Source organism: Kogia breviceps, chromosome 13 (genome assembly GCF_026419965.1).
Source record: "Kogia breviceps isolate mKogBre1 chromosome 13, mKogBre1 haplotype 1, whole genome shotgun sequence".
NCBI classification, from domain to species: Eukaryota; Metazoa; Chordata; class Mammalia; order Artiodactyla; family Physeteridae; genus Kogia; species Kogia breviceps.
Genome location: NC_081322.1, coordinates 3700145 through 3844323, shown reverse-complemented (window position 1 = coordinate 3844323; position 144179 = coordinate 3700145). Strand labels below are relative to the sequence as shown.

Sequence of the window (144179 nt, the reverse complement as noted above, 5' to 3'; positions counted from 1 at the left end):
AGAGGACATGGGTTCAAGCCCTGGTCTGGGAAGATCCCACATGCCTCGGAGCAACTAAGCCTGTGTGCCACAACTACTGAGCCCAAGCGCCGCAACTACTGAAGCCCATGCACCCAGAGCCCATGCTCCACAACAAGAAAAGCCACCACAATGAGAAGCCCGTGTACTGCAACAAAGAGTAGCCCCCAGCTCGCCGCAACTAGGGTAAGCCCACGCGCAGCAATGAAGACTCAAAGTGGCCAAAGATAAAATAAATAAAATAAATTTATTTTTTAAAAAAGACCCGAAGATTTCTTAAGCCCTTTGTACATGCTAGCCACTGAACTAGGAGCTGGGAATGCAGCCATAAATATCAGTAAGTGGACAGAGACACTAGTGTCTTCTGTTACCTTCTTCTATTCATTTAATCAAATTCATCTGTCTTTAAGATATTTTGATAATGAGTCAGAGCATAAAAGTATGGAGTTAAAGTATGGGCTCTGTTAAGACAGATCTGAGTATGAGACTCAAGTTCATCACTGCAACCTGTGTGTCCACGGATGTTATTAAAACACAACATTCAACTGAGTAAATGTAAAGATCTACTGGGCTTTTTTCAACAATTCATGAATCGGGCAGCATCCCATCTAGCAAAGAGAAAGGAGAGGAACAAAATGGAAGACTTTTCTGTGCAGAAAGAGGGAAAGACCAAGGAAAGAGCAGATCTTTTCAGGCAAGGTCACCTTACTTTAGGGGACAAAAGAGGTCCATCAGGGGGATTTTCTCACTAGTGCTGACCAGGAAATTCCAGACTGACTAGTGATTACATTCTTGGGGAAGGGTGAAACTTCAATTAGATTAGGTATTAAGTCTCAGTTTGGTAATGTAGGCTGAGGACAAGTGACTCTATTTGGGGCGTGTTGTCTCTTTTTTAACAATTCCCCCTTTGATCAGACTCAGCTTAACTGAGAGCTGTGATCAAAATTTAAGGCATTTAGCACTCAGCTACTGCTCTGAAGTTCTTAACGTCTTTGTTGATCTTTTGTGTTGTATTCACAGGTCATGACGTTTTTTGCTGAATTTCTGTGATGGTCACAAGCCATGACTTCAGGTTCCCAATTTTTAAGTCAGGCATTCTTTTCATTCCTTTTCTGATATTCCAGTCTTAGGGAGATCATTTTCTTGGTGGTTATTGGCTGTGAACATGCACTTAAAGTGTGAGAATACAGCACATTAGGGAGACTACTGTGACTGTTATAAGCAGGGTAATTCCCGATGTCTGGAGTGCTTTTGGGAGCCATGGTCCCCAAGATCCAAACCAATCAAAATCAAATAAGTCAAAGGAAGACCGTGTTGAAGGAGTCACCTTTTTAAACCAAGTGGATTGCTCAGTGATCTTGAGTAACTGAGTTTCAGATTCCCGGGAAGAATAAATCCAAGTGCAGCAGGTGGTGTTGGCCAGGGAAATAGGGCCCTACCAAAGGAAGAAAATCCTGAACCATAAATGCCTCCTGATAATTCCTGTTTGAATGTGTGGCTCAGGACTGAAAGAATGACAACCATGGGTGCCCGTAAAACGTTAAGTGTCGGTAGACCACACACGCAGTTTTATTCTCGTTACCCTTGTTTTGTGTCCCTTTTTTTTGTATAGAGTCTGGATGCAACATTCCCCAAGTTGGGATCCTTAACCAGAGTCAGGGAAATGGGTCAGGGGTCTCTAGCATCATAAACAGATAAGGGTTTTTGATGACAATGCCAACAGTCTGAAAGGTTATCCCCCTTAGCAATGGCCTGGGAGATACAAATGATGGCATTTCCAGGCCAATTCCAGAGTAAAGGAAAGAAAGAGAAGAAGAGAGAGTTTTAAGTTTAAAGTATGAGATCTTGATCCAGCATCTTCGGAGGGAGCAGTCTGCCTCAATGTTGGCTACTTCTCTTCCTAGTCAGTTTGATTTAGAGATCTCTAGCTGGTGTAGAGGACCAGATATCAGGTGGAGACTTCTTCAGCTGTGAGATATATAGCCTAGGCTCAAGTCCCCAAAGTTTGGCTGCCATCTGTGTAGTGTAGAGGACCTGGTATAGTACCTTCCAAAGGAGATTCAAGTGCTGTCTTTGTTCTTAGTGATTCCAAATCAGAAGGATGGGAGAAAATTAGAAATGCTGGTTTGGAGGGTTATAGCAAGGCATTTGAGGAAACTAGAAGAATTCAAGACTCAGTCCAGTTACAGGTATATAACAAAACCTCAAAGACAATTGACAAGATTAAAATCTAATATAGACAAAGATGCAAACCTAATTGTTCTCTGTGCAATTAACCTTATATTTTTTAACAAAAGATAATCACAGTTACCAAAACCAGACAAAGACGTCACAAAGAAAGAAAACTATAGGCCAATATCACTGATGAACATAGACGCAAAAATCCTCAACAAAATACTAGCAAACAGAATCCAACAGCACATTAAAAGGATCATACACCATGATCAAGTGGGGTTTATTCCAGGAATGCAAGGATCCTTCAATATACGCAAATAAATCAACGTGATACACCATATCAACAAACTGAAGGAGAAAACCCATATGATCATCTCAATAGATGCAGAGAAAGCTTTTGACAAAATTCAACACCAATTTATGATAAAAACCCTGCAGAAAGTAGGCATAGAGGGAACTTTCCTCAATATAATAAAGGCCATATATGACAAACCCACAGCCAGCATTGTTCTCAATGGTGAAAAACTGAAACCATTTCCACTAAGATCAGGAACAAGACAAGGTTGCCCACTCTCACCACTCTTATTCAACACAGTTTTGGAAGTTCTAGCCACAGCAATCAGAGAAAATAAAGAAGTAAAAGGAATCCAGATAGGAAAAGAAGAAGTAAAGCTGTCACTGTTTGCAGATGACATGATACTATACATAGAGAATATTAAGGATGCTACCAGAAAACTACTAGAACTAATCAATGAATCTGGTAAAGTAGCAGGATACAAAATTAATGCACAGAAATCTCTGGCATTCTTATACACTAATGATGAAAAATCTGAGAGGGAAGTTAAGAAAACACTCCCATTTACCATTGCAACAAAAAGAATAAAATATCTAGGAATAAACCTACCTAAGGAGACAAAAGACTTGTATGCAGAAAAATATAAGACACTGATGAAAGAAATTAAAGATGATACAAATAGGTGGAGAAATATACCATGTTCTTGGATTGGAAGAATCAACATTGTGAAAATGACTCTATTACCTAAAGCAATCTACAGATTCAATGCAATCCCTATCAAATTACCACTGGCATTTTTTACAGAACTAGAACAAAGAATTTCACAATTTGTATGGAAATACAAAAGACCCCGAATAGCCAAAGCAATCTTGAGAACGAAAAATGGAGCTGGAGGAATCAGGCTCCCTGACTTCAGACTCTACTACAAAGCCACAGTAATCAAGACAGTATGGTACTGGCACAAAAACAGAAATATAGATCAATGGAACAGGATAGAAAGCCCAGAGATAAACCCACACACATATGGTCACCTTATCTTTGATAAAGGAGGGAAGGAAACAGTGGAGAAAAGACAGCCTCTTCAATGAGTGGTGCTGGGAAAACTGGACAGCTACCTGTAAAAGTATGAAATTAGAACACTCCCTAACACCATACACAAAAATAAACTCAAAATGGGTTAAAGACCTAAATGTAAGGCCAGACACTATCAAACTCTAAGAGGAAAACATAGGCAGAACACTCTATGACATCAATCACAGCAAGATCCTTTTTGACCCATCTCCTAGAGAAATGGAAATAAAAACAAAAATAAACAAATGGGATCTAATGAAACTTAAAAGCTTTTGCACAGCAAAGGATACCATAAACAAGACCAAAAGACAACCCTCAGAATGGGAGAAAATATTTGCAAATGAAGCAACTGACAAAGGATTAATCTCCAAAATTTATAAGCAACTCATGCAGCTCAATAACAAAAAAACAAACAACCCAATCCAAAAATGGGCAGAAGAACTAAATAGACATTTCTCCAAAGAAGATATACAGATTGCTAACAAACACATGAAAGAATGCTCAACATCATGAATCATTAGAGAAATGCAAATCAAAACTACAATGAGATATATCATCTCACACCGGTCAGATTGGCCATCATCAAAAACTCTAGAAACAATAAATGCTGGAGAGGGTGTGGAGAAAAGGGAACCCTCTTGCACTGCTGGTGCGAATGTAAATTGATACAGCCACTATGGAGAACAGTATGGAGGTTCCTCAAAAAACTACAAATAGAACTACCATATGACCCAGCAATCCCACTACTGGGCATATACCCTGAGAAAACCATAATTCAAAAAGAGTCATGTACCAAAATGTTTATTGCAGCTCTATTTACGATAGCCAGGACATGGAAGCCACCTAAGTGTCCATCAACAGATGAATGGATAAGGAAGATGTGGCACATATATACAATGGAATATTACTCAGCCATAAAAAGAAATGAAACTGAGTTATTTGTAATGAGGTGGATAGACCTGGAGTCTGTCATACAGAGTGAAGTAAGTCAGAAGGAGAAAAACAAATACCATATGCTAACACATATATATGGAATCTAAAAAAAAAAAAAAAGTCATGAAGAGATTAGTGGTAGGATGGGAATAAAACACAGACCTACTAGAGCATGGACTTGAGGATATGGGGAGGGGGAAGGGTAGGCTGTGACGATGTGAGAGAGTGGCAGGGACATATACACACTACCAAATGTCAATTAGATAGCTAGTGGGAAGCTGCAGCATAGCACAGGGAGTTCACCTCTGTGCTTTGTGACCACCTAGAGGGGTGGGATAGGGAGGGTTGGAGGGAGGATGACACAAGAGGGAAGAGATATGGGAACATATATATATGTATAACTGATTCACTTTGTTGTAAAGGAGAAACTAACACACTATTGTAAAACAGTTATACTCAAATAAAGATGTTAAAAAAAAAAAAAGATGACAGTACAGACTAGGAAAGAGGAAACATGGGTTCTAGTGCAGGCTCTAGCTGGCTGTAAGAACTTGGTCAGAGTTTTCTAGTTTGTATCCTGATTATTTTTTTATACATAGTCAAAATAAGGTGATTTTTAAATGAAACATCCTCCCACATTTATGTTTCCATGAGCATATGTTTCAGTCAACGAATCAGTCAATTGATTTATGGAGAAGTGGTATGTTCCATTAACATTGTATCAAGGATTTCTAGGAGAGGCAGATCAAGATGGCAGCACAGGAAGACCCTGAAGTCACCTTCTCCCACAGACACAACAAATCTACAGCTACATATGGAAGAATTTCCTCTGAAGAAGATCTGAAAACTAGATGAACAGCACCTCCACAACGAAGGATGAAAGGGCCACAGCAAGACTGATAGGATAAGAGAAGACACACTCTCTCCAGAAACCTCACCCAGGCAAGGTGACCCACAATTAAAAGGAATCTCAAAAATATGGAACTTTTCCCTGAGGAGTGAGGGGTTCGTTCCCCACATCAGGCACCCCAACCCTTGGTTAGCTCACCAGAAAAACAAGCCCCCCAAATGCCTGGCTTTGAAACCCAATGGGATCACTCTCAGGAGAACCACAGAATGGTAAGGAATGGGAAACCTGCTTTTAACGGACTTAGATGCAGACTCACTCACCCCGAGACCCAGTGCAAAACAACAGGTTGAAAAGCACCCAGACCACAAATGAAGAAGACCCACTTGCTAATCTTAAAACATCTGCTGGAGAGGCAGGAATCTGCTGAGACTCTCTCCAGGGATGGAGGGGCTGGGGGGAACCATATTTGTGATCTCATTCTACCTTGCTAATGCTGGTGCTGGCAGGAATCATTTTGACACTTTCCTTCTAACCTGCTAGCTCCAGTGGGTATGATCCACCCGCTCTGTGCCTGGCCACAGCTCACCCGCCTGTGCTGCAACTGAGGGCATGTGCAGCCCACACAGGGGATGCCCCTTGAGCCCCTGACTCCGGTTGCCGGGGGGATTGCAACTCTGGGCCCCATGAACCATCTCCTACAAAAGACCTACTGCTTCAAGACTCGGAGAGGTAGGCATTTCACCTAATACTTAAAAGACAAACTCAGAGAGTCAGGCAAAATATGGAGACTGAGGAATATGATCCAAACAAAAGAACAAGACAAAAACCTCAGAAAAAGACTGTAATAAAATGGAGATAAGTAATCTTCTGGATAAAGAATTCAAATTAATAATTATAAAGATGCTCACCAAACTCAGGGGAAGAATGCATAAACACAATGAAAACTTCTATAAAGATATATAAAATATAGAGAGGTTGGTTCAAGATGGTGGAGTAGAAGGGCATGACTCACTCCATCTTGTGAGAGCACCAGAATCACAACTTATTGCTGAACAATCATTGACAGGAAGACACTGGAACTCACCAAAAACGATACCCCACATCCAAAGACAAAGGAGAAGCTGCAATGAGATGGCAGGAGGGGTGCAATCACAATAAAATCAAATCCCATAACTGCTGGGTGGGTGACTCACAAACTGGAGAACAGCTATACCACAGAAGTCCACCCCCTGGAGTGAAGGTTCTGAGCCCCACGTCAGGCTTCCCAACCTGGGGGTCTGACAACAAGAGATGGAATTCCCACAGAATCAGACTTTGAAGGCTAGCGGGATTTGATTACAGGACTTCGACAGGACTTGGGGGAACAGAGACTCCACTCTTGGAGGGCACACACAAACTAGTGTGTGCATCAGGACCCAGGGGAAGTAGCAGTGACCCCATAGGAACATGAACCAGACCTACCTGCTAGTGTTGGACGGTCTCCTGCAAAAGTGGGTGGTGGCTGTGGCTCACCGTGGGGACAAGGAAACTGGCAGCAGAAGATCTGGGAAGTACTCCAAAGTCCACCATTAGCCCCACCAAAGATCCAGGAGGCTCCAGTGCTGGGTTGCTTCAGGCCAAACAACCAACAGGTAGGGAACCCAGCCCTACCCATCAGCAGACAAGCGGATTAAAGTTTTACTGAGCTCTGCCAACCAGAGCAACACCCAGCTCTACCCACCACCAGTCCCTCCCATCAGGAAACTTGCACAAGCCTCTTAGATAGCCTCATCCACCAGAGGGCAAACAGCAGAAGCAAGAAGAACTACAATCCTGCAGCCTGTGGGACAAAACCACATTTACAGAAAGATAGACAAAATGAAAAGGCAGAGGACTTTGTACCAGATAAAGGAACAAGATAAAACCCCAGAAAAACAACTAAATGAAGTGGAGATAGGCAACCTTCCAGAAAAAGAATTCAGAATAATGATAGTGAAGATGATCCAGGACCTTGGGAAAAGAATGGAGGCCAAGATCGAGAATATATCAGAAATGTTTAACAAAGACCTAGAAGAATTAAGAAACAAACACCTAGAAAAATTAAAGAACAAACAAACAGAGATGATCAATACAATAACTGAAATGAAAGAAAAAAACACTAGAAGGAATCAATATCAGAATAACTGAGGCAGAAGAATGGATAAGTCACCTGGAAGACAGAATGGTGGTATCCACTGCGGTGGAACAAAATAAAGAAAAAAGAATGAAAAGAAATGAAGACAGCCTAAGAGACCTCTGGGATAATATTAAATGCACCAACATTCGTGTTATAGGGGTCCCAGAAGGAGAAGAGAGAGAGAAAGGACCCAAGAAAATATTTGAAGAGATTATAGTCGAAAACTTCCCTAAAATGGGAAAAGAAATAGCTACCCAAGTCCAGGAAGCGCAAAGAGGTCCAGACAGGATAAATCCAAGGGGAAACATACCAAGACACATAGTAATTGAATTGACAGAAATTAAAGACAAAGAAAAATTATTAAAAGCAACAAGGGAAAAATGACAAATAACATACAAGGGAACTCCGATTAGGTTAACAGCTGATTACTCAGCAGAAACTCTACAAGCCAGAAGGGAGTAGCAGGATATATTTAAAGTGATGAAACAGAAGAACCTACAACCAAGATTTCTCTACCCAGCAAGGATCTCATTCAGATTTGATGGAGAAATCAAAATCTTTACAGACAAGCAAAAGCAAAGAGAATACAGCACCACCAAACCAGCTCTACAACAAATGCTAAAGGAACTTCTCTAAGTGGGAAACCCAATAGAAGAAAAGGACCTACAGAAACATACCCAAAACAATTAAGAAAATGGTCATAGGAACATATGTATCGATGATTACATTAATGTGAATGGATTAAATGCTCCAACCAAAAGACACAGGCTCACTGAATGGGTACAAAAACAAGACCTGTATATATGCTGTCTAAAAAAGACCCACCTCAGGCCTAGGGACACATACAGACTGAAAGTGGAGGATGGAAAAAGATATTGCATGCAAATGGAAACCAAAAGAAAGCTGGAGTAGCAATACTCATATCAGATAAAATAGACTTTAAAATAAAGAATGTTACAAGGGACAAGGAAGGACACTACAGAGTGATCAAGGGATCCATCCAAGAAGAAGGTATAACAATTATAAATATATATGCGCCCAACATAGGAGCACCTCAATACATAAGGCAAATGCTAATCGCTCTAAAAGAGGAAATTGACAGTAGCACAATAATAGTGGAGGAATTTAATACCTCATTTATGCCAATGGACAGATCATCCACAGAAAATTAATAAGGAAACACAAGCTTTAAATGACACAATAGACCAGAAAGATTTAATTGATATTTGTAGGACATTCCATCTGAAAAGAGCAGATTACACTTTCTTCTCAAGTGCACATGGAACATTCTCCAGGATAGATCACATCTTGGGTCACAAATCAAGCCTCGGTAAATTTAAGAAAACTGAAGTCATATCAAGAATCTTTTCCAACCACAATGCCGTGAGATTAGAAATCAATTACAGAAAGAAAAACGTAAAAAACACAAACAGATGAAGGCTAAATGATACATCATTAATAACAAAGAGATCACTGAAGAAATCAAAGAGGAAATAAAAAAATACCTAGAGACAAATGACAACAAAAACACGACGATTCAAAAACTATGGGATGCAGCAAAAGCAGTTCTAAGAGAGAGGTTTATAGCAATACAATCCTACCTCAAGAAACAAGAAAAATCTCAAATAAACAATCTAACCTTATGCCTAAAGGAACTAGAGAAAGAAGAACAAACAAAACCCGAAGTTAGTAGAAGGAAAGAAATCATAAAGATCAGAGCAGAAATAAATGAAATAGAAACAAAGAAAACAATAGCAAATAGAAGATAAACAAAATTGATAGACCTTTAGCCAGACTCATCAAGAAGAAGAGGGAGAGGACTCAAATCAACAAAATTAAAAACGAAAAAGGGGAAGTTACAACAGAAACTGCAGAAGTGCAAAGCATCATAAGAGACTACTACAAGCAACTCTATGCCAATAAAATGGACAACCTGGAAGAAATGGACAAATTCTTAGAAAGGTATAACCTTCCAAGACTGAACCAGGAAGAAATACAAGAAATAAACAAAAAATCTGAAATAAACGATCTAACTTTACACCTAAAGGAACTAGAAAAGAAGAGCAAATGAAGCCCAAAATTAATAGAAGGAAAGATATAAAGATCAGAGTGAAAATCAGTGAAATAGTGACTTAAAAAAACAATAGAAAAGGTCAATTCTTTGACCTTTTAGAAAAGATAAACAAAATTGATAAGGCTTTAGCCAAATTCACTAAGACAAAACGAGGGGGCTTAAATAAATAAAATCAGAAATAAAAGTGGAGAAATTACAACAGATACCACAGAAATATAAAGGATTATTAGAGACTACTGTAAACAATCATACACCACTAACTGGACAGCCTAGGAAAGAAGGATAGATTCCTAGAAATGTACAATCTTCCAAGACTGAGTCATGAAGAAATAGAAAATCTCAACAGATCAATTACTAGTAAGACGATTGGAGCATTAATCAAAAAATTCCTAGTAAACAAAAGTTCAGGAGCAGACGGCTTCACAGGTGAATTCTACCAAACATCCGAAGAAGATTTAATACCTATGCTTCTCAAACTCTTCCAAAAATTTGAAGAGGCAGAAACACTTCCAAACTCAGTTTATGAGGTCAGCGTTACTCTGATACCAAAATCAGACAAAGACACCGCAAAAAAGAAATTACAGGCCAATATCCCTGATGAACATAGTTGCCAAAATTCTCAACAAAATATTAGCAAACTGAATTCAACAATATACAGTAAGTCCCCTACATACGAACGAGTTCCATTCCAAGAGCGCGTTCGTAAGTTAGCCTAGGTATCCAACTAACACAATCGACTATATAGTACTGTACTGTAATAGGTTTATAATACTTTTCACACAAATAATACAAAAGAAACAGACATGAAAAATAAAGAAAACATTTTTAATCTTACAGTACAGTACCTTGAAAAGTACAGTAGTACAGCACAACAGCTGGCATACAGGGGCTGGCGTCGAGTGAACAGGCAAGAAGAGTTACTGACCGGACGAGGGGGAGGAGGTGGGAGATGGTAGAGCTGAAGGACTGTCAGCAACAGGAGACGGAGGGCGGGCTGCAGTTTCACTCATGCCTGACGCTGACGGCACAGGTTCTGGTTCCTTGCTGGATTCAATTCTATCTGCACTCTTGAAAAAATGATCCAGTGATGTCTGGGTAGTAGCTCTTTTTTTCTCGTCATAGATGACATGGTGGCACTGGATTGCAGTGATTCTGAAGGGCTGCTGCAACCTTCGTGTACTGTTCCACATTCGGGTCCTGTGCCTCAAAAGCTAACAGTGCCTCCTCAAATACAGAAAAACCCCTTGCCATTTCCTGCAACGTGAATCTCTTCAGTTCTTCAGTTGCTTCTTCTTCCTCTTGTCTCTCTGTCCATTAAAAATGGACAGAGAATATGAATACATATTTTTCCAAAGACATACTGATGGCCAAGAGGCACATGAAAAGATTCTCGAGATCACTAATCGCCAGGGAAATGCAAATCAAAACCACAGTGAGATCACCTCTCCTGTCAGAATGGTTATTATCAAAAAGATACAAAATAATAAGTATTGGTGAGGAAGTGGAGAAAAGGGAACCGTCATGCACTGTTGATGGGAATGTAAATTGATGTAACCAGTATGGAAGTTCCTCAAAAAAACTAAAAATAGAACTACCATAGGTTTCAGCAATTCCACTTCTGGGTTTCTATTTGAAGGAAATGAAAACAATAATTCAAAAGCATATATACACCCCTGTGTTCACTGTAGCATTATTTACGGTAGGCAAAATATGGAAACTATCTAAGTATTCACTGATGAATGAATGGAGAAAGAAGGTGTCTCCCTCTCTCTCTCTGTCTGCTCTCACATACACACACTGGAATACTACTCAGCCATAAAAAAGAAGTAAATCTTGCCATTTGTGATAGCATGAATGGACCTAGAGGGTATTCTGCTAGGTGAAATAAGTCAGACAGAGAAAGATAAATACTGTATGGTTTCACTTACTTGTGGAATCTAAAAAACAAAACCAACAAACAGAACAAAACCCAGACTCATAGATACAGAAAACAAAGAGGTGGTTGCCAGAAGGGAGGAAGATAAAGGAAATTGAGGTACAGACTCCCAGTTATAAACAAATAAGTCACAGGGGTGTAACGTACAACATAGGGAATATAGTCAATTGCATTGTACTGACTTTGTATGGTGACAGATGGTAACTAAACTTATTGTGATGGTATTTCACAAGGTATGCAAATGTCAAATTACTACGTTGTGCACATAATATAATATTGTATATTATATAATATTGTATATAGTTGAGTAAAAAAGTTTCTAGTATAGTATATTGTCACATCTAAGACTGCATTGACCACCACGAATGTTAAATGCAAATCTATGCACGTCTAGGCACGAAAATACTAGTCCACAAACTCTTTATAAGTTAGAAGCAAGCATTTACAAAGTGGTTTTAACTCTCTCTCTCTCTCCTCTTACTCTGGACCTGAATTTTAGCCCTTTAAAAAATTATTTATTTATTTTTGGCTGTGTTGGGTCTTCGTTGCTGCGTGCGGGCTTTCTCTAGTTGTGGCGAGCGGGGGCTACTCTTCGTTGCGGTGCTAGGGCTTCTCATTGCAGTGGACTCTCTTTGTTGCGGAGCACGGGCTCTAGGCACGCGGGCTTCAGTAATTGTGGCCCTCGGGCTCAGTAATTGTAGCTCATGGGCTCTAGAGCGTAGGCTCAGTAGTTGGGGCGCATGGGCTTAGTTGCTCCGTGGCATGTGGGATCTTCCCGGACCAGAGCTTGAACCCATGTCCCCTGCATTGGCAGGTGGATTCTTAACCACTGCGTCACCAGGGAAGCCCCTTTAGCACCTTTTTTAATATAATTATTTGTTTTCTTTGCCCATCTTCTCCACAAGTCATTGGCTTCTTCAAAAGCTTAGGATGCATTTTGAAAAAATAAACACTTGGAACATTAAAAAAAAAAAAAAAGCTTAGGATGTATATTATTATCTTTCTCAGGCTAGCATAATAATTGGTACATAGAAAGAATTGACCAAATATTTGTCAAATGAATATATTCAACAGTAATCTGAGAGTATAAAGTATGATTACCATAAAATGGTAAGCAAAGCTTTCTTTATATTATCTGAATTCTGACATAAGCGCACTACTTCTTGACAAGGAACTGTCTTGTTCCCTGCATTACAGTACTGTTTCCCAAATGTTTATATAAATTATGGTTACAATTAGGAAACCTCTGACTTAAAATCTGAATACAAAAGGGTAAAGGTTGCATAAATTGGTGAAATTTTAACCTTTATCTCAACCTTTACAAGCTTTATAAATTATTGTAATTTTAATCACCACCGAAGATGTTCAAAATTGTCTTTGAAAGACAGTTAAATTTCAGGTGGTGGTATTGATACAATTCTATAGCCATGTTGAAGTATCTTAAGAGCAACTTATACCACAGTGATACATATATATGTATAAAACTTACATATCAAGATTTATTTATATTTAAATAAAAGTTTCAGACCAGGATTAAAGCAATGTATTAATTTATACTATTTAGTAAATCTATGAGAAAGCATTAAATAACCTTCATATCTGTCTTATTTTTTTACTCTTCTCCATGTCACTCTTGACCCTTTCAATTCACCAGAAAATAATTAATATTCTACACCCACAGTGATAAGAAGTCCCATTAGGTCACGGTGACCCATTTCTTCGAATTCCATGAATAGGAAAATCAGACCTTTTTTAGTTGCACATAATTTGTTTATTAATTGTTCCGGATGCTACTGCCTGAAAGAGGCCCCCAGCCTAGTGTATAATGAAGTTAATCCCTTTCCTAAACTGAGCTGGTCAGGTGGTGCTGTGAAGTCCATAGCAGGTGGGCACTGCTTCCCAAGATCGTTGAGAAGTACAGATCAAAATGAGACAAGTTATTAGTCAAGAAAATTATTGTGTAATATTACAACTATATGACAGTAATAGTAGGATGCTATCATTCCTACACTGGCAATAATATTATGGAAACCCTGTGTTAACATTGACTATTTATTGAACATTTAGTATATGCCAGGCCCTAGGCTAAATGCTTTTCAAGCAGTATCTCATTGAGTTCTCACTAAAACCTGAACCACTCAATTGTGATAGAGAAGTGGGCAAACATGAATTTTAAGTACTCAATTGTGATAGAGAAGTGGGCAAACATGAATTTTAAGTACAAAAATAAAATATGGATGAACTAAGCCACTTCAAATTCTTATTGGAAAAAAGAATTCCTCTTCCTCTTTGCCTGCCGGGTCTATAGCACAATGATAGCAAAAAAAAAAAAAAAAAAAAAAGATGATTCATTTAACAATATCTAAATTAAACTACTTGTATTCATGAGAAATATAAATGATTAAATGTCTGTGACTGATTATTTCCAAGAAGCAAGTGGTGTCGCCTTCATAATAGTCTATGATTGTGATGACTTAATATATTTATAAAATCATAATTTCTGTCTAACCAGCAAGAACGAAACAGATCTAGAATATGTTTACTCTAGTTTGTATGCCCTGAAGCATGATAAGTTAATTTAAAAAATGATTCTTCGAGACAGCAGAAGACAAGCCATGGACGAAGAGAAAAATATTTGCAAACGACATATCTGACAAAGGACTGCTATCTAAAATATACACAGCACTCTTAAAGCTTAACAGTAAGAAAAATAAACAATCCAAATTTAAAACTGGAAAAAGACTTGAACAGACACTTCGCCAAACAAGATAGACAGGTAGCAAATAAGGATACGAAAAGAGGCTCCACATCATATATCGTTGGGAACCTGCAAATGAAAACAACAACAAAATAACACTACACACCTATGAGAGTGGCCGGACTCCAAAACACAGCACCAAATGCTGACAAGGATTTGGGGCAGCAGGAACTCTCATTCATTGCAGGTCGGAGTGCAAAATGGTACCCCTGCTCTGGAAGACAGTTTGGTAGTTTCTTACAAAAGCAAATATACTCCTGCCACATGAACCAGCAATTTGTTCCTGGGTATTTACCCAAAGGGTTGTAAACTTATGTCCACACGAAAACCTGCACACGGATGTTTATCACAGCTTTATTCAAACATCACATTTATGTTCAAACTGCAGGAGATTTATAGACGTATACAGGGACAGGCATGGTATTAGGAATGCTCCTTAATCCAGGAATCCATGGCAGGGCCCTCTGGATTAAAAGTCATTAATTTCTATTATTGTCAGAGTGCCTGACCAGGAGACCCTAATCTGATTATTTCTCCTGCTATTCTAACCAGATCTATTCCAGCACTGCCTTACAACAAGTGCAAATTAATTCCTAATATAAAACAGTAAAAGCTAATATAGAAATTCTTTGAATTTATTGCGCTATTAAATGAATTTTGAAGTGTTTCAGTACTTGGTTAAGAAATCACGCTCTTTCCTTTCACGATTTTCTTTGCCTGAATTCAAATTACCGTGTGTTAGTCCACAGTCAATAATATCAGGACAGAAGAGGTACAATTAACACCACAACAACTCTTTAATTTGAAGGTTTCCCTCTGCACTGAAGATTTTATCTCCATCTCCTCATAAATATTTTCTAAGGAGGTCCCGAATTCAGAGCATCAGTATAAGTGATTTGTGATGAATCATAATACACCAGCTAAGTGTAAATACACTGAATGCTTTACTAAGCAGTTAATATATACAGAGTATTATATTATCTTTAAATCTAAAGATGCATAATACAATCAATTCACAAGAAAGGTTCTACTATTTTCTGACTATTGCAAAACCACTTCAGAAGTAGGTTTTAAGCTATGAATAGAAAACAAGAAGAAAATCATGAATTGTCTTAAATAAGTAAAAAAAATAGTTTGTTTCTCTGGGAGGGAAAACTTATCTTTTTTTGGAGATGAACATAAAAACAGATTTGCACCTAGAAAAAAAAAGCCTAGGGCAGGGATACTCTTTCTTTTTATGGCTGTGGAAAGAATAAGAATTCTGCAAACTACCTAACCCTCCCCATTACTACCACAAAATAAATTAAGAATTAAAAATAAAACAATTCTATCAGATCTGAGGAAGAATGAACTTTTAAGGAGAGGCCAAGAAAAATGCAAGGAGTTCACATTAAGCAATTTCTATGAGCTAGACACTATACTAAATATTTTGTATACGTTCTTCTATTTAATTCTTACGTATTAACTCTTCGAGTTAGATATTATTATCTCCATTTTATAGATGAGGAAACATAAAGATTGAGTAACTTGTTGAAGGTTATATCAGTAACACAGCTCAGATTTGACATGCCCCCTTGTTTTCAAGAATGTTTTCTTTTTTAGAAATATTAAAAAGCCTTCTGATTCAAGATGGTAGAGGAAGGTCACCTGTTTATATTCATTCCCTCTCAGGGCTCTATTTCAAGACAGTAAAAGATCGGTAAAATGTCCAGACCCACAACGATGGAGAGAATAGGAAGGGGCCACAGCAGGTGAGAGATTTCAACAAATTTTCTGGAAGATGGAAATTGGGTAGTTAAATTACGGAAGCGTGAAGCAGAGTAGAGGAAGCTGTCACCAAGCCACAGGCAGGGGTGCCTCTAGTGAAGCAGGGAGCTGGCTTTCCCTCCGTTGCCCCCAGGAAATGCCACACGGATGGAGGCTGGGGGTGAAAAGCTGAGTTGAAAAAAGGGGGTTGGAAAGCCTGTATACGGAACAATCAAAACCCCCGTTCCTTTCTAACACTCTCATCCATGAAATTCATAGTATGACAGCACCAACTTTCACGTCTTATACCCTCACCGAAAAAAAGGAAAGCTTACCTCTTGAAACCAATTGTGGTGAGAACTAATGCAAAGAATAAAGGTGTTGGTGCCTCAAGGTACAGCCCTCCTCATTCTGGCACGGGGAGGTCCCCGGCATAAGAGCCAGCTCCTGTTCCAAGTGTGGACCCCTATCACGAGGTCAGCCCTGGTCTCTGCTGACAGCAAGCTGCACACTCAGCAGGGGTCCCGCCAGACCAGACTTGCTGAGAAGTCCATACCGTTTAAGCCCCGGTACAACCTTCCCTTCTGTAGGTATTGGTTTCCTGTGGCCGCTGTAACAAAGGACCAAAATACTCTTTACTGAAAACAACAGAAATTTATTTTCTCACAGTTTGCGGGGACAGAAGTCTGAGATCAAGGCGCCAACAGGGCCATATTCCTCCTGGGGGCTCTAGAGGAGAATACGTTCCTAGCCTCTTGCAGCTTCTAGTGGCGTCCAGCATTTCTGACCACCGTTGCTCCAATCTCTCCCTGCACCTTCACATCACCCTCTTCTCTTTGTGTGCCTCGCATCTCCCTGTTATCAGAACACCTGTGATGGCATTCAAGGCCCACATAGATAGTGCAGTGTTATCTCCCCATCTTCAGATCCTCAGCTTAACCAGATCTACATGGACTCCTTTATCAAACAGGGTAACAGGGGCTTCCCTGGCGGCGCAGTGGTTGAGAGTCCGCCTGCCGATGCAGGGGACGCGGGTTCGTGCCCCGGTCCGGGAGGATCCCACGTGCCGCGGAGCGGCTGGGCCCGTGAGCCGTGGCCGCTGAGCCTGCGCGTCCGGAGCCTGTGCTCCGCAACGGGAGAGGCCACAGCGGTGAGAGGCCTGCATACTGCAAAAAAAAAAAAAAAAAAAGAAAAGAAAAGTTCTTCGGAGACCAGGGTGTGGCTTTGCTCTACAACCCTAGAGGGCTGCGCTGTCATTCTCAATCAAGGCTGACGAGAGGCCCCTACAGGACTGCCTTCTGCCAGATTTTTCAAGAGCCATTTGATCTGTTGGGTCTTTCGGCTCAAATAGCAGAGTAACTTGCACCGCAGTCCATAGCGGGAACAAGGCCGCCTCTTACTCTGGACCCATTCGGAAGTGGCAGCCTGATATTATTATTATTATTTTATTATTTATTATTATTATTTTATTATTTATTATTTATCATTATTATATTATTACCTGACAAGTGGGTCAAAGCAGCTCCCTCAAGCGTATGTGCGTCGTTTCAAAGGTCCAGTGGGATTTACCAATCAAAGAAATTCACCTCTTTAATAGTGATGGGTAACAAAGTACAGCAATTGTCTTTCACTGCGGAGGAAAACTCTCAACCTGCTACGCCCGGCCGGCCCCAAACTACTGACGTCACTGCTGTGGAATTTACATGCCTCCCTCCGCCCCCCACCCTTGCGCGCACCTGTCCCTCACCAAGGAATCATGATACTGTCTACCTCCTACTCACCATATCCAACAGTATGAGGGACCAGAGCAGTATCTTATGGCGTGATGAGACAAACAGGGTTCCTAGATCACTACAGGTTACTGGATAATTGACACTCTCCCTCAGTGAGATCACAGAGGAATAAAGGGGAAAGAAACTACTTCTGTTGTCTCTGTACTGGAAAGGAGAAGAGAAAACATTTAATAGATTAATAGCTAAATATCAGATGCCACGATTATACTGATTTGCTTCAGTTAACCGGCTACGTCTAGAACAGCCATCGAACTCCGAGCCACACGATGAAGCTAACGGTAATCCACTGTCACTCGCCAAGACTCTCCGGTTTCTGGTCAAAGAGGAGAGTTAGATGAGTGTCTGCTAACAATCGTCACCCCTGAACCTTCGTGCCTTTGACGCTGTCGTGAAAACCTCTAACACTCACCTAGAAACGCGGCATTGCTTCTGGTCCACTGTTTCAAGAAGGAGGGGATACTTGAGGGGCTTTGACTTGGGCCTTTAATCCGTATTAGCCCTCAGTCCATGAGACAGGGAACCAAGGTCGAGATTCGGCCGAGGACTCGGGAGCCCGAGGGGATAGGTTTGGGGACCCACGGGGCCACTGTGCGGTGGACTCAGGCCCAAACCGCACCTGTCACCTGGCCTCCGTAAGGCCCCGTTTGGACTGATGCTCACGGTAGCAAGGTGGGTGCCAGACGATCAGCGTCCGCTGAGTCCCAGTAATTCGCCCGAAGTCTGCCTGGTGGCCTTCCCTTTCGGCAAAAGCTACTAGAAGTTACGGTGCGTACTTGTGGCCACGTCACAGGGAATCTTCTCAAGGGAATCCGACATCCCCTTCATCTAGGAAGCTCGGGGTCTGTGAACTGACTCAGGCATGAAAATTGGTGAGGGGACTCTGCTGCGGTGACTCAAGCCATGCCTGCGCTTACTGACTTCAGAGTGAGGAATAGAAATCCAGCAGGTTGCCTATTTCAGTCCTAGGGACGCCGTAATAAATTAGCTGTCACCACAGACACCCATGGATAAAGCCATGTTAATGACCACTGAGGGGCACCTCCCTGGAGGTCCAGTGGCTAAAAGACTCTGCGCTTCCACTTCGGGGGGGCACAGGTCGGATCCCAGGTCGGGGAACTAAGATCCAGAGAGCCACACGGCAGGGCCGATAATAATAATCATCATAAGCACTCAGACTCGGCTGCTCATCACCGTGACCCGTGTCCACTTTGTTTCTGGCATTTAAGTCCCGGCATTTGGCCTCTGGCAACCTGCAATACCGTCATTCCTACCGAAGTCCGGGAATGCATTTCAGAGACAGCACCTTCCCGCCTCCGTCATCCCGAGGGGGGTCAGAATACGTCACCCCAAAACACGCCACTTTGACCTAAAGATTATTTTGAGCCGAAGGCAACTGAGAAAAAGCAGACACAGGCAAGAGCTCTCTGCCCGCCTAACAGCAGGGCATCAATTTCCCTTGTGAAGCTGTCCCCTCCTCTCCTGTAGTAGGAACAGGAGAACAACTTTTTTTGTTTGGGTTTTTTTTTTGGCGGTACGCGGGCCTCTCACCGCTGTGGCCTCTCCCGTTGCGGAGCGCAGGCTCCGGACGCGCAGGCGCAGCGGCCACGGCTCCGCGGCACGTGGGATCCTCCTGGACCTGGACTCGAACCCGCGTCCCCCGCATCGGCAGGCGGACTCTCAACCACTGCGCCACCAGGGAAGCCCCGCCCCCCATTCCAATTCTTTGGGTCCCACTCTTTCCCAGTGAATACCACAACTTTCACTTATTGCGGCTGTGCACTTCAGTGGTAATTCTGCAACCCACTTTGGATCCAACTTTGGATCTCATTTTAAGACGTTTCAGATCTGTCGCTGCAAGATATGAGAGGGCCTCTTAGGGCAGCCAAGAAGGAGCTAATTTTCGTTCTGTAAGCTCTGCGGGACAATCAGAGTCTTTAGAGTCCTCGTGTCTGTCATAATGTTTCAATGCTGCAGCTACTCGGCCTGCCAAAGACTTTGCTTTCAATAGTTATTTCGTTCTAGGTGACCGTAGGTGGAAAAGCCAGCTATTTGCTTCATGGAAAACGGTATCTTGTTTCCCGCTGGTCATGAAGTTGTCACTGCCTATAAACTCAACTAGGTCAGATAACCAATTCCATATGCTTACCTTAGGCAGTCCATTTCCTGATGACATTTTAGTGCTGAATACTTAATTAGGTAAGGTTCACTGCATGAAACAGATACCACTCAAAGGTCTTTCAAGCAGAAAGAGCTTTAATTCAAAGGATTAGATGCTTCTACGATAACTGGTAACTGGGAGGAACAAAAGTCGGGAGGCCACTCCCGAAGTCTTTGACTTCAAATTCACTTGACCACATCTGCCGTGATTGCCATCACGACCATTTCCTGCCCTCACAAAATTGGTGCCAAGATAGTAGAACACATAGCTCAGCTGTTGCCAACACTTATTTATGTCTATAAGGAGTCTATTTATATGCTTGCACGACTACAGAAGGATGGCACCCACCTCCAAATTCTGCCTTCCAAAAATTTCCTGAGTGCCTCACATTGACAAAACCTAAATTCGTGAGTCCGAGAAATGTAATTTCCAGTCCTCCAGACTGTAACCCCAGGAGTGGGACGGAGGAAGAACATTTCAAAGCGTTAGGAATGGATTCAAAGAGCCGGTAAACATCCAGCACACTAACCTAAAGATGGGGCTGGTTTCTGAAGTAGTTCATAAGCAGGGAAGACTCTAGGATGTAAACTCCAAATCTCACCTCTAAGTTAGAAATGTGTTCCCTCAAGTCATCTGGCTGCCCTTTCGCCTCACCAGCGCCCATACTCCTTTTTCTTTTTCCTGGCAGAAAAGACCAGATACCACTTTTACAAGGGCTGGCAGTAATAATTCAAGCCCAGTGAAAACATGTCAATGTTGTTGAATAAATATAGCTTTGATGTGACCATGTAACATTTTTATTAGATTTTCACTATGAGAACTGAACTCGGAAAATATTTGAAATCCAACCTTATGTGTACAGTTGATAAACCCTCTCTCTCTCTCTCTCTCCCTATGTGTGTGTGTGTGTGTGTGTGTGTATGTGTGTGTGTGTGTATAATCTGCTTAGAAAAAATTTAAAGTTATATTTGATTCCCAGATTAGTGAAATTAGAACACAAGTCATCTTCAAAGATGAGGGGTGAAGGTCACTAACATAATACTATGCGAGACTCACAAGCTAATCACCCTCTCGTTACAAAATAGCTTGGTAATCAATCATTATTCTTGAAAGACTGGTTCTTAGGATAGCTCCCTCACAGGGAGGAGAAACTCAGTTTAAACTTGATGCATCAGGGATGACAAAGAAGGAATCTCAACTGGATGCTTTCCTTTTGCCTCATGGCAAATTCAAAGAAAAAAAAAACTTAAACTGAGGAAAGGAACCACCTAAGCACCCGGCTTCTCTAAAATTGCAGAAAAGGGACTCAGGGATACGTGGAGCCTGACAGAGGATATGGAACACTCCTGTGGGCTGACAGATACTCTTTACGGCCCAGTCTTGTATTTAAAGGGGGATATCCAATAATTTCAACACACTATCTTTTTAGAGATGGCTGTATTATTTAAAACTTCCAAGAGTTTTTAGTCTTACAGTGGCTTTTAACTGGGACATATTCTTTGTGCAGATACTCACTTACAACATGACCTTCTGATAGCTGCATTAGATTATTATAATTAGGTAGAGAGATATCAAGTGATTTTTGTTCAGCATGCATTTATTCTTAAAAGGAGATAACTGCTTTCATGTCACTTTCGCTGGGAAAACCTCACCAGTGAGAATGGGGAAAATAAAAATATTCTAGTTGAATTTTCAATTTAAGACCAGGCATAAAGGTGGGGAGGACAATTTGTTCACATGTGGACATGTAAACACGTCTTTATGTGGTAAAATGAAAAAGACAAAGAAAAAAGGAGACCTAAGTTCTGGGCTTTTTTTTTTTTTTTTTTTTAACAGGTAGAAAAATGTTTAATTTCTCAAAGGATACAGCAAAACTTAGACCTGTAAGTCTAAAAGAACACCAAGAGATAATTCAGATCATCCTTTGCTCACCTAAAGTTCCTGGTAATCAATCACCATTTAAACACAGCTATTACCATCTCTTAATATGTCACAATGCTCTTTTAGTGATATATTCCAAAACCTCAGTCTTCATCTGGTATTTGTTCTGTATATCAATTATAACTTTTAATTTAGACCTCTGAGTCACCTTCAGGAATGTAGAGTTATGTTACATCCTCCTCTTTTTAAAACTTAAAAAAAAAAAAAAAAAAAAAAAAAAAAAGCTGTGCCTTTCAATTCACGGCCGTGCCTTCCCTCTGTAATTTATATCAGGAAACCCGACTTGAAAAATACTTGTGTGACTTGTAGTGTTTTGCAACAAGAGAAATGTTTCTACATCTCTCCCTTTTCACAATGATTCTTCTGGCTCAGTGGTCCTCTGTCTAAAATACCTAAGATTGGGCTTCCCTGGTGGCGCAGTGGTTGAGAGTCCGCCTGCCGATGCAGGGGACACGGGTTCGTGCCCCGGTCTGGGAGGATCCCACGTGCCGCGGAGCGGCTGGGCCCGTGAGCCGTGGCCGCTGAGCCTGCGCGTCCGGAGCCTGTGCTCCGCAATGGGAGGGGCCACAGCAGTGAGAGGCCCGCGTACCGCAAAAAAATAAATAAATAAATAAAAAATAAATAAAATACCTAAGATTAAGGATGGATTCTAAAATGCATTATTAAGGACTTGCTTTCCAAGGTTACCTGTCAAAATTGCCTACGTGCTGAGTGGCAGGTGACCAGTCCCATTAATAAGCAGGTTTTGCGTTTACTGCTCAGATGCTGGGAGCCTGTGCCGCCAGCTCAGCATCTCGGTGCCTCTCAGCTCTGTGACCCTATTTAACATCCAGCAGGATCCTAAGTCTGAGTCACCCAGTCCTGTACGGAGCATGCCACTTACATCCTGTACATCTGCAGTCATCTTTTTCTCAGTAAGGACAGTGCTACGAATAGGGCTGGCTGAGATTAAGGCTATAACAAGGAAAGAGCTGAGAGACTGGGAACAGCTCAGCGTGCTGTCACATTCTTATAAGGTGAGATTCAAAAGCAATGCCCCAATGGTCAATATATAATGCCTGAATTATAATATCAAATGGATACAACAGCAAAAATCACCTCCATCTCTAGGTTCTCTTTCTTATTTACAGGGTATCCCTATATGGAGCAAGTCTATAAATTAAAATATTCCCGATAAATAACAAAGCATTGCTAGATTCTATGTTCTGAAATGTGAATATAATAATCCATATGGAAAAGATTTTGAATGCCTCAGAGTGTGTGTGGAAAGAGAGAAAAAGAGAATGACTAAATTAATAATGCTACAACTGAAACTAGTCACCAGGCAGCATCCACCAGCAAAACGGAGCCAAGAGTAACACAGAAAAGGGAAAAAGGCAGAGCCACAGTTGTCAATTCCACTGGAAAACGCACTGCTAACACGCCTCAGCTATTTCTAGTCAATGCGAATATTTCATAAATTCCCTATTTTCTACAATAAGAAAACGTTTCTTTAGTTAGTGACAAAGTTTTAGCAAAAAGAGGATGCAATCCTCCCTTCACTGATTTTTACATATGAGGCATGCATATTTAGTGGGGTGATAAGATAAATTATGAAGGCTACCAAAAGAGGCTACGTTTATCACATCTTAAAATCATCTTCGGTAAAGAAACTTGAAGTATAGTAAGGATTGAAGGGTTTAAATATCAGAACAGGAGGGCTCCCCAACTTAGTTTTGGAACAACAAAAAAAAAGCACAGCACTAAAAATGTTAACATGTACACATGTTAAAAGACCTACTGTACAGCACAGGGAACTCTGCTCAGTGTTATTTAACAACCTAAATGGGAAAAGAATTTGAAAAAGAATAGATGCACGTATATGTATCACTGAATCACTGTGCTGTACACCTGAAACTAACACGTTGTTAATCAACTCTACTCTGATGTAAAATAAAAAGTTTTTTTTAAAAAAAAGCTTACATTTGAAGTGACAAATGTAAGAATTCAGAAGGGTGATATGTTTTATGTCTGGATCCAAAAGTTCTTCCAAAGACAACTAAGTTTTAAAGTAAAAATATGCTACCATAAAGAAATAAGCTTTTTACCAGAAATTGTTGATACCCAAGTTCTAGTTTCATTTCTTTTCTTCATTAGAAATTGGCAGCAGGAAAGAATTTAGAATATTAACAACTGAATCAAATAAAAAAATATCTAGCAGGTAATTTACATTATAATAAACTGATTAACAAAAAAAAAAAATCATTTTTCCCACAGCAGTAGTATATTTATTGTGCTGAAATCAGGTAGCAGGGAATGAATAGCTCTGGGGAACCAGTACAGAATGTTCACAAAGATTTACAAATCTCTAGTCATTACACACTGAGCAGCACAAACAAAAGTGTTGAATCCTCTTAGACCAAACTATTATATGTGTTGCAAATTTTCTGTAATTCTCATGTCTGCATGCCTTGGGGAGAAAGAGTGTAATTTTAATGCACAATAAATATTTTCTGGTTTACAAAATATTCTGAAATACTCTGTACAAACAGCATCACATCCTGCACATGCAGTTTTGACATGTTAAAGATACTTATACTTAGAAATATTCATGCCTTTTTTTTTTTTTTTTGGTCACATTTTCTCGAATGATCCCTGTGCAATACCCACTAGCAATTTAACCTATGTAATAAGACAAGGTGCAAGTTCTTTCCTAGTGAATTTCCAGTTGTTTTTTTATATTACATGAAACACTTCATTTGTAAATAGCAAATTTAATTTTCTGATTCTGGCTACTCTCAATTCTGTGTTCATTTTATGTCTTAGCAGTTAACACTTTGTAACAATCAAGCACTGAATTTAATGATCTTTAGCACCAAGGAGTCAAGAATATTGCACCAAAATGGGTTTACACTTCACATCTAGTTACAAATAAGACCTTGCAACTTTGTCACAAGAAAAATATCACTCCAAAATTAAACACGTTAAGAGAGAAGGATAGTTTCACAGAAAAGTTCGCTGGGCACTACTTGTAAAAAAAACACAAAACAGTGTTAGTGAATTTGAAAGTTAATATTAAAATCTACACTAGAGGACTCCTTGATTTTTTAAATTAAAATTTATTTAATTTTAAATGTTCTTTCCAACAGAAGAGGTAGGTATATTTCCACATATGAAAAATAGGTAACAGCCACAAATCAAAACAAGGAAAGCCTGATAAAAATCAACATATTCTCTTCTAACAGCACATAAATGTAACTCCTTTACGATGTTACTAATAGAGACATGAGTTGTTTCATGTTCCAGACGATAACCTTAATTTTTATAATATATATCTGGTAGTAACAGGAGTATTGAAAGGCTGCCTTTTCATCACAAAAACTGTCTCCCACAGTGATTTGTGCTGCAGGTCACGGTGAGCTTTTGAGTCGCCGGGCAGGATTTTACTGTAATTCTTATTTTCACCAACACCATCACCATTAAGCCTCTAAGGGTCTACAGAGATCATCAGATTTTTAAAGTTTAATTCCAACCAAAAGGGTATATCTTCAGACTAGAGGTGGAGAGATTTGACCACTCCAGTCAGCAAATGAATTCAAATGTGCACGTTTTAAAGCATCTGCATTTCCAGCTTGGGACCAGAAGATGGAAGGTAACTGATTTTCATCAGTAGGTAAGTAGCAATTTTGCCCCCCAAAAAGGCATAAAGACCATGTTTCTGTGATTATCAGTCTCAAGAATGAAGAGACGTGAAAACTCTCATACATTGTACACACGAATATGAAGAGGGGGAGGGGCCTCCAAAGTCACGTGATGATTGCTTTGGTCTGACAACATCAAGGCTAATAAAAAAATGTTTAAAATAAAAACTTCATAAATAAAACATCTGGGTGTTGTATTGAACACTTTACTCAATCTAAAGGTTACTAATACATAGAGCACATCTGTCTTTTTCTCCCCATCCCCAAACCCTCGTTTACTTCTGGTTTTCCTGAAATCTGATATGAAGTGGGAGTTTCCTCGCTGTCGACACCACGTAAGGCCCAGTTCACTTTACTCTCTTTTTGCTTTTCCATTTTTCTGCTTTTTTCCATTTTCTACCACTAGGTGGTTTTCTGATTTGTTCACACCGTTCGCTGAAATACCATTTGCAGCTGTTTTTCCGGTTTTTGCTTTCTTAGGCTCTCTGTACGTCCGAACGTAGAAGTTAAGGAAGAGACATATGAAGCTGACCGCATAGGCAATGAGAGCCCAGTGCATCCATTTGGGGAAGGGGCAATCGCTGTAAAGGGACAGCGCTGTGTGCCCAATGGTCACGTGGAACTGAACCTGAAAAACAAAACAGCGCAGGTACGTTTACTGTGGGCAGCAAACAGCGCGTCACGGCCTCAGCGTCCTCTGTGCAGCTAAGACAGGCCACGCCGTCGCCCCGCGGTGCAAGGCTTAAGGGTTCCCTGGTTCCTCCTCACTCGGGCGGCTGCTCAAATGACACGTCCTCAGCTCGGGCTTCCTGCTAAGACTCAAGTACCTCCACCCAGAGGCACGGTACCTCCACCCCTTTAACCGAAGGGTTTTGTTTTGTGTGGGTTTTTTCGCTTCATAGGAATTATGTCTTTTGCCTCTGCTGACTCCTGGACTGTCTACCTCTCCACTCGTGTACAACCCAGGGCGGGGCTCTGCGTTGGTCTCCATGATTCCCGAGCCCTTGGCCTGGTGTCTGGGCTCAAGGAATTATTTTCTGGATCATGCCGAATCATTTTACCTAATGGGAGGGAGTATCAACGGCCTAAGAGAGTAAAGCAATGGCACTACAGGCTCTTCAAGTTTTGTTTTCCTCCCATATTTCAGGCTGGTTTCTCTCCACAAAGTCATCAGCAAGCCGGTACATATACTTCTAAAAATGAGCTTATCAAAACGGTTCGTTACTTGTTTCTTACAGAATAGCAGACAGGTAAATAAATATGCATTTGAAGGGACGCAAGCCTCTAAAGACTGAGATTTTTTTGGTAAAACTTTGTAGATATTTGAGAATAAGCGTAAAAGAGTGAATGGTTCTCAACGTAAGAATTATGAATTCCGTGGTACTAACAAGGGTTAGCGTTTTACAAGTTTAACGTACACGCTTCACTGTTGTGAGAACTTCTCGCTTGGAAATACACTACCCTTCACGAAATTAACACCCCGTTTGGAAAGGGCAAGTGCGGTTTCTCTTTAAAGGACAGCATTATCAGTATTAATTACTGTATTAAATATGTTTTAAAATTTATCCCATGTAAGCCCCAAATTTCTATCAGACTAAAAAACTTTAAAAGCGTTCCATGGCAAAATCCAGATTTTAAGAACTTTTGATTTCACGATGGTTTTTAGGACGCGCATCGCGGAAGAAGGGTGCGTGTGAGGGGTGGCGTCGCTAAAGGACAGTCAGCTGCGGGCGCCAGCAAAGCAGAGACGGAGAGTTCACATGAGTTTCGTCACCTCCTCGTTTTCTTGGGACCGTCTAATAATTACTGAGAGAAACGAATTACACAAACTATATAAACGGCTTACACAAAAACTGGCGGAAGCTTCCTGCAGCATTTTACTTACAGATGAACCCTGCACACCCAGCATTTCCCAAAGGTTGGGCTTCCTGTTTGGTTAGCCTGTTGTTTAGAAACTTAAAGCAGAGATGAATAATGTTTCCAAATGTGATTCCACTGATAAAACTGTGCACACGCGACCATTAAAGCAAATTTTAATAAATTCCAAGGCTTAAGAATAGCTACCAGGTTGGTTTTGGATTTCCAGAGTGGTTACTGGGCTAGTGCTTAGCTTGGAAGGTTGCACTGATGCACCCAGATGCTACAAGAAGTCCTACTGGGGGTAGGTGCTGAGAACTGCCTGCTCTGAAGACTAGCATTTGAGAATACCGAGCGAGCTCTGCTCTCTAAGGACTGTGTGTCGGGGAATTAAGAGTTCTCTGGTCCTTGGTCCCTTCCTTTTTTAAAATTTAATTTAATTACTTTTTAATTTTTTGGCTGTGCCACGAGGCATGCAGGATCTTAGTTCCCCAACCAGGGATGGAACTGACGCCCCCTGTGGTGGAAGCGTGGAGTCTTCGCTGGACCGCCAGGGACGTCCCCCTTCGTCCCTGCCTTTACCCCACCCCTTCCTTGGCTCTGTGCCTTTCCTACAACTTTCATATTCTAAACGTATGGGATCTGTTCACAAGGATGGAAAAATGGAACAGACAACAGAAAATTTATGTAAGAGCAGGATGAAGAGAGGCAGTAGTAACATTTTAAGTGAAAAAAAAAAAAAAAAAAAAAAAAGAAAAGCCTAAGAAAGAAGTTAGATTATTTTTCTAATCGTAAATGAGTCTGTGTCTTTGCGCATCCACTTCACAGATATGTTTAAAGGATATTTCTCTTAGACGAGAGCCGAGTCTGGTCTTTCGAGGACATTTAAAAAACAAGTGGCCATGACCATGAGGTCTATGAACAGGTAGCTCAGAACCAAACAGCCTCAACTCCTATCGCTGGAGCGCAGAGAAAGTCGACTTGGTAACAGAAAATTGCCGAAAATGACTCAGCACTTTGCAATGAATTAGATTCAAACATTCTCAGTGTTTTTCACCAGAAAAAACTTTAGAAGCATGTAACTCACCAGCTGCAGCATGGTCAGGTATCGCTTCCACCAAAGATACTTCTGAATCCATGGGCCAAAGGCAGCTAACCCGTAGTAGGCGTACATAATCACGTGGATGAAGGAATTCATCTGGGCTCCGAAAAATGCTGTAGAAAAGCAGAGGTGATTACAAGATTCAGAAACCTGTATTACGTGATAAACCATTTGCACATAAAATAAATGAACCTACGTTATTTTCCAACATTTAATCTTGAGTACAGATGAGGAGTAAAAGTTGTAAAATAGTTCTAATGGAAGAGCCTTCTCTTCAGATCATGCCGAGTATTTTTAAAGTTTAGACTCACGCTTTTGCCGTATAAATGAAAAAGGGTGTCCTTCAAATGCAAAGGACTTTCAAAGTGGCAAGTTTTCAAATGAGGGTGCTCCGGTGGCTTAAGCAGGCCCCAGTACAGAGCTACTGCCAGTATGACTTTGCATTCTATTACTCTTGGGGAAGAAAAGTCATGGTACATATAATGGTTGAAGCAGATTTGTAAATGTTTCGTTATTGCCTTTACATGTGCTGATATACATAGCTACAAGAAAACAGTACTTATTTCTTAGCTTTCTAAATAGTTTTCAACGGAAGGCAGCAAGGCGAACTCTACTATCATATACTGGCTTGTACCCTGGGACCCACCCGAGGAACGAATCATGCCCAACGCACAGGCATCTGAAAAGCTGGAGGCAGATCTTGGCCAAACTGTGAATCCAGATTCTCTTCAACACTGAGAAGGCTGCACACAATTTCCTTTGAGTGAGAACCCACAGGTGCATTGGGGCCTCTCTGAGAGCAGGAGTGGGCTTTGGGCTTGGATGGGAGACAGAGCCTTCAGAGTGAGAAGCTGCATCTTGGTATCCTCTGGTTCAGAACCGCTAGAGCTGCTCCCTATCAAAATATAACTTGCTGTGTTTGGGATTCGTTTATGCTTATCTCTGGGGTAAATCCTTAGGTGTGAAAGGAGTCACAGATAAAAAGCTAAAGCTTTACTTTCTGCAAATTTCTTTAAAGTGAACTTGACACAGAAATACTTAACCGTGAAAGTGAATTAAATTATAGACCAAGTCAAGTTCTCACTACTTTCCATCCTACATATTTACATAATTTACTACCGGGGGAAATGTTCCTGGAAATGCTTACCCTGTCCCCCTGCGACCCACTTAATTCCAATCCACCACAATGTAAACATTGTGCAGTGATGATACACGTGAAGGAAGGAGACTTGGTTGTTTTTCTTCCTCAGGATAAAAAACACTGTGTCCAAATACTCAATTCCTTTAGAAATAAAGTACCACCACAGAGCAGCAGCTATCTGTAGAAAGGAAGGGAAAAAAGCATTTTACAAACACCAGGATGACACTATCACATGGTCTTCTACACATCCTAAGTCCTAAACAATCTTCACTGCACACAACGTAGGGGGCATAGAATCATTTTTGTCTAAGTGGGTGTGAAACCTAGGCATCTATTCGCAGGGAAAATAATGGGAAAGAAAGAGTCCAAATCTATATCTACACAGCGCCAACAATTCAGGGAAAATTTTCAGTCTGTTCCATAGCTGGATGTCACCGGTACCCAGCTGCTGAATGCAGAGCTGTAAACACTTTCACATTGCTATGATTTTCAACATGGAAGAGAAACAGATATCTACTTTGTAAAGGTATTTCACTTGTTCATACCTAGCCTATATCATACCTCAGAGATGCTTGCAAGTGTGCTTGGGTATCAACTGGGCTCCGTGAGTGTCTCTGTCTCTCTCTCTCTCTCTCTCTCTCACTTTAACATATGCCACAAAATACTTAATCACAGTAGTTTTTGTTAGGCAGTAAAATCTTTAAAATGATAAATTGCAACAAACAAACACACACAACAAATATTTCTTAGGTCATAAATATAATCCTGCTTACATAAATAAGTCTTTTCTTTTCCCGGGCTCTAATTAAGACACCAGATGGTGCAGAAAGATTACATTACATGCTGAGATTAAAGGTCCAAGGATGCAGTGAGAGGTGACCTCTCTGTATGTATGTTTTAAACTATTTTCCAAGAATCCTACTAAAATAGTAACCTAAATTCATCTTTTGTATGTCAAGTATTTTCTATGACATGTGTGCTACGTACAAATACCAAAGTCAGCGGTAGGAGACTGAAATCTGTTCACACACCTCTGTGTGTCAGGGCTTTGGCAGATTCCCTCACAGCCACGCTGGGGCGTTTCAGAGCCGATAGAGACCTTCCTCATTTTATACCTGCACCTGTTGGACGCTATGGGTTTTTGTTTGTCTGGGTTTGGCTTTTTGCTTTTGAAAAACAAAATTACAATTTTAAAGTGTAGGCAAGGAAGAAAGAGAAAGGCCAAAGAAAAATTAGCATTGTATTTACAAGCTGAGAATTATTTACCGAATTTGCTTGAGTAATAACATTGTTGAAAACGATAAAGTTGTTTGAAAATAGGCTTGAAATAGGGAATTTCTCACAGCAACACTGTATTTAATATTCACTATTATGTTAGTACTTTAAAGTATAACATTTTGGTGCAGCTAACTTTATCTAGAAGGGAAGAGATAATGTCTTATTTCTTCCCCCATTTGGGCCTCTAAATTAGCCACTATTAATTAACCACTAATTAACTCATGAATAGTAATAAAAAAAATCCTTCTCTTTGGTTTGTAAACTGAGTAGCTACATCAAAGTGAAGAGATCCTTCTTGGCTACATAACAATGGATACAGAAATGAGTCTTTGGGTAAAACACTTACTCTGCCACATCTGGTATTAGAGAGGAGGAGAGAGCCAGGAAATTTTCAAATGCAATCTGCTGCCACTCTGGTTCTTTCTCCTACTTGATTTCAGTTCTCACAATAGCTCAATTTTTAAAGAACTGACCGTTTATGCATGCCAGGATGGTAGGCTCACAGTGACCAGAGTGGTATTTTTAAAACTTTATCCCCAATATGTTAGCATGTTGTTTCGTCCAAGGGGTTTACCTAAGTTCACTCCTCAGAGAAAGCAAGTCCAGCGCTTTTCCCTTTCCTTCCCCCGACCTGAGCAAGACCAGAGTCAGCGCTCCACCCAGGGAGACGGTTCTCTAGCAAGGTTACCGTAGCCAACACATCTATATAGAGGGGCTCCTCTCATTCTCTCTCAGTCGCATCACGGGTCTTAGGTTCTTGTTAACCATTTGTTTACATGACTAGTGTCTGCCTCTCCCACCTTTGCTAGAATGTCAGCTCCACAAAGGCAGGGATCCTATCTGCCTTTCCACCTGGGTCCCCAGGGCCCCTCACACTATCTGCATACAGCAGATGTTCAATACACATTTGTTGAATGAATAAAACCAACATGACAACCAAAAGGGGTGATTTTTCTTTCACTGGCACGTTATATCTCCTAATAGGGAAACGAAGACAGAGACATAAAATGATAACTACATTAAAGAAAGTTGGTGTTGGGTCTTCATGAATACTGCTATTTATATTGTCCAACCCCAATGCTAAATAAAGAGCTACCTTTTTCCAAGGGCAGCTACTACAAATTATATTAATACATATATTACATGTCATATAAAACACACACATACATACAACATATGTTATACATGCTATATAAATATGGTTTATGTATATGTAATGTTTAATAGGAACCATAGTACACAAGAGGAGTTAAATTGTTAACAAAATAAGATAATTTACTGTTTCTTCGACTTGAGTAAAATGGTAATTTTACTGATGTAGGTGACTGCAAAGTAAAATATGACAACATTATATTACTCGTCTACTTTTCTACAAATATGATAAAAACTGAGTTTACACCTATACAAGTTGTGCTACGATTAATTTACTAAACATTACATAGTTTTATAAGATGTTCATTTTCCTCAGACTTTCTTAACAAATGAATTCAATTTTAAGAGTTTCTATGCTTGACTAAAAAAACCAAAAATCTAAAATATCATCTTTATACTAAACATGGAACTTCTTTTTTTATTTTTTTGAGTACTGCATTTTAGTAATCCGACACACCTTCACTCTCACATCACCAAATGAGAGAAGATAATGGAGGGATGAAAACAGATTTTCAATTATGTACTTTTGAAAAAAGGCATAGCTTTATTGACTCAAAACAATCCAGTACACTTTTACCACTATACTGAAGAATGTTTTTCACAGAGTAGGGACTACAATATTAAACCAACGTCTACTGATTAACAGTGTTCTTTGTTTTTTTTTGCGGTACGCAGGCCTCTCACCGCTGTGGCCTCTCCCGTTGCGGAGCACAGGCTCCGGACGCACAGGCTCAGCGGCCACGGCTCACGGGCCCAGCCGCTCCGCGGCACGTGGGATCCTCCCGGACCAGGGCACGAACCCGCGCCCCCTACATCGGCAGGCGGACTCCCAACCACTGCTCCACCAGGGAAGCCCAACGGTGTTCTTAAGGTACTTACCCTGACTTCGTGAACGTTATCCGAATAATCCACACTCTGGCAAATATAGCTATATCCTGCATTATATGATCCCATGAATAACTGGAAAGAGGGAATAATATTTGGAGTAAAGTTTTAGTAGATACAGCATTTATAAGTACTACCTACAATATGCAAACTTCCAAAATATTTTTAAAAGCAATATTGTCTTAAAAGTTTTCAATGCATTAAACATTTAATATGTTGGAATTTCTAAAATTTACTATCTGTCAATTTATTTTAAAATTGAAATCTAAATTTAAAGTGACATGTGACATTTGGACTGACACAGAGACTATCTACCTCATAATATTAAGAGAAACTGTGATTCACCATGCAGCAAGAGTTGCACAGATTTCTAGTCTTGAACCAGAGTGGGTTGCATCTACCTAACAAATTGGGTAAAGTGTCCAAAGAAGTTTTTTATGAAGCTGAGCTTCTGTAGGCTAAGTTGTCAATTAAAGAAAGGTTTCTTAAAAGGAGCATACTGGTCTTTTTCCTAGCACCAGCAGTCCAGTACTCTGGGTTCATACAGAACGTTAATGAGGTGTCTCTTGGAAAACAAATTCCTTTCACTCTTACAACTTAAGAAATGGCTGTGCCAATCCAGCCTTCAGGAGTTTCTTTCAAAACGCCATGGAGGGCCTGCTGCTGCCCAGAAAGGTGGATAGTGGTGAGTAGCGACAGCTGTATGAACAGTCAACTCACTTCAGTCCCAACATAAAATACAATTACACCATGTAATAGGATTTCAACTTGAGATGGGTATTTTACATCTGCATACTTTCATCAGTTACCAAACCTGAAACTGCTGAATACGAATTATAAACATATAGCTACAACTATTTACTCAGTGCTTAATATGTTCCAAACACTATGTAAAAACTATCTCACTTATCTCTGATACCCTAGAAGTTAGGTATTATGCCCATCTTACAGATGGGGAAAATCAATCTCAAAAAAGTTAAATAACTTCCAGTGTCAGAAAAGCTAGTAAGGGTTATTTTAGAATCCAGCCTGCCTGCTTCAAAATCCCACTTTAAACAACTGTCTTACACTTTTTATATGTTTCATATTTTTGTTATCCAAAAATGAAAACTGTCAACATAAAATTTACTCTTAGAGTAGCTAACATTTATCTTAGGGCACAACATTACAATGATAGTTTTACACATTCTCATTTTTTAATTTGCAATAGACCTGGGGAATTATAAAGTGAACTTTAGTAAACGTACCTCTCTGAAGATAAAAAGGTTAAGCAAAACCATCCCGAAATTATAGATAATGAGCGCTAAACGCATCTGGAAAGGTTCTCGGTCCTTCATCCATTTTGGACCCAGCCACACAAACAGGAGGTAAAGGGTACTTATACAAAGCGTAGGCAATGGGGACTGCATCATAGGCCAATTTTCCACACGTTTATCTACAGAGAGAACATAAAATTCCTTATACAATAAACGTTCTATAAAATGAACTTATTAGGAAGCATAATGTTGCAACTTAGTTTTCCTAATTTGACCAAATACAGATTCTTAGAGGCCCAACAAAAATACATGATGTAAAAACCAAAGAAACAAGACCAATTCCTGGGAGTACCTTTTGAAAATGAAGTTTTATTACAGAAGGCACACGTTATATGTTTTATAGAGAACCTTGAGAACAGAGAGAAGAAACAAAGCTCACTGAAAATTCAGAAGAGGCTTGGGATGAAAAGTTAGTCAAAGGTTTCATAGACAGAAAATAAATACTTTAAGGAGAAACCTGACTTTCATATTAAACATGTGAAATGTATTAGCACAGTCTGGAAGCTGCTCCATCCTATGCCAAAAGCAGGAAAAACTCAGTAAACTGAAGAGGTCTGGAGCATGGAAGCCATTCCCCAGAATATTTCTGGATACTGAGGATAAGAGTACAGTTACATGTGTATTAAGTTGAGGGTTAAGTTAGAGATCATTACATTTCTATAACTTACTTAAACAGCAACCAAGATTCAAGACAGTTTTCTTTATCCTTGAGAACATGAGTCTACCTGTTTTCCCATGAATATAACCAACTTAAGTACTTTTCTCTAAAGCTATAAATCATTTACCTTACGTGTGTGTGTATATATATGTAATATAACATATTATTTCATTTAAAATGAATCAACTGTTTTTAAATTCAAATATGCAAACCTGCATCAAATTTATAATATAATTTTGCCACAAACAAAATATTTCTAAGAGAAGCATGATAATGAAATATGAGGTTGACAAAAATTTACATTACAAAGGACACAAGTTAATTTTTATTTTTCTAAAAGCTAAACAGCATTTTAAAGGTTGTGAATCTAATGTCTAGCTTATTCTTGGTAATGCAAAACACTTCTATGTTCTATTCTGAGGAAAATAATATGGTTTTTTTTACAGTTAAAAAAAAAAATTATCTTTCAGCCAGTTCCTAAAACCTAGCCTAAATGAATTTAACTTAATTGCTCATTACAACGTCCCCCTATTTAAACTGTCAGTTTTACTAAAACTATACATGCAAAATCGCTCTGGGTAAGTTAACTGTCTTTCAAAATGCTTTACCTGAAAATAAATTAGTCTGTTTCTATATGCTGTCAACAGAAAATAAGATACAAGACATGAAACACAAATACAAAAATATTTAATCACATAGCTTCCGAAGTTGGGGCGTGACACAACAACCATGGTTTCTATAAACTAAGAGTTGTTAGAAGGGTGGGATAGTGACTTGAAAAAAAAAACACATACGAAAACAACAACAACAACAAAAAACCCAGAAAAACTGATTTTACTTTATCGTTTACAGAGGAGGCCTACTCTCTATCTATTCATGGAAATTATGGTTCTGTCACTCAAATCAAAACATATTCCAGAATTAAAAATAAAGTACTTAAAAGACAGGAGAGAGCGTAATCCTCTTACAGGAGGGAGTGACTTAAAAGACGGGGGGCTGATTTTTGTTGAAGGCACTGTGCCACTATGGTCTTGCCAGTGACTGTTCCCTTTTCTTTACTGTCGTCATATTATTCTTCTGTGACCCTATCTTTCTATGCCAAAAGCCAACCTAAAACATGGGGTAGTCATCGACTTAGATCTTTATTTTTCTATATTATAGAAAAAAAAAAAAAGCTAATACAAACCCCCTGAGTCCTAAAGCTTGGCTGTACTTCAGGTCAGTAGGGAAGGAGCTGCCAGGATGCTCCACCCCCATCCACAAACTAGAGAGAGGGCGGATGCTGCTTTTCCCATGGATGCAAAGAGCAAAAGGACTCTGTTATGAGAGAATCTATGTAACAAAGACGGGAGGATGAATTCACCTGTAAGGAGACTCTAATTTCTGACATCACGGATTATGTCTTACTCTTACACACACAGAATTCCTCTTGACTTCAAAGGCAGTTCTAAGCAGCAGGCAGGAAAAAACTAGGGAAATGGGGCCCAACTTTCCCCTAAATCAAGAATAAATAAATAAGCTCCTTCTTTCAGACGCACAGTATGAGTAACGCACTCAACAGAGGTATTTAAAGAGACACGAGCAAGAAGCTGAAGGTCTGATGAGATTAAACACTGACAGAGGCCAAGAGAAGGGTAAAGAGGTGGAGAGGCGCAGATAAGGAGTAGCAGACGTATCCGAGAAGCACAGGAGGCTCCATCAGTGAACAGTCGGGCTGAGTTTCCATGCCAGCTCTGCAGCTGTGGGTAGGACCTTAAGGGCATAATCGGTCCTCATCTCTTGATGGAGAGATGAAGGGGGACTAGACTGGTGCTTCTCCAACTTTAATGAGGAGAAGAATTGCCTGGGGGCACAGTTACAAGGCAGGTTCTGACTCAGCAGCTCCGGGTACAGCCCATTTTTAGGAAGAGTCGGCATTTTCTAGGAAGTTCCAACTGACTCTACGCCAAGAGCATCATGGACCATCCTTGAGTGCCGGAAAACTAGGGGATCCCTTGGGATTTTTTTTTTAAAAAACTTTTTAAAATTGTTACTTTTGAAAGTAACAATTAGGAGGAAGAATGGAATTGAAGGTAAGGAAAACTGGATCAAGAAAAATAGGCAGCTTCCGCTGGCCAGGGGACCCGCTTCTCACGGCCAGAGTCCCTGCACGTGTGCTCCCTTACAGGGCCTCCCAGGGTCCTGCAAACGTCCTTGAGCTGCCGTCTCCCTCAGGGCAGGGGCTGGGTATCTCACTCTTGTATTACCAGGCCTGTTGAGGCTCCTGGACGTTTGTTTGATGAATAAATGAGGAGTAGATCATTTTTTTTTTCACATTAGTCCTTTATTGTCTATCCCTTTAGTGAAACCCAACAGTACAGTTATTGATCGTCGAGGTTTCTTCAGGGCCCAGCAACCCTTTCCCACAGCTCTCGCCAATCCTCCTCCACGTCGGCTCACAGCTGTAACCTGAAGTCAGTCCACACCACCTCATCCCAGTACCGCGTGCACGTGTGCTGCACGTCGTCACCACATTGCTTTCTCCAGGGGAAAAAACACAACACCCAACCACGCAAGTCATGCCTTCACTTGACAACCACTTAACAGAGCCCTACGTCCAGCCTATAAAAGGCGACATTTCACACCGTGTCCATCTCACATTAGCCCTCCAGTTCACGAGGGTCAGCAGAGAGCTCTCAAAATCTCCACCCCCGATGATTATCACAGAAGCTGTAGTCATTGTCAGCGACGGGAATCACAGTACAATAGCAGCTCCCACTCTGTGATAACATTTGCATGAAATTTCCCCATGCCTTTGCAGTTATCTGTGTCTTTCTGAATCTGTGTGCATTAATGTTTCTATCTGACGAGATAGCCTACACTTCTTTTACACGTTCCCTTTTCCACGAAAAAGAAGGACTGAGTAGGTCACAACGGTATCAAACAACGATATGAAAATTCACCATTACTAAACAGTCCCCCAAGTCCTGAACCAAAAACAGGTGACGGCAGATTAGAACAGTAAAGAAAAACCGTGAGTACTGGAGCTTTACCTATTTTATATTAATAATGAACTATTTTATACAAAATAATGAATTATCCAGTTTTTCATTAACACAAATGTTTAAATGACATTTTTTATATGTTGCCTTTCTTCTAAGAAAGATGTGTGCACTTGCTTACTTTTTTCTTTTGGCTTTTTTCCAGTTTTATCGAGAAACAATTGACACAGATCACTGTATAAGCGTAAGGCGTATAGCATGATGGTTTGATTTACATAGACTGTGACATGATGACCATAATAGGTTCAGCTAACATCCATCTTCTCATACAGAGAAAATAAAAAGAAAAGAAAGAAGAAAAAAAGGAAAACACTTTTTCTCCTTGTGATGAGAACTCTTGGATTTACTCTAACAACTGTCCTGTGTACCAGGCGGTGGTGTTAGCTACAGTCCTCACGTCGTACACCGAATCCCTAGTGCTTATCTCATAACCAGAAGTCTATACCTTTTGACCACCTCCCTCCAATGCCCCGTCCCATCACCGTCCACCTCTGGTAACCATAAGTCTGACCTCTCCTCCTGGGTTTGGTGTTTATTTTTTCAAATAACCTTTTGAAGGTAAATTAAATCCTCTATTCATTTGAGTTACACGGAATCCGAATGTAGATTACGCATACTAGAGTAAAAGAAGATATATTTCTGGTACACTGTCAATACCCTAATCCTACACAGTTATGGGTGGGATTCCATACCATGAATTTATTAGGAAAAAAAAGAAAAAGAAAAAGAAAACTTCTGTTGAAACCCTATCCCTCCCGCCACCACTGAAGTCAAATTCTGTCATCAAGGAATACCAAGATTCAAATGGGTTTCACGTAACACCCTTAGGAATTCTCTCTTTGAAAAGCTCTTCTTTTTGGTGGGGGTGTGGGGGAATCCATGTGGTAGAAATAGAAATTGGACTCCAGTCGATCTGTTTGCCAAATTGTCTTCTTTCTATATTTTATATTATTAATATGTTTATTAACAGGTCTATGCCTTTATATCTTGATGATTTTGCTCTTATTTTATTTTATGAACAATTTTCAGCCTTTCATGTTGCGTGGAAGCCTTGATCTAAATTAGATGTGGAGAATTTTAGATTTAGAAATGATCCCTTTGTCTCACAAAGAAGATTCAGAGAGGCCAAGAGACTTGCCGGAGAAGCTGCAGCAAAGAGCCTCCTGTGGCCCAGCAGCTCTTCCAGGACCACTCAGTCACCATGCCCACTCACTTTAAGGGAGAAATGCTCCCATCCATTTCTTCCTAACTTATAGGTTTAAAGAAATTTTTCAGATAGAATTGTGACTATCAGTCATGTCCCTTCAGGAGAAAGAAAACAAGAGGGACCTACAAAAGTCCCCTCAGCAGAAAGAAGGACAAGAGATGAACAAACCAAGGCTCACGCTCTCACGGGTGGTGCGTTTGGCAGACCTGGTCAAGGACCATGATGCTCTGGAAGACGTGACACTAAATGCTGGGGAAGGACCGAGGATGTCCGGCCTGAAAAAAGGAGGCCTCATCAAATCCTAAACAGATATCAGATTTATGCTCGATTGCCAGAGGACCAGTGAGAAGAGCTTTAGGGAAATAAGTTACACCTCAATTCAGAAAATTTCTAACCATGAGGTCTCTTTTTCTGTAAGTAGAAAAGTTGTCTCCCTTGGTAAGGAGTTCCCTCTCTGAGTTTTAAAGTTAAGCAAACCTAAAGCTAAATATTATAGCGAATCAAGTTTAGGAACAAGAAACTTTATTTCAATAATGAGAATTACTAAGACACATTACCTTCACCTTCCAGACCCTGAAGAGTTAACTTCTTTCTCAGGAAACAGTTTCCATTTAGAACATGCTGACTCTTTCATAAAGCTCATGCCGAGTGGGACTGATTTTATTTACAAACATTAGTCTGGTCAGCAATCACACAGTTTTACGCATGTTGAAAGGCCATGGAAGGGTTACACAACTGTATGCGTTTGTCGGAACTCACAAACTGGTCCCCGGAAACAGTTCATTTTATCATGTATAAATTATACCTTTATTTTAAAAATGGGAGGGAAAATGATCCATCTGAAGTGGGGCTTCCCTTGAACACCCTCCACCAATAGTCTTTTATTCTTTGCCTGATTTATATCTTAAAATCATCCAGCATGGTATATAGAACAGCTTTTCAAGTCCGACCCTCCATCCCTTTTGAGCTAAGTGATTTGCAACAGGTTCCTTGGCCCCCGACCTCTCAGAATTCGCCAGCTATTAGAGGAGACGGACATGAAAAATCAGTTGCTTTGCAGGGCGATGACAGCGACGTCAGAGGCCACTCTGAGAACAGTCGCAGGACAGGAGAGAGGCGACGAGGGCAACTTCCAGAGCTGGCATCTGAACTGTTCCCTGAAGAAAAGAGGAGGGACTTGCCAAGCAGACAGGGAGGGAGGAAGGCTTTCTTGCGGAGAGAAGCATATGTATAAAGGGCCCCAAATCAAGAGATAAAGCACTTATTCTGTAAACTAAGCAGGCCTGAGGTAGAGCATATATACAAGGAAGGATGGCAGGAAATGACTAGAGATTTACAGGTCAGATCAGACCTGGGAGAGTCTCACAAACTATGCTGAAGACGCTGGAACTTGTCCTGTAGGTAATGGGGAGATGCTTCATTGGTTAGAAACAGGAGACCACATTCGGCTTTTAGCAGAGCGTGACGGAGGCGGTGGGAGATGGACCGAAGGGGAAAGGCAGGGAAACCAGCTGGATCAGTGGTTCTCAGGTATCTGTCTGTTGCTAGGCTGCCCACAGAAGGATCACCTGCTCGTTAAAAATACAGATTCCTAGGCTCCACCCCAGTACCCACTGAATCAACATCTCTGTTGGGGGGGCCGGCACTGTGACCTCAGAGTTCCCCTGGTGATGCTGATGAGCAGCCAGCCCTGGAGACCACTGTAACGCAAGAAATGAGGGAGACCTGCATTCGGGGACTGCACTGGTGATGGAGAAGAGAGGCAGACATGAAAGTCACAGGGGCACAATCTACAGGCGCGGTGGCTGACACGGACGTGAGAGGTGAGCGTGAAAGAAAAGTTCAGGATTACCCACAGGTTTCTGACTTGCCTGGTGGCGGGGATGGTAAAGTCATGGATCCAGGACAGAGCATAAAGGAAGAGGAGCAGATCTGGAAGGAGATGACAAGGTACATTTTATAAAAATTAATTAATTTATTTATTTTGGGCTGCACTGGGCCTTCGTTGCTGCGCGCAGGCTTTTCTCTAGTTGCTGCGAGCGGGCGCTACCCTTCGTTGCGGTGTACGGACTTCTCATTTCTCATTGCAGTGGCTTCTCTTGTTGCAGAGCACGGGCTCTAGGCGTGCAGGTTTCAGTAGTTGTGGCACGCGGGCTCAGTAGTTGTGGCTCGTGGGCTCTAGAGTGCAGGCTCAGTAGTTGTGGCGCATGGGTTTAGTTGCTCCGCGGCACGTGGGATCTTCCCGGACCAGGGCTCGAACCCGTGTCCCCTGCATTGACAGGCGGGTTCTTAACCACTGCGCCAGCAGGGAAGTCCGATCGGGTGCATTTTGAAACAGTTTGTGTTTGAAGCACGCATGGGACACCTAGATGGAGGTATCCAGTAGGCTCTGGAGCTGCAGATGACTGCCGGGGCTGCAGACACACAGGGGAGTCACCGGCAGTGAGAAGCCCAGCAGAAGTTCAGGTCACAAGGGAAAGAGAGCATAGAATGAGAGAATAAAAGGAACAAAGACTGAACCCTGGGGGACACTTAAGGGAAGAGTGGGATCCGTGGCTGCGAAGCAACCAGAGAGGAAGGAAGAGAGAAAATGATGTTGTGAGGACCAAGAGAGTAAGGTGTTTTGAAAGCGATGGGGTGGGCGACAGACTCTATGGATGGAGAGTCAGCTGTTCTCTCCTCTTCTTTTTAATGAGGAAATAATAACCACCTCACAGGGTTGATGGGCGACGGTTAAACGGGAGAGTTCCCAGCACGCGTGGACACCGCAAAGCCCTTCCTTCCGCTGCGTCCCGTTCCCTCGGCACCCATGCCCCCACGCAGGTGTGTCCTACGTCAGGGGTCATCTGAGCCCCTCCTGCTAAGAGTCAAGCCCTTCGATGTCTTCCAGGCCTTTTCTTCCTGACCTAGAGGAGTTCCGTAGGCTCTGGATATGGGCATTCAAGCCAGACTAGCAGCCCGACAACCTCAGCTTCCTCCTTTAGCAGCGGAATAAGCCTCAGCCAGTTACCTAGTCTCTCTGGCCTCACAGGTGATGACAGGGCTATTGGGGGGAGGAAGGCACCGCATGTACAGTGTCTGACACACAGTAAGAGCCCAATACGCGTCAGCACTGCCATCATTACTGGCAATAATCAACCCACTAAATCCTCCTCTGTCCCAAGAGAAGAGTTAAACCAAATTAAAGAAAAATTACCATCAGGAATTAATCTTAGGAGAAGAGTTTAAAGTGAGAAGACAGAATATTTTTTAACTTATATACTGAGAATACAGCACATTTTGTAATTTATTCAGGAGAGCAAATATATAGCAAGTCTAACTCTAAATTTTTAATTATTTGGAAAAAAAGGTTTGTTTTTTTTTTTTAAAGCTTCTTTTTAAGAAAATGTAAACCAGATTTTAATAAATAATAGCCAATAGCCCAATAGTTTACAAGTAACCCAAGTCCTTAGAAACGTCTACTTATATACAAACAACAGTAATTGATTCTTACAACAAACTATCACTATATATATTAAAGCAACTTCCTTAAAAATTGCTATAGGCCTCCTGTTTCTTTGAAAGGCTTATTTCTTTTAAAGCTTTTTAGAACTCAGGATTCCTACCAGTCAGAATGGACTTTCTTCCCCAAGTAGTCTAAGCTGGTCAGCATCTCCCAAAAGAAAAATTAGTAAAAAGTTTAATGTTTAGAAGATCCAAATTCCTAGAATTAACAAGAAAGGGCACAGGGTTACAGGAGGAAACAATGCTGGGCGGGTGATGAGCTGGGGAGTCACACGAGGCAGAGGGGAGTGTGGCACAGGGCAAGGGACAAGTCCGGGACGAAGAACGGCTGGATTCCAGCCCTGCCGGTCATTTCCTAGCCCGTGACTCCTATGCACCTGACACTCTCTGAGCCACAGTTTCCTCCTATGTATTAATAAAATGGGGGGGGGGGGCAATGACAAGATTATCCAAATCACAGAGCTGCTTTGAGGTTCCAACTAAAAAACCCTCTGTAGGAAGCCTCTCCAATACGAACCCTTTTTGCACGCTTGAAAGTATTAGATGTGTACTTCCTTTGAGACTTTTTTTTTTTTTTTTTGCGGTACGCGGGCCTCTCACTGGTGCGGCCTCTCCCGTTGCGGAGCACAGGCTCCGGACGCGCAGGCTCAGCGGCCATGGCCCACGGGCCCAGCCGCTCCGCGGCACGTGGGATCCTCCCGGACCGGGGCGCGAACCCGCGTGCCCTGCATCGGCAGGCGGACTCTCAACCACTGCGCCACCAGGGAAGCCCCTTGACTCTGCTTTTTTTTTTTTTTTTTTTTTTGCGGTATGCGGGCCTCTCACTGGTGCGGCCTCTCCCATTGCAGAGCACAGGCTCCGTACGCGCAGGCTCAGCGGCCACGGCTCACGGGCCCAGCCGCTCCGCGGCACGTGGGATCTTCCCGGACCGGGGCACGAACCCGCGTTCCCTGCATCGGCAGGCGGACTCTCAACCACTGCGCCACCAGGGAAGCCCTCCTTTGAGGCTTTTAAAGCACACTGTGATTGCCTCTAGATGCCGTGCAACTGTGCTGTCACTGTCTGCTTAGGTGTGTCCCACAGCAGGTGGGACCGGGGTTGCATGTGCTGACTGCCCAGCTACAAAGTACAAAGGCTCCCAGAGTGGCTGCACCCAGCGAACGGCTGAGGCCGAGCGCAGTGGAGGCCACCGAGTGTCTCGAAAATAGATGCTGTTGACTGTGGCTAGCGCTACTGTGAGCGTAGCGATGCGAGACATTTCCTCGTCGTTGTCTTCTTTGTTTTACTGAAGTAGAGTCGATGTACAACGCTGCACCGATCTCCGCTGCGCAGCACGGCGAGCTCAACACGCGTATACATTCTGGACACTCCAGACACCTCTAAACCGCCCTTTCCACTCCGGGAAAATGAGCAGGAGTTACTGATCAATATCGTTCTAAAAGAAATACCAAGTCCCTGCTGGGGTAAATACATAAATAAATAGGGTTCTCTTGAGTGAACTTTAAAATCAGTAGCTTAAGAATATTTAAAAATTCTTCTTTTTCCATCGCAGTTCTTAGTAGCAGATTACCCAAAACATTAAGAAAACTCCATTCTCCTGCTACTCAAAGTGTGGTCCCTGCAGCAACAGAAAAGCACCTCTTGGAAGCTTACTGGAATTGCGGAGTCTCAGGCCCCACTCCAGACTTATTGAGCCAGAGCTGTATTTTAATTAGATACCCAGGTGATTAACACATCAAAGTCTCAGAAGAACTGCTCTAGCCTACTCAGAGGGGTGGGCCTACTTTACATAATATGTAATCAAGTCATGTAAGTTTGATTTATTTGTTCCTAGAGCCTACCTGAATAAATCAGCCACTTCTTTTTTTCCAACAACATCTACCTCTATTTAACCTCCCACAAACAAAAGAAAAACACAAGTCCAACAACCAACTAGAGACATGGAATAGCTTTGGGAGTACAGTCAAGACATCAAGAAGTATATACTATACATTATTCTCTATAACCAGTCACCCCTCCTTAATAAGTTAGAACCAACAGTTGCAAATCAACTCCATGTTTTTTACCACCTGGCAGCTAATCACTAATATTCAGGTGATATTGTTGTAAATCCATTTGCCTCTACTGACTATACAAAAGTAACAGTGATTCCATGTCACGCTGTACACTAAAAGCACCTCAAAGAGAAACTGCAGTCTTTTTCTGAAGGAGGTAGTCAATATCTTCCTCCATTTATTATAAATATCATGAGGGCCGGGGCTACAGCCCTCATTCCGTGATATATCTTTATAACAATGCCTTTGAACATTTGTTAAGAGAAATTTTTAATGAAAAACGCAGATTACTGTAGTCAGGAAGAATCCGAGAAAGATCTTATCTCTGTGACAAGGATAAACTAAATACCACCTTGAGGCCTCTTCTAGGTCCTAGTCGAAAATGTGATGCTTCATGTATTCTCCAAGCCAAGGAAGAGCTGGGGTATCAGTGAGGTGAAAAAGGCAGAAGCAGAGGAGAAGGGTCTTCACACAAGTGGATGCGAGGGGACAGGTCACGATCTAAGACGTACTGTAGAAATGAAACCTTCTGACGGTGCCGGAGGACTGAGGGATGAGGGTCCTTCTGAGTCAGGGTGGTGAGCCGGGGGGATGTCTGTGTGCTCAGGGAAGAGGGTGCTGGTTTGAGTTTGGGAGGACACCTGGATGAGCGGAAGGGAAGGGCAGCTCTTGCAGAATTCAGATGTAACCCAGAGCGAGAAAAGACCACGGGTCAGAGTGTTACGGGCAGACAGGAAGGGGCAAAGGTCATCCATCGCCAGGAAGGCCAGGGTACGCTGCGGGGTCTGAGGAAGCAAATGGCCAGCGTATAGTTTTATGAACTCAGCTGCATGATACTCACCCAAGAGCCTGAAAGAATGGAGGAAGGAGTGAAAAAGCAGAGAGGAAAAAAAAAAAGAACTTCGATTCGAAGTTCACCTGAACAGAGAACACAATAAAGGTAGAAAGTGAGAGAAATTATAACATTTCCCGTAGGCTGCAGATAAGTGGGGACAGATCCAGAAGCTTCAGAGGAGAAAAGCGAATATCACGGACGAGGTGAGTGAATCAATGTGTGATGTGACCTGAAGACCGATTACTCTGAGGTTTCATTTGGGAGGGCCAGTCCTAGACGGAGTAAGATCTGGGCAGTTTACTCGCTTAGAAAGTCGGGGCAGTAACAATACCGAGCCCAAAGGAGGATGCGGATCCAATGCAACAAGACAAACAAAGCAGTGGACACGGAGCCTGGCACGTGGTAAGCACGCACTAAATGTTCACTATGAGGCCTGAGCGATAAAACAGTATTTGCTGGATTTAACGATTCTAGTGCAGGATCGTTATGGGCTGTAACATGCTGTAGTGTGCGTTGTGTACACCTTATGTTACTTACTGTTCACAGCACGCCTATAAGATAGGTATTCTTTAACAATTCTATGATGAAGAAATAGGCTTAAATATATATATATATATATGATATAGAAGAATGATGCCTTGTATACGGGAAGCCAAGACAGAAAGAGTGCAGATAAGTACTTGCCTTCTCACCCATTTTCACATTTTGCTGGGCTTCTGAGAAAAAAGCAGCCATAAAACATCCTCCCTATGCTAATCTGAGATATCAAAGTGCAAACATCACCCTTAGTGCTACCGATATTCTTAAGGCTTTAAGAAAACTGAAATGGTGATTCCCTTTAACAAAAAAAGACTGAGATTCTACTGGACCATGTATGTGTGTTGTAATGGGAACTGCAGCTGAGACCTTCTTTGCTCACAGACCTATTAGCTGATCCATGGTCAATTCTTAATTAATTCCTCTTCACTAATTAACAGTAGTTTCCAGTTGCTGTATTATGAGATTTGGCAAACACTTTCATAATTCACTTTGAATATACTTTTCTTATGATCCTAGCTAGTCCATAACATGGAAGTCAACTTCACCTTCTCAGGCTAATTACCACTCTTTATATTTTAGATATATATTCGTATACACACACACACACACATATATACACACATTTATTTATGTATATGTAAATACATTTACATATAAATAAATACATATAAATATATTTGTATAAATGTATAAAAACATTTATACCTTTATATAAATAAGTGTATATATTATATGTATATATTTATTTATAAATATTTATATATATTTATTTTTATATATTCATATATACACATACATATATACACATTTATGTATATATATTTATCTATGTATATTTATAAATACATGTATATTTACATATACATAAATATATTTATATAAATGTATATATTATATATATTTATATACTTATTTATAAGTAAATATATAAATATTTATATGTTCATATATATTTATTTAGTTATGTATACATTTATATAAACAAATATCACTTTTTAGTTTAATCTCGTATGACAGCACTTACAGCACCATTAAGCATTTCAGATGCTTTCCTTTAGATTACCTCTGGTGGTATTATGACTTTGTTCAGATTTAGTATTCTAAATACTATGTCCACAAGAAAGCAGTGTAAGAGAAGGTAAAATAAGAGAAGGTACACAGGTCAGAGGACGCTGCTCTCCTGCTGGGTGAGCGTGATGGGAGGCAAGAGCACTGGGCAGAGAGAGGAAACAACCGCTTTGGACCCATTTCCACGACACTGTCATGTGAAAGTTGTTTAACTTCTAAACTCAAGTAAATATCACTGCCTGCCAGGCCTGTTCCCGGAGGTGTGAGGTTCTCCATAATAATGTAAAACAAAATACAAAGCCACCGTTGTCCTCCTTGTTCTTTGCTACCGTCTAGCCACGTGGGTACTTTTTTTTTTAAGCAACAGTTATGCATACCCTACAAAGAAAGCCATTTTACGATAAGCTGAAAAAATAAAATAGAAGAATCAACTGTTTCGGCACTGAACACCGAAGAAAGATTATACCTAGAGTTGCTATATTAATTGTATAACATATGAAATTCCTTTTTATTTTAGTTGTAGTAAAAAACACATGAACTTTACCATCTCAATCATTTTTCAGTGTACATTTCATTAGTGTTACTTCATTAGTGTTACTTATATTCACACTGTTGTGCGACCAACCCCTGCAGCCTTCTCATCTTGCAGAACTGAAACCCGGTACCCATTAAACAACTCCCTATCTCCCCCTCTCCCCAGGCCCCCGCAACCACCGCACTACACTGCTCCTATGAATTTGACTACTGTAGAGACCTCATATAAGTGGAATCACCAGTATTCGTCTCTTTGTGATGGGCTTATTTCTTAGCATAACGTCCTCAGGGTTCATCCATGTGGTAGCTTGCGTCAGACTTTCCTCCCTTTTTAAGGCGGAATAATGTCCCACTGTATGTATATATCACATTTTGTTCATCCACTCATCCATCAGTGGATATCTGGGTTGCTTCCATCTCCTGGCTACTATGAATAGTGCTGTTATGAACACAGGTGTGCAAATACACTAAATTCTTTAACAATACATATCCGTGCCTAAGTTTTATTTGATAAACAAATAAAATGAAAACAGAGGAACATACTGCTTCAAACACTCTAGTTCAAAATCACAAATGCCTTTATGCAATCACACTTAACAGTGAGTAACTGATTGCTTCAGTGGATTAATGCACTTGCCTTTCAAATTCCAAGACATATTCTAATTACATGTGACCACAAATAAAATATTATATTGAGGTATTTGTTTAAGAATGACAATATTCCATGGAGAAAAATAAATGATGAAAGTAAGATTTTTTTAAATTACCACTTTAACTAAGGAACATACTTACACCCAAACCATTTAATTCTTTTGTTTTCCCCATATGCTGACGCCTACGTATTTGTAGCAATTTTGCAAAAATTTTAAGCCATACTTCCAAATTTAAGTTAGAAGTGCTCAGAGATAAAGTGTCTATAACTGAAAAATCTTTTGTAATAACGTATGATAAAATTTTTATGTTCTATAGAAAAAAAATATAAAGTAAGATTAAGTTTAGACTATCTAAGCCATTGTTTGAGGAGCTATTACAAGGATTCAATAAAATGGCCTTAAGAGAACATGTAGTCTCAAACCTTCTAATTGTACAGGTAGAAATATGAGCCCCAAAGAATCAGGATGCCCAAGACCATGTAAAAATGTAATAATTTGCCCTTGACCATGCCCGAGACCATGAAACCACCTGCAGAATAATAAACTTATTCCCTAATGTTGCTGTTATTATTTTTGACAAAATAGTTAACTCTGGGTTGTTCTAGGAATATGAAGAGCATTAAATGGGTACAGAATTACAGCAACAAGCACAGTGCTATGTCGAAACGGGTGCTTAAATATCTGTATCCCTTTGTTTTTCTATTCCTTTAACTATTTCCTATGGAGCAGATAAGAGAAAGTACAAAGGACTAAATATGAATCTGTTATTTTCACTACTTGGGCAGCACTCGTAACAGTCTTGTTGGAAAAGACTGGCATTGTTGCATAGAATGAGGGTTTTCAATTACTTATCAATATATGTTTGTTTGAAATTGCTTTACCTATTTAAAGAATTTTTTAAAGTTCCATCTATATCCAGAATTTAAGAGCCAGATGAGACCTTAGAGATGACCTAATTCAACTCAATTAAGAGATGAAAAAAGTTGGGTTGGAAAAGCAAAGGGACAGCTCCAAACTCTCATGGCTAATTAGCGGCAGATCTGGGACCAAAGCCGCCTCGGTCACCTAAACACCAGTCCAGGACCCTTTCCATTCCGTACACCGCGCTGCCCTCCTCACTCCCACACACATCACAAGGCTTCTGCACAGAGCATGAAGAGAGAGGAGGAATTACATCTGATTTTACATCTCTTGAAAGTATTTTGTGCTAAGTGATTTAATGGTTTGACTCCCACATTAAATTTAGCCAACATCAACTGAATTTATGACTACCTTTAAAAATGACAAAGATCATTTTTAAAACTCTCTGTAATTTAGTGTAGCCCGAAACCTCATTGGTATTTAGCAACCAGAATATATCACTTTGAAATTACACTGGATTAAGAGGGTTGTATCAAATCAACAAATGTATGGGCACTTCCTAGTGTTGGGGAGAAAAATACAAAGTGAAAAGACAAAGAATAATGAAGGTTGAAACAGTACAAGACAACAGAGCCCCCCGAAGAAACAGCACAAGGAACGTACACGAGCAACTGTTTAGGACGATGGGATCAGCTGCAGCAATGAGCTGCTCCGGGTACCACGACCGAGAAAGGCTCCGTGTGGGAGGGAGGCTGAGCCCGGCGTGTCTGGGTGCAGGGCACGTGGGGCGGGGGCCAGGGGAAAGGGCAGTAAAGGCACGGGCAGTGCGATAAGGGACTTCAAGGCAGACGTGCACACGTTTCACTCACGGGTGAGTTATCCAGGTTGGCTAGAGCTGCCCGTCTGTGAGCAGGCAAGTGCCGGCTGACCAAGTTAGAAAGGAGAGCTGGAAACTGGTTTTGAAAGGCCATGTATTTCTTCCTCCCTTCTCTTTTCTAGAAGTCAAAACCCATACGATTTTTAAAAATATATATTCTGATACATTCTCATTCTAAGGGAAAATAAAACAACAGCACCTTAACTGAAAAACGTCCCGATAATGAAAAAGAAAAAAGAGCCATGTAGCATGAGAAAAGACAGATTCTGTTAACCAACTCTTCTGTATGTGCTAATATATATGTCTAATTCAAAATAATAAGTGACTCAATAAATGTAAAATAATGCTTATGTGAATAATATTAAATCATTCACTAATGACATTATCATAGGACCAAAAAAAAATAAAACATCGAATTTTAAAAGGATGACCAACTTCTTTGTGGCACTTAAGATCACAAAAGCACTGTCTGATATAACTATCTACCTAATTCTTAAAACCTTGTTTCCCTAAGCCAAAGAATCTAACTGTATAAAACTGTGTCCTGACACCAGTTTTAGAACTTGCACTGTTTTCCCCTCCTGGAATTCCATCTGTGATTGGATGCTTTGCTACGTGCTGCTGGGGAATGGACAAGAGCATCAGACATTAGAATCCATGAGTCTGCCACCAAAAAACCACTGGTGAGGGAAAAAGTAACAAGAATCAAACAAACAACCCTAAAATGGCATGGACCTCCTAGAGGCTTCAGGGAGGTTATGAAAGAAGGATAAGACCAGGACCTCATTGAAAATGCTGCCTAAGGGAGATCCCACATTAGAAGATGGACAGGGCTTCCCTGGTGGCACAGTGGTTGAGAGTCCGCCTGCCAATGCAGGGGACAAGCGTTCGTGCCCCGGTCCAGGAAGATCCCACATGCCGTGGAGCGGCTGGGCCTGTGAGCCATGGTCACTGAGCCTGCGTGTCCGGAGCCTGTGCTGCGTGACGGGAGAGGCCACAAAAGTGAGAGGCCCACATACCGCAAAAAAAAAAAAAAAAAAGAAGATGGACACATTCCACATATTTGTCTTTAATTAACTGCCTAGAACTCAGAATGTCTTTTCTCAAAGAAACATTGAAAATGGTGAGTGAGTTTCCAGGCTAGGCCAAACAAAAACCTGTTATAGATAATAATGTAGATAAAACACTCTACATTAACTGTGACAAATAACAAAATCAACGTTAACTATGACAGACGATACTAAAGACCCGTGCTCCTCTGGGGCCCAGCAATCTGTGGGACAGACCCTACCTGTCTGAGCTGAGTTAAACATCCCCTCCCACGGGCCCCCAGTTTCAGCACACCAGGCTGACTCACTGGTCCTTAAACTCATTCCCAGTTTCCATGGGTTTTTAGTTTTGACACCCCTTTCCTTAGCCAACCTTTCAAATACTCTCCCCAACAGTATCCACATCAACTTCACGTGGTGAAGCGGCTAAAACACTCTAAAGGCAGAGCCTGTACATTCCTCTCACGACTCAAGACTGCGGTGCAAGTAGAAGTGGAGATGAGGAGAGTAGAGAAGCAATCTCCTGACCTTCCCTAGGCCCCAACTAGGCCTGACTCTGACTCCGATCACACTGCCTTCAGACCGTGATGCCAAGGAAGGTGGAACGGCCGTAAGCTGCATGGGGCAGTGACCGGGTGTCTCCGTTCTCTCCCCAGAGCCCAGAACTGTGCCTGCACATGGCAGGTGATGAGGTAAGAAGGACAGAGTATACAAGCCTAGCTTCTGGATTTCATCATCACCCCACAGGAGTCCCCCCTCCTCCTGAACCCCTTATCCCCTATACTCCCTTCTGCCCCTCCAAAGTGAGGGTAAGGCCAGCGAGACTGGCCTTTCACGCTCTAACTTCAACTCCCAAGTAGACACTCATTTTTTCAGCCAGGTATAGGGTGCTATATTTGTGAACAGAGAGCAGTGTCAAAGTCCCCCACCAAACACACATGCATGTACAAATATGCTCCAAGAACAATGGCTGTTTAAAAACATGTGGTCAATGTACACAGTGCTATATTTAAAATAGATAACCAACAAAGACCTACTGTATAGCACAGGGAACTCGGCTCAGTGTTATGTAACAACCTAAATGGGAAAATAATTGGAAAAAGAATAAATACACGTATATGTATAACTGAATCACTTTGCTGTACACCTGACACTATCACAACGCTGTTAATCAACTATACTCCAACATAAAATAAAAAGTTTAAAATTAAAAAAGAAAACGTGGTCAAAAAGAAATATGGTAGCTCAAGAGACATCTGGCCTTATTGTGGGCATGCTGGCTACTAACTTTCTAGGATGTTTCTATGTTAATATCAGTTACACAAAATGGTACTAATAAGTATTTATTAAAATAATAAATGCAATGGAAAATATAAGGTACATTTCGGGTACAAATGGGTATTTATAAGTTGGGGATATTAAGACTCATTGGTTTTCAAATTTTACATACAATTCTTCTTGATTAGATGTACACTTTGAGCCTAGGATCCCAGTCCTAATAATTTTAATGTACTCATAAAGTGAAAAAATAGAAAAAAAAAACCACAATGACATCAGAATACCTACTCTCATGCCACCAACGGGTATAAAAATGTCCTATACCAGTCTATACTTTCCTATATACTATAAACCAAGACTCACTTACTTGTTCAAAATATCTAAAAATATAATATAGAGAAGGGAAATTTTATTTTTGCTGTTTTTCGAAAAGTACAGCTCTTTCAAAGTTTTGACTCCAATGTATAAAGTGTTAATGATGTAGTAAAAGTAATACTTTCTGTGTTTATACACTATGGGACATATTCTGTATTTGCTAGATATGTGTCTTTGAAAAGCCCAATTTTTATACATTGCTTTGGATGTGTTTTATTAAATACCACCATTTGGGGGACTTCCCTGGTGCTGCAGTGGTTAAAAATCCGCCTGCCAGCGCAGGGGACATAGGTTCGAGCCCTGGTCCAGGAAGATCCCACATGCCACGGAGCAACTAAGCCTGTGTGCCACAACTACTCAGCCTGCACTCTAGAGCCCGTGAGCCACAACTCCTGAGCCCATGTGCCACAACTACTGAAGCCCACGAGCCTAGAGCCCGTGATCCGCAACAAGAGAAGCCACCAGCCCCCATTCACCCCAACTAGGGGAAGCCTGTGTGCAGCAACGAAGACCCAATGCAGCCAAAAAAAAAAAAAAAAAAAGATAAATAAATAAATTTATTTATTTTTAAAAATACCACCATTTGATATAACAGCACAAAATGGTATTTTTGCAGAAACTGCCCTAGGGCAAAAATCTTTGGGCTCATCAAATGTGTAACAAATGTGTAACTATTACTGTTCTGAAAGTCCAAAGTAGACAGAGTTAGGCAGAAAACTTTACACTTGGGCAGAAACCTCAGTGGAGAGAAGTATTTAATGAACTGATAAAACAAACGAAGAAGCACACAACTACAGTGTGAGAATGAAAGCACTCAGGGCACAGAGCCTTGCTCATTTCTTTCTCTCCCTGAATGATGTGCATTCTTTCACCATACTCATCGCTATTTCTCAACACCATCTTTCTCTCTGCCCACTTTTACCTTCCCCTCTGACTCATCACCTTCTTCTTCAGCCTCATCTCATAAGCTACTTTTCTACTTTGAAACTCCTTCACCCAGATTTTCATGAAACTATAGCAAGGAGATCCTCTTGGAATCAGAGTAGTGCGAATGAATCAAAGACAGGGGAGCACAGAAGAAGGGGGGTGAGAGGGTGAAAGGAAACAGGGCAGACCTATTCTGCCTGAGTCTGAAATAGCCCTCTTACACAGCAGCAAGGTAGAACCCACTAAGCCTCTAAGTTGGCTAAGAAATACCATCTACCTACACTAGGTAGCTCATTACAGAAAGCAAGGAAGCAGTCTCAGGTTTCGTAAGTGGATAGCCAGAGCATGGGTGAATACCTTCCCTCTGATCTGCTAGTGAGAGGTCACTTCGTTCTAGTGGCTACTCTCACTACTCCGGCTTGGCCCTCAATATTATATTATTTGCCCTTCACAGGCTCGTGGACAGCTTTCACATGAGGCACGTTCACAAAGCTTCCCGTTTCATTTGTGATTTTTTTTTTTATACAAGCATGATTAGGAAGGAATTAACCAGCACCGAAAGGCATATTCTACCTTTGCTGTCAATTGCTCTGCGATTCCAGAGGTGGGAAAGCTCTGAGGTAGGAAAGGAGGACAGACAGGAATGAGAACTCCTGGGTGTGGCTGGCTATATGGAGATTTGAGGACCTTGACGAGGCCTGAACTCTTAAGTATGCAAAGTGCAATTACCTGCCAAAGAGCTTGCCTGATGTTCAGCTCTGTACAACTGTGTAGTGGGAAACCCTGGTGCAATGTTTAAATAACCAAAATCACAGAGACGAAGGGAAGGATACACCTTTCCCAGTTTTTGTAGGTACAGCAGCATAACCTCAGCGTACACTACATAGAAGAGAGACTTAAAAAGGAACGACTCCATTAAAAAGTGCTTTTTAACCATTTTCAAGTGCAACAGCTAAATAAGTAGCTTATTTCTCAGTGTCAAACTTGAGATCTTCTGAAAAAGAATACACTTTGCTAAAGAAGTTAAAGCCACATCAATGCCAAAGAATCATTTTGTCTCACACATAAGTAATTCCAGCACACGTTTTTTTCCACGACACATATCCCATGTATTGTACTGTGTTCATACCATTGACTCTAACAACGAACACCAAACTACAGGAATATATTTCCATTCCTTGGGAAGGGAGGCGCAGTCCTAACGTGTAATGTTAACCTCCTCCGCCGCTGGGATGCAGGGCAATACTGCAAAAGGACTGGAAATGGCAAAACATAAGATCATTTCTAAAATCCTGTTAGCTTAATTGTTTATTTCAAAAACTTGTAAATGCTTTAAACCCAAAAGTAACTGAAGAAAATAAATGGCAAAATATAAAAATAACATATTAGCACAACTCTTCCCCTTAGAAAAGCTGCCTAGCTCAGCCAACTAACGATCTCTGTCAAACTGCAACACCCAAAGGGAAAAGTTTGCCAGTTTAAGACAATTATATACGTGTGGGCTTCTGGGACCACCTCTAGGTGCTGCTGTAGAGACCCCCTTTCCTAAAGATTCCCTACTTCTTTCCCGGTGTTTTAACCTTCCCCCTCCCCCTGACCGCACTGCACTGCGCAAAGCCTTCACAGACAATCACTTCAAGCCTATCTGTTGTTGAAAAAGCCTCGGAAACTAACCTCCTCCAAGGTTCAAGGAGCCGAACAACGGCTTTTGCCTTTTCATTCCGAATTATAGTCTAGATGGACGAGCTAGACAAGAAAATATTAGCAGGTGTGTCAAAGCAACCAGGAGGCCAAAAGAAGCAAAAGGACAGCGACCACTGGGCCCTCCGCCCTCCCGAGCCATCTCACCGACGGAATATTGCTAAATGTTAAAAACGATCCCTGTGCAAAAGAGAACTGTCAGAGCTCGGAAGATGTGGGACCACAGGGTGGGGCAGGCCTGCGCCGAGCTCTCAGCAGCCCAGGCTCCATCTGAAATGCCAGCTCCTGCATCCGAGAACCTGACGAGAGATGGTGGAAGCTCAGAGGAAACCCGGGCAAGCGTCGAGGGGAGGGGGAAGACTTAACGTTCGGATCAGATTAACCAGTGCCCCAGCGCCGTCTCCGCGCCCGGCACCTCCTCGGATCCGCAGCATCCCAACAGCCGCAGGGGGCGGGGGCGCTGCCGGGCCGGGCGCTCCGAGGCCGGCGGCTGGTGTCTCCTGCGGGGCCAGGCGAGGATGGAGAGCTTACCTGTGATGGACAAGGTCCAGCGGTAGAACTCCACGGTGTCGTTGAGCGCCGTGGACACCACGTTCAGGACGCTGCCCGGCTCCGAGTCCAGGAGCCCCATCGCGGCGGTGAGCGGGCGCCGGCGTTGGGAGGAGGAAGCGGAGACCCCGCGGGAGGACCGACCTCAGAGGCGACGGCGGACCGAGCGAGCGGCAGCCGGGGACCCCTCTAACGGCGGCGGCCCAGCTGCGTCTTCTCCCCTTCGTCGGGGCGCCGCGGCGGCGGCGGTGGCGGCGGCGACGATCCGGGCGGAGGAGAAGGTACTGTCAAAGCTCCCGGGAGGAGGAGGAGGAGGAGGAGGAGGAGGTGGAGGAGGAGGAGGAGATACTGCCGTGAGCGCCGGGCGCTGCACCCATCTGCCGCCGCGCGCCGCCGCCGCTCCAATCTCCTCGGTCGGCGTCACGTGGCCGCGCGCGGGGAGGAGGGGCCGGCGCGCCCCTCCTCCCGCCCGCGCGCGGGACTTTGCGCAGGGATACTGCGGCGGGGAGGGGCCTGCGGGGGCCGGGGCTGCGCAGGCGCTGGCCGCCTCGCGTCCCTCGTCCTCGTGCTCTACGCGTGGTCTGCGGAGCGGGGCACCGCGGCCTCCCCTTGCCACCTACCCCTGCGGGTCTCCCCTTTCCCCTTCCCCTCCTCCCTCTCCCATCGGGCCCCTGCGGAGGAGTATGTCGCCTTACCACGCGTGACCTCGCATCCACCCTGGATGCGCCTTAAGAAACTGGACGGGGAAGAATGGGCGTTTGGTGGGGAAGGCTGAGGTAGGCGACGTGCTTTGGTCCTTACCTGTCATTCACTTCGATTTCCCTTCGGTTCTGTTTGCTTCACCCCCACCTGCACAGACTTGACACCATGACAAGGGAGATACACAAGTTATTCCTCTAATTTAGTAAAGGGATGTTTGTCTTCACAGCTGCAGTGATGGAGAATGGACTTTGCGGTCTAATCGTTAGCAAGTTAACAAATAATTTGAATGAATGCTTGCATGTGTTCCGTAGGCCCTTTTAATATACAGAGCATCGTCAAAGCAATTTAATTGTTAAGTAAGGTTCTAATAATTAAATGAGGTCATGAGGAAAAGAGAGAGGGCCGAGAGAGGCCTTACAATTAGAAAAGTCCGCTTAGACCTGACGGAGTTGTGGTGAATCTAAAATGATAATTGCTCAGGAGACAAAAGACAATCTAGGTGAAAGAGGGAAAAGTATTTTTTTAATTGTTTAGATAATAAGAAAATGATGGGAGGTAACAAGATAATCTTACCCCTGAAAAAGAGCAAAACTACATACAGTTCGTAATTTGATAGTTTCTGATATTGAACAAGACCTTTTGAGAAGAGTCCAATAACCTTTTCACCTACTTGGTATTTAAGCATGTCGCCTGCTTTTGTGTAACGTTTTCTCCAATTGGTGATTTAGGATGCTATATTTAAAGGCCATTGAATGCAGTGTTAGTTACTGTTTCTGCTCTTTGACACTGTTAAAAAAATCTGAATACTATCTTTTATCATAGTTGTTTGATGTATTTCTTTTCCAACTGACCCGTTATATGTTCTTTCATTTTATATTATATTGGAAGCATCCTAGAGTATAAGAATTATTGGGGGTTCCTTTTTGAGGACCCAACCCAGTGCTATAAATAATAATTAATAAAGTATCTATGATGATGTCAAAATGATAACATATTTTTTCAGAACATATCAAGGACTACATGTGGCAGACCCTTTAGGGAAAGAAGTGATAACTAAAAGTAACTGCTTTATTGTATCGCTCAAGCAACCACAGTCTTCATTAAATGCTCTATTTGTGAAATTAACAAAATAAAATGTAATTTATCAAATATATTTATCAGATTAAAGTGTTTTAGATGGAAATTATGGTTTCTCAACTCTCAACTGCAATTTATGTGTGTCAATCTGATCCTAGAAGCTATTAGCTATATTAAAAAAAAAGAAACCCAGTCAAGTCTCTGTATTTGGAGAGAAATAATGTTCAACAATCTACTTATGTACTTTGGTGGTCTAGCAAGGTTGAGATTAGTTTGAACTTCACCTAGAAAACTGATGACTCCTTCTGTATTGTGAGATCCTGGATGCTTCCTTTGGAGAACAGATCCCCATCCTCTGTCCCATTCACACGCACGAAATCGCAGCATCTCGTTTAATAATACAGTGTGAAATTCTTAAAACCATTTCAGAAGAGTATTTCTCCAGTCTCTCTTTCATAGTGAGGCCAACTTAAGTCCCTCTATTCACTAGGGGGCGCCTGTCACATGCAAGAAAATCCTAGACAAGTGAAGACAGATATGTCAGGAGTGGCACTTCTGACTCCTTCACGCCCTACTTGGTACAGTAGTATGTTTCTTTGCATTTGTGAGCTGTCCAAACATACACCGAGACCCAGAGCCCTAGAACTTTCCTGCGCTGGAGCCCTATCACCCAGCACTGAGACTGACAGGCCAGTCCTCAGTTCACAAGTGGTTTACAAACACCGCTGGCTGACCAGACCCAAAGCCTGCCTACCGTGATTGCGCAAAGGGAAGGAGACCTGCTGTCCACTCAGCTAGAGTGACAGCCATCTAACAAAGATCTTGGTAGCATTGTGACAGAACAAAATCAAATACAAGCATCCATGGTATCTGCAAAATTTTGAGAACAGAGTTCCTTGTTGAGGACTGAATAAAAATGCAATACAGTTACCTACAAAAAACTAAAGGAGAGGATATGATTATAATAAAATGATTTTACATAAAATAGCAAAAAAATTGTGTGTGTGTGACTCTAAAGGTTTTTTCCTTGTGGTCACCATGAGGCTCACATGAAATAGCTTAAAATTATAACACCCTATTTTACACTGATAACTTCAACTAAATTTCTTTTTTTCAAAATTTATTTTATTTTTTTTTGTACAGCAGGTTCTTATTAGTTACCTATTTTGCACATATTAGTGTATATATGTCAATCCCAATTTCCCAATTCATCCCACCACCACCACCACCACCACCCTCCCTGCTTTCCCCCATTGGTGCCCATACGTTGTTCTCTACATCTGTGTCTCTATTTCTGCCTTAAAAACTGGTTCTTCTGTACCATTTTTCTAGATGCCACATATATGAGTTAATATACGATATTTTTCTCTTTCTGACTTACTTCACTTTGTGTGAGAGTTTCTAGGTCTGTCCACGTCTCTACAAAATGACCCAATTTCATTCCTTTTTATGGCTGAGTAATATTCCATTGTATATATGTACCACTTCTTCTTTATCCATTCATCTGTCAGTGGTCATTTAGGTTGCTTCTATGACCTGGCTATTGTAAATAGTGCTGCAATGAACATTGGGGTGCATGTGTCTTTGAATTATGGTTTTCTCTGGGTATTTGCCCAGGAGTGGGATTGCTGGGTCATATGGTAATTCTATTTTTAGTTTTTTAAGGAACCTCCATACTGTTCTCCATAGTGGCTGTATCAATGTACATTCCCACCAATAGTGCAAGAGGATTGCCTTTTCTCCACAACCTCTCCAGCATTTGTTGTTTGTAGATTTTCTGGTGATGCCCATTCTGACTGGTGTGAGGTGACACCTCATTGTACTTTTGATTTGTATTTCTCTAATAATTAATGATGTTGAGCAGCTTTTCTTGTGCCTCTTGGCCAGCTGTATCTCTTCTCTGGAGAGATGTCTATTTAGGCCTTCTATCCATTTTTGGATTGGGTTGTTTGTTTTTTTAATATTGAGCTGCATGAGCTGTTTATATATTTTGGAGATTAATCCTTTGTCCGTTGATTTGTTTGCAAATATTTTCTTCCATTCTGGGGGTTGTCTTTTCATCTTGTTTATAGTTTCCTTTGCTGTGCAAAAGCTGTTTTTCATTAGGTCCCATTTGTTTATTTTTGTTTTTATTTCCATTACTCTAGGAAGTGGGTTAGAGAAGATCTTGCTGTGATTTATGTCAAAGAATGTTCTTCCTATGTTTTCCTCTAAGAATTTTAGAGTGTCTGGTCTTACATTTAGGTCTTTAATCCATTGTGAGTTAGTTTTGTGTATGGTGTTAGGGAGTGTTCTAATTTCATTCTTTTACATGTAGCTGTCCAGTTTTCCCAGCACCACTTATTAAAGAGACTGTCTTTTCTCCATTGTATATCCTTGCCTCCTTTGTCATAGATTAGTTGGCCATAGGTGCATAGGTTTATCTCTGGGCTTTCTATCCTGTTCCATTAATCTATATTTCTGGTTTTGTTCCCATACCATATTGTCTTGATGACTGTAGCTTGTAGTATAGTCTGAAGTCAGGGAGTCTGATTCCTCCAGCTCTGCTTTTTTTCCCCTCAAGACTACTTTGGCTATTTGGGGTCTTTTATGTCTCCATACAAATTTTAAGATTTTTTGTTCTAGTCCTGTAAAAAAATGCCATTGGTAATTTGATATGGATTGCATTGAGTCTGTAGATTGCTTTGGGTAGTTTAGTCATTTTCACAATATTGATTCTTCCAATCCAAGAACATGGTATATCTCTCCATCTGTTTGTGTCATCTTTAATTCCTTTCATCAGTGTCGTATAGTTTTCTGAGTACAGGTCTTTTACCTCCTTAGGTAGGTTTATTCCTAGGTATTTTATTCTTTTTGTTGCAGTGGTGAATGGGATGGTTTCCTTAATTTCTCTTTTTGATCTTTTGTTGTCAGTGTATAGGAATGCAAGACATTTCTGTGCATTAACTTTGTATCCTGCAACCTTACCAAATTCATTGATTAGCTCTAATAGTTTTCTGGTGGCATCTTTAGGATTCTCTATGTATAGTAGCCTGTCATCTGTAAACAGTGACAGTTTTACTTCTTCTTTTCCAATTTGTATTCCTTTTATTTCTTTTTTTTCTCTGATTGCCGTGGCTAGGACTTCCAAAACTATGTTGAATAATAGTGGTGAGAGTGGACATCCTTGTCTTGTTCCTGATCTTAGAGGAAATGCTTTCAGTTTTTCACCATTGAGAATGATGTTTGTTGTGGGTTTGTCATATATGGCCTTTATTATGTTGAGGTAGGTTCCCTCTGTGCCCACTTTCTGGAGAGTTTTTATCATAAATGGGTGTTGAATTTTGTCAAAAACCTTTTCTGCATCTATTGAGATCATCATATGGTTTTTTATTCTTCAGTTTGTTAATATGGTGAATCACCTTGATTGATTTGCATATATGGGTGAATCCTTGCATCCCTGGGATAAATCCCACTTGACATGGTGTATGATCCTTTTAATGTGTTGTTGGATTCTGTTTGCTAGTATTTTGTTGAGGATTTTTGCATCTATATTCATCAGTGATATTGGTTGGTAATTTTCCTTTTTTGTAGTATCTTTGTCTGGTTTTGGTATCAGGGTGATGGTGGCTTCGTAGAATGAATTTGGGAGTGTTCCTCCCTCTGCAATTTTTTGGAAGAGTTTGAGAGGGATGGGTGTTAGCGCTTCTCTAAATGTTTGGTATAATTCACCTGTGAAACAATCTGGTCCTGGACTTTGGTTTGTTGGAAGATATTTAATCACAGTTTCAATTGCATTACTTGTGATTGGTCTGCTCATAGTTTCTATTTCTTCCTCATTCAGTCTTGGAAGGTTATACCTTTCTAAGAATTTGTCCATTTCTTCCAGGTTGTCCATTTTATTGGCACAGAGTTGCTTCTAGTAGTCTCTTAGGATGCTTTATATTTCTGCAGTGTCTGTTGTTACTTCTCCTTTTTCATTTCTAATTTTATTGATTTGAGTCCTCTCCCTCTTTTTCTTGATGAGTCTGGCTAAAGGTTTATCAAATTTGTTTATCTTCTCAAAGAACCAGCTTTTAGTTTTATTCAGCTTTGCTATTGTTTTCTTTGTTTCTATTTCATTTATTTCTGCTCTGATCTTTATGATTTCTTTCCTTCTACTAACTTTGGGTTTTGTTTGTTCTTCTTTCTCTAGTTCCTTTAGGCATAAGTTTAGATTATTTATTTGAGATTTTTCTTCTTTCTTGAGGTAGGATTGTATTGCTATAAACGTCCCTCTTAGAACCGCTTTTGCTGCATCCCATAGGTTTTGGATCATTGTGTTTTCATTGTCATTTGTCTCTAGATAGTATTTTTTTTAATGAATTTGTTTTATTTATCTATTTTTGGCTGCATTGGATCTTCATTGCTGTGGGCAGGCTTTCTCTAGTTGCGGCAAGTGGGGGCTACTCTTCGTTGTGGTGCACGGGCTTCTTATTGCAGTGTCTTCTCTTGTTGTGGAACACGGGCTATAGGCACGCAGGCTTCAGTAGTTGTGGCTCACGGGCTCTAGAGCGCAGGCTCAGTGGTTGTGGTGCATGGGGTTAGTTGCTCCGTGGCATGTGGGATCTTCCCGGACCAGGGCTCGAACCCCAGTCCCCTGCATTGGCAGGCAGATTCTTAACCACTGCGCCACCAGGGAAATCCCTCTAGGTAGTTTTTTATTTCCTCTTGATTTCTTCAGTGATCTCTTGGTTATTTAGTAATGTATTGTTTAGCCTCCATCTTTTTGTGTTTTATACGTTTTTTTTCCCTGTAATTGATTTCTAATCTCATGGCATTGTGGTCGGAAAAGATGCTTGATATGATTTCAGTTTTCTAAAATTTACCGAGGCTTGATTTGTGACCCAAGATGTGATCTATCCTGGAGAATGTTCCATGTGCACTTGAGAAGAAAGTGTAATCTGCTCTTTTCAGATGGAATGTCTTATAAATATCAATTAAATCTATCTGGTCTATTGTGTCATTTAAAGCTTGTGTTTCCTTATTAATTTTCTGTCTGGATGATCTGTCCACTGGTGTAAGTGAGGTGTTAAAATCCCCCAGTATTATCGTGTTACTGTCGATTTCCTCTTTTAGAGCTGTTACCATTTGCCTTATGTATTGAGATGCTCCTATGTTGGGTGCATATATATTTATAATTGTTATACCTTCTTCTTGGATTGATCCCTTGATCATTATGTAGTGTCCTTCCTTGTCTTTTGTAACATTCTTTACTTTAAAGTCTATTTATCTGATATGAATATTGCTACTCCAGCTTTCTTTTGATTTCCATTTGCATGCAATATCTTTTTCCATCCCCTCACTTTCAGTCTGTATGTGTCCCTAGGTCTGAAGTGGGTCCATATATACAGGTCTTATTTTTGTACTCATTCAGCAAGCTTGTGTCTTTTGGTTGGAGCATTTAATCCATTCACATTTAAGGTAATTATCAATACATATGTTCCTATTACTGTTTTCTTAATTGTTTTGGGTTTGTTTTTGTAGGTCCTTTTCTTCTTTGTGTTTCCCACTTAGAGAAGTTCCTTTAGCGTTTGCTGTAGAGCTGGTTTGGTGGTGCTGAATTCTCTTAGCTTTTGCTTATCTGTAAAGCTTTTGATTTCTCCATGGAATGTGAATGAGACCCTTGCCGGGTAGAGTAATCTTGGTTGTAGGTTCTTCCCTTTCATCACTTTAAATATATCCTGCCACTTCCTTCTGGCTTGTAGAGTTTCCGCTGAGAAATCAGCTGTTAACCTTATGGGAGTTCCCTTGTATGTTATTTGTCATTTTTCCCTTGTTGCTTTTAATAATTTTTCTTTATCTTTAATTTCTATCAATTCAATTACTATGTTTCTTAGCATTTTTATCCTTGGGTTTATCCTGCCTTGGACTCTCTGTACTTCCTGGACTTGGGTGGGTATTTCCTTTCCCATGTTAGGGAAGTTTTCAACTCTTATCTCTTCAATCATTTTCTCGGGTCCTTTCTCTCTCTCTTCTCCTTGTGGGACCCCTACAGTGCGAATGTTGGTGCATTTAATGTTGTCCCAGAGGTCTCTTAGGCTGTCTTCATTTCTTTCATTCTTTTTCTTTATTCTGTCCTGTGACAGTGATTTCTACCATTCTGTCTTCCAGGTCACTTATCCGTTCTTCTGCCTCAGTTATTCTGGTATTGATTCCTACTAGTGTATCTTTCATTTCAGTTATTGTATTGTTCATCTCTGTTTGTTCTTTAATTCTTCTAGGTCTTTGTTAAACATTTGTTGCGTCTTCGTCTTCTCGATATTTGCCAACCTTCTTTGTCTGAGGTCCTGTATCAGCTTTACTATCATTAGTCTGAATACTTTATCTGGTAGGTTGCCTATCTCCACTTCATTTCATTGTTTTTCTGGGGTTTTATCTTGTTCCTTCATCTGGTACCTAGCCCTCTGCCTTTTCATCTTGTCTATCTTTCTGTGAATGTGGTTTTTGTTCCACAGGCTGCAGGACTGTAGTTCTTCTTGCTTCTGCTGTGTGTCCTCTGGTGGATGAGGCTATCTAAGAGGTTTGTGCAAGTTTCCTGATGGGAGGGACTGGTGGTGGGTAGAGGTGGGTTTTGCTCTGGTGGGCAGAGCTCAGTAAAACTTTAATCTGCTTGTCTGCTGCTCTGTGGGGCTGAGTTCCCTCTCTGTTGGTTGTTTGGCCTGAGGTGACCCAGCACTGGAAGCTACAGGCTCTTTGGTGGGGCTAATGGTGGACTCCAGGAGGGCTCAGGCCAAGGAGTACTTCCCAGAACTTCTGCTGTCAGTGTCCATGTCCCCGTGGTGAGCCACAGCCACCCTGTGCCTCTGCAGGAGACCCTGCAACACTAGCAGGTAGGTCTGGTTCAGTCTTCTACGGGGCCACTGCTCCTTCCCCTGGGTCCCGATGCACACACTATTTTGTGTGTGCCCTCCAAGAGTGGAGTCTCTGTTTCCCCCAGTCCTGTCAAAGTCCTGCAATCAAATCCTGCTAGCCTTCAGAGTCTGATTCTCTGGGAATTCCTCCTCCCATCGCCGGACCCCCAGGTTGAGAAGCCTGACATGGGGCTCAGAACCTTCATCCCCGTGGGTGGACTTTTGTGGAATAAGTGTTCTCCAGTCTGTGAGTCACCCACCCAGCAGTTATGGGATTTGATTTTATCGTGATTGCGCCCCTCCTACCATCTCACTGTGGCTTCCCCTTTATCTTTGGATGTGGGGTATCTTTTTTGGTGAGTTCCCGTATCTTCCTGTTGATGATTGTTCAGCAGTTAGTTGTGATTCCTGTGCTTTCGCAAGAGGGAGTGCGCGCACGTCCTTCTATTCTGCCATCTTCAGTTTAAACCGCAAAATATTTTTAAATGTCTTACAGCCCATACAGAGTTAACAACATAAATCAGGCTATCCATTTTTTTCCTAGTGTTTCAACCTTTCCATGTTGTCAATATCATCAGCCACCTGTGCTTTCAAGGTGAACCTAGGAATCTGTTGAATCAGAAGTGAAAGGGAGGGCTTCCCTGGTGGCACAGTGGTTAAGAATCTGCCTGCCGGGCTTCCCTGGTGGCGCAGTGGTTGAGAATCCGCCTGCTGATGCAGGGGACACGGGTTCGTGCCCCAGTCCGGGAAGATCCCACATGCTGCAGAGCAGCTGGGCCCGTGAACCATGGCCGCTGAGCCTGCGCATCCAGAGCCTGTGCTCCGCACCAGGAGAGGCCACAACAGTGAGAGACCCACGTACCGCAAAAAAAAAAAAAAAAAGAATCTGCCTGCCAATGCAGGGGACACAGGTTCAAGACCTAGTTCAGGAAGATCCCACATGCCACAGAGAAGCTAAACCTGTGCACCACAACTACTGAGCCTGTGTCCTAGAGCCCATAAGCCACAACTACTGAGCCCGCGTGCTACAACTACTGAAGCCCACGTGCCTAGAGCCTGTGCTCAGCAGCAAGAGAAGCCACTGCCATGAGAAGCCTGTGCACCACAACGAAGAGCAACCCCCCACTCGCCGCAAGTAGAGAAGGCTTGCGCACAGCAACAAAGACCCAACACAGCCAAAAATAAATAAATAGTTATTTATTTAAAAAAAAATAGGTGCAAGGAAGTAGTCTGATAAAGAAGAGCTATAGAGAGACCTTAAATCTTACAGAAGTAGATTTTGCCAAGTGGATAATACTTACAGAAAATGCAGAAAATCAATGGTAATAGTAATTGCTGTCTATTCATTCCAGTCTTCTGTTTAATTCCACTCACCATTTTGCTCTTACTCCATAAAGGTAAAAAATATGTAGTACCCATTTCATAATACAGGTTCTTAACTAATTTGGAATTACAATCTTTGCCTTAATGCATATTTCATTTAAAAAATTTTAAGATTTTTTTTTGTTACCTCATATACAATTACTTTTATTATATTAAGTGGATATAGATTCTCCTGATAATTCATGAGTATTGAAAAAGTAACAAATAATACAGTGAAGTGAAAATCCCCCATAATCTCATCTCATTTATTTTTCCAGATTTTTATATGCCAATATAAGCTCTCTTTTCTTTACACAAATGTTTATTTATTTTAATGTTATGCTATCATCTGCTTTCTAAAAACTTAACAATAGATAGGGAGCACTTTTCAATGTAAAAATACTGACTACTTAATATTCCATTATATGGATATTCCATAACTTATTTAGCCACTACAATTTAGCTTGTTTCCAATTTAAGCTATTATGTCAATTTAACTATTAGTACCCCAGTATACACAATTTTGTGAATTTGTCTAATTAAATTCTTAGCATAAATTTCTGCAAGGGAAATTTGTGGGTCGGGAGCTTTAAGTTAAAATTTTTGGTACATGATTGATTACATCATCCAGAAATACATCAATTCACAATTCCAACAAAATCTATGAAAGTGTGCTCATTTCTTTACACCCCATTCTTCTTACTGAATTTAATTATGCTTTATAATCATTACCGATCAGATAGGCAGATAACGATATTGTTGCTTAACAGTTTATCATGTTTATTGGCATTTTAGCTTCTTTCTTTTGAGAATTGCCTGCTTATATTCACTGCGCACATTCTATCGTCTCTATTTTTCTTACAGATTCATAAGGGATTTTACATAATAAAGTTATTAACAACTTGCTAGATATGTTGCAAATGTATTTTTCCAGTTTATTTTTGTTTTACTGGATTTATGATAATAATCTTTAACTGGGCATATTGGACGCTGGCATTAGGTTAACCTCACTCATCACCGTCTCTGCCAGAATTATGGGTCAGAATGGTCTTTTTCAAGCTGTGTAACCTCTGGCAGTTCTGACCTACACTTCTAGGAGCATATGCTGTCCATTCCCAAGAATCTCAACGACAAATATCTTGCATTGAGTATTCATTATTTTGAGGTCCCCAGTATGTACACGCAGTCTAGACTCTTTCTGTTTTATAGATCAATGCCATTGGTCCAATCTCTCTTCACATAGCCATACTTCAAGCATTCAAGGGCATAGTGATGAGTGCCAAGCCATGGTATCACTCCCAGTTCTTCCTGGCTTGGTTACACACAGAAAAGTTCTATCACACTCAATTGAGTATTTCTGGGTTTCCAGTTCCTTCATTTACTACATCCTATAATATCTCCATCTTCACCAGTGATATCAACCTTGGCCAAGAAATCTGATAATAAATGGAAAGTGTTAAGGGGAACAACTCTTCACCCTGCTCTTATCCTCTGATTACTGAAGGCCACCGATTACTGAAGGTCACTGACTCTAGTTTCATCGCCTTGTTATCGTGGAAGACAAAGGGACCCCTGAGGGAAAACGAATTCACATGACAAAGAAAGAAACTGGCTGTATTTCAAGGACTTAGTAGAAAGCCTGACTCTTGGTTCCAGGCCAGCATTTAGCTGACTCCAAGAGCCATCATTCACCAGCCATCCTGATATTCTGGGGATGCCTTCAGGGAAATGGCCATCTGTGATTGAATTTAAAGAAAGTTGCTAGTAATGAACTGCATTGTTTGGGGCTCAGCACCTGTGAGTGGGACACTCACACGAGATGAACAACTACACAAAAATGAATGACCTTCCTGGTATCTTGGAGAAGCAGCCCTGACCCTGAAGAATCCACGAATGAAACTAAAAGGAAATAACTTAAGCAAAGTCTTGGCTTCTATACCATCATTTATAACTGGTCCCCCTTTCTCATTCTTCTTCGCCAGCTCCTCCTCTTTCTGACCCTTGAATGTCAGAATTCTTTCTGGTTGCTTTCTAGTCTTCTCTTTTTCTTATATTATACCTCCTGCTTGAATTATGTGATCCATCCTCAAGCCATTGGTTGCCATCTGCTTATAACTCCCAAGTGTGTATCTCCAGCTTACATCCTTCTTTCAAGCTCGTATATCTCACAGCTTGTGTGGTATTTTGTCTGTGACGGGCCTCAGGCATCTGAACCTGAGATGTTAGAACATGTCCCCCCCACATCTGTTCTTCCTTCATATTCTTCCATTACTACCTGTGCCCCAAGCCATCACTGACACTTTATCCTCCCTTACCACCCGCATCCAATCCATGAACAACTCCTATCAGTTCTACTGCAAAACATATCTTGGGGGCTTCCCTGGTAGCGCAGTGGTTAAGAATCTGCCTGCCAAGGCAGGAGACACGGGTTCGAGCCCTGGTCCAGGAAGATCCCACATGCTGGGGAGGAAGTAAGGTCGTGCGCCACAACTACCGAGCCTGCGCTCTAGAGCCCGTGAACCACAACCACTGAGCCCACGAGCCACAACTACTGAAGTCCACGTGCCTAGAGCCCGTGGTCCGAAACGAGAAGAGACCACAATGAGAGGCCCGCCCACCACAACGAAGAGTAGCCCCCGCTCGCCGCAACCAGAGAAAGCCCGCATGCAGCAATGAAGACCCAATGTAGCCAAAAATAAATAAATAAATAACTTTAAAAAAACATATCTTGACGCCTTCCACTTCTCTCAGCTCCACTGCATACACTTTAACCTAAGCCTCCATCACCTCCTCACTGTAATCACCTCAACCACCCTTTAACTGGTCTCTCTGCACCCATTTCTTTCCTCCACACACAGCAGTTTAAGTACTCTTTTACATATCCTTTTTTTTTTTTTTTTGCGGTACGCGGGCCTCTCACCGCTGTGGCCTCTCCTGTTGCGGAGCACAGGCTCCGGACGCGCAGGCTCAGCGGCCATGGCTCACGGGCCCAGCCGCTCCACGGCATGTGGGATCCTCCCGGACCGGGGCACGAACCCATGTCCCCTGCATCGGCAGGCGGACACGCAACCACTGCGCCACCAGGGAAGCCCTAAGTACTCTTCAAAAATTGACCATCAGATCATGGCAAATGATATATCTGTTAAGGAGTTAATAACCAAAATATACAAAGATCTCAGTATCAAAACAAAAAACAAAAAACAAAAAACCAACCTGATTAAGAAATGAGCAGAGGACCTGAATAGACATTTTTTCCAAAGAAGACATACAAATGGCCAACAGACACACTTGAAAAGATGCTCAACATCACTATCATCAGGGAAATGCAAATGGAAACCACAATGAGATATCACCTCACACCTGTGAGAATGGCTATTATAAAGAAGACAAGAAATAACAAGTGTTGGTGAGGATGTGGAAAAAAGGGAACATTTGTGCGCTGTTGGTGGCAATGTAAATTGGTGCGACCACTGTGGAAAACAGAATGGAGGTTCCTCAAAAAATTCAAAGCAGAACTGCTACGTGACCCAGCAGTCCCACTTGTGGGTATTTTTCCAAAGAAAATAAGAACACTAGTTTTATTGCAGCATTATTTACAATAGCCAAGATATTGAAGCAGCCTAAATACCATCAATAGATGAATGGATGAAGAAGATGTGGTGTGTGTGTGTGTGTGTGTGTGTGTGTGTGTATATATATATATATATATATATATATATATATATATATATATATATATATATATACACAATGGAATACTACTCAGCCATGAAAAAAAATGAACTCGACATTTGTGAAAACATGGATGGACCTAGAGTGTATTATGCTAAGTGAAATAAGTCAGATGGAGAAAGACAAATTCCATATGATTTCACTTATATGTGAAATCTAAAGAAGAAAACAAATAAACATAATAAAACAGAAATAAAGTCATACATACGGAGAACAAGCAGGTGTTTGCCAGAGGGGAGAGGCATGGTGGGGGTGAGTGAAACAAGTGAGGGAAATAAATTCCTGGTTACAAAAAAAAAAGAGTCACAGGATGAAATGTACAGCATAGAGAATACAGTCATTAATATTGTAACAGCTTCGTATGGTGACAGATGGTAACTAGACATCCTGGTGATCGTTTTGTAATGTATAGATATATTGAATCACTATGTTGTGCAGCATAACTGCAGGCCAATTATTCTTCAATTTTTAAAAAAGACCTAGAATAGCTAACACAATACTGAAAAAGAACTAAATTGGAGAACTTTCACTGCTTGATTTCAGGACTTGGTGCAAAGCTACAGTAATCAGGACAGTGTGATATTGTGGAAAGGATGAACACACAGTAAAATAGAAAAATTGTAGAACCCAGAAATAGACCCACACATATATAGTGAACTGATCTTTGACAAAGGCACACAGGCAATTCAATGGAAAAGGGGTAGTCTTTTCAACAAATTGTTCTGGAAAAAATTGTATGTCCATATACAAAACAAAACAGCAACCTAGACAGAGACCATGTATCTTTCACCATGGTTAACTCAAATTGGATCACAGGCCTAAATGTAAAATGCAAAATAATCAAACTTCTAGATGAAAACATAGGATAAAATCTAGGTGATCTTGGTTTTGGCGATGAGTTCTTAGATGCAACACCAAAGTCACGATTCATGAGGAAAGAATTGATGAGTCATTAAAATTAAAAACTTCTGCTCTGTTAGAGACTGTTTAGAAAATGAATAAACAAGCCACAGACTTAGAGAAAATATTTGCAAAACATTTTTCTGATAAAGACTTGTATCCAGAATATACAAAGAAGTCTTAGTATTCAGCAATAATTTTTTAAAAACTCAGTTTAAAAATAAACAATAGATCTGGACACCTCACCAAAGAAAATATACAGATGGCAAATAAACAGAAACAGACTCACAGACTTAGAGAATGAACTTATAGTTACACAGGGGTGGGGGAAGGGTGAGGGAAGGGGGTAGTTAGGGAGTTTGGGATGGACATCTACACATTGCTATATGTAAAATGGATAACCGGATAACTGACCAGAACCTACTGTATAGAACGGGGAACTCTGATCAATATTATGTAACAACCTAAATGGGAAAATGATATGAAAAAGAATAGATACGTGTATATGTATAAGTGAATCACTTTGCTGTACACCTGAAATTGTCACGACACTGTTGATCAACTATACTCCGATATAAAATAAAAAGTTAAGAAACTAAAATAAAAATAAACATGTGAGAGGTTCAATGTCATGTATCATTAGAGAACAGCAAATTAAAACAAGATATCACTACATGCCTATTAGAATGGCTAAATTAAAAATAAAAACAAATTTAAAAAACCTTGACAATACCAATTGCTGGTAAAGTTACAGATCAGCAGGAACTCTGATTTACTGATAGCAGAAATGCGAAATGGTACAGCCACTTTGGAAAGCGGTTTGGCAGTTTCTTGCAATGCTAAACATAACCTTACCATACAACCCAGAAATTGTACTCATGGATAGTTGCTCAACAAGTATGAAAACTTATGTCTACACAAAAAGCTGCACATGGATATGTATAGCAGCTTCTTCATAATCACCAAAAACTGAAAGCAACCAATCTGCTCTGCAATAGATGAATGGATACAGAAATTGTGGTGCATCCATACAATGGAATATTATTCAGCAATACAAAGAAATAAGCTAGAAAGCCATGAAAGACAGGGATGAAACTGAAATGTATATTGCTAAGTGAAGGAAACTAGTGTGAAAGGGCTACATACTATATGATTCCAATGATTTGACATTTCTGAAAAGGCAAAACTATAGAGACAGTAAAAAGATCTGTGGTTTCCAGGGGCTCAGGGAGATGGGAAGAGGTTGAATATGTCTAGTACAGGAAACTTTGTAGGGTGATGTAACTCTTCTGTATGACAGCGTAATAGTAGATAAACAACACTAAAGCATTTTTCACAATCCATAGACCTTTTCTGCAAAGAGTGAACCTTAACATATGAAATTTTTTTTATTCATTTAGGAGGTTAGGGAATACCAGGATGGAATGCAGACTGTGACCAAAGAATCCAATTGTATTATAAAATGTATTTAAGAAGGTCAGGTTGAAATTTGCTGACCTAGTAGATTTGGAAATGAGTGGAGTCTGTAAGACTAAAGGCAAAAGGGACCGCACATGGGCAATGTACTCTAGTTTATAAGGTTGTTTCCCACAGGCGTACAAGTCAACAATTCTGATATTGCTCTATGAGTCTGCTGGAACTGAACAATTAAGTAACTGGACGGATGGCACATGGTATGAGCCAGGTTTCTCACTGTTGAAGTGGAAGTTTATAGGTAAGCGACGAAAGGAGGCTAGAGTAATCCATGTGGCAATAGATCAGAGTTGGAGACACAAGTATAATGTCATGTTTAGGTTAATTTAGATACAGATGGTGCCGTATAGATATAGATATGTGTATATTCACGGGTTAGTATATGCACGCATATGTCTTTGCTCTGTCAGCTGAGAGGGTTTAGAAGCATAGACACCCTACTGGCAACAAGCACACTTAGTACCCAGATTTTGGTTTCTACCACTATTCTCCAATCAAAGTAAGCAAGGGATCCTTGGGAAAATGACTGATTCTAGGACTGGGGCAGGAAAGTATAAGAGGATCCCAGAACATCTTTTAGTACTGGGAGAAGTAACGAAGTGCTCAAAGAAAAAACCTGCAAATTGGTGTAGGTTATGGAGAAGGGACACAGGAAACAACCGGAAAAGCTCCCAGTGCCTAGAGCTGGAACACTTTGAGCAAAAAAATAAAGCAGGGCTTTCCTGGTGGTGCAGTGGTTGGGAGTCCACCTGCAGATGCAGGGGACACGGGTTCGTGCCCCGGTCCGGGAAGATCCCACGTGCCGCGGAGCGGCTGGACCCGTGAGCCATGGCCGCTGAGCCTGTGCATCCGGAGCCTGTGCTCCGCAATGGGAGAGGCCACAACGGTGAGAGGCCCGCGTACCGCAAATAAATAAATAAATAAAAATAAAGTAGTATTGAACTGTAACCCGAAGTGTAAACTAATATCCATGAGTCCATATGGATAGAAGTGATTGAATGCATGAATACATGGGGAAGAAGAGATAAGTATCTCTTGCAGAAGACTTCTGAATAATTTAGGTAGCTAGTCCACGCTCGAGGGGGTGGGGCATTACAGCCTGCTCCTTAAGTAAGGGCTGCATGTAGTGACTTCTTTCCAAAGAGTACAATGTGGAATGGGAAGAAAAACAGTAACTTTAGGGTGGATAAATCTGACAGACACTACCTCAGCCAGGTGATCAAGGTCAACAGCCATGGTGATAAGAAATATTGATAATAGGTACCCTTGCTCTGATGTGATAAAGATGGCATTTTTACCTCCGTGGTCTTTCTCCCCCAAACCCATAAGCCCAGCCTAATCATGTGAAAAACATTAGATGGTTTCCAATTGAGGAATATTCTACAAAATATCTAAGTAGTTCTCCGCAAAACTAAGCTCATCAAAAGCAAGGAAAGTCTGATAAACTGTCATAACCAAGAGGAGCCTAAGGACACAGGAAAACTAAAAGTAACGTAGCATCCTGGATGGGATCCTGCAATGGGAAAAAAACACTAGGTAAAAACTAAGGAAGTCTGAATAAACTACTGGCTCAATACTGGTTTAATAATCGTGGCAAATGTGCCATAGGAATGTAAGATATGCATAATAAGGGAAAGTGTGTGGAATATATGGGAACCCTGTACTTTGCAATTTTCATGTAAATTCAAATTGTTCTAAAGAATAAAGATTATCTTTAAAATCATGAATAAATAAAATGTGAAAAATAATTATAGCCTTTTGCAATAATTTCAATCACATGGTATATCTTAAAGAAATAACTACCAAATGTATCTTATGGTAAAAGAGGTTGAATAGTACCTAAGCAATAAGCATGTTGTGCAATTTAAATGAGGTCAACCATGGAAAGTAGTATGACTACTCAGTGAATGTTGTTTGCCACTGTTCTTGTTGTTATGGAAGCTGACTCTGACTCAGGTTCAGTCCTCAAGGAATCAGCAGTGCAGCAGAGAGACAAGTAAGAAGATGAGTATAATAAAGGGTAATAAGTGATGACAAATGACTCTTCCCTTACTAACTATGTGACCTTGTAATCTGAGTTAATCTCAGTGCCTCAGCCTCTGGCACCCAAAAAATATAGCACTAATAATGATACTAATCTCAACCATACCATAGATGACAAGTTACACGCAGAAGTATGACGGGGCTCAATGGAAACAGTAGTATCTCCTCACCTAGACTGGGGATGTCAGTGGCTTCCTAGAAAAGGTAATAGCTAAGATATACGTCATGAATACATGTTAACTAATTCATGTATTCATTCAACAAACATTCAATGAGTTTCTACTATGTTTATCAGGCACTACCCCCATCATTTTGTGAGAATCAAATCAAGAGTGATTTCCCCATCACATTTCAGCCTTCTATAATTTTTATTTTTCTTTTAAAGAATTGACATTAGCCAATTTCATATCTGGGGCTAGCCGGCATTCTTTAAAGAAAAATGTCTTTGTACATTGGACACTGTTGTCCTAGCCAGAGCATATATATATAGAATTAAATTGCAGGGGTTTGGCAGTAACTAGGGCCTAAACGGTCATAAAAGTAACCCAAGGGCTTCCCTGGTGGCGCAGTGGTTGAGAATCTGCCTGCCGATGCAGGAGACACGGGTTCGTGCCCCGGTCCGGGAAGATCCCACATGCCGCGGAGCGGCTGGGCCCGTGAGCCTGTGCGTCTGGAGCTTGTGCGTCTGGAGCCTGTGCTCCGCAATGGGAGAGGCCACAACAGTGAGAGGCCCGCGTACCACTAAAAAAAAAAAAAAAAAAGTAACCCAAGTTTTAAAGTCAAGCTAGAAAGTGAAAGAAATATTATGATCTCATGCCCTACTGAGAAGATCACTTTACCAAGAAACTCAATCAAGTCTGTACGTAATAAGGTCTATCTGGTAGAGCTGGTCTGCAAACTCACAAATTTTAATTGTCAAAGATGAATTAGATTCAGCAACATTTTTAAAAATTTTTATTTATTTATTTTTGTCTGCATCGGGTCTTTGTTGCTGCGCACAGGCTTTCTCTAATTGTGGCAAGTGGGGGCTACTCTTCATTGTGGTGCACGGGCTTCTTACTGCGGTGGCTTCTCTTGTTGTGGAGCTTGGGCTCTAGGCGCACGGGCTTAGTAGTTGCGGCGCACGGGCTTAGTTGCTCCGCAGCATGTGAGATCTTCCCAGACCAGGGCTCGAACCCGTGTCCCCTGCATTGCCAGGCAGATTCCTAACCATTGTGCCACCAGGGAAGCCCTCAGCAACGTTTCTTATATTACTAGTAAGATTTTGGTCCAAAATAATACAAAAGATGTCCAAATAAAGGATGATATATGAATTAGTGTTGGGCACAAAATCCTCAAAACTGTGAAATAACTGGTTTCTTGGTAAATCTGTGGTGGTTTGCATTCATTTATTCTTTTTTGATCTAGAATAAGTAAGAATAAGACCAAAGGAAAACAACATAGTTTGAGCACATTTTATTAGATCCTAACTAGTAGGTTGCTTATTTTACTGATAGAATTTTCCTTTGGCACGTTGTCTGCAACAGATCATAGATTTTAAGAGCAACGAGGGACCTAAATACTATGTTATAATGGAAAACATCCTGGTCCAGGAATCAGGAGACCTCAGTTCTATTTTTATTTCTGGCCCTAACATGTGTGGCCATGGGCAAATCACTGGTCTCTTTGAGGTTCTCCTTATCTGATAAATGAAGATAGTACATTCCCTATCTTCTTCATATAATTGTTGTGTGGGTCAAATGAGATAATGATTATTAAAGTACAGTTAAAGCATGGCATTTTTATTTTTTGGCCAGTGAAAATAGTACAGTACCATAATGATGGATATATGCCATTATGCTTGTCTAAACCCATAGAATGTATAATACCCAGAATGAACCCTAAGGTGTCTGTGGACTTTGGGTGATTATGATGTGTTAACATGTGTTCATCAGTTGTAACAAGCATACCACTCTAGTGGGAGAAGTTGATAATAGAGAAATCTATACATATGTGGGCCCAGGGGGTATATGGGAAATCTCTTTAACCCAAAACTGCTCTAAAAAAAAATGAAGTCTTAAAAAAGGAAAAACAAAAAGGAGGGAGGGAGGGAAGGAAGGAAGGAAGGAAGGAAGGAAGAGAGGGAGGGAGGAAAATTTGTACTTAATTCCAAAGTCCAGGAGGATGGAGTCAGTATTAGATTTAACTTTATTTAGAAAAATATTTTTACATGCCCAAATGTTATGTAATAATTCATGTTGATTATATGTTTTTGCCAGTGAAAGAAGAGTAAAACTGAGTGTCTTGTCTTGGCACACACACACAAAAAAAGCATGGCATTTTAACCACTGAAATTGTTACCCATAAATTTACTTTAAAGAGAGTAAGTTCTTTAGTGAATATTGAAAAGATTTTTAAAAAGCTTTGTGGGGCTTCCCTGGTGACGCAGTGGTTAAGAATCCGCCTTCCAATGCAGGGGACATGGGTTCGATCCCTGGTCCAGGAAGATCCCACATGCCGCAGAACAACTAAGCCCGTGTGCCACAACTACTGAGCCTGCGCTCTAGAGCCCACGAGCCGCAACTGCTGAGCCCACGTGCCACAACTACTGAAGCCCGCACACCTAGAGCCCACACTCTGCAACAAGAGAAGCCACCACAATAAGTCCGCGCACCACAATGAAGAGTAGCCCCTGCTCGCCACAACTAGAGAAAGCCCACCTGCAGCAACGAAGACCCAATGCTGCCAAAAATAAATAAATACATAAAATTTATTTTTTAAAAAAGCTATTGTGATATATCTTCATTAATAATTGAATTAAGTAACCATATATAATGTTCTGAATTTTACTTTGTAAGTACAAAAAGGAAATAACCATCGCTATTTCTTCCCATGGGGAAAAATTATAGCCCTCTGAATATTCTATAGTGTATTCTCATGTTGAAAAAAACACCCCCAACACCAAAGTAATTTAAAAGGATTATAAGATTTGGCCACCACAAGTGTAATTGAGATACCTTAGCATTGTTAATTGTTTTTATTGTTCTTAAAAAGAATAACATGACCTATATTCTCTAATCTTTGATTAGATATGTGTTAACATTTTCTCTCTCACAGAGGGATATACTGGGAAAAGACAATATAAGTTTTCTTTAGAATTTTTATCTGTCCCCTGACAACAAATACTTTTTCTCCTGAACCTCTATGAGAAAAGGAAGTTTTACAGTGGAAAACTGGCAGATAGCACCTTAACAAAATGATCATGTCAATATGACCAGTAATGGGACAGACTGATGCCATAAGCCTTCTGAAGTGAGGCACTGAAAAGGCCACTGCATATGTAATACTACGTGGCACTGTGTCTCTAGAAGGTCAAGTGGCTCCATGGCTCCTTTTCACTAGGCTCTCAGAGGAAATATTAGGTGGAGTCATAAAATGGAGTGTGGGTGAAAGTTTTAGGAGTGGGTATGAGCAAAATGTACTGACAGCAAGTGTTTCTGGGAGACTGTGTGTCCCCTCAGAAAACCAGCGTTCACACAGAAACAGTTCTCAGCCGCTGGAGAAGCGGTAGTATGCTACCCCTACATGTTTGCACGGGGCCCAAAGCAAAATGTCCATGGGGGTCTGGAGCCAATTCAGACGTTTCTGTCTCAGGGTGGCCGGAGCCAGGGCCCTGCCCCAAGCTCTCATGCTTCTCATCGCCCAGCAGAAGCTCCCTGATGAGGTCCGTCCTGGTGGTTCTGAACAAGACACCACTTAATCAAGAAATGTATCCCAGGCCAGTGCCTCTCAAACTTTAACACTGTTGTACACAGGCCCCTGGGGACCTTGTTAAATTGCAGATTCCAATTCAGTATGTCTGGCGTGGCACCCAAGATTCTGCATTTCTAAGGAGTTCCTAGGCAATGCTGATGTTGGTCTGCAGACCACACTTTTGAGGGTCCTACACATCCCATTTCTGTCCCCACAAACAAAGTGATGACCGGTGACTGCTGGTAAAACAGGTCTAATTTAGCCAACTGTTATCAATTGGCATGAAATTAAAATTGTTCTGGCTGAAAGACTTGCATTCAAGTTTTCTTGAATAGCATTTTAACTATAAATTAAACTGATTTTATGCTTATCACTAATGAATATATATAAAACTCTGTTAACAGTCTGCTGTATGGCACATCTTTTCTCCAAATTAGATAGAGGATTTCATTCTGAAAATGGCAGATGATGGAAAACATTAACATTCTAAATTCTCTTAAGACCTATCTGGACCACACAGCATGGAGCAAAAATTGGGCTTGTTATGCTAAAATATTAATTTTATCATTTACTTTTAGTTTGAGCAGAGTTTGCAAACTGATAGCTCTTGGGCCCAATTCGATCTATAGATGTGTTTTGGGTGGCATATGTAGTTCTTGTTTGTTGTTGTTTGTTTATTTGTTTGACAGAGTATTTTACAGTTAGAACCTCATCCGTAAAAATACTTTAGAAATATTAACCTTCTTTTGATCTGTTGACATGCTTAACTTTCTTTACTAAAGAAAAATTTAAAAACACTAAAACATTGGACTCTTCATATAATTGTTATGACTATATTGTTAATTGTTTACATTCAATGAAATCCAGAGCAGAATAATGTGAGAAAAGAAATAGCAATGCTGTTTTAAAAAAAAAAATCTATGAATTCAATGAAACACAAAATGATATTGATAATAAAATGAAATAGTTAAAGGAAATAATTAAATTCAAATACTAAATATGGAAAATGAAATCCATGCGTTGAGGTTGATATCTTTAATTGACAAAATATGCTCCCACTTTAATAATTAAGAAAATTATACATTACAATTTTCAGTGATCTCGTGATGATTGCCACATTAATGCCCCATGAATCATCGACTCTGGATTTGGCCACGTGTCAGCATTGGCCCATGGGGACATCAGCAGACATGATACAAACAGATGCTTGGTGAGTGTTTGTATGTTGAGGCTTTAGATCACCAAATCGTACAATTGACTTGAAATGTCACAAATATCTCTAACTACCGAGTCAGAATCATAATAACAATCACTAAGAGACTCTGCATCTTTGTATCTAGACATTTGGCTACTTAAGGACAATTAGAATATTAGCAAAACCTAGTGGAGTATGTGCATTCCTAGTCACCGTGGTAGACCAACCACACCCAGGCATTCATGCTCTTAGACCTGGTCTTGCCACTCAGCATTCTTAGAATGATGCTATGGTCCCATGAAGGGGCCCATTTAGCTTCTTTTAAGATGAAAGACCACATGTAAAGAGAAGCTAGTCATCTCGGCCTCCAAGTGAGCCCGGCCACAAGCCTGTGGACTTGTAGACTCTAGCGGCATGTGTAAATGCAGAGACCAAAAGATTTCTTCTACCTCCTTCTTCTCTCTCATTTGTAGGTTAAGTTACTTATGTGGAATAAACCTGTAAATTAAAATATTCTTAATAAACTTATACAAACCTGTATATTAAAATATTTGTAATAAACAAAACATTGCTGTATTCCATATTCTAAAATATGAACATAATTATATGTATTAAAATTGTTTGAATGCCCAGGGAGTGTGGAGAGTGAGGATAAATAAATGAGTAAAGTTAAAGCCAAAGTGTAGTCTCTCACATCCAAGATTTTTTTTAAAAGGAGCTAAAAAATGATGATTCATGATAAAAGCAATTTTTAGTTTTTGTTATTTTTTGAGTGTTATTTATTTATGTATTATATCTTTATTAGAGTATAATTGCTTTACAATGTTGTGTTAGTTTCTGTTGCACAACAAAGTGAATCAGCTATAAGTATACATACATCCCCATATCCACCCCCTTGCATCTGCTTCCCGCCCTCCCTATCCCACCCCTCTAGGTGGTCACAGAGCACCGAGCTGATCTCCCTGTGCTATGCGGCTGCTTCCCACTAGCTATCTATTTTACGTTTGGTAGTGTATATATGTCCATGCCACTCTCTCACTTTGTCCCAGCTTACCCTTCCCCCTCCCCATATCCTCAAGTCCATTCTCTAGTAGATCTGTGTCTTTATTCCCATCTTACCCCTAGGTTCTTCATGACCTTTTTTTCCCTTAGATTCCATATATATGTGTTAGCATACGGTATTTGTTTTTCTCTTTCTGACTTACTTCACTCTGTATGACAGACTCTAGGTCCATCCACCTCACTACAAATAACTCAATTTCATTTCTTTTTATGGCTGAGTAATATTCCATTGTATATATGTGCCACATCTTCTTTATCCATTCATCTGTTGATGGACACTTAGGTTGCTTCCATGTCCTGGCTATTGTAAATAGAGCTGCAATGAACATTTTGGTACATGACTCTTTTTGAATTATTGTTTTAATCACTAGAGAAATGCATATCAAAACCACAATGAGGTATCACCTCACACCCGTCAGAATGGCCATCATCAAAAAACCTACAAACAGTAAATGCTGGAGAGGGTGTGGAGAAAAGGGAACCTCTTGCACTGTTGGTGGGGATGTAAATTGATACAGCCACCATGGAGAACAGTATGGAGGTTCCTTAAAAAACTACATTTATCTTTTTGAATTATGGTTTTCTCAAGGTATATGCCCAGTAGTGGGATTGCTGGGTCATATGGTAATTCTATTTTTAGTTTTTTAAGGAACCTCCATACTGTTCTCCATAGTGGCTGTATCAATTTACATCCCCACCAACAGTGCAAGAGGGTTCCCTTTTCTCCACACCCTCTCCAGCATTTACTGTTTGTAGGTTTTTTGATGATGGCCATTCTGACGGGTGTGAGGTGATACCTCATTGTGGTTTTTTTTTTTTTTTTTTTTTTTTTTTTTTTTGCGGTATGCGGGCCCCTCACTGCTGTGGCCTCTCCCGCTGCGGAGCACAGGCTCCGGACGCACAGGCTCAGCTGCCATGGCTCACGGGCTCAGCCGCTCCGCGGCACGTGGGATCCCCCCAGACCAGGGCACGAACCCGTGTCTCCCGCATCGGCAGGCGGATTTGCAACCACTGCGCCACCAGGGAAGCCCCTCATTGTGGTTTTGATATGCATTTCTCTAGTGATCAGTGACGTTGAGCGTCTTTTCACGTGTTTGTTTGCAATCTGTATGTCTTCTTTGGAGAAATGTCTATTTAGGTCTTCTGTCCATTTTTGGATTGGGTTGTTTGTGTTTTTGGTATTGAGCTGCTTGTATATTTAGAGATTAATCCTTTGTCAGTTGATTCGCTTACAAATATTTTCTCCCATTCTGAGTGTTGTCTTTTCATCTTGTATATCGTTTCCTTTGCTGTGCAAAAGCTTTGAAGTTTCATTAGGTCCCATTTGTTTATTTTTGTTTTTATTTCCATTACTCTAGGAAGTGGGTCAAAAAAGATATTGCTGTGATTTATGTCATAGAGTGTTCTGCCTATGTTTTCCTCTAAGAGTTTGATTAGTCTCTGGCCTTACATTTAGGTTTTAATCCATTTTGAGTTTATTTTTGTGTATGGTGTTAGGAAGTGTTTTCTTTCTTTTACATGTAGCTGTCCAGTTTTCCCAGCTCCACTTTTTGAAGAGGCTGTCTTTTGTCCATTGTATATTCTTGCCTCCTTTGTCAAAGATAAGGTGACCGTATGTGCATGGGTTTATCTCTGGGCTTTCTATTCTGTTCCATTTATCTATATTTCTGTTTTTGTGCCAGTACCATACTGTCTTGATTACTGTAGCTTTGTAGTATAGTCTGAAGTCTGGGAGCCTGATTCCTCCAGCTCCATTTTTCTTTCTCAGGATTGAAAAACAATTTTTAAATTGCAGGGTATTTTAATATTTTTAAAACTCAGAGCTGGAACCTAAAAAGAGATATATGAAGATAGTTATACATGTTTTTCTTTTTTAACTTAAAAATAATTTTTTTCAAGTTTTGCTAGGTTTAAAGTTTTGATCAATTTTACAAAAGGTAAACTAAAAGGATTTACAAACAATATTTTGGTTAGATAAAACATATAAATTTTGCATGCAAGAGATTCCATCATTTTAACTACAGATAACATCGTTGTGCCCATTTGGAACATATCAACTTCCGAAAATGTTATATACTTGGTTTTCAGTTTTCTTAAAAGACATTCTCTTAGAGAATAGGCTGAGGTTAAATGTTAGAGAAGTACATTGACTTGCCCCAAATCACAGTTGGGTAGTGGCTTAGATAAGATGAAAATAAAGATTTCTAACCACTGGTTTAATATAGTCTTCCTATTTTACCAGTCCACTACCTTCTTTTATCATGTTCTTGAATATTTTAGAGCTTTATGCTATTTTCACAGGGGTTTGTGGTTTCAGTTTTGGATGGAAAAAGTGAAGGATGATTGCTATCTAGTGTCAAAATGATAACCCCCACTGATTCATTCATTCATTCATTCATTGTTCAATAAATATTCAATAGCTTCTGTTATATTAGGCCCTGTTTTAGGTTCTAGGGATACAGCAATGAGCAAATTGGGCAGTTATTCTCATTGTTGTGGAGAATTTTAGTCGAGAAAATGAAAAACTAAAGTAAAATCTATAGTATTTCAGGTGATGATAAGTGCTGTGGAGAAAAATGAAGCAGTGCAGGCAAATAAGCAGTGCAGGAGTTGGGGCGAGTGTCGAGTATTTGACGATTCCATTTAAAATATTATGCTCAGAAAAGGCATTACCAAGAAAGTGACATTTGAAGAAAGACCTGAAGGAAATGAGAGAGTCATAAGTACAAAGGCCTTGATTAGCTCCATTTTCTCCTCAACCTAGAATCATGTGTTTCTGTTCCAGTGGTAACTAATGCAAGATCTGTAACTCTAAATATCCACGCTTGTTCTAACCCCATTCAGGACCCAGGGAAATGCTTTCCCAAACCTCTTATTCTATGACCTTTGAAACAAAAGGCACCTGCAGCCATGAAGGTGTGTGGGGTTGTGGGACTGTCACCCGTGGAGATGGACACTGCCTCAGAGGATCAGAGTGGTGCAGTGCTCAGGTAAGATAAAGACAAATTAGCTAACACGTCAAGGCTTCTTCTTAACATCCTTCCCAGTGGTATGGAGCATCCATTTGCTTGCTTTTCTTTCTGTTTCAATTTGTGGGGTTGAAGGCCCTCAGCAATCAATATAGTACTGGTAAGAATTCGCATGGCTCTCCAATATGGTAGCCTTAGCTCCCTGTGGCTTTTGAGACACCTAAAATGTAGCTACCCCAACTGAGAAGTGCTATAAGTGTAACATACACACCAAACTTTGAACACTCAGTATGAAAAAAAGAATGTAAAAGACTTCATTAATTATTGTTATATTGATAATATGTTGGAATAGTATTTTAATATGTTGGGTCAAATAAAATATATTATTAACATTAATGTTAATGATTTTAAATGTTTGCTTTTTAATTTTTCTAATGTAGAAAAACTTTTAATGTAAAAAATTATAAGTTATGCATGTGGCTTGTACTGTATTTCTATTGGACAGTGTGATCTAGACATTATAAAGTGTGATACTGATTCTTTGCATTAACAGTTAAATGGACATTCAATGCTAGAATCATGAATAATTGTTTTTTCGTTGAGACATAAATGACATAACATTATATTAGTTTCAGGTGTACAATGTAATGGCTTGATATTTGTATATACTGCGAATGGTCATTACCAGTGAGTAGTTAACACATATCACCACACGTAGGTACAAAATTTTTTTCTTGCAATGAGAACTTTTGAGATCTACTCTTAGCAATTTTCAAATATACAATAGAGTATTATTAACTACAGTCAACATGATGTGATTTACATCCCCAGGACTTATTTATTTTATAAGTAGAAGTTTATACCTTTTGACCACCTTCACCCATTTTGTCCACCCCCCAAACCCCTGCCCTGGCAACTACAAATCTGTTCTCTGTATCTATGAGTTCCGTGTTTTGGCTTTTTTGTTGTTTCTTTTTTTAGATTTCACGTACAAGTGAGATCTTAGGTATTTGTCTTTCTCCTTCTGACTTATTTCACTTAGCATAATGCCCTCAAGATCCATGGATGGATAGTTTTATTTTTATGAAAATGTCTAATAAGATTTAATTAAATTTTCAAAAGATGAATTTAAAAATTCAACTTTATTTAAATAATTTTGATTAAAAACTTTCATATGCATTAATTAGAATTTATATTTTGACTTTTAATTTTAATATATCATTTGAATATTTTAGAACAAAATAACTTGGAGAAATACATGTAAAATAATTTAATTTTATATTTATTTTAATTTTTGCTAAAAGTATATTCAAATTTTGTACTCCTTGAACATGATTACAATTAATTTTTAATCCTTTAGCTCTTTACAGTCAACAGAGCACAAATTATGTAAAAATCTTAATTAGAGCATTATAATGTGTGATCTTTTTCTAATGAAAATAAGAAAAATTCATGGAATGGATCAGCTTATAAGTAATTTATAAATTATATACCTTTATCTTATTATTCATCTAAACATCTCTGGCCCATTAACAAAAATCCCTAAAACGTAGAGTAATAATTAAATTCAAATGTCTAATATTTTGCCAGCTCTAAGTAACAAACACCGCAGCTTTAAACATGTATTTTACTTTTGTTATTACGGATGCATTGCTCTTTGCTGTTGCAGTAAGAGGAGAGAATACATTTCCTTTACAGCCTGTTAGGCTGACCTGTAACATTTAGATGTTTAGATGTATGATATGGGGGCCTCTGTTTGTACTCTTGCTCCAGACCTTTTCTGATCACAAAGGGGACCCAGGGTAACCAGAAAGTTCTCGATGAATCCAGGTGTTCCCCTTGGAACTGCATCACGTGTGGAGGTTCCATGGTTTCTTAGGATCCTTCAGAACTGACAATATTTCGATGGCCCTCTCAGGTCTGTGTGACCCAAATAAAGTCTGTCGTCTAACTATCTGCACGTTTACTCCTGGGCCTGGATGGAAAGGAATGGATCTAGGAAACAGGCAGGGACGAGAATGAACCTGACAATGCCCTTGCACAGGTGTCTTTCCACTTCTGCCCTTTCAAGAGAAACTGAAACAGCCTGTTTGAAATTGGCAGAGTCAGGTTGAAAGCAAACTCAAAGCTTCTGCAGTAGATGCAATCAAACAGCTGTGAGTCCACCGGTTGGTAGAAAATGGGTCAAAGGGTGGAGTAGGTGGAAGTGATGGTACAGAGGGTTTAGCCATGTGCCAGCTGAACTGTGACTGAGGAGTGAGGCTCTTGGTGAACCCAAAGGAAAGCTGTGGGCTGCATTGTTTAGGCTGAGTCCCGCGTTATGTTAACAGTACACACAAAGGGACAACCACAGACTGCATCGGTCCACTAGGGATAAGTGATTTACCTATGCAGGGACAAGCTTTACTCTGGAAATGCATGGCTGTTTTCAGTGACAGAAACTGTAGAAGTCTGGATGATCATTCCATCAGAAATAAAAAATAGACTGGGGGGCTTCCCTGGTGGCGCAGTGGTTGAGAGTCCGCCTGCCGATGCAGAGGACACGGGTTCGTGCCCCGGTCCGGGAAGATCCCACGTGCCGCGGAGCGGCTGGGCCCGTGAGCCATGGCCGCTGAGCCTGCGCGTCCGGAGCCTGTGCTCCGCAACGGGAGAGGCAAAAAAAAAAAAAATAGACTGGGAAGCAAAAACCTGGACTTCTAGTCCTCATTTTGTTATTTCCCAGATTATAACCCAGGACAAGTCACTAAACTTGGTCTAGGCTTCAATCCCCTGCCTGCAAAATGAAGAAGAAAAAAAAAAAATTGTGCTGCCTGTTTCTTAAGCTGACATGAGGATTAGATGAGACCATTTAAGTGAAAGCACTTGGAAACTTGTAACATCATTTACAAATATAAAATATGATCATTTTTTGTTTCACTCGCTATTTCCTTCAGGAAGTTAGGCCTGATTGCTATTATTACTAGTATTACATATTGGTATAGGTTGATTTGATGTGATTATATAGTAAGATATGCTTCTTTCCCAAATGACTCTGTTTCAGAATTCTAAATTACCATCTATTAAATATCCAAACTTCATTAAAGTACTATTCCAGAGAAATTTACTTTCATCAATGTCACTCGCTAATATAAGAGTATTATGTTATATTTTTCCCTTGAATTCCCATTTCTCTTTCCCTCTCTTTCCACTTTTTAAAATCGGATGATGTATTTCCTGTAAGATATTTATGTTGTCAAAATTAACATTACCAGTTGCGGCCTCTCCCGCTGCGGAGCACAGGCTCCGGACGCGCAGGCGCAGCGGCCATGGCTCACGGGCCCACCCGCTCCGCGGCACGTGGGATCCTCCCGGACCGGGGCGCGAACCCGCGTCCCCTGCATCGGCGGGCAGACTCTCAACCACTGCGCCACCAGGGAAGCCCTAACATGACCATTTTACCAACGCCTGCTTTGCTTCGTCTCGTCTCCCTTTCCTGCACTCAGCTACAGAGTTAATGGGGAAGGAGCCTCTTAGTATTCTCATCCTGACTCTTTTTCAAGGCAGGGACCCTTGTTGCTCCCTTCTTCGGCCCTGAGGCATCTGTGGCAGAACTAGCCGGGCCGCTGGACACTCCCTTGTGCAACCTTGTCCCATCAGGTAGAGCAGGGAGTGAGCCTCTGACAGGTGCTGCTGTCACCATCCCGGATGACCGTGGCACAAGTGGCACTTTAATCAGACCAGTGTGCACACGTGGTTGTGTAAGAGGCTGTGGGCGGGTGCCTTTGTCCTCGCCCAGATAAACACCTTGCCACCCCTGGGTGTTCAGAGTGAGTCCAATCCTTAAGAAGCTTTGAAAGAAGAAACAACAATATGGAAACGTTAGGACGTTGCTACTAACTAAGAGATACGCATTTCAATGTGTAAGAACTATATTAGAAATATATATTAGAAAAAAATCATATTAGAATAAGTATTTGAATATTCTAAAATATTAGAATAATATGTTTTATTAGAATAAAATAAAGTATTAAATTTTTTTCTTTACTAACTGACGAAAGGTCTTGAGCAACTTTATGTATTCAGATGATAAGTTAATTCAGGCCTTTCACAGGGGATACGATTAGAAGATAAATTTAAATAGAATAAACAAATAAATTGGAAAAGACTTTAACCATTTCAGGACTTCCCTGGTGGCGCGGTGGTGAAGAATCCACCTGCCAACGCAGGGGACCCGGGTTCGAGCCCTGGTCCGGGAAGATCCCGCATGCCACGGAGCAACTAAGTCCATGCGCCACAACTACTGAGCCTGCGCTCTAGAGCCTGAGAACCACAGCTACTGGGCCCGTTTGCTGCAACTTCTGAAGCCCGCACGCCTAGAGCCCGTGCTCCCCAACAAGAGAAGCCACCCCAATGAGAAGCCCACGCACCACAACAAAGAGTAGCCACCGCTCGCCGCAACTAGAGAAAAGCCCGCGCACAGCAATGAAGACCCAATGCAGCCAAAAAATAAAATAAAACACTTTAACCATTTCATGCCTTATAATTAATCTGCAGAAATTATTTTAGGATTTCAGAATACTGCTTATTTTTTTGTGTTGAATTTTGTGTTTATTCTTATTTTTGTTTAGGGTATATATTTTGCATACTTATATGGGAGAAAGGAAAGTATTTATGTTTAGTGCTCTTTTTTTCTTTTTTTTTTTTTTTTGTGGTACGCGGGCCTCTCACTGTTGTGGCCTCTCCCATTGCGGAGCACAGGCTCCGGACGCGCAGGCTCAGCGGCCACGGCTCACGGGCCCAGCCGCTCCGCGGCACGTGGGATCTTCCCGGACCGGGGCACGAACCTGCGTCCCCTGCATCGGCAGGCGACTCTCAACCACTGCGCCACCAGGGAAGCCCTGCTCTTTTGTTTTGATTTTTGATAATCTTTTTAATTTTTAAACAGCTTTTATTTTATATTAGAGTATAGTTGACTTACAACGTTGTGTTAGTTTCAGGTGTCCCGCAAAGCGATACAGAATAGTGCCTATTATGTTGCTTATCACGGCACTGTGTTGCAAACTTAATTGTGTGTGTTTCAGTGGTTATAAATGTTCTCTAGGAATTCATGTTGTTGACTTTTTTGGAATTATTCATTCCAAATAGGTGACCAGTCCCTTAGCATTTCCTTGCTTCAGAAGCAAGAGGTGGCACGACCCGGAGAGGAGGTGGCTTCTTTCTGAGGGCACTTAGAAGACTGTACCTTCCGCATAGATACGATCACCCCTGCTGACGATTCCAGGGCCCTTACCATGGACCAAAGCAGCGGGTCCTCTGGAAATGTCCTGGCACTTCAACGGTGACCACTGTGGGTAATTGAGTGATGAGCAGTGCCCTCCAGAGAGTTAGTGATGCTCAAGGCACAAGGTGTAGAGAGAGCCTTGTGCGGGTGGAGCCCCAGCTATTACTAAATCTCTTCCCAGCCTGTGAGAGAGGGGCACGGAGCTGGATTTCAAGTGATTTAGAGATTATAAACAAATATGATAATTCTCAACTTTTGAGTTCGCGACCTGGGCTTCTGCTAGTCCTTTGTTATGGCTTTTAACATACACATTCACGGGCTTCCCTGGTGGCGCAGCGGTTGAGAGTCCGCCTGCCGATGCAGGGGACACGGGTTCGTGTCCCGGTCCGGGAGGATCCCACGTGCCGCGGAGCGGCTGGGCCCGTGAGCCACGGCCACTGAGCCCGCGCGTCCGGAGCCTGTGCAAAAAAGATAATGCCAAAGGGAATAGCTCAGGACCTGAGAACCAGCATTACGCAGCTAAGGGTGATAAGACCTGAAATCTGAATCATTTTCAGGTGACCCTGAACGCACCTACTCGCTGAAGAGTTCCCTTCAGAGCTAGACGCAGGCTCACGTACCCACGGATGGAAGATGCTGCTGGAAGATGTTGCTATAGAAAACTACTATCTGGTCAGAATGGTTTAGCCTCTGTGGTTTGTTTTTGTTTAAAATAAATCTATTTATTTATTTATTTTTGGCTGCATTGGGTCTTCGTTGCTGCACGCAGGCTTCCTCTAGTTGTGGCGAGTGGGGGCTACTCTTCATTGCGGCGTGCGAGCTTCTCATTGTGGTGACTTCTCGTTGCGGAGCATGGGCTCTAGTCGCGTGGGCTTCAGTAGTTGAAGTGCACAGGCTCAGTAGTTGTGGCTCATGGGCTTAGTTGCTCTGCAACATGTGGGATCTTCCCTGACCAGGCCTCGAACCCGTGTCCCCTGCATTGGCAGGCGGATTCTCAATCACTGTGCCACCTGGGAAGCCCCACCTCTTTGGATTTTCATGGTGCCCCTGGACTTGTTATTTTGCTTTCGTTTTGATTCAGCACATATTCTTTATTACATCTTCGGCATGTGAAAATATAATAGTGAGCAAGACATATTTTGGTCCAATTCTTTTTTTTTTTTTTTTTTTTTTTTTTTTTTTTATTGTGGTACGCGGGCCTCTCACCGCTGTGGCCTCTCCCGTTGCGGAGCGCAGGCTCCGGACGCGCAGGCTCAGCGGCCACGGCTCACGGGTGCAGCCGCTCCGCGGCACGTGGGATCCTCCCGGACCGGGGCACGAACCCGCGTCCGCTGCATTGGCAGGCGGACTCTCAACCACTGTGCCACCAGGGAAGCCCCAGAGGAAGCTTTTATTATCTTTGAGAAGACATACATCACAAGGAACAGAATGTTGGTAGAAAAGAGGACATTACAGGTATTTCTGGTGAGATCTTAGAAATGAGGAACATGTTATTGGAGACTGGAGGAAAGATGATCCTTGTTATAAAATGAGAAGGAACTTGGCCAAACTGTGTTCTAGTGTCTTGTGAAAGGCAGGACTTGCAAGGGACGACCTTGGATACCTAGCAGAGGAGATTTCTAAGCAAGTTTTGCAGGTAAAGGTGCAGCCTGCTTTCTCCTTGTCGCTTATAGTAAAATGCAAGAGGAGAGAGATAAATTGAGGGAAGTGTTAGCAAAAAAGTAATCAGAACTTGAAGATTTGGGAAATTCTCAGCCTCTCCATACTGCAAAACATGAGAAAGTATATCCTGAGAGAACACCATGCTTATAGCTGGACAATCATTTCAAATAAAGATCACGCACAGATTTAATCAGCCGTCGCAGTTGAAGCTAGGAATAAGGACGAGCTTATACCTGCAGAAACGCTGCCAGCTGAGGCGGAGACAGAGAAAACGGGATAGAATGAAGGAAGACTGTCAGGCTTCCAGGATTCCACAGGACAAGAAATAGAGCTTTTCAGTTATGAACATGTGTTATCCTTCAAGAACAGAGAGAAACGATCCATTCAGAGGTCAGCACTGTACCCCTCCCACCACAAGCCTAGTAGGCAAAGCTGTATCCCCTCCATCAAACGCCAAATCATCATATCAAATGCTGGCATCTTGATCTTGAATTTCCAGCCTCCAGAAGCATGGGAAAAATAAGTTTCTCTTGTTTAAACTACCCAGTATTTTGTTACAGCAGCCCAAGCTGACTAATACACATCTCTACCCTCTTCTTTTCGTATGTTTATTTGGTTCATCTGAAATTTTGATCACTTTAGGTACACCAAGAAGGGATATCATCTTAGCTCTTAACAGAGTAAATCACAGGAGAGCATCTTTCCCCTTTATTTTCCTTTCTCTTTTCTTGATTTACTTTCTCTTCTCCTTTCCAGGTTAGTGACCTGAGGTCACAGTGAATGATGGTGGTGCTAGGTAGTTAGATTACTTATTCCAATGGGGAGGCAAGTTATTCCAATTAAATTCCATTTCTCCATTCTGAAGTTTTAGCAGACACATTTTAGTTGCTAGTGACTCTGAACTATCTAAGCCTGTTTTCATAGGTATTCTATTCAATCCATTGCTATGATATGTGTCCAAAACGACCCTTGACCATCAGAGAGAAACAGTCCCTATTTTCACAGCTGTCCAAATATTTACTTGGGATGTAGAATCTGGGGCTGGCCTTGAAAATATTTGATCTAGGCTTCCAGCAGATATACTCACTTTTAATAAGTTTCTACTGTGGATCCATGTCTGAGGACACTTTCAAAACATATCTTAGACCAGAGATCAAAGACCCAGATGATCAGAGATCTCCATGATCAAAAACGCTTAAGTCTGTTTTTATAGGTCTCTACCAAGTTAGGCCTTTCTGGTTCTGTATTTAGCAGTGTTGCCATGTTATATCATTTTACATTTTTAACTTTTATTTTTGTGGTACGCGGGCCTCTCACTGTTGCGGCCTCTCCCGTTGCGGAGCACAGGCTCCGGACGCACAGGCTCGGCGGCCATGGCTCACGGGCCCAGCCGCTCCGCGGCACGTGGGATCTTCCCGGACCGGGGCACGAACCCGTGTCCCCTGCATCGGCAGGCATACTCGCAACCACTGCGCCACCAGGGAAGCCCCATTTTTAACTTTTATCCTACTTGTGTCTTCCTATTTAAAGTGGGTTTATTATAGGCAGCAGATGGTTGGGATTTGCTTCTTTATTCAATATGAAAATCTCTACCCTTTTCAGTGGGTGTTTTGATCATGTACACTTAATGTGATTATTGATATAGTGGATTTAATTCTACTATTTTCTTTTTTAAAAATATAAATTTATTTGTTTTACTTATTTATTTTTGGCTGCATTGGATCTTCGTTGCTGCGCGCTGGTCCTCTCCAGTTGCGGTGAGCAGGGGCTACTCCTCACTGTGGTGTGCCGGCTTTCTCTAGTTGCAGCGGCTTCTCTTGTTGCGGAGCATGGGCTCCAGGCACACGGGCTTTAGTAGTTGTGGCTTGTGGGCTCTAGAGAGCAGGCTCAGTAGCTGTGGCTCACGGGCCCAGTTGCTCTGCTGCATGTGGGATCTTCCCAGACCAAGGCTCCAACCCATGCCCCCCACATTGGCTCGGGGATTCCTAACCACTGCACCACCAGGAAGCCCTGTTTTCTCTTTTTTTGATGTATTTTTTTCTTTCATGATTTTCTGCTTCATGTTTGATTAATTGAATATTTTCATTTTCCCTCTTTTGTTCACTGATTAGCCATAACTTTTTGTTTTTATTTGCTTGGTTGTTAGTTTTGCTTGGTTTTCAGCTTTTTACTGATTTTAGAGGAGTTTTTTTTCTTCTTTTTTTTTTTTTTTTTACTGCTTTAGAGTTTCTAGCAACACTATCTGATAGATATAAAATGTGAGCCACGTAAATAATTTAAAAGTTTTCTAATAGCCATATTAAACAAAGTTAAAAGGAACAGATGAAATTAACGTCAATACTTTTAAAATTTAATACAATATACTCAAATTATCATTTCAACCTATAACAGTATTAAAATATTAATGCTACATTTTATATTATTTTTCCCACTATGTCTGAAATCTGATGTGCATTTTACACTTGTAGGATATTTCCTTTCAGATTAGTCACTTTGCAAGGGCTCAAGAGCTTCTTGTGGCTAACAGCTACAGTAGCAGACAGTGGAGGTTTACAGAATGCATCTTTAACTTATCACAAGTGTTATTATACCACTTGACATAAAGTAGAAAAACCTTAAACAAAAAACCTTCCCTCCTCCTTGCCTTAGTCCTGCTAGTGTCATATGTTTTACTTTTTTTTTTTTTTCCTGAAAACTTTGTTTTAATTCACATGTAGCAATTTGTACATTTTAGCAATGTTTTACTTTTGTATACACCTAACAACAGATTGTGCTTATTTTTTGCTTCATTATATTTTTAAAAGATTTTTAAAATAAGAAAAATGTCTTTTATATGTACTTATATTTACCATCTTCAGTGGTTTTTGTTCTTTCGTGTAGATTCAGAGTTTTTTCAGCCTGAAGGACTTCTTTTAATATTTCTTATAGTATTACAATTTTACTTGTGATTAATTCTTTCAACTTTTGGCTGTCTGAAAACATCTTTATTTTTCCTTCATAGTGAAAAATATATTCCGAGCATATATAACTGTGAGTTGATCATCTTTTCCCTCTTTGGTACAGGCACACCTCATTTTCTTGTGCTTTGCAGATATTGCATTTTTTTTGTTTTGTGTTTTTTTTTACAAATTAAAGGTATGTGGCAGCCCTGCTTCGAGAAAGTCTATTGACACTATTACTCCAACAGAATTCGCTGGCTTCACCTCTCTGTGTCACATTTTGGTAGTTCTCTCAATATTTTAAAAATTCCTCATTATTATTTGTTATGGTGATCTGTGATCAGTGATCTTTGATGTTACTATTGTACTAGTTTGGGGGGCTGCCACCAACCACACCCACACAAGATAGAAAACTTAATTGATAAATGTGTGTGTTCTGCGTGCTCCCCCCACCAGCAATTCCCCCATCTCTCTCCCGCTCCTCCTCGGACCTCCCTATTCCCTGAGGCACAACAATATTGATATCAGGGCAATTAGTAATTCTACAATGGCCTCTGAGTGTTCAAGTGAAAGGAAAAATTGGTTGTCTCTCACTTTAAATCAGAAGTGAGAAATGGTTAAACTTAGTGAGGAGGGCATGTCAAAAGCAGAGACAGGCCAAAAGCTAGGCCTCTGGCACCAAAGAGTTAGCCAAGTTGTGAATGCAAAGGAAAAGTTCTTTTTAAAAAAAAAAAAAAAATTATTTATTTAATTTATTTATCTCTGGCTGTGTTTGGTCTTTGTTGCTGTGTGCGGGCTTTCGCTAGTTGTGGCGAGAGGGGGCTACTCGTTGCGGTGGCTTCTCTCGTGGAGCACAGGCTGTAGGCACGTGGGCTTCAGTAGTTGTGGCACATGGGCTCAGCAGTTGTGGCTCATGGGCTTAGATGCTCTGCAGCCTGTGGGATCTTCCCGGACCAGGGCTTGAACCTGTGTCCCCTACATTGGCAGGCAGATTCTTAACCACCGCGCCACCAGGGAAGTCCAGGGAAAGTTCTTGAAGGAAACTAAATGGGCTGCCCTAGTGAACACATGAATGAAAGAAAGCAAAACTGTCTTACTGCCAATACAGAGAAAGTTTTAGTGGTCTGGAAAGAAGATCAAACCAGCCACAACATACCCTTAAGCCAAAGCCTAGTCCAGAGCAAGGCCCTAATCATTTCAATTCTGTGAAGGCTGAGAGAAGTGAGGAAGCTGCAGAACAAAAATTTGAAGCTAGCAGAGGTTTGGTTCATAAGATTTAGGAAAAGAAGCTGTCTCCATAATATCAAAGAGAAGCAGCAAGTTATCCAGAAGATCTAGCTAAGATAATGAATAGAGGTGCTACATTAGACGACAGATATTCAATGTAAATGAAAGTGTTCTACTGGAAGGAGATGCTGTTTAGGACTTTTATAGCTAGAGAGGAAAAGTCAATGTCTGGCTTCAAAGCTTCAGACCACAGGCTGACTCTCTTGTTAGGGGCTGATGAAGCTTTTGTGACTTTAAGTTGAAGCCAGTGCTCACTTACCATTCTGAAAATCCTAGGGCCCTTAAGAATCATGCTAGGGCTTCCCTGGTGGCGCAGTGGTTGAGAGTCCGCCTGCCGATGCAGGGGACACGGGTTCGTGCCCGGGTCCGGGAGGATCCCACGTGCCGCGGAGTGGCTGGGCCCGTGAGCCATGGCCGCTGGGCCTGCGCGTCTGGAGCCTGTCCTCCGCAATGGGAGAGGCCGCAGCAGTGAGAGGCCCGCGTGCCACAAGGAAAAAGAAAAAAAAAAAAAGAAAAAAAAAAAAGAATCATGCTAAACCTATGCTACCCCTCCTCTATATATTGACCAGCAAAGTCTGGATGACAGTACATCTGTTTACAACATGATTTACTGAATATCTTAAAGCCACTGTTGAGATCTACTGCTCAGAAAAAAAGTTTCCCTTCAAAATACCTGGTCACCCGAGAGCTCTGATGGAGATGTTCAATGAGATCAATGTTGTTTTCATGCCTGCTAACACAACATCCATTCTGCAGCCCATGAATCAAGGAGTCATTTCGATGTTCAAGTCTTATTATTTAAGAAATACATTTCATAAGGTTATAGCTGCCATAGACAGTGATTCCTCTGATGGATCTGGGAAAAGTAAATTGAAAACTTTTTGGAAAGGATTCATGATTCTAGATTTCATAAAGAACATTCATGATTCTGGGGAAGAGGTCAAAATATCAACAGTAACAGGAATTTGGAAGTTGATTCCAACCCTCACGGATGACTTTGAGAGATTCAAGACTTCAGTGGAAGAAGTCACTGCAGATGTGGTAGAAACAGTAAGAGAACTAGAATTAGAAGTGGAGCCTGAAGATGTGGCAGAATTACTGCAACTTCCTGACAAAACTTGAATGGATGAGGACTTGCTTCTTATGGGTGAGCAAAGAAAGTGGTTTCTTGAGATGGAATCTACTTCTGGTGAAGATGCTGTGAAGACTGTGGACATGACAACAGAGTATTTAGTATATTACATACGCTTATTTGAAACAGCAGCTGCAGGGCTTGAGAAGATACTTCAATTTTGAAAGAAGTTCTACTGTGGGCAAAATACTGTCAAACAGCAATGCATGCAGAGAATGCAGAGAACAGAGAAACATTCAGGAAAGGAAGAGTCAATTGATGTAGCAAACTTGCTTGCCTTATTTTAAGAAATTTCCATAGCCATACCAGTCTTCAGCAAGCTGAAGCACCTGCTCAGTCAGCAGTCAGCAACAAAGAAGCAAGACCCTCCACCAGCAAAAAGATTACAATTTGCTGAAGTATCAGATGATTGTTAGCATTTTTTACCAATAAAGTATTTTTAATTAAGGGATGTACATTGTTTAGACCTAATGCTATTCCACATTGAATAGATTATAATATAGTGTAAACATATATGTGTTTTATATGCACTGGGAACGAAAAAAATTATGTGACTTGCTTTATCGCAATATTTGCTTTATTGCCGTGGTGTGGAACCAAATCGGCAATATCTCTCAGGTATGCCTGATCTTAAAGATATTGCCCCACTGTCTCTGGGCTTATGTTATTTCTGATAAGAAGTCCTCTGTTAGCCTTATGATGCTTCCTCTTTATGTAATTTGTCTTTTTAATCTGGTTGCTTTCTAAGACTTTATCACTAGTTTTTTTTTTTTAACATCTTTATTGGAGTATAATTGCTTTACAATGGTGTGTTAGTTTCTGCTTTATAACAAAGTGAATCAGTTATACATATACATATATCCCCATATCTCTTCCCTCTTGCGTCTCTCTCCCTCCCACCCTCCCAATCCCACCCCTCTAGCTGGTCACAAAGCACCGAGCTGATCTCCCTGTGCTATGTGGCTGCTTCCCACTAGCTATCTATTTTATGTTTGGTAGTGTATATATGTCCATGCCACTCTCTCACTTCGTCCCAGCTTACCCTTCCCCCTCCCCATGTCCTCAAGTCCATTCTCTACGTCTGTGTCTTTATTCCCATCTTACCGCTAGGTTCATTAGAACCTTTTTTTTTTTTTTTTCAGATTCCATCTATATGTGTTAGCATACGGTATTTGTTTTTCTCTTTCTGACTTACTTCACTCTGTATGACAGACTCTAGGTCCATCCATCTCACTACAAATAACTCAATTTCGTTTCTTTTTATGGCTGAGCAATATTCCATTGTATATATGTATCACCAGTTTTGAGCAACTTAATTATGTGCCTACATGTAATTTTTTTAAAGTTTCTTGTGCTTGGGGTTCGTTGAGCTTCTTCAAGCTGTTGGTTTAGGGCTTCCCTGGTGGCGCAGTGGTTGAGAATCCGCCTGCCGATGCAAGGGACACGGGTTCGTGCCCCGGTCCGGGAAGATCCCACATGCCACAGAGCGGCTGGGCCCGTGAGCCATGGCCGCTGAGCCTGCGCGTCCGGAGCCTGTGCTCCGCAACGGGAGAGGCCACAGCAGTGAGAGGCCCGCGTACCACAAAAAAAAAAAAAAAAAAAAATCTGTTGGTTTATAGCATTTACCATATTTGGACAATTTTTGGTCATACTTCCTTCAAATACATTCTTTAGTTCTCCTACGTTTCCTTTGAAAATTCCAAATTTTAAGGAAGTTTTTATTTTGGAGTAATTTTTGATTACACAAGTGCTGCAGAAGTGCAGGGAGTTGATGTGCATTCTTCTCTCAACTTCCCTATTATTAAGATCATATGTACTGTGGTACCTTTGTCAAACTTAAGAAACTAATGCTGGTACATCACTATTAACTAAACCTCAATTACTTATTACTTGGATTTCATCAGTTTTTCCATTAATGTCCACTTTTTGTTCCAGGATCCAATCCATGATACTACCTTGCTTTAATTTGTCAAGTCTTAGTCCCCTCTGGTCTGTGACTGGGGATATTAATTTTAATAATATATTATAACACAATATATCAAAATATCATTTAAAACTGATCAATATTTTAAAAATTATCAATAATATATTTTACATTATTTTTTCATACTAAATCTTCAAAATCTAGTGTGTATACTTACAACACAAATTAAGCTCACTTTTTTTTTTTTTTTTTCTTTTTCTCGGTACGCGGGCCTCTCACTGCTGTGGCCTCTCCCATTGCGGAGCACAGGCTCCGGACGCGCAGGCTCAGAGGCCATGGCTCACGGGCCCAGCCGCTCCGCGGCATGTGGGATCCTCCCGGACCGGGGCACGAACCCGCGTCTCCTGCATCGGCAGGCGGATTCTCAACCACTGTGCCACCAGGGAAACCCTAAACTCACCTTTACTGGAAGTACTTCATCTGCATTTAGAGCTCACAAAATTTACAGTTGAAAAAGTAGATTCACATTCTCCAGTTGTTCCAATATACTTAAAATTCTTCCAATAATTGCACTATCCGTTTTTAAATTTAAGTTAACTAATTAAGAAATTCAGTTCTTCAGTTGCAGTAGCCACAGTTCAAGTGCATGATTGCCCTATGTAGCTAATAGCTACCATATTAACTAGTGCAGCTCTAGACCACTGTAAGGACTTTTGACTTTTATTCTGAGCTCTGCAGGGTTTTGAGCAAAGGAGTGACATGATCTCATTGAAGATTACCCTGCTGTGCTGGAGAACAAATTGAGGTGAGGGCAGAAGCAAAGAGACCAGCCAGGCGGCTACTGCAATAGCCCAGGTGAGTGAGGAAAGTGCCCGGCACCAGGGCAGTAGCAGTGGAGGTGGAGAAAGGTGGTAGGATTCCAGGACTACCTTGTTAGATCGGACACAATCTGCTTACAGGTTAGATGTGGGGTCAGGAATGACACCAAGGTTTGGGGCTTTAAAATGGCACAAGGAATGCCTTTTACAGAGAAGATTTTGTAGGAAGTAGGTTGGGAGTGGGGAGATCAGGGGCTGTTTTGAACATTTTGAGTTTAAAATACCTATGAGACATTTAAGTGGAGATGTTAAGTAGACATCTTACTCAAATATCCATGTTAAGTGGATATTTGAGTCTGGGGTTCAGGAGAGAGAGTTCTGCTGGGGTTATACATTTGGGAATCATTAACACATAGATAGTATTTTATTTTATAAAATATTTATTTGTTTATTTTTGGCTGCATCGGGTCTTGGTTGCGGCATGTGGGATCTTTCGTTGGGGACCCCCAGCTCTCCAGCTGTGGCTGCTTGTGGCACACAAGCTTAGTTGCCCTGCAGCCTGTGGGATCTTAGTTCCTGGCCAGGGATCGAACCCACATCCCCTGCATTGGAAGGCAGATTCTTAACCTCTGGACCACCAGGGAAGTCCCCAACGATGGTATCTTAAAAGGTAAGATTTGAGGACTTCCCTAGTGGTCCAGTGGTTAAGACTCCCCTGCTTCCAATGCAGGGGGCACAGGTTTGATCTCTGGTGAGGAAAGTTCCACATGCCACAGAGTGGGGCCAAAAAAAAAAAAAAAAGAAGAAAAAGTAAGATTGGAGGAGCTCACCAAAGGAGTGAGTGTACAGAAAGAAGAGTTAGTAGCAGAATTTTCAGGAAAATGCTATTTTCAAAATGCAAGTTTTGAGATCAGGCCCCAAAGAGATCAACAAGGATTGGTGGAATAGTATATTCCTCCAATTAAAAGCAGTGTTAGGCTCAACGATACAAAGGTAGTGATTAGCCAACCAGGTATAGCAAATCATTTTGCTGTGCTGAAGCAAAAATACAGAGCCAGAAGGTATGAAAAGATGTATTCGGTGAGGAAGGGCTTTCAGGCTGGCCGGGTGGCTAGTCAGAGCTGGGAATGCGAGGGTTCTAAGGACAGCTTTGGAGTTAACAAGTGACAGCTGCAGTTAGTTTCCTACACGTACACAAAACTAACCAACCTGTCTTGCCATAGAGCATATGTCATAATACTGGTACAACAGGCATCTCGTTTCGCAGATGAAGAGAAGCATTGCCTTGGACCACAAAGCCACTTAGCCTCGCCCTCGCGTAGATTACCAGGGAGGTGCCCTTCCCCCGAGGGCACTTGAGCTCTAAAGTGGGACAGGCTCGGAAGGAGGGGGGCTGACAAGGCGAGTTCAGAAATAGCAATCGTGATGGGCGTGTGAGTTCTGCGCAGAATTCTGACAAAGGGGAGGGCCTTGGCTTGAAGACGAGGCATACAGTCATTTAAGTATAGTGGCAGAACTAAGGCTAGTGGAAGGTCAAGGACAAAAAGCACCGAGATTCTTGAGTTGGCGCTGTGAACGATCCTTCCTTGCCGCATCCTCCCTCAGTCGGGCAGTGAGGGGCCTGAAAAACCAAGGAGTGAGTGGGCGGTGGCGGGGAAGGGCCGACTGACACGGCCCCTTTTAGGTCCTGATGCTGGGAGCAGCGTCCGCACTCCTGTTTTCCTTTTACCGGGTCACTCTGCCCGGGAGTGGCTACCTCTCGGGCAAAACTATAGCGTGGTTAGACGAGAAGGTGCAGGAAAGCCAGTCTACCGGCAACCCGGGGACACCCGCCGACGGCCAGCACCCCTTTGACTCCCGGCGCCGAGCGGGCAGAGTCAGATCGGAAGACCCCGCGGGGCTGGGCTCGTGGGCCGCAGGAGAAGGGGCGGTGCCAGGGCACACGAACCAATCACGGCAGACGTACCCACGTGGCTAGTACTGGCCAATAGGCGGCCGCGGCGGGGAAATTCAAATGTGTTTGCGGCGAGGGGCTGGGATTCCATCTTTTGTTCTCAACTCAGCTTTGCGGCGGAGAGTTCTACCTTGCCGGCGCACGGAGGGACGGCGGCGGCCGGTGTGTGGGCTCTTTAGCCTCGCCGCGTGGGCCGGTGAGCGGTGGGGGCGAGGCGGGGAGGGCTCACAGCCTGACGGAAGGCGTAGGGTGCGGCTCAACGGGCTGGAGGGGGAGGGGCGAGCTCTCTGCCCCTCCAATCCTCCCGGTGGTGCCGGAGATTTTTTTTGTTGAGAACCCGGGAAACGAGAGGTAGGTGTGGACTTGGCTGGAGAGAGGGCCTGGCAGGGCATCTGGGGAGACTCCCTCTCTTGTCTGGTGTTTTAGAACAGGGAGAGGAGATGGAGGCCGCGATTCTGACAGTTAACCTTTGGAACCTGACTTCAAGGGGTGATTCCTAGCTGCCCGCTTTATCCCCCTTTTTCATTGTTACGGTAGAGGTCTGGGGTGCCATTGATATCAGTGACCCTGGGTTACTGGATTGATGGGTTTGAGAATCACAAAGATGAGACTGACAGGAAGAAAGACTGCGGACACTTTGTGGACTAAACATCAACACCATGCAGATGAGTAGGTGCTCAGTACTGTACTAATAAAGTAGATTCTTGGTATTAGAATGATTAAGGTAGCACATCATGATTCTGCCAGATATGCCCAAGAACAAGCTGCTGATAACCCATGTATCAATAAAGGGCAGTGATGTTGTATATATCATGCTTTGGAAGCACTTGCAATGTGCAGGTTTACTGACATAAAGCAGATGAATAAAGGAATGGTTATTCTCACTACCAAAAGGATTTTTTTATGCCTATATGTCACTACCAGAATCCAAGCAAACATACCATCACATTTTTTAAACGACTGAGTTTGCAGATGGCCCAGAGAAAATAATTGTGGGAAAAGAGTGAAAGGAAGGCAGAGAAGAAAAATGGAAAGTTTGAAAGGGGGCAGCAACTTCTGTGTTGTGCAATGGCTTCATTGACGTTCTGGTGGAAAGAAGAGGTGGACTTACCTGTTGGAATCCTTGCTGGGCAGATTACAAAGACACGCTGTTGTTTTTGTGCACATAGCTTCACAAATACCACCCCGATCATATCTGTGTTGAGATATTCATATAACTAATGCTTTAGTCTCCTGGGTTCTAAAAGGATAGTTGCAACATTTTTTTCTTTAATGCTAGTAAAAATAGGAATTCTGAATAGTTCGATTTTTTTTTTTTCCTTAGAAATGGAGGCTGAGGATTTAAGTGGCAGAGAATTGACAATTGATTCCATAATGAACAAAGTGAGAGATATTAAAAATAAATTTAAAAACGAAGACCTTACTGATGAGCTAAGCCTGAATAAAGTCTCTGCTGATACTACAGGTGAGTTCCCTTGTTTCGAATACCTCTGAGATAAAGGAAGGAAATGTTAACCACTGGGTGTTCATATGGTGTACTTTTCTCAGTAATTGATGCTTACCAGTTAGAGCACAAACATTTTATGTTTTAACCCTTTTGTGTGGAAATATTCCCACAATTTTCCGCTTTCTTAAAAAAGGACACTTAACATCACATATTACAGTGTGCTCAGAGGTAATTTTCCTAACTCTTCCATTATTGGCAGCTGTCATTTCTGCTGATATGCCTGCCATCCATCAATAGGTATGCCATTCCTTTTTTTGTGGCAAACTGAGAAAGCCTCACCAATCTGAGTAAACTGATGTACAGATTTAAGGTTAAACACTCAGTATTTGATGTGAAGAATCTTCCTGTTACTCTCCTGGCCTTTCTTTCCCATTCTCCCTTGCTCACAGCAGCTTCCTTGCTATGCCTCCTGTGTGCTGGACCGGCTCCTACCCCAGTGCCTTTGTTCTTGCTCTCTGCCCGGGAACACCGCTCCCGGGCTGTCTGCCCACTCTTACCTCCTTCAAGTCTTTGTTCAAATGCCATCTCATCGAGGCCTTCCCTAACCCACCTATTTAAAACAGCAACCTGTGCGGTTGGGTGTGTGTCCCCTATTTCCTTTCCCCGTATTTTTCTTCTCTATAGCACTAATCACCTTATATCTCATTTACTCATGTGTTTATTGTCTCTCTCCTCCACTAGAAAGTGAGCTCTCTGAGGGTGTGGCTTTTATCTGTTGTGTTGTGTCTGCAGGACTAAGAATGGTGCCTAGCAAGTAGTAGGTACTTAAATGTTTATGGAATGCTGAATGAGTGAAAGTGCCCAAAGCTTAATGCCCTAGTTTTATGAAAAGTATTAGCTCAGAAGCCGAATTCTTTACTATATTTTAGATTGTTGAGTTTTTTTGAAAAGTGACCTTTGGATAAGTTTGTTGTATCTGTACTAACCATTAAGTGGATGAGGGATTGAAAGCAAATGGAAGAACCTATAACTAGTCATGACGGCAGGTCATATTCACTTGAAACAACTTAGAAACTGATCATTTCGGTGTTGAGCAAATTCTTAATATGGTGATATTCTGTCACCGCACTTTGTGTATTTAAACAGTGGTCACAAAGCTTGTACACCAAGGTAGATAAGTCCTTATTTAAAATCTTTAGCTTGCTCAAAACTGTGAATACTTAACATATATTGATAATTGGGATGTAAGACATGATACTGAGGAAGATTAAAACCGTGGTTTCTAGATGAGAAGAACTGAGTATCTACTGTGCTACATTGTAATATATGTTTGACATCGAATGAATACTAACAATAAGACAGGATCTTTAAGGTTGTAACAGAGGGAGAATGGGGTATGAGAAATACATCTGCAAAACCCGTTCTTTAGACACTTTGAAGGCTAACTTGTTAGGAAGGCGATGGGAGGTAAAACTGAAAATGCAGTTAAGATCAGACCAGATTAAATTGAAGGGTAAAAACAAAGTTATTAATCTGTTTTTTTGTATTTTGGGTTTTTTTTTAGTAAAAAGCAGAAACAGTCATTTTGTTTGTAAAAGCAAATATTTAACCCTTGTTGAAGGTAACTGAAACTAATAGAAGGAATGATAGTTTCTCTGAGAAATCTAAATTTAATAATGTTTAATAATGACTAAAATATCCTGAACAGGACAACTAGTAACACTAAAAAAGGTTAAAAATAAATTAACAACATGAAAATTTTGGAGAAATGTGGGTAAATTGGAAGGAGAAGAAAATGACCATACCAGTTGCTTATCTTTTGTAAACTGGTTTTGTTTTGATCGGTTTAAAACTAAGTTTGAGGGCATCCCTGGTGGCGCCGTGGTTGGGAGTCCGCCTGCCGATGCGGGGGACACGGGTTCGTGCCCCGGTCCGGGAGGTTCCCACGTGCCGCGGAGCAGCTTGGGCCCGTGAGCCGTGGCCGCTGCGCCTGCGCGTCCGGAGTCTGTGCTCCGCAACGGGAGAGGCCGCAACGGTGAGAGGCCCGCGTACGGCAAAAAAAAAAAAAAAAATCTTTGCTATACCTTTGCTTTTGGAGTCAGATCCAACAAAACTATTGCCAAGGGCTTCCCTGGTGGCGCAGTGGTTGAGAGTACGCCCGCCGATGCAGGGGAACAGGGTTCGTGCCCCGGTCCGGGAGGATCCCACGTGCCGCGGAGCGGCTGGGCCCGTGAGCCGTGGCCGCTGCGCCTGCGCGTCCGGAGCCTGTGCTCCGCAACGGGAGAGGCCGCAACAGTGAGAGGCCCGCGTACAGCAAAAAAAAAAAAAAAAAACTAAGTGTGAGGAATATGGATATAATGTTGGATCAATAAGGTTGTAAAGGTTATGTTAGGACTAGGGCAGTAAGTTTCTAAATTTTTAATGAATAAGCATGAAGAATTTTCCAAGAAAGTTGGTACTGGTGGTGGTGAGAGAGGCTTAGGTTTTCTTTGCATCGTTAGGATGGTAAGATAAAATTATGCTACTGCAGCGTACAATATTCTTAGAGTGCATATGGTTTTCTAAAGCTCCTCATAAACATTTATTTCCAAGGTTTTTTTTTCCTTCAAAATATATAGCTTTTTGTAGTACAATATAATGTCATAAAAATATATATACAGTAAATAAGTTTGCTTATATTTACATGAGTTGTTAAAGTTTTAAAAAAGTATTTTAGGGAGTTTGTGTATGTTCATACTGAGAGTATCGGTAATTGAAAGAAAAGTGTAACTGTAACTTGAAAGAAACTGTAACTTGAAAGAAAAGTGCAATTTGGCATTTGTTTTACGTCTTTCCTCTGCTGTGGTATATTTTGTCCCCTATTCAGATAACTCGGGAACCGTTAACCAAATTATGATGATGGCAAACAACCCAGAGGACTGGTTGAATTTGTTGCTCAAACTAGAGAAAAACAGTGTCCCTTTAAATGATGCCCTTTTAAATAAATTGATTGGTCGTTACAGTCAAGCAATTGAAGCACTTCCTCCAGATAAATATGGCCAAAATGAGAGTTTTGCTAGAATTCAAGTGAGATTTGCTGAATTAAAAGCGTGAGTATTACCATTTTAACTGCATTTAGCTAACTACATTACATAACACATAACTGCATCACCAGAAGGTAAAATGAAAACATGTTGTCAGAATTACTTGTAAGAAATTTAATATTTTTTGACGAAATCCTTTTGTTTATAATGAACGAGTGAGTAATGTAAACCTTCTTTACTGTGCACATATTTCCACAAAGTTACATACTCTAGACTCTGCCTCAAAAGATTTTAAAAATTAACTTATTTAATTTTACATACAGAAAAAAGAACAATATCCTATGTCTTTTGGAGAATAGAATGAGGAGTTATCAAACTGAGGCAAATGTGTCCTCTTTCCTAAAACTTGACTCTGAAATCTTTCTTGCAGTATTCAAGAGCCAGATGACGCACGCGACTGCTTTCAGATGGCCAGGGCCAACTGCAAGAAATTTGCTTCCGTGCATGTATCTTTTGCACAATTTGAGCTATCACAAGGTAATCTGAAAATGTCAAGTCCGAAGTTTAAGTAGACGATAACTTCCTATTGAAACTTACATTCGAATATGAAATCATGTGTATGAAATAGAAGTATGAGGCGAAACAGCAGATGAGAATATGGGGGAAGAATGCTACCCAAGTGTAAATGTGGAGAATATTTGTTATACTGGCCCTTCCTCTCGTGGGGAGTAACCCAGGAAAATAAGCATGAACCTCACGTGTGTGCTATTAGATTCAGGAAACATCTAAAGGAAAGTGGCTTCCTTACTGAGTATTTCTGGGATGAGGATATAAGATATTTAAACCAGAGCTTAGATAAGTTGATCATGTGCGATGGTGTCATAGCACCAAAATATATATCAAGAATATAATTGTAGCGTTAACTGGTAGTTCAGTTAGAAAAAAGTAAACTGCTGTAGAAGCTTTTATTTCTCGCTCACTTGGTTCTACCTAGTCTGGACATTTTAGATAGAACAAGGGCAGGCTCTGCCTCAGGCATTTTTAGCCTGGCCATTAGCCTTTACTCTTTTCATTTTCTGGGGCCTTCAGATCTATCCTGCCGGCCCTCTGGACACGTTTTCCTGTGTTTCCATTTGCCTTGTTGCTGCTCCAACCCTGGGCCCACCAGTCATACACAGATTATCACCGTTTTGTGTGTGTGTGTGGCTCAGCCAGAACCCTTGTAGGCATATCCAAAGCAGGGCTAACTCCCTGGAGAGAAGTCGCCAGGACCGAGGCGGGAGAAAAGCACTGTATAAACTCAGATCCTGAACTTCTACTTATTCAGATGATTTCTGAGTCCTAGTTATCTGAATCATCATCTCTGTTCTGTCCTGTGTGCTCTCAGGTGACTTTAAAAAAAAAAATCCCTTTCCTGCCTAGGAGAATTGACTCGTTGCTTGTTAGAGTTTTGGCCAGGCCTTTAAGATCATCTGTCTCTCCTTCATTCTACTTTTTAAAATTTTTGAGGTGTTATGGCCTATCAACAGCAACTGTAAACATATCTTTAGAGTACAAATTCTGAAAATGTCAAATTATATTATCTGTAAATAAGAAATAGACCTCACTGGTACCACTGGGATGTAGCAGTAACCTCAATGTCCAAATTGTGATTATTTTGAACAGGTTGATGAATAGGCTTTCAGGAAAAATGCAAAATCCCCGAAGTCCTATGTGCTTTTGGTGTGTCTGTGTATTTTTGTAGGGGTGGAGGACATTCCATAGTTTTTATCAGATTCTCAAAGGAGTCTATGACCTTAGTAAGCTCCCTAATTACTAGTTCCTGTCTAAGCCTTTCTTTCTTCTTTTGCTCTCCTGAAATGCTCAATACATGAAATATCAGTACTCTGAATAAATGTAGTCTTAATCTCTATCAAATATGTTTATGTTCTTAAAATTTGTAAACTGTGAGAAGCTAGAGGCTGACTCTTAACCATTTTTATACCCAAGTGCCAAGTGCATAGTATAGCCTAGTGGCTCCCATAAATGCTAACACATGCCATAACATACATGATGTATACATTTAATATTTATAAATGAAATTCTAAACTAAATGTATTGGGTAAGTTTGCAGTTGAAAGAAAATTTGTTTGGTAATTTATCTGTAGTCAAAAGGTGATTTTGGTAGTTTCTCAGTTATTTTGCATTTTGGGGGTGGTGTCGCTAAGTCTGGTAGCTAAAGATTAATCTTTATTGTTACACTTTTTCACATGAATCCTTTTGATGGGAATTCCCTTTAGCAAAAGATGTCAACCTTAATGACTGTTATTATAAATGATACTTATTATGCTGCATTGTAACAGATTGATGCTCTTGAGACTTGCACATCTAAGGCTTAGTTTTCCCTTTTACTAAATTCTCTCAAGTTTCTGTTTGAGTTGACTTTTGCTGCCCCCATTTTGTAACTGCTTTGCTAACATTTCTTTTACTTGTGAAAACGGACCCTGGCAATAAACCAATACGTAATTACATCAGTTACATCTTACACAAGTAAACTGTGTGACATGACTTGTTATCAGAAGTGAGAAATTGCTTATTTCCTTATGAATAACGTGCGTGAGCCTTGGAGTAAACATTTTTGCCTAAGACTTTAAAATTTTTTTCCTAGGTCCTGATGAATACGCCTCTGCGGAGTAAAGGTTGCTGCATTAAAATGACGAGTGTTTTTTACTTTGTTAGGTAATTTCAAAAAAAGTAAGCAACTTCTTCATAAAGCTGTGGAATGTGGAGCAGTACCACTAGAAATGCTGGAAATTGCCATTCGGAATTTAAACCTTCAAAAAAAGCAGCTGCTTTCAGAGGAAGAAAAGAAGAGTTTATCAGGTAAATATGTTAGTGTGTGCTAATGCTTTTCTGTGGTGTTTTGTCTTGCAAAAAAGGATTCAGGATAATATTTTATAGAAAAAGATCATTTATTTAGAATGATCAAAATCTAAGATTATGGGCTTCCCTGGTGGCGCAGTGGTTGGGAGTCCGCCTGCCGATGCAGGGGATGCGGGTTCGTGCCCCGGTCCGGGAAGGTCCCACGTGCCGCGGAGCTGCTGGGCCCGTGAGCCATGGCCGCTGCGCCTGCGCGTCCGTAGCCTGCGCTCCGCGACGGGAGAGGCCACAGCGGTGAGAGGCCCACGTACCGCCAAAAAAAAAAAAAAAAAAAAATCTAAGATTAAGTTTTAGATGTAAAGGAGGTAAGACTTTTAGAAGTAACGAAGTCATTACTTTCTTGTTGGAATTTTTTTTTCCCTAATCAAACTCTAATTGGTAACACATTAAAAACAACTTGATCTAAAACAATAAGGTCCCACTGTATAGTACAGGGAACTGTATTCAATATCCTGTAATAAACAATAATGGAAAAGAATATATATATAAATTACTTTGCTGTACACCAGAAACTATTACAGCATTGTAAATCAAATATACTTCAGTTAAAAACAAACAAACAGGGCTTCCCTGGTGGCGCAGTGGTTGAGAATCCGCCTGCCGATGCAGGGGACACGGGTTCGTGCCCCGGTCCGGGAGGATCCCACGTGCCGCGGAGCGGCTGGGCCCGTGAGCCATGGCCGCTGAGCCTGCGTGTCCAGAGCCTGTGCTCCGCAACAGGAGAGGCCACAATAGTGAGAGGCCCGCGTACCACACACACACACAAAAACAAACAAACAGAAAAACTTGATCTAGGCAAGAGAATGACTTTTTGCTTTTAGAAATAAGGAATGTGTCTTTACTCTGAGTAAGCAGTTATATAATTATGGAATAGTTTTGAAGTATAATTAGAGAATTATCTTCATAACATCTTCATGTCTGCATATCTTATTTGGGGACAAATATTTACTATGAATTGACTTTTAAAACATTTATGAGATTACTTTTTTGTGTATTTCTTATGTCTTTATAAATTTAATTACAATTTCAAATTTTACAGCATCTACAGTATCAAATGTGCAAGAACCATTCCCCAGTACACTTGGACATTTACCGAACAGGAACATCAGTTGTGATTCCAGAGCACAGACTAAAGCCAGGTTTTTGTATGGGTAAGGAAACTGAGTCCATTTTTTAAATGCTCGTCCTACATTTATATTATTTATACATCTGCATATATATTTTCATGTTACAATAACGATGTTTAACAGTTGATGAAAATGCATGTGTCAATATTATTCTTTTAAAAATCGGGATTATTTTCTTTGTTTAGAGAGAACATACCCCCTCAAGATGCAGAGATAGGCCATCGAAATCCTTTGAAACAAACAAACAAAGCTAAACGAGTAAGTTATTTTTAACTCTCATTAAAATGGTAGTGGTGAGGTCTATACTTATTTCCTAGTTAGTTACTTAATCTTTCAAAACATTTTTAGTCGTGCCCATTCGGAAGAGTCCCAGTTAACCTTCTAAGTAGCCCAGATCACCACGAGAAGACAGATGCTTCAGTTGCACCACCTTTTACTAAAAGGTATGTATGTTTGAGTTTTAATTTTTTAATTTGGTTTCAAAACTTGAAGATTGATGGCAGAATGATCTTAAAGTAAGTGAAAGTAATTATGATTACATTTTTATTTAGTATGAGGAATGAGTGGGAGATATGACTTTATTTTGCTTTTGCACTCATTAAAAATATTCATTAAAGGAACTATTAAAAAATTAGGAAGCACAGAGGAAAAAAGATTAAGTCAACATGAAGCTTAAAAGACTATGCAAACAGCCCTGGGGTGAAAACTCCTGATGTTTGAACATTTCTCCCTTATGGTAGCCTCTCTGGTAAGACTCTTTTTAGTGGGTATGGAAGTCTCCATAGGGGTGAAGGGAGGTCTGGGAACAATTTCTCTTGCAGCTAGTTTAAGAAAAGGGGCAGCTATCAGTGGGAGAGATGATTAATTCACTCACTTCTTTTTTTTTTTTTTTACATGTGCACCTCACTTTATAGTCAGCATAGCCCTTATTCTTTTTTTTGTTTGTTTTTTAAAAAAATTTATTTATTTTGGCTGCTCTGGGTCTTCAGTGCGGCATGCAGGCTTCTCTAGTTGCAGCACATGGGCTCAGTAGTTGTGGCGTGCAGGCTTAGTTACAGTATGTGGGATCTTAGTTCCCTGACCAGGGATTGAACCCCTGCATTGGGAGGGAGTCTGAACCGCTGGCCCACTAGGGAAGTCCCCACTCATTTGCTTCTGAGCCTAGGGCTTCAAGAAGTGGGGAAGGGTAAGTAGGGATGAAGTATTGTTCGCCACATCCGATGTGTTCTCCTTCCTTCAACTTGAAAGCTGAGAATCTCATATTCTAGCTTAGCTAAGGGACCTCATTTTTCTACTCTATTTTTAACTATAACCACTATTCATTCCATTATTTCTAATGGAAAAGGCTCCTTGGATTTTAGAAAATCATTTTGCAAGTAAACTTTAGAAATATAACCGTTTGTTTTTAGCTGGTGTCTTCTGTACTTAAATTCTTATTATACTTAGGGCTTGACTGAACATTGATATTAAAGAGCATTTTGGATGTCAAGGTTAAGCTCCAAAATCTTATGACTATTTTCTTGTCATCTCCATTTCAAGTGCTAGATTAGGAAAAAAGGAGACTTTCTTCCACTCAAAAAAATAAGAAAAACAAACCAGCCATTTTCTTGGTGCTTGTTTTGATAGATTGTGAGCTAGGCACTCTCCCATAGGAGAGCCTATACCCTAGTTCTTATCCTTAAGCTCTTTGCAACCTGAAGTGTAGTTTGATCTACATACTGCTGTTCCCTTATCCTTTTCCCACAGTCATACCTTGACTCCAGCTGTTACTTATTACATAACAGGGTAGGCAATCACCTACTTACTGCTCATCTCTCTCTCACTTTTATCACTGCCCAGCACTTATAGTCACGTTTATACTGGAATCTTGTTATTTTTAAAAATATCTTTCCAGGGGACTTCCCTGATGGCGCAGTGGTTAAGAATCCTCCTGCCAATGCAGGGGACACGGGTTTGAGCCCTGGTCCGGGAAGATCCCACATGCCACGGAGCAACTAAGCCCGTGTGCCACAACTACTGAGCCCATGTGCCACAACTGCTGAAGCCTGCATGCCTAGAGCCCGTGCTCCTCAACAAAGAGAAGCCACCGCAATGAGAAGCCCGTGTACCACAACGAAGAGCAGCCCCCGCTCGCCGCAACTAGAGAAAGTCTGCACGCAGCAACGAAGACCCAACGCAGCCAAAAATGAATAAATACATACATACATATATTTATTTTAAAAAATCTTTCCAAGTGATTTTTCCAATTAAAAGGTGTACATATTGTTAAAAAGCCAACTTTAAAACTGAAAAAATAGTACGTTGAAATGATTGATTTCAGGTTAAACATTACAGTTGTTTTGTTTCATGGGTAACAGACAGATCTCTGGATCAGAATGCCGAGATACAGACGTTTCTGGATCTAAATCAAGTGGAAATGATTCCAGCGACTTGAGACATTTAACGGTATGTCCATTTTTAAATCTTTCCACGAAGCAAGGGTTCCTGACCCAGGGTCCATGGAGCTTGTTCCGGGAAAGGAGTCCGTGATTTATGTATCTCCAGCAGTGTTCCTGAAGCCCCAAGAGATGTCGGACCACTGATGGCAAGTGGCACATAAGTCCTAAACTGTTTCTCCTCAGTTGAGGTGGTAGGGCAGTGGTCAGCGGTCTCCTGAGGTAGCTCTGAAGTAGCAGTTATGATATAGTGTTTTAGCAGGTTAGTTGGCCTGGATTTGGGAATAGCGGGGCGAGCCATGCCCCCCAGCTTTTGTTTCTTGGTGTGTTTAATCGTATGATCTGGCAGGGCATCTTAGACAAAAATGAGGGCGTGGCTTTGTGATGGGGCAGAGGTGAGGGCTTAGATAATCCTGGCGTCCTGATATGGCAGATGTGTGACCTTCAAAGACAGGAAACAGCTTTAATCCCTGGTGCACTGATTTTTAGGGGTTATACTATTCTTACTGTAGTTGAGTTAAACCCCTGGCATCACAATGTAGGTCTTTTTGATTTTCGACTCCTTGTAATTCTTCTCTCTCTTTCATGGTCTTTGGTTTTAAATAATGAGTTTAACTAGTTTACAGCTATCTTAGAGAATAGTGCATAGTTGTGTCAAAAGTTTATTTTCTGGATTTAGAATAATACTGTCTTGGACTTATACAAATCTTAATTTTGACCAGTGCTGTTATTTTTGGTGATAAAATATGATCACAGTAACAAAATAATGAAGTGTGTTTTATGTTAGATTCAAATTTTCCAACCTCTCTTTTTAAGTGACTATGTTTTATCATTTGATTAATATGTCTATTGAAAGTAAATTGGCCATTTTTATGGTTATGGCCATTCCCATTGCTCTAGTCAGTAATTCAAGAAGTTATCTTTGCTGGCAGTTTGTGAGTCCACATGTAAGTATAATAGATAATCTTCCTAGCAGTCTTTTCATATAGGTGAGACTTTAGTATATTCAACGCTAAGACAGATTAGTACTACTTGCATTGATGAGACTTTATTTTACATCAAATCCAATCAAATCTTATTCTTTTTATGTAGTCTGTTAAAAATATTCGTTCCAAGGAACCTCTGATGTCAGATGAGAAGAGTTCTGAACTTATTACTGATTCAGTAACCCTGAAGAATAAAAGTGAATCAAGTCTTCTAACAAAATCAGAAGGTAAGAGTGACAAAACAGACTACTTCTTTAATTAAGAGAATCACTTTGTACTTGTGAAAGTTGACCAGCCACCTAACAATTGCCATGTAAGACTATGTCCCTTTATCTTGTATTTCAGTTAAATTTTATAGATTATATGAAAAGTATTAAATTCTGTAGCAAAGAAAGTTTATTTGCCTAAAAGGTGCATGAAAGGAAGATTGGAGGGAAAATACAGTGGCACGGAGTTATTGTTCTCACTGGCTTGATAAATCCTTTCTGGAAAGGACACAGAAGCTGTATTTAGATGATAATTCTCCCTTTCCTCTTTTGTCAAACATTTGCTTTTCCAGTATATGAGTACTGTGGCGAATGTTCTAAGGATACATACATGAATGAGACAGGGTCCCAAGGAGATTGCCAACCGGTGTGGGAGATCTGCTGATAAATATAATGCTGGGTAGAATATAGAGTATCATGAGAACCACATCAATAAAATGCTATGGGGCTACCCTGGTGGCGCAGCGGTTGAGAGTCCGCCCGCCGATGCGGGGGACGCGGGTTCGCACCCCGGTCCGGGAAGATCCCACGTGCCGCGGAGCGGCTGGGCCCGTGAGCCGTGGCCGCTGCGCCTGCACGTCCGGAGCCTGTGCCCCGCAACGGGAGAGGCCACAGCGGTGAGAGGCCTGCGTACCGCAAAAAAATAATAATAAAATAAAATAAAATGCTATGAGGATTCAGTGGAAGGAGAAATCTGAGGAACTAATTTGGTTTAGGGGAAATAAGGAAATAGTTTGTGGAGGAGAAGAAATGTGAATTGTTAGCATTTAAACAGGAAGAAATGGCAGTGATAGAGTATTTCAGATGGAGGGAATAACGTAAGTAAAAGAATAAAATATTCTAGGAACAAAGATGGTCAACTATGCTGAAAACTGTAACACAGGTCGTATAGAAGTGGGAGATAAGACTAGTTAGACTTAGAACGTCAGGCTTAAATTTTTTATTTTTTTAGATGTCAGAATACCATCAAGGATTTTTGAATGGGGTCATAAATTGGATGATCATTGTCCAAACAAAGTTTGCGAGATTGGGTGTAATTTTTTCCTGTAACCGGACTGAAGAGGAACGCTGGGACTTTTCTGGTTTCCACCCGGAAAATCCCAGGCCACAGGAAAGCCCTCAGTCCCTGCAAGCCGGGATGCCGTTATTTGGACTGGGAACATCAGCGTCCCTTCGTATCCGCAGGGCATTGTTTCCAGGATCCCCCTCGGCTGCCCAGATCCTCGGCTGCTCAAGTCCCTTATATAAAATGGTGTCGTATAATCAGCCCTGTGGAACCTGTGGATACGGAGGGCCAACTATCGATTCCTCTTCCTAGTATTTGGAGGAAACTCATATTTTATATTTTCATGGCACCTATTACAAACTGATATGATTGAAAACTCATCTTTGCCAAAAATTCGTGCTTATAGTGCTGATCTGGCACCTAGTTTAATGCTTTCATTTCTGTCACACACGTTTCCATGGAGTGTATTCCGAGCGGGGTTGTCGGGTCACAGGATGTTGTATATATTCAGCTCGTCGATAGTGCGGAACGGTTTTCCAGAGTGTTGTCTTTGACCCGCACTTACGTTGCTCTTGCTCCATATTCTTGCCAGTAGTTTTTTTGTTTGTTTGTTTTGTTTTTTTTTTTTGGTACGCGGGCCTATCACTGTTGTGGCCTCTCGCGTTGCGGAGCACAGGCTCCGGACGCGCAGGCTCAGCGGCCACGGCTCACGGGCCCAGCCGCTCCGCGACACGTGGGATCTTCCCGGACCGGGGCACGAACCCGTGTCCCCTGCATCGGCAGGCGGACTCTCAACCACTGCGCCACCAGGGAAGCCCTTCCCAATAGTTTTTATTGTAGGTTTTTAATGTTAAACATTCTGATTCTGCTAAGTGATATCTCACTGCGGTTTCAATTCGCGTTTCCCTGATGTCTAATGATGCTGAAGGCCTTTTTGTGTTTATTGGCCATATGGGTATCCTCTTGTGAAGTACTTGTTCAAGCCTCACCAGTTTTTCCATTAGGATTCCTTTCTTTCTTGCATTGCTTTTAGGAGACATTAATATGGTCTAGATACAGCTCTTTTGTTGGGTATATATTTTACAAGTAACTTCTATTATGTGGTAAAGACTTGATGAAATTGTTAATTATCATGCATTTTAATTTATCAGTCTTTTCCTTTGTGGTGAGTGTTTTCTGTGCCTTGAAACAAATCTTTCCCTCCTCCAAGATCATAAAGATATTTCCATATATTTTATTTAATTTATTTTTTAATAAATTTATTTATTTATTTTTGGCTGCGTTGGGTCTCCATCGCTGCGGGCGGGCTTTCTCTAGTTGCGGCGAGTGGGGGGCTGCTCTTCGTTGCGATGGCTTCTCTTGTTGCAGAGTTTGGGCTCTAGGCGTGCGGGGTTTAGTATTGTGGTGCACGGGCTCCATAGTTGTGGCTCGTGGGCTCTAGAGCACAGGCTCAGTAGTTGTGGCGCACGGGCTTAGTTGCTCTGTGGCATGTGAGATCTTCCTGGACCAGGGCTCCAACCCATGTCCCCTGCGTTGGCAGGCAGATTCCTAACCACTGAGCCACCAGGGAAGAAGCCCTTTTCATATATTGCAGAAGACATCATTTTACGTTTCACATTTAGAGTTATATTCTACTTGAATTTAATATTTGTGTATAGTTAAGATCAAGTGTCAGGATTCATTTTTTTTTCCCCATGTGGATATCCAGTAGATCCAGCAGCATTTATTGAAAAGACCCTTTTTCCCCCCAGTGATTTGTTATAAATCAGATGAGTCTGTGTTTGATGTCTGGTCTTGGATTCTTCTCCGTTCCATAGTCCTTTGTGTCTTTGTGCTAATACTGACATGATTACCGCAGTAAGTCTTCATATCTGTCAGTATAAATCTTCTACCTTTGTTCTTTGTCAAAGCTATTTTAGTTATTCTAAGCCTTTTGGATTTCCATATAAATATTAGAATCTGTCAGATTTCCATTTTTTTTTTTTAATGGGAGTTTGATTGAGATCTAGTGGGACAAGTTGACATCTTAGCAGATAAATTTTCTAGTCCACTAACCTGGCATATCCCTTCATTCATTTAAGTAATCTTTAAAACATTATTGAAGAAATACTTTTCTGTGTAGAGATTTTGTTTATCTTTTGCTAGAGATGTACTTAGAGATCTGATTTTTTTGGATATGATAATGAATGGGATCTTTTAAAAAAAATACTTATCCTCTACTTCTTCGTTGCTGGTATGTAAAACTACAACTGATTTTTAACTATTTATCATATTTACAGTGACATTGCTAAAGTCACTGAATAATTCTAATATTTTCCTATAAATTCTTTCATGTTGTTTGAAAATAATATAACATTTTTTGCCTTCCAGTCCTTTAACTTTCATTTCTTTTCTTTGATGTATTGCACTTATAACCTCTAGCATAATGGTGAATAGAAGGAATGATAGGTGGCGTTTTTGTTCACTCCTTATTTTAGAGAGCCACTTTCATTATTTTACCCTCGTATGATAATTGCCTTAGAGTCTTACAGCTATTCTTTATCAAGTATCAAAACTGGGGCTTCCCTGGTGGCGCAGTGGTTGAGAGTCCGCCTGCCAATGTGGGGGACACGGGTTCGTGCCCCGGTCTGGGAGGATCCCACGTGCCGTGCAGCGGCTGGGCCCGTGAGCCATGGCAACTGAGCCTGCGCACCACAACGGCAGTGAGAGGCCCGCATACCGAAAAAAAAAAAAAAAAAAAATCAAAACTGAGTGAGTTTTGCTTTATACCTAGACTAAAAGTTTGTTTGTGACTGGGTATTGAATTTTATGAAATGCCTTTTCTGCATTTTTTGAGTTGACCACAGACTTTTCTCCTCTATTATGATGGCAAATTGAATTAACTTTCAAGTGTTAAGCAACTTTGCATTTAGGAATAAACACAACTTGGTCATAATTTATTAAATATTTTGTATATCAGTTGCAAATATTTTGTTTAGAATTTTTGCATCTGTTATGATAGGGACAGAATATTGACACTCATAAAATAGTCAATATTATTGTTGAGGCTCTTTTGTTCAGATGCTTAAGAAAGTAAATTACAGTCTAGTTTAAGGTAAAATTTTTGTTAAAAAGCTAGAGGTCTATGAAAAGTGGTGAACTAGCTTCTCTTTATTAGGAAGACGTACATGTTTTAAAATTTTTACTTATTAATTTCCTTGTTTTCTGGTAAAGACCAGAAGCATTTAAATTCACAGTGGTCTTTGGTAAAGCTGTAGGTAACAACCTAGGAAGATGGCTATTGCACCTTTGAAAAATTAACTTGCTGAAAGCAGATTGTCAGCAGCTGGCTTAAAGTTTTTAGTTTCTTTGTTTTTTAAGGGCAAAATGCTAATACAGTTTTGTAACATGTTCTGTCGTTTAGGTTTATTTTGTTATTATCAAATATTCTTGCCTTTTAATGACAACAACAACAAATACAATTTCAGAAACTAAAGAACATCAAGAACCAAAGGTTCCAGAAAGTGACCAGAAACAATGGCCATCTAAGAGAAAGTCAGAATGTGTAAACCAGAATCCTGCTGCATCTTCAAATCAGTGGCAGATTTCAGAGGTAATCTCAAAAGTTGATACAGAGGTAACTTTCCTTTTCAAGTGTAGCATTGCTATTGTTCATAATGCGATGGTCATGTTAAATGTCTTCTTCTTTTATGAAATTCTTGTGTACCATATTTAGCGGAGCAGTTTGCTCAAGTGTGTGGTTTTTTGTTTCTTTGCTTTTAATTCACAAAACAATGATCGGTAATAAAGGTTTAGTTTAGTAAGAATATATGTCAAGCTGAATCCTTTTCTCTTTTCAGTAGTATTTTTGGATGCTGGTAGACTGGGGCAGGGGTCAGCAAACTACAGCCTAGGAGCTAAATCTAGTTCCCAGCCTGTCTGTAAAAAGCATTTTACTGAAACACAGTCATACCGTTTATTTACTTACTGTCTATGCTTGCTTTTGAACTGTAACAGCAGAGCTGAGTAACTGCAACCGAGACCACCTGGCCTGCAAAGCTGAAAATGTTTAGTACCTTACCTTTTACAGAAAAGGGTATGCAGGTGGCTGAACCAGTGCAATGCTGTACCAAGCACTGGACAATTTCCCATTGTCCTCGTGGGCAAAATAGAAAAATATAGACTAGATAATGTGAATTCATAACAGGTTCAATGGTCATTCCCAGTGGCTGGGCTCCACCTCAGAAGCAAGGATCTGGTAGAGATCCTACATACATACCTATATGTAGTCCATGGTCACACTCTTGTCATTATTACTCTTCAGTTGTATTCTAACTCAGCAGTTCTCAAACATTTTGGTCTTGGTGCCTTCTTTTGTTTTTTTTTTTTTTTTTTTTTTTTTTTTTTTGCGGTATGCGGGCCTCTCACTGTTGTGGCCTCTCCCGTTGCGGAGCACAGGCTCCGGACGCACAAGCCCAGCGGCCATGGCTCACGGGCTTAGTTGCTCCGCGGCATGTGGGATCTTCCCGGACCAGGGCACGAACCCGTGTCTCCTGCATCGGCAGGCGGATTCTCAACCACTGCGCCACCAGGGAAGCCCGGTGCCTTCTTTTATACTCTTAATTATCGAGGTTCCTAAAGAGCTTTGGGGGAATTTCCTGGCAGTCCAGTAGTTAGGACTCCGTACTTTCACTGCCGAGGGCCCAGGTTCAATCCCTGGTCGGGGAACTAAGATCCCACAAGCTGCGCGACGTGGCCAAAAAGGCGGGGAGAAAAGAGCTTTGGTTTACTTTACATAAGCTGTGTTTATCTGTATTTGCTATATTAGAAAGCAAAACCAATACGTTTAAAAAATATTTACTAACTTATTAAAAATAACAAGAATAAACTTTTTACTTGTGAATGTAGATGCACTTAAAAATAAGTTATTTTGTTTTATTGAGGTATAACTGATATACATTATATTAGTTTTAGGTGTACAACATAATAATTCGATATTTGTATATTTGTATATACAGTTGACCCTTGTACAACATGGGTTTGAACTGTGTGGGTCCACTTATGAATGGATTTTTTTCAATAAATATGTACTATAGTACTACATGATCTTTGGTTGGTTGATTCTGAGAATGTGGAACTGTGGATACGTAGCGCCAACTGTAAATTTATATGTGGTTTTTTGACTTCATGGGAGGTTGGTGCCCCTAATCTCCCAGTTGTTCAAGGATCAACTCTATTGCAAAATGATCACCACAATAAGTCTAGTTAATATTCGTTACCGTACATAGCTACAAATTTTTTTTCTTGTCATGAGAATTTTTAAGATCTACTCACTTAGCAACTTTCAAATATGCAATTCAGTATTATTAACTATTGTCACCACGTTTTTCATTACATCCCCATGATTTATTTATCTTATAACGGGAAGTTTGTACCTTTTGATCCTCTTCACCCAGCCCCACCCCCAACAAGCACCAAACTATCTGTGAGCTTGGTGTTTTGTTCTTGTTGGGTTTTTTTTTTATCCCCTCCAGATTTTACATGTAAGTGATACTATGCAGTATTGGTCTTCCTCTAGCTATTTCACTTAGTATAATGCCTTCAGGGTCCATTGGTGGTGTCACAAATGGCAAGATCTCATACCTTTTTATGGCTGAATAATATTCCGTTGTATTTATGTACCGCATTTTCTTTATCCATTCGGCCATCAATGGATATTTAGGTTGTTTCCATTTCTTGGCTATTGTAAATAATGCTGCTATGAACATGAGGGTACAGATATCTTTTCAAGTTAGTGTTTTCCTTTTCTTTGGATAAATACCCAGAAGTAGAATTGCTAGGTCATATGGTAGTTCTGTTTACATTTTCACCAACACTGCACAGGACTTCCATATTCTCCTTGTCAACGCTTCTTATATCTTCTCTTTTTTTTTTCCCCTTCCCTTTTTGATAATAGGCACTCTGACAGGTGTGAGGTGATATCTCATTGTGATCTTGATTTGCATTTCCCTGATGATTAGTGATGTTGAGCATCTTTTCACATATCTGTTGGCTATTTATCTGTATGTCTTCTATGGAAAAATATCTCATCAGCTCCACTGTCCATTTATAAGTTGGTTATTTGATTTTTGGTATTGAGTTGGAATGAGTTCCCTATGGTGTGTTTTTTTTGTTTTGTTTTGTTTTTTTGGCTGTCTTGGATCTTTGTTGCTGTGCACAGGCTTTCTCTAGTTGCAGCGAGTGGGGGCTACTCTTTGTTGCCATGCATGGGCTTCTCATTGCGGTGGCTTCTCTTGTTGCGGAGCACGGGCTCTAGGCGCATGGGCCTCAGTAGTTGTAGCACACAGGCTCTAGAGTGTGGCTCAGTAGTTGTAACGCACGGGCCTAGTTGTTCCATGGCATGTGGGATCTTCCTGGGCCAGGGGTCGAACCCATGTGCCCTGCATTGGCAGGCGGATTCTTAACCACTGTGCTACCAGGGAAGCCCCTCCTTGTGTATTTTGGATATTAACCTCTTATTGGATATGTGGTTTGCAAATATTTTTTCACATTCCATGGATTGTCTTTTCATTCTGTTGATGGTTTCCTTTGCTGTGCAGAAGCTTTTTAGTTTGATGTAGTCCTACTTGTTTATTTTTGCTTTTGTCTTTTCTTTAGGTGTCAGATCTAAAAATTCATTGCCAAGACCTGTGTTAAGGAACTTACCACCTATGTTTTCTTCTAGAATTTTTATATTTTAAGGTCTTATATTCAGGTCTTTAATTCATTTTGAGTTAATTTTTGTGTATGGTATGAGAAGGTAGTCCAGGTTCATTCTTTTGCATGTGGCTGTCCGGTTTTCCCAACACCACTGATCTGTGTGTCTGTTTTTATGACAGTGTCATACAGTCTTGGATACTATAGCTTTGTGATATGGTTTGAAATCAGAGAGTGTGATGCCTCCAGCTTTGTTCTTCTTTCTCAAGGTTGCTTTGTCTATTCATGATCTTTTGTGGTTCCATATGAATTTTAGGGTTGTTCTGTTTCCGTGAGAAATGCCATTGGAATTTTGATAGGGATTGCATTGAATCTGTAGATTGCTTTGGGTAGTTATGGTCATTTTAACAATATTCTTCCAATCCATGAACACAGACTATCTTTCCATTTATTTGTGTCTTCAGTTTCTTTCATTGGTGTCTTATAGTTTTCAGTATACAAGTGTTTCACTTACTTGGTTAAATTTGTTCCTAGGTATTTTATTGTTTTTAATGGGATTGTTTCTAACAGGTTTTTTTGGTGGAGTCTTTAGGGCTTTCTGTATATAATATCATGTCTGCAAATAGTAACAGTTTTACCTCTTCCTTTCCAATTTGGATACCTTTTATTTCTGTTTCTTGTCTAATTGCTGTGGCTAGGACTTCCAATATCTTGTTAAGTAACAGTGTGAAGAGTCGGCATCCTTGTCTTGTTCCTGATTTTAGAGGAAAGCTTTAATCTTTTCACCGTTGAGTATGATGTCCGCTGTGGGCTCATCATACATGGATTTATTATGTTGAGCTATGTTCCTTCTGAAAAATAAGTAATTTTCAAAACAAAATAATTACAGTGAAGAGAGTGATATTGTTTTACAGTTTTTACAATTTCTATAATGGTTGGCTTAACAGAAGACTGGATTTTTTGTATCCACTTTTGCATTCATCTATTTCACTATCACATGCCTTCTAGCCTTGGGAAAACTCTAGTTTATATTCATGAAAGAATGAAAGTGAAAAAGGCAAATAATGTCTTAGTATGATTATGATAATAGTTTTAACCTCTCAGACTCCAGGAAAAGATCTTGGGAACCCCTCTCTTTCTGCTATTTCTATATCACTCTTTGAGAACTGTTGATCTAAGTAATGGAGTAGGTAACAAATGTTAGATGAGAAGAATCCTGACAGGTTGAACCATGGACAAACAGCATCTCCTCTTCTTTTCTTTTTAAAACTTGTAAACCAGTAGAATGGTAAAGGGACTTAAAACTATTTATCTGTCATTAGGGAAATGCAAATCAGAACTGCAATGAGACACCATTTCGCATGCACCAAGATGGCTATAATTAAAAAGAGACAGTAATAAGTGTTGGTGAAGATGTGGAGAAATGAACCCTCGTACACTGCTGGTGAGAATGTAGAGTGGTGCAGTCACTTGAAGATGGTATGGCATAGCAGTACAACTTGCCTCCACTGCTTCTTCTTAGGTAAAGGCAGAAGAGGACCATTCTGAGACCTAAATAAATGGTGATCACCTTACCAGAGTTACTATGAGGTGCTAGTTGAGAAAATTTACACTTAGGAAAAAAATCTAAATGTGCCTTCTTAAAAGAGATTTCCTACTGGTAATTTCTGCCTTTTACTCCTGGTTGCCCATGAGGTCTAGTTTTCCTCTGCCTGCTAGTTGCCCTCCAGGTCTGTACCTATATACTGCTTCTTCAACCACCAACTTGCATTGTTTCGCTATTCATAAAAATTGCTTTGTACGCTTAGTTATGTTATGTCTATTCATGCATTTTTTATGATGGTATCAATTATAGTGCTCATTATAACATGTTTAATTACTAAGAATTTTGGGGGAAAATATTAAAAAGTAAAGCACCTATCATAATTACTAATTGTGCTTAATTTGCAATTAGAATGTCCTGAATTTTTTTTTTAAAAATGGTATGGTAGTTCCTCCAAAGGTTACATACAGTTACCATATGATCCAGCAATTCTACTCCTAGGTATATACTCAAGGGAATTGAGAATATATATCCACATAAAACCTTGTACATGAATGTTCATGGCAGCATCATTCATAATTGTAAAAAAGTAGAAATAACCCAAATATCTATCACCTGGTGAGTCAATAAGCAAATGTGTTACTCTGATTTTTTTATTTCATTTTTTTATTCAATAATAAAAGTAATGGAGTACTGATAAATGCTACAGCATGGATAAACCTTGAAAACATGCTAAAGGGTGGAAGCCTGTCACAAAAGGCCATGTATTTTGTCATCCCTTTTATAAGAAATGTCTAGAACAGGCAAATCCGTAGAGACAGAAAGTAAATCAGTGGTTGCCAGGGCCTCGGAGGAGTGGGGAATGAGAGGGACTGCTAATACAGAGTTTCTTCTTAGGATGATGAAAATGTTCTGTAATTAAAGCGTGGTGAGGATTGCATCCTCTTGTGAATATATTAAAAACCACTGAATAGTACACTTAGGTAAAAAAGAAAAAAACTAGGCAGTTTCTTGAGGTTGCCACTTCTCCAGCAGCCCACTCAAGTGGAGGCTGTTTTTGTCTCCCATCTCACTTTCCTACAAGCTCCCCGAAGCTATGTGCAGACCACTTCTTCTCTTGCAAAAACCCTGTCCTTTTGAGGCGCCTGCCTTCTGGATGTGCTCTCCCGTCTTGCTCGCTGCCGTTGTCTCTGAACATCCCGGCGACTCCTCATCATTCTTTGAACATATTAGACTCTGGATCACTTCTTTCAACTTCAACCCAACATCTCGCATCACTTTTTGTTAGCTTCTTACCCCTGTGTATCACTAGTCCTACACCTGGCCTCCAGATTCGTAACTTCTTCCTCCCTCATGCCCATTTTCTTAATTTCACCTTAGCTACCCATCCCTACCTTCTCAATTCTGAAATTCTCCAAAATCTCAAATGCAGACATCCCGGTCTATGAGTACAACCTCTCCACTTTCCTTGCTTGATAATCTTACTATCACAGATTCTTAATACCATCCTGACCACTAATCCAGATATGTATATGTGTGAGGAAATCTTAAAGGAAGTGGAAAACTTACCCAGGAAAAGAGATACAGTGGCCATGCTAGCTATCTTCAAAACCTCAAAGGGTTGAAATGCAGAAAATAGTATAGATTTATCCATTGTGGATCTCCAGAGCATAATGTGGACCCAGTGGGTTGAAATTATAATATAGAAGCTGATTTAACCTAAATATCTGTGAATACTTGCTAACAGCTGAAGCTGTCCCCCAATTGAAGTAGAGGTAGTGAGCACTCACTAATAGCGTTCAAAGCAAAATGTGGTTTGCCGGAGTTGTCAGGCTTTTTCTGCAAAAGCTTAGTAAGCTTTGCAGGCCAGATGGTCACTGCTGCAACTATCGAACTCGGTCATTATCTCGTGAAAGCAGCCATAGACAAGATGTGGACAAATAGACATTGCTGTGTTCCAATAAAAGTTTATTTACAAAAACAAGCAGCAGGCCAGATTCAGCCTACATGCTGTAATTTGCCAATCTCTACTGTAGAGGATGCTCATTATTGCTTTGGGATCTGTATGAGATAAATTCTACAAGCTCTATGTCTTTTAGGGACAAGGAGAGAAAGAAGAACACTAGATAGGTATTTGCCATTTCAAATTTTGCTAAATAATTAGTATTTGGTCCTTTTCCCTCCAAACATAAAAGTAGGGAATGATTTTACTGATTAAAGAAAAACTAGTTTTCTGAAGCACAGAGTACTTACTTAGATTATAAAAGTTCAGTGCTAGTGATAGTAGCCCTAATGGGAGAGGGTATTAGATCCTGTTTTGCTAAACAATGCTGTGTACTTTCCCTCTCCTTGTTGTCCCTTTGAGGAAAATATAACAGGCTTCAAAATTTAGAGTGAAAGAGCCGTACTAAAAAGTTATTGAAAGTCTGGAATACATACGTCTACCTATTTTAGCATGCTTTTCTATTTCGTATGTTAATTTTCTTTTAGAAGTTATGTTTGTGAAACTGTTGAACAGGTGACTAATTTAAAAACCCGAAATCGTGATGTTTTTTTATTTTGGTCTAGCAGAAACAAACCAGTTTTGAGCAACCTGCCCTTTCGGTTTCAAAGCAGTCGCCACCGATATCAACACCTAAATGGATTGACCCAAAATCTATTTGTAAGACGCCCAGCAACAGTGTCTTGGATGATTATATGAGCTGGTAACTACTTTTGGTTCTTTGCTTGCTACAACAGAAATAACGTGGGCTTCGGGGCCAAACCGTCCTGGAGGTGGATCCCGCTCTTTTACTTTAAAGCCTTTCCAGATTCATATTATTTTTCTCAGCATCAGTTTTTTCATCTGTAAAATGGGAGGGGAAGGTGGCTACGATGTATTTTTAAGGATTGTAATGCAAGTCTCTGTCATACTGTAATCTGTACCTACTATATATACTCTATACTTTTTATACTTACCTATAGGCAGTACCTTTAAATACTCTAAGTATGCAAAACTTCCTGATAATCATGCATTGCCACATGGATAACTCTCTGTAGTTGAAGAGAGATTTTAAAGGTTAGCATTCTTAGAGCGGGTAAAGTGTGGATACATTACATAGCACAGGAGGGGTTAACTGCAGTGTGATGGTCTCTGTTGGTGGTGCAGCTCACATAGCCCTGGTGGTATTCGAGACCGGAGCGGTGGGCAGGGAGGGATGAGGGAAGAAGTTGGTCAGTGCTGATTGACAGGAAACACAAGGGATGTTGAAAAGCAAATCAATGGCATTTCTAAGAAAAGAAAGAAAGGGATATGGCATATCCTATAACTAGGGGCTATATATATATATATTTTTTTTTTTTTTTTTTTTTTTTTTTTTTGCGGTACGCGGGCCTCTCACCGCTGTGGCCTCTCCCGTTGCGGAGCACAGGCTCCGGACGTGCAGGCTCAGCGGCCACGGCTCACGGGCCCAGCCGCTCCGCGGCACGTGGGATCTTCCCGGACCGGGGCACGAACCCGCGTCCCCTGCATCGGCAGGAGGACGACTCTCAACCACTGCGCCACCACGGAAGCCCGGGAGGGGGGCTATACTGTTAATGTCTTAGAGGATAACTGAAGTCCATGCTGCCTTTTGCTTTTCATTTTCATAATGTAATCTTTGATCTTAATTAGAACTGGCCTTGGGCTTTTATAACCTAGTCTCTTTCCTACTTGATACAATTTTGCTATATATTACCTAATTTTATTACACTTAGAATATTTTAAAGAATGACAGCTAACTAAACTAGGTATATAGTTACTTCCTGTGAGACTATTTATTGTCAACCAGTACTTGTAGAATTCCTTTGTACCAAGCACCGTTCTTGGTGTTGAGAACACACAGTGAGTAAGACAAGCAAAGCACGAATGTGAGCTGAGCGGCTTTATGCTCAAAGGCCAGACTCCTCTGATGTAATTGGCTTTCACGTATTTCTAGGCAGCTGTGTAGAACATTTTTGTTAAGATGCACTCGTAAAATCTGTGATCAGCCATAGGCTGAGATTTGCCTTGGCTAAATCTTATAAAGTAACCCCAACTCTATATTTTAAATGACATCTTGTTTATTTTAATAAGGATTTCTTGTCTGGGGACAAAAAAATTACTTTCAGAAAGAACTCCCCCAAAATGAAATTTCTGGTGATGGTGTACCTAGAATAAATAATTCAGATGCATGAGGAAAACTGATTTGGATTCTGTTTGATGTAACACATTTAAATGTATATCCACCATACAAAACCTGCGTCAGAATCTTGTTTTTAAAGCTTGAACGTTTTAAATTTTGGAAAATATCTTTCCCAGTTTCAGGACTCCAGTTGTGAAGAACGACTTTCCACCTGCGTGTCAGCTGTCAACACCGTATCGCCAACTTGCCTATTTCCAGCAGCAGCAGCAGCAAATACCCATAACTCCTCTTCAGAATTTGCAGGTTTGATAAGCTTTATTTATGATGGTCCATGTTAAGGTATGATCCATTTCAAAGGTTTTATTTTTGCAGGATCTAGGTTTTAAGAATGGTGTTGAAGACTTGTCCATCCTTAGTCCCATTAGGCAGAACTCTTTTCTGATATTCTCATAAAGGTGCCGTATGACTTTGAGAGGTTAGTTATGGAAGAAGCTAATGAAGCTTTTTTCACTAACTAGCCCGAAGTACCTAGTTTGAGTAGCTAGATAAAATTTCTTTTGTAATCTAGGTTATTTTTTATTCTGTTTAACAATGTAAACCACCTGTTAGCAGCTTCATTTCACTGGCTGATTAATATACAAGTAAATTTTTGAGAGTATCAGAATAGCAATGTGAGATACCTCTAGAATATATTATAAAGTAGTTATTATAACGTATTGATAAGGTAAAAATTTTTTTTGCTGCTAAGGTATTGCCATCTGGGAAAAAAATTATTTAGAGACTCTCTTGACATCAGTACTAAAATTTGTTTCTAATAACTACCTGAGAAGCAGCTTAATATTGGTAGAAAGAATAGGCTTTGAAGGGAGACTGCCTGTCCTTGACTCTCGGCCTCACTACTTACCAGCTATGGGACCTTTTACAAGTTAAATAAACTCTCATGCTCATTCCATCATCTTTAAAATGGGGGTAATAAACCTATCTACCCCATAGGATGATTGTGAAGATGAGATTAGTTAATATAGATGGAGTTCTTACAACAGAGCCTGGTGCTTCGTAAATAATAAAATTTAGCAGCAATTGTTTAAATGAAACAGCAAAACAAACCCCCCAATAGACCACAAGTGATTAGCTAAACAAATCAAGAGATTAAAAAACTAGCCCCCAGAAAGTAGAACGGTGGGTACCAGGGGCTAGAGGGAGAGAGGGAAGGGGAGTCACTGTTTGAGGGGCGCAGGGATTTCCAGTATGAGATGGTGAGACGTCCTGGGCGGAGACGGTGGTCCTGGTCGCACAACGGTGTGAATGTACTCAGCCCCACTGAAGAGTATACTTCAAAATGATTAAAACGTTACATTTTATGGTATGTAAATTTTACCATACTTTTAAAAATAATGGAATAAAAAAATCTAGCCAACAATGGAGCGTACTAACTGTGGAAAGAGGTAATAGGGTTTTGAGGATTGACTCAGCAGTATGATAAATTATAAAGGAGACAGAGAAGGATAATCAGGTTTGCTCCCACGTTAATTCAGAAAACATCCACCGAGCTATGAGTCATGTCACGCCCTGTTTGAGCTGAACTCTAAAAGTCAAGGCAGGCATGACTGAGTGAAGGGGCGGGGAACCTTCTAGAAGAGGCCAGTGTCCGGAGGAAACTGAAAGAGGCCAGAGTGTGGCTAGAGCTCACCGAGGGCCAGGGGTCACCCTGAGGGTTCTGCTGGGCCCTTTAAGTTTTGTCCCAAGAGGGACAGGAAGCCGTGGAACAGGTTGGAGAAGGGAAGGGAAGTGATCTTAGACTAAGCGCGTTGCGGGATATCCTGTGTAGGAAACTCAATGTCACATCGGCATTGAATCAGAAATAGATCAGAATTACTTTATCTAGTAACTTTCAGCAGCTAGGGGGAAAGGCTGTTGAACGGCTTCCTTTCCTCTCAGAAATTTTCAGTTTAAGTAGGAGAGGAAGCTCCAAAAAGCAAGAGAGGGGAGAGAGCAGTGAAGACTTGTGATGAAGTTACAACTCAATGACAAATAATGGGTACATATTTCAAAGCCTAACACTTTCTTACAGAAAACATACTTCATGACTCAACAGTGTTGTTCAGCCCTAGATTAAAGAAATTAGAACCCTTATCTTTTATTTTTTATTTTTTTAACACCTTTTTTGGAGTATAATTGCTTTACAATGGTGTGTTAGTTTCCTCTGTATAACAAAGTGAATCAGTTATACATATACATATGTTCCCATATCTCTTCCCTCTTGCGTCTCCCTCCCTCCCACCCTCCCTATCCCACCCCTCTAGGTGGTCACAGAGCACCGAGCTGATCTCCCTGTGCTCTGCGGCTGCTTCCCACTAGCTATCTGTTTTACATTTGGTAGTGTATATATGTCCATGCCACTCTCTCACTTTGTCCCAGCTTACCCTTCCCCCTCCCCGTGTCCTCAAGTCCATTCTCTATGTCCTAAGTTCCTGTCCTAAGTTTATTCCTGTCCTAAGTTCCTCAGAACCATTTTTTTTTTTTTTAGATTCCATATATATGTGTGTTAGCATACGGTATTTGTTTTTCTCTTTCTGACTGACTTCACTCTGTATGACAGACTCCAGGTCCATCCACCTCACTACAAATAACTCAGTTTCGTTTCTTTTCATGGCTGAGTAATATTCCATTGTATAAATATACCACATCTTCTTTATCCATTCGTCTGTCGATGGACACTAAGGTTGCTTCCATGGTCTGGCTATTGTGAATAGTGCTGCAATGAGCATTGGGGTACATACATGACTGTTTTTGAATTATGAGAAGGCTTATCTTTTATGTTATGTAGAAGGAGAGGACATGAGAAAGATTCTACCATTTGGGCTGTAAAGCAGGACTTAGTTGAACTGAGGTTTATTCAGACCTTGTTTCAACTTGGTTGATGAGCTAATCAGGCGCTCTCTGTGTCTCCGGCTTCCTTGTCAGCTCAGAGTGAGTCCTCACACACTCCGTCTGTTCAGAGCATTTATAGGCCCACAGGTGGTCCAGCATCAGGGAAGGCGGGGGAGGTGTGTTGTATATAGTACATCGGTGGAGGGTTTGCTGAGGAAGATGCTTAAGTTCGAAATAAGCGGCTTGTTGAATATCACCCAGCGTACAGGGGACACCACTAAAGTCTGCATTTGTCTGATTGACTCTGGAACTCTTAGCACCTTAGCATGCTGCTTCCTTTATAATGCATGCTCAAGGAGAAAAAAATATAGAGATAAAGTTGTGTGTTTATATAGGTAAGTATGTAAGCAAAAAGGTTTGTGTAGGGCTTCCCTGGTGGCGCAGTGGTTGAGAATCCGCCTGCCGATGCAGGAGACACGGGTTCGTGCCCCGGTCCGGGAAGATCCCACATGCCGCAGAGCAACTAAGCCCGTGAGCCATGGCTGCTGAGCCTGCGTGTCCGAGCCTGTGCTCCGCAACGGGAGAGGCCACAACAGTGAGAGGCCCGCATACCGCAAAAAAAAAAAAAAAAAAAGGTTTGTGTAAAGAAAAAAGAACAGGTAAGAAAAATGAAAAGCGATAGCTTCTGAGTTTGCGCTTTGGACATTAAGAGGGTTTTCTCCCCCTTAAATTTTCTATTGATGTATTGTGTTCAGAAGGAAAGGCAAGTTGGGAGGGGAGACTTTGGAACTTTGCCTATATATTCATTTAATAAGTTTGTTTTTTTGACTAAAGTATGTAAATTGCTTCTTTAAAGTACTGAAATATTGTGACATCTAATTAAGAGTTCAGATAATTTCAGAATTGGAAGCATTTCACTGTCCTAAATGCAAGCTAGTTTCTCAGGCCTGTTCTCTGAACATTTGAATCTTTATCTGTTTTAATTATTTAGATTTCAGCATCCTCTTCAGCAAGTGAATGCATTTCAGTTAAAGGAAAAATGTACTCCATACTGAAGCAGCTAGGGAGTGGAGGTTCAAGTAAGGTAGGTATCCTGGATATTTAAGGAACAGATAAAAGTATTTTAAACTTTCCTCTCTTTGTCTTTTTACCTTTTGAGGCCTTTTTTTCTTAACTTCTATAGGGGCCTGTATTTCCCTTGAGCCAAAAACTCCTTCTCATCCCCTCCCCCCATCACCTCCCCCCTCCCCTCCCCTCAACAAATGGCATATTTCTTTAGACCCACCTCTTAATTTCAGTTCCCAGCTCTTCCCTCCAATGTCCTACGATTCCATATTTCTTCTCTAAATAACATTAACATTGACCTGGGGGTGGCAAATGACAGCTTCGTATTATCACCGGAGTCTTTCTGAAAGTGAGTCAGACTGTGAAGTGAAGGACCGCTGTGACTAGGATGACTCAGCAACGTATCTGATTAATGGGTTTGGTTTTGGTTTGAGTTTTTCGTTTCAGAAACAGCATGTAGCAACACATGAATTTCTAGATTTGGAATAGATCATATCCTAAATTTATCTGAGCTCTAAATGTATATGGTTCTAATTCTCTGGCTGGAAGGGATCTCAAAAGAGTTGTCTAAACTTCCCATCTTCAATTCTTCTCATTTCGTTCACTTAAATCCACTTAAATCAGATTTTTACTTTTACCTTCAGTCTTCACCAAACAATTAATTATCAAAATCACTAATGACCTCCATGCTTTTGCCAAGACTAATCGTTAGCTTTGATTGTGGGTTACGTACCAGTTGGAACAGTTGATTTTTCTTTCCTCACTGAAGCTTTTTTTCCCACTTGGCCTCTGTCAGTGTTCCTCCTCGCCAGCAACCGTTCCTTCTCTGGCCTCCTCATATCCCTGATCTGAATGGTGCAGAGGCCCTGAGCTCAGTTCTTGGCCTCTTTTCTTCTCTCTCTAAACTCGCTCACTTCCTTGGTGTCCTCATCCAGTCTCGTGGGTTTATGCACCATGTACATGCTGGCAAGTCCCAAATCTATACCTCCAGCTCAAACTTCTCCTTTGAATTCCAGACTTACGGATCCAGTTTGACCACTCAGCATCTCTTCCTGGGCGTCTGTAGATACTTAAAACTTAATATGTCCCAATCACAACTGTTGCTTCATAGGCTTTCCCATTTCAGTAAATGGCAGCTTCATTCTCCCAGTTACTGGGCCAGGCAGCCTGGGGCCACCGCTGACTCCACTTTCTCTCGACATTCACCCAGCCAGTCACCAGTCCTACTGGCTCCACCTCAAGGTCTATCCAGAATCTGACTATTCCTCACCGCCTCCACTACTATCCCTTTGGCCAAAGTAGCCTCGTCTTTTCACCTGAACTGTTACAGTTGCCTTCTAACTAGTCTCACTGACTCGGTCCTTGCTCTCCCGGGTTGTTTTGGCATAAGAGTCGATTTTCCTCGATACCCTCACATCTGTGTTCTACTAGTGTCTTCTCAGTCAGGGCTTCCTTGACCGCGCTCTAAAACCCCAACTCCTACCTTCCAGTTGCCAGAGAGCTCCATTCCCCTCTCCTGCTTTATTTTTCTCTGTAGCTCATCTGCTAATGTGCTCTGTAATCTACTTATTTGGTTTTGTTGTTTGTGTCCCCTTGCACTTGAATGTGAGTTCCATCAGCGTGGGGATGTTTGTCTGATTTGCTCACCAATGTTTGCTCCGTGATCTAGAACAGTGGCTGGAAAAATAACAAACACTGAAGTGTTTGTTGAATGAAAAGCCCTCCTCAGCTCTTTTGCTCCTCTTAAGTTGTTAAGGATGATGCATGAAACAAAGCCTGTTTGGTTCATTTTAAGTTTTATTATAATTTTTGAAGCCAGCTGACAATAACTAGACTTGCTTAAGATGTCTTGTTAACTTACTGTAAATAAGGTGTATACATTACCATGTTTAGCAATTGTTCAATAATATTAACTTCTTTTCTGTGTACATTTCCTTTGTTCTCTTCCTTGCCTTACATTTTAGGCATGGGAATAAAAGGACAATGGAATTGATTTTTACCAACATAATTATTTACTTAGTAGCATGTTTTCAGAAGATGTACAATAATCTTAACAGTGTTTTAAACATTTTTTCCTTGGAGGATAATGAAAATGTAAGCTTACTTAAGTCAGGGGCCAAGTGGTAAAGCTATGACCGACCCATATTTTCTTAGTGCGATTGAATTATTATTTAATTATTATGATGGCGTTGACAAAATCATCACGCCTCAGGGAAAAGAGGGTAACATGCTTTATGAAACTAACATCATTTATGCTCTGTCTGTGCTAGAGTTTAGACAGTGACCAACTTATAGCCTATTAAGAGCATTTAGAAAATTCAGGGGGCTAGTGGGAATGTTCAAAACACTAACCTTTCTAGTTCTTTCATTAACTTTCCATGAAACTGACAGATTCTAACTCTGACACTATAAAGCTGTTTACCTCACACAAAATGGCTTTCTGCTGTTTTAAAATTACTTTTCTTCCTTGCTACTTTCTGAGCTTCTTGCCCTGTCACTGTTTTATGCCCCTCCTCCTCTAATTTGCTTTCTGTGCAAGTAGAACTAGTAATACTTCGTTAGAGTTTTGTATTTAAAATGCAGGTAACTAAGCTGAACCTGACAGACTCTGCTTATCAGTGCACTTGAAATGCATGAACTTCATCTACACTTTGGCTCTTTTCTCATTGCTTGCCAGTATCTGCTGGATAGTCAAGGTTAATGGCTTTTAAATAAATGATGCTTGACATCAGTGGGTGCAAGGAGATAAATGAATGTAATTTTTCTTGCTTACACTAGCATTTTGTATCTGAATTCTTGCATTTTAGAAGCCCCATCCCTGTTGCACTGTTTGCTGAAAGTTAGACACATTAGCAGTGTTTTCGAAATGTACTATCTGCCTTATCAATATTGCTTAGAAGTTGACTGTCATTATAGCTAGAGCAATTTGACCTGGACCTCAATATGCTTACAGGAACATCTTGTTCCTGTCAACTTGATTTTGAAAATTGGACCTGATCTACTTTTTATAGCCGAGTATACTGATAGCTTACAATTAGCACCTATTTTAAAATATTCTCTACCACATGAATGAAATTGTCAACTCCAGGCACAATGAAATAAACACCATCTGTGCAATGAATTAACTCTTTATTACAGCCCTTAGTCTTCCTTAGCTTTTTTTTTTTTTTTTTTTTTTGTGGTACGCGGGCCTCTCGCTGCTGTGGCCTCTCCCGCTGCGGAGCACAGGCTCCGGACGCGCAGGCTCAGCGGCCACGGCTCACGGGCCCAGCCGCCCCGCGGCACGTGGGATCCTCCCGGACCGGGGCACGAACCCGCGTCCCCCGCCTCGGCAGGCGGACTCTCAACCACTGCGCCACCAGAGAAGCCCCCTTAGCATTTTTTAATGTCTCTTTCTTCAGGTTATTTTCCTGGTTGCAACATCTAACAGAATGTTATGAATGTATATGAAATTTAAATTACCTTTCTTATATGTAGATAGGGCAACTACCTATGCCCATTGTCATAGGTAGTTGAGAATGTACTGTTACTCTCCTAACATGTTTTTTTTTCTTCTATACTCAAAATAAGCCCAGACATTTTTAATAATTCACATCAATAATCCTTAATCTAAGATTTTATCTATTAATGTAGAAATATTGTGGCAGTATATAAATAGTGTATTCTAACCTTTTTCATTTGTTCTACTCTATAGGTATTTCAGGTGTTGAATGGAAAGAAACAGATACATGCTATAAAGTATGTGAACTTAGAAGAAGCAGATAGTCAAACAGTTGAAAGTTACCGGAATGAAATTGCTTATCTGAATAAACTACAACAACACAGTGATAAAATCATCCGACTTTACGATTAGTAAGAATTTTTTTTTTCAATTTAAAAAGAAGACTTTTTTTGGCTTCAATTCTTAAGATAAATGCTGTGTAAATCTCAGTGGTGTAACCCAACCATTTATTGTTTTGTTGTTTTTGTTTGTTTTTAATGGCAGCGAAATCACAGATCAGTACATCTACATGGTAATGGAATGTGGAAATATTGATCTCAATACTTGGCTTAAAAAGAAAAAATCCATCAATCCATGGGAACGCAAGAGTTACTGGAAAAATATGTTGGAGGCAGTTCACACGATTCATCAACATGGTATTTTAAAATCTCTTCCTATGTAACATTTAAATATTCATTAGTAGTGCTATCTTAGAGAAATACACCTATAATTTTAATTGGCACCTTTAGGCTAGATAAACTAAATATTTGGAAGTTTAATAAAGATGAAGGGACAAAAACATTTCTTTAAAATGCTGTTAACAGGGGCTTCCCTGGTGGCGCAGTGGTTGAGAATCGCCTGCCAATGCAGGGGACACGGGTTCCAGCCCTGGTCCGGGAAGATCCCACATGCCACGGAGCAGCTGAGCCCGTGCGCCACAACTACTGAGCCCACACGCCGCAACTACTAAAACCCCGTGTGCTCTAGGGCCCGTGCTCCGCAACAAGAGAAGCCACCGCAATGAGAAGCCCGCGCACCGTAACAAAGAGCAGCCCCCACTCGCGGCAACTAGAGAAAGCCCGTGTGCAGCAACGAAGACCCAACGCAGACAAAAATAAATAAGTTAATTTTTAAAAAAATGCTGTTAATGAAAGGATATAGTGCATGAACTCAAATCCCCACATCCGTAAAGCATGCATAATACAAAATGTATCTTTGTCAGTATTAACATAGTCCATAATCCTGGGTCTCCAAATACTTGGATTACAGCAGATATGAGACTGGGGTTCAGGTATCCTAAAAATCTGAGATTTTTTTTTCACACATTCTCCTAGTTGTTTTGTATCGTGTACCTTGTATGGGAGTTGGTTTTACTTTTTTTTTTTTTTAAACTGTTAGCCCTACATTCTGGGCTGGCTTTTACCTTACTTGGCCTTGGTTCTTTCTATGGCTTCTTTGCCTTTACCTTTTCCTTATTTCAAATAACTGATAATGTAGGTAATTGTAAATTGTCTCCTTGTATCTCCCATCCTATAAGTTAAAAGATAATTCACCAGCGATCAAGCTCAGGCTGTAGGGATAGATATGTCAGGAGCATTAGGGTCCTACCGCCTGGCGGTGTAATTTTCAGCGCTCTCTCGTGGGCAGTGAATCACAGTGGTTGTTAAGAGCATAGACTCTGAAGCCAGACTGCCTGGGTTCAACTCATGACACTGTTACTTAGGCTGTGTGACCTTGAACAGATTGCTTAAACTCTGCCTTAGTTTCCTCAGCTAAAAATGGGGATAATAATAGTACTTACCTCAGCACTGGGGTGAAATGATTCAATACAAGTGACAAACTTCAGATAGCGCCTGGCACATTCCAAGCGCTGTATGTTTGTAGTAAATATTAAAAATGAATATTTAGGGCTTCCCTGGTGGCGCAGTGGTTGAAGTCCGCCTGCCGATGCGGGGGAATGCGGGTTCGCGCCCCGGTCCGGGAAGATCCCACGTGCGGCGGAGCGGCTGGGCCCGTGAGCCGTGGCCGCTGAGCCTGCGCGTCCAGAGCCCGTGCTCCGCAACGGCAGAGGCCGCGACAGTGAGAGGCCCGCGTACCACAAAAATAAATAAATAAATAAAAATGAAAGGCTATTTAATTTGATTGACTGATTAAAGGAATCAACTCAGCAGATTGTGAAATTTTTTTGTACTTAGGATGTTTAACATGGTCTAATATTATAATGGATTTTTATTTTGAAGGTATTGTTCACAGTGATCTGAAACCTGCTAACTTTCTGATAGTTGATGGAATGCTAAAGCTAATCGATTTTGGGATTGCAAACCAAATGCAACCAGATACAACAAGTATTGTTAAAGATTCTCAGGTAATGAATGGCTGGTTACCACACAGTAGAGTTCAGTTCCTTTTCACCTTTGAAGTGTCATTTTGCTAATGAGGATTTAATTTTTCAAAGGATTTGAAGCCTTCGTATAAGAACAGATATTATAACTATTAAAAAAATTAATCACATGATTAAGACAATTTAGTATAGAAAGTCAAGATCCAGTAGAAGTATATCCATCAATTTTGAATGATTTTCTTATAGCTGAGGTAGAGAAGCAGTAATGCCTGCCTTGGAAACCATCTTGGTCATGATCTAAAATTCACCTGAGGGCTTCCCTGGTGGCGCAGTGGTTGAGGGTCCGCCTGCTGATGCAGGGGACGCGGGTTCATGCCCCGGTCCGGGAAGATCCCACATGCCGCGGAGCAGCTAGGCCCGTGAGCCGTGGCCGCTGAGCCTGCGCGTCCGGAGCCTGTGCTCCGCAACGGGAGCGGCCACAACAGTGAGAGGCCCGCGTACCACAGAAAAATTAAAAATAAAATAAATAAAATTCACCTGAAACTTTGCCTCAGTTTCCAGGTAGCAACCAAAGAGAGAATTGCACTCTCATGTTTTTCATTGTCCATGAGGTAAAATTATTTCATTCTTCCGGAGAAGTAAAGCTTTCCCTATCACTTAAATTTGAAAGAAATTCTTAATTGGGCCTTCATATTGGAAACCCCATAATAAGTGTACTCAACTGCATTTTTATAATAGGATATGCAATAGCGATCTTAATAAATTTGTCCCCATAAAAGCTGAGGTGATGACAACCAAAGAATGACTCAGAATAATCCTGCTTTTGGGGCCAAGACAGGGTGTTCCAGGCACACAGATTTCTGATGTGCTTCTTCCTTAACCCTAGCAGTAAAACTGGAGCTTTTTAGGAGTAGATGGGGGCAGCATGCCCTTCAAACAATGCTATTTGACAGTCACTTCTTTCTGTGTCAGAAATATGGCTGAACATTTAGTTGTGAATCAGCTTGAAGGTATCGTCTATGGTAAGGCTCTAAAGAGGAGGTATTCTGTGTCTGAAAGCAGAGTCGTTTTAGAATAAAATGAGTGCGGTGTAAGATTGGCATAGTCAGTCCTCCTGTGGAAAATCTTGCATGATGCAGACACCCGTCCCATCTCTATTTGGACATGGGCCCAGGGAGACAAAGCTAGATTTTTAGTTGGTTGTTTGGTTTATTTAAAAAAGTGTTCTGGGTCTATGCCAGCACAGAAATGAGCCATTGATCAATTCCTTCAAAGTTTATGGCCATTAATATAATTTTATCCTGGAAAGATTTACGGTCGCTGCCCACCATAATCATAGAAATAGCTCAGCCTTCTGTAAGGAGTCAATTTTTTTTTTTTATTATGAATCTAATTTATTTTGCTGGAATTGTGAAGAAATTTATGTCTTAATATTTTTGTCAGTTATTAGAGTTTCTCAGATATATTACTGAAATCTGTAACTATCCAAGTTGCCAAGAATCTGGCATTTGTGTTTTAAAAAAATCTAAAGCAGAATGAAGTCTTTTCATTGATTTCTGTGTTTTCTGTGATTTGGCAAGTAGGTTGGTACAGTTAATTACATGCCGCCAGAAGCAATCAAAGATATGTCTTCCTCAAGAGAAAATGGGAAATCCAAATCGAAGGTACTGTAAGGTTATTTAGATCCCATTTATCTGGCACAAATAGGGAATGGGCTAGTCTCTGTATGAACTTAGCAGGTAACTGAGAAGTTATTTCTTTAAGTTCTAAAACTTTTTAGGCCACTACAGAGACCTTGCTTTGTTACTCAAACCGTCATGGGATTCAGTTTCACTTTTCTTTATTGATTTGAGATTACTGTGCTCTTAGTATGGTGACGTCTCACAATGTGCTCCTATAAGAAATGCACATAGGATGTTTTTTGAGTTTTAAAAATAAAGAAAAAAAATAAGACTAAATTAGCCCTGATATGGCCACCTTAAATTAAACAACAGTGAACTGATAACCTTTGTTTCCTTTCTGATTCTTCCATTTTATTTACCATTTCTTCTTCATTTGTTAATTTTCTGTTTCCAAGAACAACTCTAGTAGGTAATATTCCCAGGTACGTTCCCACTTTTCTTATTTCACCACCTCTGTGAGCTTTTGTGTTAGCCTCGTTGGTGCCCCTTGCTGGATCCATTCTACCTGCCGTGGTGCCTCTGGCTCCCAAGCTAATCCTTCTTTCTCTGTGCCAGTGTCTTCAAATGGGTGCAAGCACACACCGCTGTGCAGTACCCGCGTTCGAGTCATAGATCTGCCTCTTTATCAACTGTCTTTGTCACTTAACTTGCCTATCTTCATCTGTAAGTTAGGCTTGTACACAGTACCTATTTTAAAAGTAATTGAGGATTAAATGAGAAAGAATATAAAGCACTTAGTACATTGTCCAGCTTGAAACAATTGCTTAATGAATGTGCTTTCATTTACTAAATTATATTTTCCTTCCTAGGAAATTGTGGCTTCTAAATATCTTTTCAAATAACTGGCATAAAATCATGCCAAATCGTCTCTCTTATAAAAATTCTTTTTACACCTCTTCAGCTTCTCCTTTTCTTGTAATACTTAGATTTGTCTTTCTCTTTTTCTTTTTCTTGATTAGACTTGCCATGGTTCTGTTAATTTTAAAGAACCAGGTCTTGATTTCATTTATGAATTCTATTTTCCTTTGTCCTCTAATTAATTTCTGCTTTTATCTTTGTTATTTATATTCCCTTTAGGTTTCTCCCCCCCAGCTTCTGCATTTAAATAATTGCTAATTTAATTTTAGTGTTCTTCCTTATAATTAAAACATTAAAACTGAATTTTGCTTTGAGTTTTACTTTAGCTGCTACTTCTAGGTTTTACGGTAGTGTTTCTTATTTTCATTAATTTCCAAAATTTCTAATTTCAGTTTTTAAATTGTTTCATTCTTTTTTACTTTAAAATAAAATTTACGGGCTTCCCTGGCGGCGCAGTGGTTGAGAGTCCGCCTGCCGATGCAGGGGACGCGGGTTCGTGCCCCGGTCCGGGAGGATCCTACGTGCCGCGGAGCGGCTGGGCCCGTGAGCCATGGCCGCTGAGCCTGCGCGTCCGGAGCCTGTGCTCCGCAACGGGAGAGGCCACAACAGTGAGAGGCCTGCGTACCGCAAAAAGAAAATAAAATAAAAATAAATAGAATTTACTTTGAATTGCATGTAGTGTTCAGATTTTTTTCAGTTATCAACTCAGTACTTAAATAGGTAGTATTGGTCAATCTCAACTAGGGATTCTGAATAGAAGATAAATTTTTATCCCGACATGGGAGGTAATCCTTGTTAGGGAAGAGCTCAAAGCCCCGCCCAGTCTCGCTCTGTTCTCGAATTGCTTTCTGGTGAACAGGCTTGGCCGTCTGGGGCTCCTGCTCTGAGGTCTGTTGGGCCCATTCATTACTCCTCTCTCCTCTCCGCTTCAAATGCCTCTACCACGCACGACCTGTGGCTGTGGGTAGTTTGTCTCCATTCACGTTCTGCTTTTATTGTAAATATTTTCCATATGTTTACGGTTTTGCTACCAGGCTGCTCTGTCTGTCTTATCTGGGGCTTTGGAGAGTTTGAAAACTACACGGCCACAGCCATTTTTCCAGAATCTGAAATTCTTTTTAATTCATGATTTAGTATTTAGAAATGGACTTAAATTTTCAAGTGGTTAAATTGGAGGAAGAGGAGGTTATATTTTATTAATTTTCAGTTTTCCTTGTGTTCAGATGACGGGATCTATTTTATCTGTCATGTTCTGAAAGGCATGTTTAAATCTGCCCTCCTTCAAAGAATTTAATACAATGTTTGCTTTATGTAGTTCTATTAAATGTGGTTTCCGTGCACGGAAGTTCGTAACTGTCATCTCTTCTTGGTTGATTGTGCCTTTTATCACTGTAAAATGGCTTTCTCTCTTCTGTTAGAAGCATTTTGCCATGTTCTCTTTTTCTAATGTTAATATTGCTGTCTCTGCTTTCGTTTCCTTTTTTTATTTTTCTTTCTTGCATTTGGTTATAGATGTCCATTTCTTTTTTCCTTGTACCTTTCTGTGTCATTTGGTTTAGATTAATCCTTTGTGTAGAGCATGTGGTTACATTTTGTTTTAATGCATATTGAGTATCTTTTAAAAGAGGAATTTAGCCGTTCTCATTTATTATGCTCACTTCTGTGTTTGGTCTTAATCATGTTCTTTTAAAAGTCAAAAGCATAATTATGTTATATCACATTATTTCTAGTGAGATTATTTAATACAAAGAACATTTAATAATAAGTAATATTTATTGAGTACTTACTATACCAGAAACTATTCTCTATGCTTACCCATATCTCATGGTTACATCATTTAAGGCCCATGACAATGTACTTTTGTTATTTCTGTTTTAGAGATGAGGAAACAGAGATATGGACAATTACTAGTTAGTGATAAGACCAGGATTCAAGCCCAGCCCAGCCCAGTCTGGCTCTATAGTTTGTGTTCTTAAGTTTAGGATAGCTCAACTTAAATAACCTTTTTAAAATCTATGCATACTTATATATTATGAGTTTATATAAAAACTTATTTTAATTCAGTAATTTTGGGGAAAACAAGTAAATTTAAAATTTGCACTTAGGGTTTTTAGTTTTGTGTTTTCACAGGCTGACAAGAATGTAATATTTTGTTTCAGTTGAGATATTTTGATTATGAGTTTGTTGAAAGATTTAAAGTGAAGTTCATTTCTTTTGATAAAATAACCAAGTATAATCAAAACTAGTAGAGGATGTTTTGTCATGAACATAGTCTAATACTTGGACATTTATTGAGGTTTAGTTATGATTTTAAATATTAGGGTATGTGTGTGTGTGTATAATATTTTAATTTTATGTTAAAATAACAGTAACTTATTCTTTTTTTTTTTTTTTTTTTAACTTAGATAAGCCCCAAAAGCGATGTTTGGTCCTTAGGTTGCATTTTGTACTATATGACTTACGGAAAAACACCGTTTCAGCATATCATTAATCAGATTTCTAAATTACATGCCATAATTGACCCTAATCATGAAATTGAATTTCCTGATATTCCAGAGAAAGATCTTCAAGATGTGTTAAAGGTAACATTAATAGTATATACATATAGAACAACTATATTTCATGTAGTACTGAATTGTTTACTTAAAGAAATAGCTGAGGGAGTTCTCTGGCAGTCCAGTGGTTAGGACGCAGCACTTTCACTGCCATGGCCCGGGTTCAATCCCTGGTCAGGACACTAAGATCCCACAAGCCGCATGGAACACCCAGAAAAGAAAAAAGAAAGAAAAAGAAAAAGTTGAAATGATTGGAATTATGTAACTGGCTTAGATATAACTGAGAGGTCTATTGAGAGGAATTGCTGACTGAGTTAGCTTTTAAAGATGTGTTAAGTTCACTTTGAAGGTTTTTAAAACTTACGAATACTTCAAGATTTTGCAAAAATGACGTGTAAAATAATTTTGTCATTTCTAAGTAGGCTCTCTAGAAAGCAACTTCGGTAATATGATGCAGTCTGGAAAAATACTGTATCAATATTGCATAAGAAAACTTGCTTCGTTTTTTTTAAAAATTTATCTTTATTTGTATAGTGTTGTTTAATAAGGGACCCTAAACAGAGGATATCCATTCCTGAGCTTCTGGCACATCCATACGTTCAGATTCAAACTCATCCAGGTACTTCTTTAAAAATAAGTTTGTTACCAGATTGCTAATATAAACAGCCTTCTGGCTACTCTTTTCCTGCCTGCCTCCTTCCTTAAGGATATTCCTTAATGCAAAATACTAAAATAAATGAGATCACCTTTCTTTACCTGCTGGCATTCCTTTTACTTATCCTAGGTAAGGGGCTCTGATCAGTGATAAGTTACAAGAATGCCAATTATTGTGCTTTTAAGCAGAATACATATTCATATATGAACTTACATTTTTCTCATTTGATACCAGTGTGCTGTTGATCATATGTATTATTTTTACAGGTAATCAGACGGCTAAGGGAACCACTGAAGAAATGAAATATGTTCTGGGTCAACTTGTTGGCCTGAATTCTCCTAACTCCATTTTGAAAGCTGCTAAAGTATGTCTGTTCCCTGTCTACACTCATTTTAATTGTTTTGTATAATTTAGTTAATTAGCCACTTAAACAGCTAATCCAAAGGAAAGTTGGCCCAATCATCAGATCAGCTGTGAAGTGTGTTTCTTTTTTTTTTTTTTTGTGGTACGCGGGCCTCTCACTGTTGTGGCCTCTCCCGTTGCTGAGCACAGGCTCCGGACGCGCAGGCTCAGAGGCCACGGCTCACGGGCCCAGCCGCTCCACGGCATGTGGGATCTTCCCGGACCGGGGCACGAACCCGTGTCCCCTGCATCGGCAGGCGGACTCTCAACCACTGCGCCACCAGGGAAGCCCTTAACATGTGCTTTTTGACAAATACAGATTTATTTGATTTACATTCTTATTGTGCAGACAGCACAGTTGAAAATGGATTGTCATATAAAGTGCATTGAAAAGACTGCTGTCAGGTCTCAACTGGAATAAATTGAATAAGGAATCTTAAATCAACACCATTTTTAACACAGCTTTTGAATCATTTTTTTTTTCCAGCCAACTTTATTTTTAAACCGTCGTAGAGAAATCACAGTACTTGTCGCATGTAATGACTTCTGTGAGGCTGTATATAGCAGTCAGTACATTTCTCAAAGCAAATGTCTCAAATCTTTCAGTCTCCCAATGCCTGTTTATATCTGTACCATAATTTTTTGGATCTCACTGACATCAAATGCCTAGTCATTTCCAGAACAATAGGTATGCTTATTGACTTTAGTTACCAGTTATATATTTCAGTTATAACATTATTGTAAAATTATGGGAGCTTAAACTAAAAACACTGTTAGCTCTATGGATAGGGATGACACCAATCTAAGATGTTAAGAACCTGGATACATTTTTGGAGGAATTTATTCTATATTCACCATTATATTTGCATCCATATGATATAAGGTAAATTTTTTCTTAAATTTTCTCAAGTTCTGATAGCTAAATCAATGGCTTTAGGAATTGAAATTGGACAAAATTTGTTTTGTAATTTTTCTCTATGTTTCATATCTCTATGTTTTAAATTTCTACCAGTGTATTGTTTAAAGCCTTTTATAAATAAAATTGAGGTGGGTTACCTTTATCACTAAGGGTATGTGTTCCTTGATAGCAAAGATATCTGTCATCTTCATAAATTAGATGTTGGCTTAGCCTTAAATCCTTTACTAAATATGTAGATGTTCATATAGCTAATTATATGTATTTGTATAGCAGTTGTATTTTTTTTTAATGTCTTCCATTCTTTAGTTTAAATATCAGCTGAAAGTATATTTCCTGATGAGTGTATTTTACAGTATAGGAATTTATCTAAGACTGGCTTTATTTAAGAAAAAGTAAGGTATCTTGTAATAACCTATAATGAAAAAGCATATGAAAAATATATATAGAGAGGGATAGATACAGATACAGATATAGATATAATCTGAATCACTTTGCTGTACACCAGAAACTAACACAATATTATAAATCAGCTATACTTCAATTTTTAAAAAAGTTTTGCTATGTAATACTGTATATCGACTATACTTCAATAAAAATAAATAATTTTAAAAGAGGTTTGTTGAAACAGAAAAGAAAAAGAAAAAGTAAGGGAGATTAAGAAGGCCTTGAGGATGCATATATATATATGCTTATAAATAGCTCTGTTACATTTTTCTTACAGAAAGATTGATCTGCATCGCATGAGAGCTGACTCTTAGGCCAAGCTAGCTGTTGAAAAATTTTTCATTATCTCCAATAGTGTATAAAATAATTTCCTAATTATAAGAACAAGGGAGAAATTGGTTACATAGTAGAAGATGCGGAGTTAAACCTTTGTTAATCTGATATGGTAATACATTGAATTTTAAAAGTTACAAATCGGATGCGTGTTTTTAATTTCAGACTTTATATGAGCACTATAGTGGTGGTGAAAGTCATGATTCCTGTTCATCGTACAAGACTTTGGGGAAAAAATGATTTGCAGCTACTCATAAACTGTCAGGTATCACCTGTACAATATATTGGACTGTTACACTCTTGATTCTCTGTGGAAATCTACTCCTGAAGACAACTTCACTCTGAAATGTCATTGGCAGAAAAATTCAGTGGATTATCCTCAAAAGACAAGTGTAAAAAAACCACTAATGACACTGTATGTATTAAATTGTAGAATTGTTTTCTCTTTTGTGCTTCCCTGTAAATCTAATCTATTTGATATCATTTTCACACTTGGAATAGTGGGTGAAAAGTGGAAATATTTTCTGAAGAACTATGTAAATAGGCTTTGTATAGTATAAAATGACACTAAAATGTCAAAGTTGTAGAACTGTTTTCTTCAAGCAAATATGTTGTTGGTGAGACAACAGAATTCTTAATAAAAATGGATTAAGGGAAAACATGAGAGTAGACCTTAGTAAATTAACTTTGGGGGAAAAAAAATTCCAAAGCGTTCAAATTCTAAAATAGATTTCCAGTTGTTTTATGGCACTGATAATACTCCAGCGTTTTAGGGCTTCACTTGGCTCTTTTAATTCTCCGTTTAAGTCTTCATAATACCTATTGTTTTGGGTGTTCAGAGTATCATGCTGGATTCTAAGATGTAGGCTGTATAGGGCATGACC

The 144179-nt window shown here is 40.5% G+C and overlaps 2 protein-coding genes across 6 annotated transcripts; one reads left to right on the top strand and one right to left on the bottom strand.

Annotated features, from left to right (window-relative positions):
• Window positions 1–24144: 24144 nt before the first annotated feature.
• On the bottom strand, window positions 24145–56464 carry ELOVL4 (ELOVL fatty acid elongase 4). Its single transcript, XM_059083881.2, has 6 exons — window positions 56008–56464; window positions 34246–34433; window positions 32993–33073; window positions 29690–29861; window positions 28528–28655; window positions 24145–26211 (listed from the first exon to the last, which is right to left on the bottom strand). Exons 1-6 carry the CDS (start codon window positions 56105–56107, stop codon window positions 25936–25938), a joined length of 945 nt encoding a protein of 314 aa, XP_058939864.1. The 5' UTR covers window positions 56108–56464; the 3' UTR covers window positions 24145–25935.
• A 76-nt stretch (window positions 56465–56540) lies between these two features.
• TTK (TTK protein kinase) lies at window positions 56541–143950 on the top strand. 5 transcript variants are annotated; one of them, XM_067011266.1, is made up of 26 exons: window positions 56543–56801; window positions 79015–79128; window positions 83020–83165; window positions 88962–89076; window positions 98087–98203; window positions 101445–101585; window positions 104434–104656; window positions 105021–105127; window positions 107309–107452; window positions 108549–108660; window positions 108822–108894; window positions 108985–109079; window positions 110994–111081; window positions 112164–112284; window positions 116797–116921; window positions 124116–124252; window positions 125866–125992; window positions 129552–129644; window positions 133320–133477; window positions 133611–133762; window positions 135347–135471; window positions 137031–137111; window positions 140393–140569; window positions 141077–141161; window positions 141464–141561; window positions 143461–143950. In XM_067011266.1, the coding sequence occupies exons 6-26, from the start codon at window positions 101447–101449 to the stop codon at window positions 143533–143535; spliced, it is 2535 nt and encodes an 844-aa protein (XP_066867367.1). In that variant the 5' UTR covers window positions 56543–56801; window positions 79015–79128; window positions 83020–83165; window positions 88962–89076; window positions 98087–98203; window positions 101445–101446; the 3' UTR covers window positions 143536–143950. The 5 variants fall into 5 exon arrangements, with proteins under 5 accessions (XP_066867364.1, XP_066867368.1, XP_066867367.1 ...); XM_067011263.1 differs by lacking the exons at window positions 88962–89076; window positions 98087–98203 and having other exon boundaries at window positions 56541–56801; window positions 116797–116945; XM_067011267.1 differs by lacking the exons at window positions 88962–89076; window positions 98087–98203 and having other exon boundaries at window positions 56542–56801; window positions 124119–124252.
• Window positions 143951–144179: the final 229 nt, after the last annotated feature.

What these genes read in the sequence shown, in the direction of transcription:
- ELOVL4 (XM_059083881.2), bottom strand. Translation starts at nt 56,107, where the DNA reads ATGGGGCTCCTGGACTCGGAGCCGGGCAGCGTCCTGAACGTGGTGTCC. An exon ending in ACCTTTTTATCTTCAGAGAG is followed by an intron (nt 33,074 to 34,245) that starts GTACGTTTACTA and finishes CCCTCTTTCCAG; the next exon opens with TTATTCATGGGATCATATAA. An exon ending in ACCTGACCATGCTGCAGCTG is followed by an intron (nt 26,212 to 28,527) that starts GTGAGTTACATG and finishes TTTGTTTTTCAG; the next exon opens with GTTCAGTTCCACGTGACCAT.
- TTK (XM_067011263.1), top strand. Translation starts at nt 101,447, where the DNA reads ATGGAGGCTGAGGATTTAAGTGGCAGAGAATTGACAATTGATTCCATA. An exon ending in AGTCTCTGCTGATACTACAG is followed by an intron (nt 101,586 to 104,433) that starts GTGAGTTCCCTT and finishes TCCCCTATTCAG; the next exon opens with ATAACTCGGGAACCGTTAAC. An exon ending in TCTCAAAAGTTGATACAGAG is followed by an intron (nt 116,946 to 124,115) that starts GTAACTTTCCTT and finishes ATTTTGGTCTAG; the next exon opens with CAGAAACAAACCAGTTTTGA.